At 45.0% G+C, this 144,179-nt stretch overlaps 1 long non-coding RNA gene across 1 annotated transcript; it reads right to left on the bottom strand.

The window, feature by feature from the left end:
- Positions 1–26,530: 26,530 nt before the first annotated feature.
- LOC122938637 lies at positions 26,531–139,761 on the bottom strand. The gene is made up of 4 exons (XR_006390043.1): positions 139,704–139,761; positions 136,209–136,302; positions 110,227–110,324; positions 26,531–26,666 (listed from the first exon to the last, which is right to left on the bottom strand). It is a non-coding gene; the product is annotated as an uncharacterized LOC122938637 (long non-coding RNA).
- Positions 139,762–144,179: the final 4,418 nt, after the last annotated feature.

Genomic DNA, 144,179 nt, shown 5'->3' with positions numbered 1-144,179 from the left:
TCCTGTGTCTACCAAAAAGTCAATTGAATTCCCCGTGTCCTCACATGTGGATGTGATGATTAGTTGTGGACCTGGGATTGCGTCAAGGGGGTAGTTAACGTTGAGGGAACTCACAGGATTGCCGTCACTTCATTGAGAGGTCCGGGCAGTAGCCTGACCTCTCCGGGGACATTTGACTGAAAAATGCCCTTTTTTCCCACAATTCCAGCATGTTACTTGGTCCCAGTTACGTGGAGACTGATCCCCACCTGGTATTCTTTCGTGAAACCTGCCCTTAGGTTTAAAAGATTGGTTAGCCGTTATTGGCTTTTTTTTATTTTGTAAGTCTAGCTCAGCTCCCTTTGCTATGGCCACTAGGTCAGGGAACTGGCAGGTCCGCCAATCGGGGCGAGCCTTCTTCACAGCATCCTGTATGGGTGCTTTTAATCCAGACATGAATGTATGTTTTAGTAGTCTCATGTCCTTACTGTCTCCTGTCTCATACCCATAGTCAAGCCAGAGCTGTTCTAAAGCTGTGGCATAGTCAGCTACAGTCTGCTTAGCGTCTTGTGTTTGCGTCATAAAAGTGTCAGTCTGATTGTCCTGTTGCTCTTTTACCCAGCCCATATTTCATACATAGTCCCTTTGTCAGTGTCTTTTGCCTTATGGGCAGTCAAAGTCATTCCCTGGGCAACATCATACCACATTGTGGCCTGGTCATATTTGTCATGGTCTTCCAACCACCCCTTAAAATTAGTAAGAAATTTCTGCCATACTGGTTCATCCAATGTTCCATTCACACCTGCTCCTAATTTCTTTAGCATTTGTCTACAGTCTTTGGTTGCTTCAGTGCCCTTTGCGCATTGCATAATATCAATTGCAGAGACCCATTTCTCTGCTCCCTTCTCAGAGGAACGCTTACTCTGTGTAGCCCCCATCCCATGGGTGGCTCCTTGTAATTCACTATCCAGGTACTCACACACCTGGTGAATTACAACAGTGCTGTGGACACACTTCCGAGGCAGCACTATCAGTAGTGCCATGGACACACTTCCGAGGCGGCACTACTATTGGTGCCGTGGACACACTTCCGAGGCGGCACCAATTTTCCTACCAGTGGTTCTGTGGGCACACATCCGAGGCAGCACTGATCCACTGGTCTGGCAATACTACAATATAGTCTTGCCCTCACACAGAGTAACTCACACGTCCTCTCTGGGGTTACTCGCTGGAAACCCCTTAAACCCCTCTACTTCTTTCTATGGCACAGGAAGCAAACAAATACTGCAATCCAAATGATTATAACTGCAACCACCCAATACAAACTGGAATCATAATACCCACGCATGTATACACTGTACAGCACAGGAATTGGCAGCAATGCAGTAATTCTTCCTCACACAATATCAGCAGGCATTCCATTACATGTGAAACCACACAGTATGACATAACATTGGACACACTTCCGAGGCAGCACTATCAGTAGTGCCGTGGACACACTTCCGAGGCGGCACTACTATTGGTGCCGTGGACACACTTCCGAGGCGGCACCAATTTTCCTACCAGTGGTTCTGTGGGCACACTTCCGAGGCAGCACTGATCCACTGGTCTGGCAATACTACAATATAGTCTTGCCCTCACACAGAGTAACTCACACGTCCTCTCTGGGGTTACTCGCTGGAAACCCCTTAAACCCCTCTACTTCTTTCTATGGCACAGGAAGCAAACAAATACTGCAATCCAAATGATTATAACTGCAACCACCCAATACAAACTGGAATCATAATACCCACGCATGTATACACTGTACAGCACAGGAATTGGCAGCAATGCAGTAATTCTTCCTCACGCAATATCAGCAGGCATTCCATTACATGTGAAACCACACAGTATGACATAACATTGGAACAACCCCTGACCTCAGGCGCCTTTTCAGGTACCAACAAGGAACTGCAGGGCCCCTATCCAAACTTACTGGACAGCTTTATACACTGCCACTTCTCACAGCCTCCTCCAGTATAGGTCTGTTAACCCTTTCTCCACCAGAACCAGAGGCCTCCAGAGTCAGGGACCGGACAAGCCAGTCAGCGAGCTCTAGACTTTCAGCTTGGCTCAGGAGGAGCAGGGCCAGACCCCTCCAAGATTCAGCTTATCTCAGCCACTCACACATTCGTGCATTCATACGCCTAAAGACAGTTTAGCACATATAGGGGAAATATTACATTCACCAGAACACGGTACAGGCACCACGTTCACACACCACACTGCAGAACAGCGAGCAGAGCTCAGGAGACAGGTAGTAACACAATGGGTTACTTACCGCGGTCTTCCTGGGTCCTGGTCTCCGTGTCGCGATCTGCAGCTAGGAGCGTTGTTATGGTGCCCGCATTCTCCACCAGAAAATGTTGCGGCAGGCCAAGGGTCAGCCACTTGATGATCGTAGCCTCGTGTTCAGGTGAATGACGTCGACGGAGGAAAATGACAGAAGTCTGAGTATAGTTCAAAACCTTGTCAGGACCCTAAAGTGAAAGTGTCCTGCACCCTTTATTTATACACAGTTCACAGGGTGTAACCCCTCAAAGTAAAACATGATTGGTTTACAGACATTTCAATAATGGCTTTTGAAGCCATCTATTGATTGGTTAGTTATTTTTCAAGTTTCACTTTAAAAAAAGGTGTTAACTAATGTATTTAGGATTTTTAGCAAAAGAGGCAAAATTACAAGGAGTAGTACAAATGTTATCTTATCTTAACACACACAGTTCACTTCTACAGTTTTCTTTTCAAATGTCAGCAAATTATATCACGTATACAGATAAAATGAAAAACATTTTATATCCACTTACAGTAAAAGTTGGATAATTTCCTTAACATCACAAAAACAGATCAAGTCATGTGGGATGATTGTGTATTGCCTCCTGTACATTGACATGCCAGTTATCACCATGTGCCGCAAACTAAGATAGACAGAATCCTTGCCATGGAGAGGCCTTACCCATGGAACATCACATTGGTCCTACTTCCGGGATTATGATGTGGGATGACATAATGTATGGTAGCCAGACCCCTCCAGTCTTCATTTCTGGTACACTAACAACTCTGCTTTACATCGCTTTATGCCACATTAATTAAGCTATTTTAGATACCTTTCAATGACTTGCCAAACAAGGGGGCATGACTTAAATGAGATGCCTTGTGCCTAAAATGTGCCAAAATTTTGGTGCATATTTGGAGTAAATTAAGCCAACAAATAGGTGGTATAATCCCTTGTCGACATCTGCTGTATATGTATGGCAGAAATGTGGTCTTTAAATATGGTGCTTGTGCAGGAGCACCTGAGCAGTCTTTTCCCAGAGTGCTGCACTTCAAGAGATCAAACGGTTCCCCCTTGCTAAGAGAGATGCTTGGTTCGGGTTTTCGGGCTTTCTTAACTCCTGGCATTTGTGAAGAAGTACTATAACTCAAACATAAATAGCACAGTTTTTGTAAAGCTACAGCCGTTGGCAGGGCTTGTTAGAAACATAAAACCTGATTTGTGGTTGCGACATTCTTCCGACTTAAAAATTGGCTTAGACACGCCTGTCTTACTTATTATGTTTTTCTACTTGTCTTGGACATAAACACATTACACATCACATTACTTATGGAATGGGAGTTCCATTCTACTTAGGTATCTGTCTGCCATTTACACTGCCACCTGCTGGTAAACCAGGCATATTACATGTAATAAACAGTTGCATAACAATCACAGCATTGCACAATGCTAAAATTGATTTAGACACACCTGTCTTACTTATTATGTTTTTCTACTTGTCTTTTTTTGTCATTAGTAAAATGATTAGTTTTCCAAATGTTAACTTGACATGTCAGGCATTTACTTATTTACTATTTGCGACTTTTGGAAGAGTTATAAAAAAAAAGATGCAAAGTAGCTCCAATACAGGGCTGCCGTTGCAATGCGCCGCCCCCCCAGCACCCTGTCGGGTCCCATATTTAGTGACAAATGCCGAGTGGTGTAGTGCAGCCTATATGTCTCTTTATGTGCCACAGTGCTCCTACCTGGATATAGCGGGACCCCAGGCTTTGGCTACGTAGCATTAAAAAGGGGATTAATTGAGGGATGAAGAAAAAAATAACTTGAGTCCAGACCTTGTTGTGAAGTTCAATGGCAGCTTTACTTGAATGAACTTTCATTCAAATGATTGGCAGGCTTTGTCTTGGTTCCAGCAGGCTTTGGAATAAACTGGCAGGTAAACTCAGTAACTCTGCTTTCTCTCTTTCTCTGCTGTACTGACAGGCTTGCTCAAATATTTTGCTTTCTTGCTCTGAGCTGCACTAAACTCTGCTTAGTCTGGTTTCTGTACTTTAGGTCTGTTCTGGTATCCTTGGATGGGGTGCCGTCGATTGTTATTCCCCTCTTGACACTCAGTAAACAACTTATTTTCAGCCAAATAATTATTCATCTAGCTGATTTCTCTAATGGTGGCCGAAGAACAATTCCTCTGGCCGCTATGGCTTCCAGACATCTTCTTTCATAGCCAGCAGAGCTTAGGGTCCTCTGTCTTGCATAGGCACACCTGAACATGCCCCACCTTGCTTCTTTCACCAACTCATACTAACTCTCTCACTGCTTGATGCCCCACCACTTCTGCCCAAAGGGGGGAGAATGGAATTGGAGTTCCATTCTACTTAGGTATCTGTCTGCCATTTACACTGCCACCTGCTGGTGAACCAGGCATATTACATGTAATAAACAGTTGCATAACAATCACAGCATTGCACAATGTAAAAGACCTGGACATAAATACAAAGATGACATTTATGTTGGATCATTAAAGATAGTAGCAGGGTGTAAGAGTGGTAACACCACTCTGGGGTGTTACATACCCCCTTACTTTAAACCAAGACACCCTTGGCTTATGCTTAGGGTATGCTCCAGGGTTCCCTTATAAAAGTTAGAGTGCTGATTTAAAATATTTTCTGTTACATACACATAAACTGAATTAGCATTTGCTACCTACAGGTTTCTGCCCATGTGAGTAGGGTGTTTACTGTTTCCCTCTCAGTATAAACCAAAGAACAAAAGAGTCTGCATCAAGCGCTCAAATACTCCATGACCTGGCCAAAGTCGTATATGGAGCGTGGGGGTTTCATGTACTGTTATCCCTCCATAATACTATGAGACATCTCACATATAAGGGTGGCTTCATCCTGTAATACCTTCCTAGCACCAAGGCCTAAAAATGATTTATGCTTCCTTTGTCACCTTGATGTCTGAACTGGTAGTTTCACATTTTCTCTTTGTCCTAGGGGATGTAACACTGGGAGAGTCATAGAGAAGGATTTGGGTGCACTTGTAGATCGTAGATTAAATAACAGCATACAATGTCAATCAGCTGGTTCTAAGGCTAGCAGGATATTGTCATGTATTAAATGAGGCATGGACTTGCGGGGCAGGGATGTAATATTACCACTTTACAAAGCTTTAGTGCAGCCTCAACTGAAATGTGCAGTTCAGTTCTGGGCACCAGTTCATAGAAAGGATGCTTTGGAACTGGAAAAAGTACAAAGGAGAACAACTAAACTGATGGTGGGTCTTAGTTATGAGGAAAGAGTAAAATAATTACATGTATTTAGTCTTCAGAAGAGACGTCTAATGGGGACATGATTAACCTATACAAATATATAAATGGGCCATACAAAAAAATTGGTGAAAGACCGGGAGCATGCGCTCCAATCGGACTCCCCCAGCAAGGATTGGTGGAACTGGATGTAGTGTGCATCAGCCCCTGTACTCAGGAATGGTAAAGGGCTGCCATACATTAGCTCTTATGGAAAGCCTGGCTGTAGCAGGGATCCATAGGAAAAAAAGTGTAATCCCCATAGACTCCAATACTAATGCATTGGAGGCTATGAGAAAAACAATCTAATGATTTCTTGCTATAGTTCCCTATGGGAATGATAAAGTGTAAAAAAATGAAAAAAAAAATGAAAAAATATAAAAATGTAAATCACCCCTTAAAATAATAATAATACATAAATAATTGAAAAAATTAACATAATGGGTATTGCCACATACAAAAACTCCCATACTATTAAAATTATGAAAATATTTATACCATACACCAAATGGCGAAGCAGGAAAAAAAGTCAAAACAGACGATTTGACATTTTTTGGTTGCTTTTCCTCCCACAAAAAATGTTACAAAAAGTGATCGAAAAGTCACACACACATCAGAATGGTAAGGAAAAGTACAGATTGTCCCCCAAAAAATCTTCATACAGCTCTGTACTCATAAAAGTAAAACAGTTATGGGGTTCAGAATATAGCAGTGCAAAGGAAAAATAGTTTTTTTTTCCAATGTTTTAAAAAAAAAATCAGTAATAAAATGCAAGAAAAAATATACATATGTGGTATCATTGTAATCATATTGACCTGGAGAATAAAAGTAACAGGTAAGTTTTACTGCATAGGAAACAGTGTAAAGAAATTACATGAAACTCTGGTGGGTTTCCGTCATCCCACCATATTGTATGCAACCAAAAATGGTGCCATAGGAAAGTGCATCTTGTCCTGCAAAAAACAAGCCCTCACACAGTCATGTAAATGAAAAAATAAAAATAAGAATAAAATTAAAGTTATGGCTTTGAGAGAGGGCTAGGAGTAAAAAACAAAAAGAAAAAAATGGAAAACCACTTCTTGAAAAAAAATCTCTTGTAGCAGGATCTGTGTTTTTACTCTGTTCCATCAGGCAGCCCAGCTGACCGGATCTCTGACCTGACGTGGCTTAAATAAGTGTTTTTGAGCTGCTAGTAATTTAGACATAAGGGTTATTAGATGACTGGCACAAAGTGAATGTACGATGCACAAAGCTAGAAAAGCAGTTAACCCTTTGTGACAGAACGGATTAATATTTTTAATAAAGACCAATTGAAAAAGTGATCTTTAGCCCAAAATGAGTAAAATGCAATCATAAAAAAATGCACTCGAAAGAGTACATAGCCTTTATTTTATTTTATTTTTTGGTCATTTGTGCAAAGATGGTTATTCTTGTATATTGTTCTAAATAAGCTTTTCAAACTGTCAGAGCTGAGGATTTTATAATTAGACTAAATATAGTTATAGTTAAATTGGGAAAATGGAGGCGGCAGTGATATATTAATCTACAGTAAACTTACACATTCTCAACCGAGAATGTAACACCCCAGAGTTGTGTTACTACACTCCTCTAACCCATTACTATCTCCTAGGGGACTTTATACTGTCATCAGATATGATTTTGCTCATGTCTTCCACAAATGTGCATATAAATCTAGGTTGAATGCAATTGTTAATGTAATTAGCCTAGTTACCAGTAGATGGTAGCAACCCATTGGCAAGTACAAGCTATAGTTTAGTGTATCTGAGCTGGAATGGATTATTGAAGCTTAGCTCCCCCTCTAAGGAGAGGTGGGCTGGACCCACATCCTGCAGTTTGTGTGGAGAAGGAAGTTAGGTGTAGTGTAGCCCACCCCCTGCCAGGGTTAGGGTGTGTGTGTGTGTGTGTGTGTGTGGAGTTCCCCTGCATAGGGAAGACAGCAAGGACCTAGTCTCGGCTGAGACTTGGCCATATACTCAGTCTGAGCACCCTTAGCTCTGCTGGATGAAGACACAGCAACTACAGACAAACTCCAGAGTTCCAGGAAGAAAGCATCCCCTGAGAATCCATCTGTGAGACAAGTTCAATGCCTAGGAGAAGCCAATTCCTCCTCAGCTAGTCTGTCCCCACACAGCAGAAGTTACAGATAAGTGCAGAAGCTATTCCTGCCACAGTTAGAGAACTATTAAGCAGACATTTTACCCTGCAAGATCTGGACATCATTTATTCTGCAAAGTTCCTCTATTACTCCTACTATCACTACACTCAAATTTATTGCAAGTGAGTCAGGAGTCCTGCCGTACCCAGATAGGAGACACCGTGACACAACTCCCACAAAACTATAGAGACATTATAGGCCATTACACCACTCTGGCATTCCTAATCTGGGACATGAGTTATAACACCTTGGAATGGCCCTGGGATAGTACCCTGCGCATCCTGCAATTGGCGTCACAACAAATACAGATTATTATCCACCCGTACCTGGCCACTGCAAGAACAGATCTTTTTACTTAACCAGCACAATCCCATAATGTTACTGTAATGTCACTGGCTTACCTGACTAAAGTGATTGATGCATTTAAATGAGGTCAAGGGTTTCCTTTATCTTTCCACCCTGCCCTAGATTTCATCCATTAGTAGAAATACCAAGACGAAGTAAAACACTTGCTCATTGTTCCCCAAGGACTTGTCTATTTCTGCACAGCAGTTTCCATAGGCATGTACTTTATTTAGCTATATATTGGTTTCACAACCTGTAGGCTAAAAAGCCTATACCCCAGTGCATATTACTGAACACAATAAGTAATTGCTTTTCCTAAGGTAACATTCATTTAAAAAGTAGAACACATTAACGATGTGTCGCAGAGAGGAAATTAGGACAGCACTTCTCAGTATACTATTATTTGCTACTTAATGTAGGCAATAGCTAAAAAAAAATTGTGCTAGCTTTAGGAGCTCAGTTATTTGAATGTTTCCATTTCTATAACAATGAGATGTGGTGACAGAACCCTTCAGGTCATTGAGAAAGGTCAAGGGGAAAGAAGATTAAGCAACCTTTTAAAGGTTATAATCAAACATGCCATAAAAAACACTGCAGGTTGTATGATCAAATGCAAGCTGTCCAGTCTCAGCGCTGCTTGGCTCTCGGGTCGCATGAGAGCCGCACTCCTGCTCTAACATCCCTCTCTAGCAGGAGCTACATTCCAGGCTGTTTAACCTCTTACATGTGGCAGGCATTTGTGACTGCCGCATGTAAGCAGTTACTAGAGGGAGTGAACTCCCTCTGCATCCCATCGGCATCCCACAAATGAGATTGCAGGATGCTGATGTCAAAGCAGGCAGGCCAGACATAGTGTAGGGCTCAAGCTGCATCCAGTGTTTCCTAGCAGGTTGCGTAGCCTGCTGGTGAATGTCAGTGTAGCACTGACGTTAAAAATACAATAAACATACAAAATAGTGTATTGTATTTTATAACCACAATACCACCTATTCTCACACCTATTATCACAATAATCAAATATTGCCTATTATAGCCCCTTAGTGGGACAAATAAATGGTTAAAAAAGTTCTAAAATTAAAAAAAATCCAAGTTAAAAAAACACTATTTTTCCATTGAAAAACAGCTTTTCAATGGAAAAAATTGCAAAAATAAAATCTCCTCCCCTTTTTTGGGTATCGACGTGCCTGTAATGACAAACACTACACAATAATCATGTAATTAATCCTGTACAGTGAACCCCGTAAAAAAACAACCAACAAAAATGGCAGAATTGCTCCATTTTGCTTGTCTTGTCTTATCCATGTCCTGTGTTTGCTTGGATTCCAGTTCTGTTGTCTGTTCTGGTGGTGGTTTCACCACTGTGGTTCTCTGCAGGTAGGGGCCAAGTGTACCAGAACCTTCCGGGAGGTGCGACCAGTGAGCCCTCGGCCCAGTTCATGCCCACCACCAGGGGCTCTGTGAAGAAAGGGGCTCACTGGCTTTCTGCAAATATTGTACTGTCATGTTCTTTTATTACATGTGTAATAAAGTACTTTGTTGGTCCCTGGTCTGCCTGGTTACTGTTTGCAAGATGCCCCGAAGGTAAAAGAAAGTATGTGGCTGAGCTTCTGGCTATGTGTCTGAAATGCTCTAAGCTAACATTATTACAGTGTTATATGAGCGCATAGCTCAGTGGTTAGGCTTGTGCACTGGAGTTTTTGGGTTCAAAACTAGAGTTGAGTGGACACCTGGATGTTCGGGTTCGACGGGTTCGGCCGAACTTCGGAAAAAAGTTTGAGTTAGGGACCCGGACTTGACCCTGAACCCGAACCCCATTGAAGTCAATGGGGACCCAAACTTTTGAGCACTAAAATGACTGTAAAAATGTAATGGAAAGGGCTAGAGGGCTGCAAATGTCGTCAAAATGTGGTTAAGAGCATGGTAAGTGCTCTGCAAACAAATGTGGATAGGGAAATGACTTAAACTAACATAAAATACGTAAAAATTAAAAACAAAAATCTTGATTTAGGAGGACCAGGTCCATATGGAGTAGGAGGTTGAGGAGGCGGTGGATATGGCGGTGTAGGTGGAAGTGGCGGTGGAGGAGGAGGTAGCCTACACTGCTTTTTGGTTTAAAATTTATTTTTATTTTTTTAAATGAGGGTACACCCCAAAACATTGGGAAATATAACCCTCTAGTCATGCTAAACAAATGTTCAGACAATACACTGGCTGCAGGGCAGGCCAGCACCTCCAAGGCATAAAGGGCAAGCTCAGGCCATGTGCCCAATTTGGAGATCCAGAAGTTGCAGGGGCTGACCCCTGTCAGTTAGTTCATGTAGGCATGTGTATACTTACTGCCCCACCATGTCGCACGTCCCTGTGATGTTCACAATCCAATTTGATATCTGCTCTATCAACTTTCGATGTTCTTTTATGCGCCTACCATGGTGATCACGGGTGGCGGGGAATCAGGGTTTCAGGCCGGAGAGGGAGCGTGAGAAAAAAAGACAAATTTAAGGGAGATAAATTTATATTAAAAAATTGGGATCGAGAAGAAATGTGGGAAAAGCTATTGAGGCGCAAATGTGGGACAAATTACAGAAGCCCAAATGTGGTCCAAAAGAGTCAAGCAGAAATATGGGAAAAGCTATTGAGGCGTAAATGTTGGCCAAAAGAGTAAAGCGGAAATGTGGGACAAATTATTGAGGTGCAAATGTGGTACAACTTGTTTAAGTTTAAGCATTGAATCAAAGGAGGTGGCACGCATCAATTAAATAAGCATTTCAGAAATGTTATTCCCTGTCACCTATGCAGAGCAGGGGTTTATTCACGTCTAAAATTGTATAATGTCAACCCAAGAATGTAACAGAAAAATTATAGAAATGTATTAACCTGTCTACTTGGTAGAGCAGGGGTCTATGACAGAAAACAATTGTTTATTGTCACCCGAAAATGTAAAATAAAAATTATTGAAATTTATTAAGCTGTCAACTAGTTAGAGGAGGGGTAGATTACACCCCAAAATTGGTGAATTTGACCCTAAAATGTAACTGAAAAATGTTTTTTTTTTACTGGTCTAATAGGTATAGCAGTGATACTTCACACCCAAAAATTGTTCAATTTCAACTGAAAATGTAACTGACAATTTTATTTATTTTATTTTTTTAACCGGTGTGAGGAAGTGACAGGCCTCTTGGCTTTTAGGGGAGATATATGACAGGATTTGCTGAGTCTTCCCCAGAATCACCAGGTCTGAAGAAAGACCAGGTGCAGTAATCACCTGGGGATAAAGGAATCCTCAGAGTGACAGGGGGTGGGGACTTGCACACAGAAGGCTGGAGTGGCTCTGTGTGGTCTGAGCCGGGAGGGCTGAGAGACCACTATCCCCCAAGAGACCCTGGTGTGGGAGCAGCCTGGAGGCTGCTGGAGGTTGGGCTGGGAAAGTCACATCTCATCACAGGTGTGAACTGTGGTACGCTTTAGGTGAGTCAGGGGAACCTATGTGTTTAGATAGGGCCCAGACGGGCAAGGTATTTTATTTTGGCTTTGTGTGTTTGTGCTTTATGCCGTGTGCCACAATAAAGCACAGTTTGGCCCCTAAATCCTGGTGTCTGTGAAGAAGTGTGTGTTTGCAACCCCTGGAAAAGAGATAATCCCCTACAATTGGTGTCGGATGCGGGCACATGTCCGTGCTGAAAAGTAAAAAAACAACGTGGTTGCTAGGGGCAACAACATCAGTGAAAGGAGCAGGTGCTACTCTTGCTGTTCTGGATACTTTTTGCTGGGTTGCAAAGGAGTTACTGTGCAGGATTTAAAGGGCCAGAAGCTGAGTACGAGAGACTGACTGGTGGAAATGGCTGCAAAATGGTATAGCCAGTGGGAGAAATCCTGCAAGTTAGTGATCGGGGGAATCCCGCTGGGGGTCATTCTAGACTCTCGCCAGCAATTGTCTCGGGTCCTGCCTGAAATTCTGGACTTTCTGGAGAGAGGGGCAGAAACGGATGCCACCGTGTCTCTGACCTTTGTGACAGAGTATGGCTCTGTGCAATGGGAGCTGTTAAAATGTGAGACACTGGAAGTGGAATTTGTACTGGGCAAGGACTTTCCATTGTTTGGGCAGTTGTGGAGCGGAGTTCCTGATAAAAAGTAAAGATATGCCGTTGCCAAGACCGTCGGGAAGAAAAGGAGGTGGAGAGCGGTGCGGTTCTCAGGAGTGCATATCTTCCCTGCAACTGTGTCCGGAGTCCTAGAGAGGAAGTTCAGTAAAGCTGTTGCTAGGAGCAACCACAACCTTGAGTCCGCGGGAGAGAATGTCACTGCTGTACCAGAATGGTTGATTACGAAGGGTAAGACTGTTCCTGTTATTAACTATGTGGCAGAGCCAGTGACAGTGAGCCGGCGGCAGTTGATACCTGCTGGGCCGGTAGGTGATAAGTCACACAGAGAAAAAACTGTGTCTGAACAGGCGGATAAGCCTGCTGTGATTGCTCCCTCGCAGAAACCTGCAGGGGAGAAGGTTTCTGTGTTACCTCAGTTGCCCATGACAAGGATCCGGGATCCCATGCTAGCCCGGGTAAGAGGTAGCACAATATTGAAACCTGAGACTGGTAAAATAATAAAGGTGCTGGATAGTCGTGCGGATAAGGACTATCCACAGATTTTCAATGAGCGTGAGACTCCAATGAGAACCGGGACTTTTGAACTGGATGTTACACATACGCTCATGCAGGAGGGAGTGTTGGGGTGTAATTTTCCCTTATGCTGGGAGTTGTGGAGTAATGGAGACACTTCTGCAGAGAGTGCAAAAACTCCTGCAGAACTTGTACCTGTACCTTTAAGTGAACGTGTAAGGGAAAGGACCGTTGAAAACAGTGATGTAGTTGAAGTGAAAAATGAAAATGTGAAGTATATGATGATGATGATGACATGCCTTTTTCCTTTCAGGATGTGATCAGGAGAGAAGCGCCCACAGGTGGTAAAAATGTAAATGATGATGAATCTTTATTTTCTTCATCTGCTATTTTTCATGAAGAACTTTATGACTTGATCAGGAGGTTTGAAGAATTACATATAAGTAATGTGAACCAGGCACTTGAAAGAGAGCCTGAGCAAGTGCAGGTGGTTCTCACTGAGGGGAAGTCTCCAGTAACAACTGGGTCTTATGGACCTGATGTTACAAATATGTTCTTATATGATGTGATGTTGGGTTGTAATAATGTTTCGTTGTTGTGGGGCAATGTAGACACTTCTGCAGATAGTGACGAAACTCCTGCAGAACCTGTACTTGCCTGTGTAAATGAAGGTCTAAGGGAGCTGCACATTGACTGCCATAAGGAAAGAATATTGCCTATTGAAAACAATGATGCAGAAGTGCAGATAAATGTTGTGAACAATGAGTGGAGCAATCCTACTCTGGTGAATGTGCAAGAAAGGGTAGCAGCCCTATAGGGAGTATCACAAGTACCAGAGGTGGACATGCAGTCTCCACAGTGTTTTATGGACCATAAAGTAATGTCCCAGGTAGGGATTAACTCGGCAGTGCCCCTAGAGGTCAGAGTTAATAATGACACCAGTGACATAGGCGATATATGCGCTGTGACCATTAGCAACTCTGAGAAGGATGCTACCAAGTCAAGGTATTGCAAAATTCAGGTGGTCACTAGTAGCGACCAGACGACAGTTATACCTGACGAGAGCTGAGTGGGGAGATGGCAGCCTAGTGTCTGAGACCCATACCCAGGCAGGGGTAGATGACCTGACACGTCAGTACAGCTGCAATCCTGAAGATTTTTCTCTCTCCACACTATCCCTAGATATGATAGAGAATGGACTAGATGTCTTCACAGAGTCACCGAAGAAGACTACAGTAGATACAAACAAAGTGCTTAAAGAGACCCTGCGTGGAACCCCCACAGGGTGGACAAAAAAGAATGGTGATACTCCTACATCGGCTGCAGCAGAGCCAAGTGAAGAGCATCTGGAACAGGAGACACTCTCCTTTGCTCGATCCCTTGAAGAAGCGCTTGAGGAGCGAGATAAATGTGAGAGGCTGAACAGACAACTCAGAGCAGGGATGGAAGATCTCATGAGCTCAAAGGATGATGTCAGGAAGAACGTCTATGAGTTGAAGAAGTCTAAGCCAGAGCCTGTTAAGAATGGGTCTGGAGATGGTGGCGCCGTGGTGCCGACCGAGGTGGAGAAGATGGAAGATCTTTCTGCTCACCCAACTGATGGTGCTGATGTGAATGCAGAGGCCAAGAGACTTGTGGCAATAAGTAGCCAGGACCTGGTCATGAAAGATGTTCCCTCTGCCGTCAGTGCCTTACAGAAAGCCAGCGGTCTGCTGGAGAAGAAATACCAGGAAACAGGCGATCAGCATACAGATGGTGTCTACTACTGTGATATGGCTCCACTAGCGCTTAAGCGATTGGGGAACAATATCCTGAGTGAATCTCTAGAGGGTTTGCCAGAAGGCAACGAGTCTGGTGAAGATCCTGATGTCCTCAGTGCCTCCAACCTTGATGAGAAGGAGGAGGCATTAAGAAGGCAAGGATATGAGGCCAAGTCTGTGAAGGATGAAAAGGATAATAAAGTAAATGGAGACTCCAAAGAAGCTAAGGCAGAGGTCTTAAAATGGGAGAAAACCTTGGATGTCCCAGAGACCAAGGTTAGGGCGAAAAGAGCGACTGCTGAAGTGGGAAAAGCCACTGAAGACGCAGAAGACTCTGAAGTTGGCTCCAAACCCGAAGAAACCCCTATTGAGAATAATGGTAAAGGGGTCCAGATGTGTGGAAAAGGAGCGAGACATAAGAAACCTGCTCTGCTGAAGGAGCCCCGCAAGGCAAAAGAGAAAGGGTTGGAACACGACCATGACTGGGACCAGTTCAGTCAAGAGTTGCCGCAGTCCAAGAAAGGACGTGAGGGGCCTGTGCAGAAGCCAGGAAATATAAAAAGACAGTACCTGCTCATGAGATGGGCAAGAAAATCCCAGAGGCCTTGTCAGCTCTGTAATAAACTCATGAGGGTGACAAACCAAGCGCTGTTGTCCTGGGTCTGGCAGACCAAAGGGAAGGTACGTGTCACTGAGGTTCCTGGCCTCGGTGAAATAAGAACCAGTAATTTTCTGTGTCAGTGGCAGCTAGTGCTCGCTGACACTGGGTTACTTAGTGTGTCTGTAAAGCCAATCTGGGCCGGTTCTTATTGGGAACAGCCAAAGAGCAGGGTGGGTGGCTGTTCCCCACGTCCAGGCCAGGTGGATGCCCTCTCACCAGCCTCCCCTGGTTATGCAGGTGTTCACCCTCACGGGCTTGAACAAAGGGGGGGGGGGGGGGGATATGTGAGGAAGTGACAGGCCTCATGGTTGTTAGGGGAGATATATGGCAGGATTTGCTGAGTCTTCCCCAGAATCACCAGGTCTGAAGAAAGACCAGGTGCAGTAATCACCTGGGGATAAAGGAATCCTCAGAGTGAGAGGGGGTGGGGACTTGCACACAAAAGGCTGGAGTGGCTCTGTGTGGTCTGAGCCGGGAGGGCTGAGAGACCACTATCCCCCCAAGAGACCCTGGTGTGGGAGCAGCCTGGAGGCTGCTCGAGGTTGGGCTTGGAAAAGCCGCATTTCATCACGGGTGTGAACTGTGTTACACTTTAGGTGAGTCAGGGAAACCTATGTGTTTAGATAGGGCCCAGACGGGCAAGGTATTTTATTTTGGCTTTGTGTGTTTGTGCTTTATGCCGTGTGCCACAATAAAGCACAATTTGGCCCCTAAATCCTGGTGTCTGTGAAGAAGTGTGTGTTTGCAACCCCTGGAAAAGAGCTAATCCCCTACACCGGCCTAATAAGTATAGCAGTGGTACATCACACCCAACAATTTGTGAATTTCATCATAAAATGTAACACAATTTTTTGTATTGTTTAACCTGTCTACTAGGTATAGCAGTGGTACTTCACACCCAAAAATTTTTGAATTTCAACTGAAAATGTAACTGACAAATTTTTTGTTAACCGGCCTACTAGGTATAGCACTGGTACATCACACCGAAAAATTGGTGAATTTCACCCGAAAAAGTAAATGACAAGTTGGTAAGGCTGATTAGTCAGCCTGCATTTGTGGGAGGGCGGAGGCTCTTCATATACGAGCCACAGTCTCACTCACAGGTGTTTGTTCTCAGGTGCACAGGCTGCATGTTACCTTGTCTGTCCAGGTTCAGCCACGGCTGATACTATATGTTTTTGTCTTGTTACCTGGATCGCTCAGGCTGAGTTAAATGTTGTATGTCACCTGGATCGTCCAGGTTCAGCCACTGCAGATACCGGCTATGTCATTTGTCTTGTTACCTGGATCACCCAGGCTGAGTTACATGTTATGTGTTACCTGGATCGCCCAGGCCGAGTTACATGTTATGTGTTACCTGGATCGCCCAGGCCGAGTTACATGTTGTATGCCTCCTGGATCGTCCAGGCCGCGTTAAATGTTGTATGTCACCTGGATCGTCCAGGTTCAGCCTCTGCAGATTACGGCTATGTCATTTGTCTTGTTACCTGGATCGCCCAGGCCGAGTTAAATGTTGTATGTCACCTGGATCGCCCAGGCCGAGTTAAATGTTGTATGTCACCTGGATCGCCCAGGCCGCGTTAAATGTTGTATGTCACCTGGATCGTCCAGGCCACGTTAAATGTTGTATGTCACCTGGATCGTCCAGGCCGCGTTAAATGTTGTATGTCACCTGGATCGTCCAGGCCGCGTTAAATGTTGTATGTCACCTGGATCGTCCAGGCCGCGTTAAATGTTGTATGTCACCTGGATCGTCCAGGCCGCGTTAAATGTTGTATGTCACCTGGATCGTCCAGGCCGCGTTAAATGTTGTATGTCACCTGGATCGTCCAGGCCGCGTTAAATGTTGTATGTCACCTGGATCGTCCAGGCCGCGTTAAATGTTGTATGTCACCTGGATCGTCCAGGCCGCGTTAAATGTTGTATGTCACCTGGATCGTCCAGGCCGCGTTAAATGTTGTATGTCACCTGGATCGTCCAGGCCGCGTTAAATGTTGTATGTCACCTGGATCGTCCAGGCCGTGTTAAATGTTGTATGTCACCTGTATCGCCCAGGCCACGTTAAATGTTGTCACCTGGATCGTCCAGGCCACGTTAAATGTTGTATGTCACCTGGATCGTCCAGGCCGCGTTAAATGTTGTATGTCACCTGGATCGTCCAGGCCGCGTTAAATGTTGTATGTCACCTGGATCGCCCAGGTTCAGCTACTGCAGATAGTAGGTCGGTCTTCACGTCTCAAGCGTTAAAACAATTCTCAGGGGCACACAGTAGAACAGCGCGCGGACCACGGCTAGCAGATAGCTGTTGTCTGGGGAACTATTCAAGGATTCTCTTCCTATCTACATAGTTCTTTTGGCCCTCATTCCTGCCTAGTCTAGGCAGTTAGGTTTCGGTCCCACGATCTCCTGAGGCTGGGGCATTGCCAGTACTCGCACTAGAACCAAAACTTTACAAGGTTCAGTTGGTTTTCATGATCCATTTCACAATGTATTCCCGGTCCTCCATTCCCGCTTTGGGGCAGTATCCGCAATATTGAGCATCATGTCTCTGGCCTTGTCATCCACAAGATGGGTTGTAGGTCTCCTTCTGGCCTTGCCTCATACACCCCGAATTTTTCGCTCTAGATCCCTGACACCTTGCAGTTGGCTTGGGGATTCGTTTGCACATGCCATTAGAGTTCCTTTTCTACCCTACTTGGCTTGGTTTTTGCCCACTTACAGGCCTACCCACGATCATGGCTTAGGGCACACAACAAGCCATTTAGTCAGGTCAGCTAAGACACGCCTAGCTGGGTTAGGTTGTTCCCGTTGTTTGTCTCCTTAGGGTTCTTCGGATATCTCTTGGCCATAGCCATGACCACAAGTTGGTAAGGCTGATTAGTCAGCCTGCATTTGTGGGAGGGCGGAGGCTCTTCATATACGAGCCACAGTCTCACTCACAGGTGTTTGTTCTCAGGTGCCCCACCCTCCCTCCCTTATCTTCTCATTTCCACAGGGTATACCCACTTACAGGCCTACCCACGATCATGGCTTAGGGCACACAACAAGCCATTTAGTCAGGTCAGCTAAGACACGCCTAGCTGGGTTAGGTTGTTCCCGTTGTTTGTCTCCTTAGGGTTCTTCGGATATCTCTTGGCCGTAGCCATGACCACAATTATAATTTTTTTTAACCGGCTTTACTAGGTATAATAGTGGTACATCACACCCAAAAATTGGTGAATTTCATCCGAAAAAGTAAATGACTATTTATTTTTAACCGGCCTACTAGGTATAGCAGTGGTACTGTACACCCAAAAATTGGTGAATTTCACCAGAAAATGTAACTGACAAAGTTGTGAAATGCTATAAAATAAAATACATACAAATAAAAATAAAAAAATTGATTTATGAGGTGGAGTTCCATATGAAGTAGGAGTTTGAGGAGGCGGTGTAGGTGGAAGCGGTGGTGGAGGAGGACAAGGTAGCCGACAGAGGTTTTTGGTTTAAATTTTTTTTTTTTTTTTTTTATTAGGGTACACTCTAAAAGAGTGTGAAATATCCAAAATACAAGAATGAGCAATTGGGCTGCAGTATAACAATGGCTGGTTACTGCCGGTATACATGTCTATTCTGCACAAGGTACGTACAAGTCCTGAGGGATCAATGCCTGGTTAATTTTAATGAACGTGAGCTTGTCCACATTGGCTGCGCTTGTCTGTGAAGACGCCCCCTACCATGCTAAATACACGTTCAGATAATATACTGGCTGCAGGGCAGGCCAGCACCTCCATGGCGTAATGGTCAAGCTCAGGCCATGTGCCCAATTTGAAGGGGGCAGACCCGTCAGTCAGTACATATAGGCGTGTGCACACATACTGCTCCACCATGTTGGTGAAATGCTGCCTCCTGCTAAGACGTTCCATATCATCTGGTGGTGCTTGTTGTTGTTGCATGCTGACAAAGCTTTGGTGGTGCCCCAGCTGCATTGGCGATCTCTTCCTCGTTCTCTGCCTTCGCTTTGTACTTCCACTGTGCCCCCACTGTCAGGGCACTAGCAGTGCGTCTACCAGCGTGTGCTTGAACTTGCGCATCTTACGATCACGCTCCAGTGACGGAATTAAGGACGGTATGTTGTCCTTGTAACGGGGATCCAGCAGCGTGGCCACCCAGTAATCAGCACAGGTTAGAATGTGGGCAACTCGGTGGTCGTTAAGGAGACAGCATGTAATCGTTCATGTGTGCCAGGCTGCCCAGAGGCAATGAAAAGCTGTCCTCTGTGGGAGGTGTATAGCCTGTGTCCTCTGTATCCCCCCAGCCACACACCAGTGATGGCCATGAGCTGGTCTGGGTGCCACCCTGCTGTGAACATTGTTCCTCCTTCTCCCCAATCTCCTCCTTCTCATCCTCCACCTCGTCATCCTCCAGAACTGTGCCCTGGCTGGACAATTGTGTACCTTTGGTTTGTGGGTGCAGGAACCCACCCTCGGAGCCACTTAGGAATGACTGGCCAGAAATACTACGAAATGATCCCTCTACCTCCTCCTCCTTCTCCTGTGCCACATCCTCTTCCATAATCCCCAGGATCGTTTTTTCAAAGAGGCATAGAAGTGGGATAGTAACGCTGAGAACGGCGTTATGGGCACTGGCCATGTTGGTGGAGTACTCGAAACAGCGCAACAAGGAACACAGGTCTCGCATGGAGGCTCAGTTATTGGTGGTGAAGTGGTGCTGTTCCGCCAAGCGACTCACCCGTGCGTGCTGCAGCTGAAACTCCACTATAGCCTGCTGCTGCTCGCACGGTCTGGCCAGCATGTGCAAGGTGGAGTTCCACCTTGTGGGCACGTCGCATATAAGGCGGTGAGCGGGAAGGCCGAAGTTACGCTGCAGCGCTGACTGGCAAGCAGCAGCACGGTGAGAACGCCAAAAGCGTTCACAGATGGCCCGCACTTTATGCAGCAGCTCTGACATATCGGGGTAATTTTTAAGGAATCTCTGCACCACATAATTCAGCACATGCGCCAGGCAAGGGATGTGCGTCAAACCGGCTAGTCCCAGAGCTGCTATGAGATTTCGCCCATTATCGCACACCACCAGGCCGGGCTTGAGGCTGACTGGCACCAACCACTCATCGGTCTGTTGTTCAAGGCCCGTCCACAGCTCCTGCGTGGTGTGGGGTTTGTCCCCCGAACAGATACGTTTTAAAACTGCCTGCTGTCGTTTACCCCTGGCTGTGCTGAAGTTGGTGGTGAAGGTGTTACACTGACCGGATGAGGAGCTGGTAGAGGATGAGGAAGCAGAGTAGCAGGAGGAAGCAACAGGAGGCAAACTGAAGCGCCCTGCAATCCTTGGTGGTGGAAGGACATGCGCCAAACTGCTATCCGCCTCAGGCCCAGCCGCCATTGCATTTACCCAGTGTGCTGTTATGGAAATATAACGTCCCTGACCGTGCTTACTGGTCCACGTATCCGTAGTCAGGTGCACATTGCCACAGATGGCAGTGCACCCCTGATTTTGTCCCCTACTTGGTTGTGCAGGGAAGGGATGGCTCTCCTGCAAAAGTAGTGGCGGCTGGGCACGACATACTGTGGGACAGCCACCGCCATAAAGCCTTTAAAACTATCCGTCTCCACCAGACAAAATGACAGCATTTCAAAGGCCAGTAATTTAGAAAAGCTGGCATTCAGGGCTAGGGATCGAGGGTGGGTAGGGGGGTACTTCCTCTTCCTCTCCAGCATTTGGGAGATAGAGAGCTGAACGCTTCCTTGGGACATTGTGGAGATGCTTGGTGACCCAGGTGTTGGTGTTGCTGGCAGATCCTCTGTTTGTGGGGTGGCAGGTGGCACTGTCACTCCAGAGGTGGATGAAGAGGCCGAGACTGCAGCAGAAGAGGAAGCAGGAGGAGCCAGAGACCTTTCTTGTTTTTTGAGGTGTCTACTACACTGCAGCTCGTGCTTTGCACTTAAATGCCTGGTCATGCAGGTTGTGCTCAGGTTGAGAACGTTTATGCCTCGCTTCAGGCTCTGATTGCACAGCGTGCAAGCCACTCGTGTCTTGTCATCAGCACATTGTCTGAAGAACTGCCACGCCAGGGAATTCCTTGGAGCTGGCTTTGGTGTGCTTAGTCCCTTGCTGCGGTTGGCAGTAGCAGGAGTACTGTCTAGAGGATGGCCGCTCCGCTTTTGCACCCTGCTCCCTCTTCTGCTGTGCTGGCGGATCTGTGCGACCACTGCCACTTCCTCCGGCCTACATGACCTTGATTCCATGTGGGGTCAAGGACCTGATCGTTCTCCACATCATCTTCCACCCAGTCTTCACCCCTGCCCTCCTTGTCGGTCTGCACACTTTCGAAAGCCCCAGCAGTTGGCACCTGTGTTTTGTCATCATCCGAGACGTGCTGCGATGGTCCTCCCACATACCCCTCTTTAAAGATAAGTGGTTGGGTATCGGTGCACTCAATTTCTTCCACTTCTGGGGCAGGGCTAGGTGGATGGCCCTGGGAAACCCTGCTAACAGAGTCATCAAAAAGCAGAAGAGACTGCTGCATTACTTGGGGCTCAGACTGCTTGGCTGATTTGCAAGGGGGTGAGGTGAAAGACTGATTTACATCGGCTGCAGGTGCCAACTGAGGTCTTTCAGCAGGAGACTGGGTGGGTGACAATGTGAATGAACTGGATCCACTGTCAGCAACCCAATCTACTATCGCCTATACTTGTTCAGGCCTCACCATTCGTAGAGCAGGATTAGGCCCGACCAAATACCTCTGCAGGTTCTTTCGCCTACTCGCACCTGAGGAAGGGTTTTCACTTGTGCATGTAGCTGGCACAGATCGACCACGTCCTCTCCCTGCAACAGGAGCTCCACCAGCAGCACAACAACCTAGGCCACGTCCCTTATTTGACGCTCTCCTCATATTTCATTTAGGATCTTGCCCTAAATGGGTGTTTAATTAATAGCAGAATAGAACGACAGTATGTAAAGGGTGCATCTCACACTGCCTGACCCACAGTAGCCCTCAATTAAAGATCTGTGCACCAAATGGCGGTATTTCAAATATCTGAATCAAACCCCTGTATTTAAAGGGTGTATCTCACACGGCCTTTCCCATAGTAGGCCTCAATTAAAGATGTGTTTGCCCAAAATGGCTGTATTTCAAATACCTGAATCAAACCCCTGTATGTAAAGGGTGTATCTCACACGGCCTGACCAACAGTAGGCCTCAAGTAAAGATTTGTGCACCAAATGGCGGTATTCCAAATTTCTGAATCAAACCCCTGTATTTAAAGGGTGTGTTTCACACGGCCTGACACACACTAGGCCTCAATTAAAGATTTGTTTTCCCAAAATGGCTGTATTTCAAATACCTGAATGAAACCCCTGTATATACAGGATGTATCTCGCACAGCCTGACCCACAGTAGGCCTCAATTATAGATTTATTTGCCCAAAATGGCTGTATTTCAAATGCCTGAATCAAACCCCTGTATATACAGGGTTTATCTCACACGGCCTGACCCACAGTAGCCCTCAATTAAAGATTTGTGCACCAAATGGCGGTATTTAAAATATCTGAATCAAACCCCTGTATTTAAAGGGTGTATCTCACATGGCCTGACCCACAGTAGGCCTCAATTAAAGATTTGTTTCCCCAAAATGGCTGTATTTCAAATACCTGGATCAAACCCCTGTATAAACAGTGTGTATCTCACATGGCCTGACCCACAGTAGGCCTGAATTAAAGATTTGTGCACCAAATGGCGGTATTTCAAATATCTGAATATAACCCAAATGTATAGAGTGTTTTTCACAATGACATATGCAGCAAAGGCTGCCAAATACACTTTTTTTGCCCAAACGGGTGTTTGTTTAATAACTCAATATGGCAGCAGTATATAACCCAGGAATTTCAAACTTCAAGATGCTGCAAGGCCTGAAATATTGTGTATTTTGCCCCAAAAAGGGTGTTTTATTAATGAAAGAATACAAGCCCTGTATATACAGGGTGTATCTCACACGGCCTAACCCACAGTAGGGTTCAATTAAAGATTTGTGCATCAAATGGCGGTATTTCAAATATCTGAATCTAACCCAAATGTATAAAGGATGTATCTCATAATATCTGCATCAAAGGCTGCCAACTACATTTTTTTTTGCCCAAACGGGTGTTTTTGATTAATAACTGAATTTGACAGCAGTATATAAGCCTGTTATTTCACATGTGCTGATGCTGCAAAGCCTGAAAATAGTAGTTTTTGGCAAAAAAGTGTGTTTTTTAAAACCCCAGAAAATGATTTTTTTTTGGGTAACAGAATATGAAAGCTATATATATTACTTGAATGTAACACTTGCAGATCAGGAAAATTGTGTTTTTGGGCAAAAAAAGCGTTTTTTTCAAACCCCGGAAAATGATGGCTGTATTTCTAGCTTAAATTGCACACTGACTAATCCAAAAAATTGGATTTTCAATGTCCACAAAAGCTCAGATGCAGTGCTGGTGCACTGAGCTTGCATAAAATGGCCGCTGCTGCCGCCCACCTAACTGACTTATTAAAGTTTTTTTTTTTTTTCGGTCACTGGGCTCAGGGCAGGATAAAAAAAATTGTGACCTGCACCTACAAAACACAATGTATGTAGATTCAGATTTTGAGCAAAGACTCTCTCCTATTCTGTCCCTGAAATCACCAGCAGCATCCTTTCCCTACACTAAGCACAGCAGAGTGACATGCAGCGCTACGTGACTCCAGCTTGGCTGTGATGGCTTCTAAGGTCTGACAGTTAACCGCTTGTTGATTGGCTGCTCTGCAGCCGTTCAAAAAGCGCCGAACACCGTACCCAAACTTTTACTGAAATGTTTGGATTCGGGTCCGGGGTCCAAAAATCCTAAAGTTCGGAACAAACCCAAACTTTACAGTTTGGGTTCACTCAACCCTAAATGTCACATGACAGCCTATGTTCGGAGATGCCGTACTGCCTCTGCAGATCAAGTAGGGTGTGTTTTGCGGCGTACGAGTGGCTGAAGTGCATGTAAAGTTTCCTGGCCATTTTTAGGATGTCTTGCAGATGGGTGGAAGATGTCAGGAACCGCTTGACAACCAGATTGAGCATGTGTGCCATGCAAGGCGCATGGCTCAGCCCTCCTTGACGCAGCGCCAACACCATGTTTTTTCCTTTGTCGGTCACCATGGTTCCGATTTTGAGTTGTCGAGGACAAAGCCAGAATTTGATTTCTTGATGAAAGACACAGAGCAGTTTGACTCTGTTCGCCCAGGCAAACGAGGTGTAGAACAGCCTAACACCGCCGTGCCCTGCACTTGTAGTATGCTGGAAGAGCACTGTGAATTGTCTCTGCAGTGGAGGCTGAGGACACGGGTGATGATGAGGAGGCAGATGCGGATATTGTCGCAGGACCAATGTTGTGAGAACCTGGAGGCGGAAGTGACGTTACCTGGCCAAGTTTATGGTGTGGCTGGGCAGGAACAACATTTACCCAGTGGTAAAGGACATATATTTTCCTTGACTGTAGTTGCAGCTACCAACCAATTTTCCCAAAAAAGGCTGTTTCACAAAAAATTCCCCAACGAATGGATAATTTACATAATTTGCTCCATACAGCAAAAGGCGGTCTACAATCACCCATCAATTTTCCCCCCAAAAAAGCTGTTTCACAAAAAAATCTTCAAACGAATGGCTAATCTACATAATTCGGTCCATACAGCAAAAGGAGGTCTACAATCACCCATCAATTTTCCCAAAAAAGGCTGTGTCACAAACACATTTCACCACTGAATGACTATAAATTCACTGCAGAACAGCTAATAACATGTATTTATTTTTCTCTTTAATACACCAACAATGGCAGTATAACAATGTTGATTCACTGCAGACCGGCTAATAAGTAGTGCTGAGTGCGAATATTCGAATTACGAATTTTAATCGCTAATGTCGGCACTTTGAGTATTCATGAATATTTTGAATATAGTGCTATATATTTGTTTTTCGAATATTCAGCATTTTTTCCATCTGAACACATGATTCCTCCCTGCTTCTTGCTTGTAGGCCAATGAGTCATTGGCCCACAAGCAACCTAAGCAGGGAGGAATCATAACTTCAGATGGAAAAAAAATGACAAATATTCTAAAAAACAAATATATAGCACTATATTCTATAGTGCTATATATTTGTTTTTGACCCACGCCTGTAGTGATCGCGTAATATTCGCATATTGTGCAATTACCTTGCCAAAAAAAAAAAAGAATGCAGAATGTATTCGAATTTGCGGATATTCTACAAAATATTTGCTAAATATCGAATATGACCCCTGCCGCTCATCACTACTAATAAGATATATTCTTTTTCCTATTAATACACCCCAAAAATATAAATATAACGGCTAATGGGCCGTATATATCTATCCTATTAATACACCCTGTAAATGGCTGTAGTACAATGGAACCTCACCACTGAATGGCCAATTTTTTTTTGCCACTAATGCACACCTAAAAGGGCTGTAATTTTATCACTTTACCACACTAATAAGCCCTTTTTCTTTTTCCCCAAAAAGCTCTTTAGAACACATAACTGCAAAGCTGAACGGCAAATATATTTTTATTTCACCACTATTACACTCCACAAAAGGCTTTAGAACATATAACTGCACCACTGACCAGCAAATATATAATTTTTCTTTTACCACTAATACACGCAACAAACGGCTTTAGGACATATAACTGCACCGCTGAATGGCAAATATATTTTTTCTTTTTCCACTAATACACAAGAAAAAGGGCTTTAGAACTATACCGCTGACCGGCAAATATAATTTATATTTTCCACTATTATATGCCACAAACGGCTTTAGAACATATCGCTGCACCACTGAATGGCAAATATATTTAACTTTTACCACTAATACACAACAAAAAGGGCAGCAATTTTAGCATTTCACCACACAACGGCTAATAAGTCCTTTTTTCCCACTAATATAAGCCAAAAAATGCTTTAGAACATATAACTGCACCGCACAAGTGCAAATAAGACATAGAAATATTTCCTTGTAATAAACTTGTTAATGGCTGTATCAAACAGCACTTGCACCCCAATAGCAAGAACGGTTTGCTGGAATTACAGAGCTGTATAATGGCAATTTGGATCCCCCAGTCAGTGCAGCAAGGCATAAATCCTATGAAATTATTCCTCCCTATTCTTTTCCCTACACCTTGAATAATCTTTCCGTGCACTTGTAAATAGTTTTTTTTAGCACAATGAAGTTTTTTCTAACACTATCCCTAGCGCCTGCTGATGTCTCTCCCTGCACTAAGTACACTGGTAAATGGCAGAATCTAAGATGGCTGACACTATTTATCGGGCTGTATCAGTAGAAAAATCTATGGCACACCAAAGTTTCTTTTGTAAGTGATATTTTTAATGTATAATTACATAATTCTGTATTTATTCTTTGTCCAGACTACGTAATGTAATGAAGGGCCATATGATTAGTCCCAAGGTTTCGGTCGACAAACGATCTTTATCAAGGGATCTACAAGGATATAAAAACAGTATACATCGGTATGTGGATAAACAAAATGATGAGCTATAAGATAATATAAATTAATATGCAATACAATCAGTCATTAAGTATAAGTACATAAACATATACATAAATAAATTGTTATACTGTATATATATTGTTCAGGGTCCAGCAATGTCAAGATAGGAGGACATGAGGGGAACGAAATAATATCACAGTAAGGTAGAGTGTGTGAATCTATGTGCATTTGTAGTAGACACTCATGCATCATGTATAATATACAGTCAGGTCCATAAATATTGGGACATCAACACAATTGTAACATTTTTGGCTCTATACACCAATGGATTTGAAATGAAACAAACAAGATGTGCTTTAACTGCAGACGGTCAGCTTTAATTTGAGGGTATTTTCATCCAAATCAGGTGAACGGTGTGGGAAGGAATTGCAACAGTTTGCATATGTGCCTCCCATTTGTTAAGAAACCAAAAGTAATGGGACAATTGCCTTCTCAGCTGTTCCATGGCCAGGTGTGTGTTATTCCCTCATTATCCCAATTACAATGAGCAAATAAAAGGTCCAGAGTTCATTTCAAGTGTAAAAATATAGGGATTAAACCAGGCACTCAAATATGGATTATAGGTCAAAATTTTAATGAAATATAATATATCGATATACTCATAAAATACAATATAAAATGACATAAAATTCACATAAGGATAACCGTTAATTAATAGCAGCAATATATGGCCAATAATTATAGCAGCTTATGTTTGAAAGACCGCAATCCGAACAAAGGTCTGTATAAAGTTCCAGGCGGTTTTGAGTTAAAAACCGCACCCTTGGTTGTAGCTTGAAACAGCCTGGGTAGTTTGAGTTCAAACAGCCGCAGTCGTTATATCAGTCTTTAAAGAAAACCGCAATTCCAATTGTATTAGAAGGTCTTGTGAAACATTCACCGATCCTACTCGGTTATGGTAAAGGTAACTGTGCACTAAGGTGGCGTCCCACCTCTTCAAGCAACTTTATTGCTTTACCTGGTCGATGTTACCTTGTCCTATGTCCGGGCCTAAAGGAGATGTGCTGTGGATGCCGAGTCAGCCGAGTATCTGCTCACAGAACTGTGTTTGTGGCTATTTCTTCCGGTGCTCGTTCCTCTTGATCACAGCTATTTAAACTTGGAGTCCAGGGGAGCTACTGTCCCAGCATGCCGGTATGAGGTGTTGGACCATACGTATTTCGGGGTTCTCTGAATAGCCCCTTCCTCAGTGGTAACCTCAAAGTGCTTCCCCACATCCTTTTATCTGGAGTCATGGAAAAAGACAAAGTCCGGACAAGGAACTGGTCGCACCGAAAACCTGGAAACTTCAGGTAATCCAATATGGTCTTTGTATCCGACTTTTCACAGACCATTCTTATAATGCGGTTTTTTAAGATGCGTTTTTTTGAAAATTGCGTTTTATGGTGCATTGCTGCTTAAATATGAATTAAAACATATCCCATGCTGTTTTTATTATGATATAATTAAAAAGATAAAAATATTTATAAAAAACAATAAAAGTAATATAAACATTTAAGGTGCAAAAAATGTATAGAACAACAGTATATTACTATATCTTTATGTTCCTACTTCGACAATGATATTCTGCCCAAAATGTCTCATAACGTTCACATTAGAATGGAGAGGGGGGGGGGGGCGGGGGTCATAGGGTTACAGGAAGCCAAACAGTTCCCAATCAGCATTTAGTCCATTTGGGACTAGGGAACCAAAATCAAATATAAATTTGGATTCCACCCTTGACATCTTCTTTATCAGATCCCCCCCCCCCATTCCGGTGTCACTGTTGTTAAGGCTGTATACGTAAGGCCTGTTGGGTCCTTATTGTGACACAATCTAAAATGCCTGGAAACAGTATGATTTTCGTATCCTTTGCGAATATTCGCTATATGTTCCGAGATTCTTGTCTTGAGGCATCTCTTGGTACGACCAACATACTGCTTTCTACAAGGACAAGTCAGCAAGTAAATTACATTCTTTGTGTTACAGGTCAGAAACATTTTCATTTCATATGAATATTTATTGCTAGTCGAGGATACCTTCATTGTTTTCCTCGGAAAATTGGTTATTTTGCAATTTGAACATGTTCTGCACCTGAAAAAACCCTCAAAGCACAGCCATTGATTATTCTTTTTGGAATTAACCCTAGATGTTTTTATTGTGGGTGCTACTTTTAAACCTAGATTATTCGCACAGGTATAAATTATCTTCGGTTTTGCCGGTATCAGTGGTCCTATAATTTTGTCTTTCTGCAGAAATGACCAGTGCCTGGCAATGATAGTTTCAATCTTCTTATATTCAGTGTTAAAAGGCAGAATCATCTGCAATTCCCCATTTGTCGTAATATCACTGCCAGATGCAGCTGGTTTCTCTGCAAAAAAATCCTGCCGGTCTAAATTCCTCACTTTATTCAATGCTGTTTCAACACATTCATTGGGATAATTCTTCTCAGCAAATTGCTGCCTCAAATTCTCGGCCTCATTTTCAAATGTTTTGTTTGTCGTGCAATTCCTTTTGAGGCGTCTGAATTGGCTTGTTGGTACATTCAATAGCCACCTTGGGAGGTGGCAACTTGAATGTAAAATAAAATTATTTCTTGCTGTGGGTTTATAATACGTACTACAATTGACCTTATCCCTATCAATATTAATTTTCAGGTCCAAAAATTCAATTTCTGTTTTACTTATATTCGCTGTGAACTGGAGGTTTTGGTCATTCAGATTAATATTAGATAAAAAAGAACTCAATGCCGAATCTGCACCCCTCACAACAGTGACACCGGAATGGAGGGGGGGGGATCTGATAAAGAAGATGTCAAGGGTGGAATCCAAATTTATATTTGATTTTGGTTCCCTAGTCCCAAATGGACTAAATGCTGATTGGGAACTGTTTGGCTTCCTGTAACCCTATGACCCCCCCCCCCCCCTCCATTCTAATGTGAACGTTATGAGACATTTTGGGCAGAATATCATTGTCGAAGTAGGAACAGAAAGATATAGTAATATACTGTTGTTCTATACATTTTTCGCACATTAAATGTTTATATTACTTTTATTGTTTTTTTATAAATATTTTTATCTTTTTAATTATATCATAATAAAAACAGCATGGGATATGTTTTAATTCATATTTAAGCAGCAATGCACCATAAAACACAATTTTCAAAAAACCGCATCTTAAAAAACCGCATTATAAGAATGGTCTGTGAAAAGTCGGATACAAAGACCATATTGGATTACCTGAAGTTTCCAGGTTTTCGGTGCGACCAGTTCCTTGTCCGGACTTTGTCTTTTTCCATGGCTCCAGATAAAAGGATGTGGGGAAGCACTTTGAGGTTACCACTGAGGAAGGGGCTATTCAGAGAACCCCGAAACGCGTATGGTCCAACACCTCGTACCGGCATGCTGGGACAGTAGCTCCCCTGGACTCCAAGTTTAAATAGCTGTGATCAAGAGGAACGAGCACCGGAAGAAATAGCCACAAACACAGTTCTGTGAGCAGATACTCGGCTGACTCGGCATCCACAGCACATCTCCTTTAGGCCCGGACATAGGACAAGGTAACATCGACCAGGTAAAGCAATAAAGTTGCTTGAAGAGGTGGAACGCCACCTTAGTGCACAGTCACCTTTACCATAACCGAGTAGGATCGGTGAATGTTTCACAAGACCTTCTAATACAATTGGAATTGCGGTTTTCTTTAAAGACTGATATAACGACTGCGGCTGTTTGAACTCAAACTACCCAGGCTGTTTCAAGCTACAACCAAGGGTGCAGTTTTTTAACTCAAAACCGCCTGGAACTTTATACAGACCTTTGTTCGGATTGCGGTCTTTCAAACATAAGCTGCTATAATTATTGGCCATATATTGCTGCTATTAATTAACGGTTATCCTTATGTGAATTTTATGTCATTTTATATTGTATTTTATGAGTATATCGATATATTATATTTCATTAAAATTTTGACCTATAATCCATATTTGAGTGCCTGGTTTAATCCCTATATTTTTATACGTTTTATGTGACTGGGTGGGTCACATAAACCAAGAGCACCTTAAATCCATTAATCAGCTGTAGTGATCCACAGACTTTTCGTTTTGGTTTCATTTCAAGTGTGCTATTTGCATTTGGAATCTGTTGCTGTCAACTATCAAGATGAGATCCAAAGAGCTATCACTATCAGTGAAGCAAGCCATCATTAGGCTGAAAAGACAAAACAAACCTATCAGAGCGATAGCAAAAATATTAGGCGTGTCCAAAACAATTGTTTGGAACATTCTTAAAAAGAAGGAACGCACTGGTGAGCTCAGCAACACCAAAAGACCCGGAAGACCGCGGAAAACAACTGTAGTGGATGAGCGAAGAATTCTTTCCCTGGTGAAGAAAACACCCTTCACAACAGTTGGCCAGATGAAGAACACTCTCCAGGAGGTAGGTGTATGTGTGTCAAAGTCAGCAATCAAGAGAAGACTTCACCAGAGTGAATACAGAGGGTTCACCACAAGATGCAAACCATTGGTGAGCCTCAAAAACAGGAAGGCCAGATTAGAGTTTGCCAAACGACATCTAAAAAAGTATTTCGGGCAATATTATCTGCTCATATTCAGCCAAATGCTTCAGAACTCATTGGATGGTGCTTCACAGTGCAGATGGACAATGACCCAAAGCATACTGCAAAAGCAACCAAAGAGTTTTTTAAGGGAAAGAAGTGGAATGTTATGCAATGGCCAAGTCAATCACCTGACCTGAATCTGATTGAGCATGCATTTTACTTGCTGAAGACAAAACTGAAGGGAAAATGCCCCAAGAACAGGCAGGAACTGAAGACAGTGGCAGAGCATCACCAGGGATGAAATGAGGCTGTAAATGACTGCAAAGGGTTAGGGTTTGATTTATGATTAAGTTTGGTAAGTTTGATTTATGATTATTCTTTCCCATTACTTTTGGTTCCTTAACAAGTGGGAGGCACATATGCAAACTGTTATAATTCCTACACCGTTCACCTGATTTGTATGTAAATACCCTCAAATTAAACCTGACAGTCTGCAGTTAAAGCACATCTTGTGTGTTTAATTTAAAATCCTTTTTGGTGGTGTATAGAGCCAAAAATGTTAGAATTGTGTCGATGTCCCAATATTTATGGACCTGGCTGTATAGTATATATTATATAGCATTTTTATTAGTATTAAATAAGGCTGGAGAAGTAATGAAATAAAAAGAAGAATAGTAGGGATGTTAGGAGTGTTGTAGAAAAGCCCCCCCCCCCCCCCCCCGAAGGTGGGAAGGCACGTACCTGTGGCCTCATGTAATGGATATTCTGTGCTGGATGCGGACACTGTTTCAGGCGTGCCGCCTGGTATACATGGTTAGAATTGACAGAATATATTGCCTCCCAGGAGGTGACACGCACAGGGACTGACATCATTGCTCATGAGCATGGGCAGAGCATACTAGAAGCTAGAACGTCAAGCGCTTTGGCTATCTAGTGTAGTGATATGCGATGTCTAAATAGCTCTGAATTGTGATTATATGAAATAGTCTATATTGGATGAAAAATAGAAAAAGTAATGCATAGCGTATATAATGTGGAGAGGGGTAAAAGCCAGTAAATATGGGAAGATATGAAGGAAGGAGTTGGGAAATATGAGTCAAGTGAAGTCTAGACGTGTGGCTATTAGCTAACATTATTTCATGATTTTATTTATCTTGGTTGCTTACAATACTCACAATATTATCAACAATTACCATAATTGTTTTGTTATGATATATGATACATTATATTATTTAATCATTTTAGGCTACTTTCACACTAGCGTTCGATCGGATCCGTTCTGAACGGATCCGATCATAATAATGCAGACGGAGGCTCCGTTCAGAACGGATCCGTCTGCATTATTTTTAGCATATAACAGCTAAGTGTGAAAATAGCCTCGTACGGATCCGTCCAGACTTTCAATGTAAAGTCAATGGGGGACGGATCCGCCTGAAGATTGAGCCATATTGTGGCATCTTCAAACGGATCCGTCCCCATTGACTTACATTGTAAGTCTGGACGGATCCGCACGGATCCGCACGCCTCCGCACGGCCAGGCGGACACCCGAACACTGCAAGCAGCGTTCAGCTGTCCGCCTGTCCGTGCGGAGGCGAGCGGAGCGGAGGCTGAACGCCGCCAGACTGATGCTCCATTCAGACTGCATCAGGGCTGGACGGCTGCGTTCGGGTCCGCTCGTGAGCTCCTTCAAACGGAGCTCACGAGCGGACCGACGAACGCTAGTGTGAAAGTAGCCTTATTTGTTTTATCACATAATCATCAGATCGACTTTTCTAATTCCATCCAACTCTAGACTTAACTTGACTCGTATTTCCCAACTTCTTCCTTCAAGCTGCACTTCGCCATTGTCCAAAATAAACCAAGCCTGGATTCGGGAGGATTTTTAACACCCTTGTGGCTGAGACCAATGATTATATCTGCCGTACTGATGGACCCTATCTTGTCACAGTTGTTGTCTACCTGTCTTTCTGCCTACCATCATGTTGCCTGCCCATCATGATTTGGCTGCTGCTGCTGACTTTATCATGCCACTGCTGCTTCATGCCTACTATCATGTTCCATAAGGCTACTGCTGCCTCCATGTAATTGCCAGCATCAAGTCACTGCTTCTCACTTCCTACCATCATGTTCTGTATGGCTGCTGCTGTTTCTGCCTTAATCATACTGCTGCCTGCCTACATTTACAATATGGCTGCTGCTACTGCCCCTGCCTCAGTTGAAATTCCTCGTTACTAATCCCCTACCACCACTACTGCTATTACTGCTATTACTACCACTACTATTACCACTACTACCACTCATAAACAGCCAATCTATGCCTTGTATGTTCCATGATATGCTGCTTCTGTTGCCCTACTATTTTGGCCACATGCTTCTAATACCCCGCCCTTTCCACAGCCACACTGTACTGCTGCTGCTCCCAATTAAAAGGGATAATTTTTGTAGGCTTGTTCACAACAAGCCTCTTTTTCTTCTGGCAATTAACACTTGTGCAGGCATTCTGACCCCGTCAAAGCATAATTTTTGGACGTTTGGTCCCCCAACAATGTACTTTTTTTCCCCATAACATGGTGTGTCTATAAATAACATCTGCCACTGATAATTTTTAAAAGCTTTGGAATATAAAAAATCATAACACATGCGAAGGTGCAGTGTGTTTTTAAACCGCCTCATTACCAGAGTGTTTATCCAACTTTCTTAACAGGCCAATTTTTTAGATATAGCAATAGGTCTATCTAATAGGGTTAAGCAAACCCGAACTGTAAAGTTCGGGGTTCGTACTGAACTTTAGGATTTTTGGACCCCGGACCTGAACCTGAACTTTCGAGTAAATGTTCGGGTTCGGTGGTCGGCGAGTTAATGGCACTTTTAGATAGGCTGCAGAGCAGACAATCAGCAAGCGTTTAAATCGTGTGCCCTGTTGCTGTGAGGGAGAGAATAGAAAATAATCTTTAATCAGAAATACTTGTTAACTCAGGGATCTAAATAGAATTTGTTTTGTGGGTGCAGTGCACAATCTTTTTACCCTGCCCTGAGCCAAGTGACATAGAAAAGCAAAATGTATCCATCTATTAGTTAGGTGAGAGTCGGTGGCAATTTTATGCAAGTTCAGTGCACCAGCACAGCATGTGTGCATTTGTGACAGTCAAATACAATCTTGAAATACTGCAATTATATTCTAGGTTTAAAAAAAATCACCAATTTTTTGCAATACCCTACATCTGGGCCCTATGCTGTATTTGTTAGTGTAAAATACAAGCTTGAACTACTGCAATAATATTCTGTTTAAAAAAAGAAAATATCCTACATCTGGAGACTTTGCAGCATTTGTTAGTGTGAAATACAAGCTGAGTATACTGCAATAATTTTCTGGGTTGAAAAAGCACAAATGTTTTGCAATAACCTACATATGGGGAATTTGCTGCATTTTTCAGTGTTAAATACAAGTTTTAAATACTGCAATAATATTCTGTTGTTAGAGAAAACACCCATTTTTGGCAATACCCTACATCTGGGGCTTATGCTGCATTTGTTAGTGTGAAATACAAGCTTGAAATACTGCAACATTAGTCTGGGTTTTAAAAAACACCAGTTTTTGGCAATACCCTACATCAGGGACCTTTTCAGCATTTGTCAGTGTGAAAATTGAGCTTGAAATGCTTCAAAATATTCTGTTATAACAAAAACACCCATTTTTGGAAATACCCTACATCTGGGGCCTATGAAGCATTTGTTAGTGTAAAATACAAGCTTGAAATACTGCAATAATATTCTTTTATAAAAAAAAAACACACCAGTTTTTAGCAATACCCTACATCAGGGGCATTTTCAGCATGTATCAGTTTGAAATACAAGCTTGAAATACTGCAATAATATTCTGTGATGAAAAAAGCACCCAATTTTTGCAATACCATACATCAGGGACCTTTTCATCATTTGTCAGTGTGAAAATAAGCTCGAAATAATGCAAAAATATTCTATTATAAAAATAAAAAAACTTTTTGGGCAATACCCTACATCTGTGGCATATTCAGCATTTGTTAGTGTGAAATACAAGCTTGAAATACTGCAATAATAGTCTGGATTAAAAAAAAAAAACACACCAGTTTTAGATACATCAGGGGCCTTTTCAGCATTTGCCTGAAATACAAGCTTGAAATACTGCAATAATATTATGTGTTTTAAAAAACACCCAATTTTTGTCAATACCCTACATCTGGGGCCTAAGCAGCATTTGTTAGTGTGAAATACAAGCTTGAAATACTGCAATAATATTCTGTTATTAAATAAACACCAATTTTTGGCAACACCCTACATCTGGGGCATATGCAGCATTTGTTAGTGTGAAGTACAAGCTTGAAATACTGCAATAATATACTAGGTTTTAAAAAACATCCATTTTGACAGTACCCTACATCTGGGGCCTTTTTAGCATTTGTCAGTGTGAAATACAAGCTTGAAATACTGCAATAATCTGTTATTTAAAAAAAACACAAATTTTTAGCAATACACTACATCAAGGGCATTTTCAGCATTTGTCATTTTGAAATACAAGCTTGAAATACTGCAATAATATTCTATGTTTTAAAAAACACCAATTTTTGGCAATACCCTACATCAGGGGCCTTTTCAGCATTTGTCAGTGTGAAATACAAGCTTGAAATACTGCAAAAATATTCTGTAATGAAAAAACCACAAATTTTTGGCAATACCATAAATCGGGGCCTTTTCAGCATTTGTCAGTGTGAAATATAAGCTTGAAATACTGCAAAAATATTCAGTTATTTAAAAAAAAACACCAATTTTTGGCAATACCCTACATCTGAGGCGTATGCAGCATTTGTTAGTGTGAAATACAAGATGGAAATACTGCAATAATAGTCTGGATTTAAAAAAAAAACAACAGTTTTTAGCAATACCCTACGTCAGGGGCCTTTTCAGCATTTGTCTGTTTGAAATACAAGCTTGAAATGCTGCAAAAATATTCTGTAATGAAAAAAAAAACACAAATTTTTGGCAATACCATAAATACCACCCATTTTTGGCAACACCCTACATCTAAGGCGTATGCAGCATTTGTTGATGTGAAATACAAGCTTGAAAAACTGCAATAATATTCTGTTATTAAAAAAACTAAAAAATTTGGCAATACCCTTTCCCTTATCGTCCTCGGCAGCACAGAATGGGTTAAATGTTGGCCTCATCAGTCTGTAGGACCGCCCACCTAGATTAAACAATTAACAACTAGTTGATTAACATGGCTATAAATAGGTACTAAATGCAACTGCTCCTTGTATTTTTTATTTGTCCTCATTCTGAGGAAGTTGCCCACCTTATCAAGTGGATGGCCACATATGCCGTGGGGTTTCCCAGGCTCCAGGCCAAGTGTTCAGCGGTGCCATGTGGTATGTCCTTGGCGCTGACACTCTCCTGCATCCTCGGTGTGCGGGCAGGCATGGAGGGCCAGATTCCAAAGGGTGACACCCAAGTGGAACGCAGACGCAGGAGCGTCTGACGTCATCTTCATGCGCCACAAGCCGGATCCTTCTCCTTGCCGCTCTGGCAATACAAGAAGCCACCGCCGCACTTCCGCATGTAGCGCAGACGCAGGAGTGTCTGACGTCATCAACCTGGGACCGGACAGCGTGCGCTGTTTGGTGCCAAATTCAGGTATTTGAATGTGGATGCAGGCTGGAGCAGGGTGCCTTGTAGTGCCTAGCAGCTGAGCTACTGCAGTCCTAAAGGTAAAACTAAATTGTGTCAGGGAGCCCCTGTGTTATTTGGGTCACCATTTTATATACTGATTATGCCTCTTGATGTTTTCAGATGTCCACTCGGTCTAGCTTAGGGGGGAAAAAATCTAAAAAGCACAAGTACAGATTCTGCCTATCCTGTGAACAGCCCCTGTCCGATGAACATCCAGATGACCAGTGTGAGAGCAGATGACCAGTGTGAGAGCTGTAATGCTGCTGCTTCTATCCATTCTCAGAAATCTTCTGCGGGATCAAAAAGGAAAAAGAGGAAACAATCCCTCTGTATTTCATGTATTCAGCCCTTGCCAGACGACTCACAATCTAATGTCTGTGTCTCCTGTACTCAGCCTGAAGAGGTATCTGACGCGGAAACAAAGAGGTTAATGGGACTTTTTAAGTCTTTTTTTGAAACAGACAAAAAGAAAAGAGAAAACGTCAAAAAGAAGGCGGGATCCGTCTCCCTCGTCCACCTCTGATGACTCACTACGTTCTGAAGGAGAACTTTCATCAGAGTCTGATTGGGAAGTTTCTAATATAGAAGAGAACTTCCTTTTTGACAAAAGAGATGCTAATCGCCTAATCAAGAATGTTAAATGAAACTAAAAAAGACCCGGTTGCCGAGCAAGAAAAAAGCCTGTGTACTCCCAAGCCACCCAGTCCTGGAATCCATATTCCAAAAAGAATGCAAATATCCTCTGAAGAAAATGGACCTGGGTTCCAGATTCCGTTCCGTCTATAGAATTTATCCCACCGAGTCTTCAAGCTGGGAATCCCCGGGCAGGGTTGATCCTGCTGTAACCAGGTTAGCTAAGAGGTCCTTTTTTCCCGTGGATGACTCCACGCTACTAAAAGATCCTATGGATAAAAAAGCAGATCATCTGCTAAAAAGACTTCATACTTACCTAGCCGCCTTAAATAAGGCAGCAATGGCCGGAGTTCTGGTAGCTCGAGCACTCAGAGTTTGGCTGAGTCATTTGGGAAGAGACATGGAAGAAGGAGTCTCCAGAGAAGACCTACTGCAGCAGCTACCATCCCTTAAGCTGGCAGCTGAATTTTTGTGTGACTTTCCAGTAGACTCGCTGAGACTCCTGGCTAAGGATATGGCGCTTTCCAATTCTATAAGAAGAACCTTGTGGCTGAAATTATGGGCAGGAGATGCCACATCAAAGAGTAATCTCTGCTCCTTACCCTTTGAACCAGGGAAGCTGTTCGGTTCTCAACTGGACAAACTGTTGGAAACAAATTCGGAAGAAAAAGCCTTGAATTTTCCTCAGTTCAAGACTAAGGATCGTGCTAAAAATTTTCGTCCCTTTAGAAGACAATCCTATCAAAGAGGGAGTTTTCGCGGACGATCCGGCAGAGGCAGAACAGATAGAAAACTCCATCCTGGTTCATCTGAAGGAACAAGAGGGAAATGAGACATCAATAAGAACCCCAAATCAGGTTTCTGATGCCAGAAGTCAGTCAGTAGGAGGACGTCTGTCTCACTTCTATGCAAATTGGGAATAGATCACCATGGACAAGTGGACTCTGGACGTAATAAGAAACGGATATTCTCTAGAGTTTCAACATTACCCAAGAGACAGATTTCTTTATCAAAAAGATCCTCGAATCAGTCACCTTGTGGAACAATTCCTGAAAAAAGGAGCCTTTGGAACTAGTACCAAGGGGTCAGGAAAAACAAGGAGTCTACTCACGATTGTTTCCGGTCCCAAAAGCAGACAGAGGGTGGTGCCTTATTATAGACCTCAGATACCTAAACCACTCTCTAAAGAAGATCTATTTCAAAATGGAGTTCTCAAGATCCATCACATCTGCACTCCAACAAAACCAGGTTATGGCCTCCCTGGATTTAGAAGATGCCTACCTACATGTGCCCATAAAAGCTACCTCAAGACGGTTCCTGAGAGTGGCAGTCGGCAAAGCAGGAAGAATTATGCACCTACAATTCAAAGCATTGCCTTTTGGCCTAACATCCGCACCCCGGATATTTACCAAGATTTCTGTGGTGGCAGCAGTGAATCTACGTCTACAAGCCGTTCAAGTATATCCGTATTTGGACGACTGTCTAATTGTGGCAGCTTCGCAGGCGCAGCTAGAAGCTCATCTCCACACAGTCATAGCTTTTCTCCAGTCCCTCGGTTTCCTGGTGAATTGGGGAAAATCCCAACTCTCTCCGACAACGTCAAAGAAGTTCCTGGGGTTGTTAATAGACACCCGTTGCATGAAAAATTTTCTTCCACCAGAGAAGATTCAGACTCAGACAGGAAATAAGGACTTTAATGTCTATACACAAGCCATCTGTCCGCAGAGTAATGAAAACAGTGGGCCATCTGACTTCTACTACAAATGCAGTGCCATGGGCGAAAAAACGCATGCGAGACCTCCAGTTAAGTATGATTCAAACAAAGCGTGCCAATCATCACAACCTGGAGGGAAGATTCAGCCTGAAACCGGCAGTAATCCTCAGTCTGAACTGGTGGTTACAAACCAAAAATCTGACCAAAGGTAGGTCATTTCAATATGTTCCCCCGATAATGATAACAACCAATGCGTTAGCCAAAGGCTGGGGGGCCTATGTGCAGAACAAGTGGATCCAAGGGAAGTGGTCGCACCAGACTCTGCAGCAGTCTTCAAACTTCAAAGAAATGACGACAGTACTGAAGTCGCTGTGCCATTTTCAACCTATCCTAGAGGGGAGATCCGTATTGATCCAGTCAGACAATCTCGCCACTGTGTTTTATCTAAACAAACAAGGAGGAACGCAGAGCCTATCCTTGATGAGATTATGCAAGCAAATATTCATCTGGGCCGAATCACATCTTCTGGAGTTGAGAGCGATTCATATAAGAGGCTGTTGCAATACACAAGCAGATCTTCTGAGTCGTACAACGATGAATCCAGCAGTGGGAACTGAATCCACTCTACTTCAATCAAGTAATAACCAGATGGGGTTCTCCAACCTGGGACTTGATGGCATCCAGACAAAACAGGAAGCTGCAGAAGTTCTGTTCCCTGAACAGGTGCGTACGGCCGACAGTGGTGGATGCATTTTCAATGTCTTGGAGTCATCAGTTTGTGTACATATTTCCACCAGCTCCTCTCATCTTGAAGGTACCTACAAAAGATTGTAGTAGAAAAGCTGAGAGCTATACTGATCGCACCATTTTGGCCCTGGAGGTCATGGTTTCCTCTTCTTCTTCAGCTATCCAGAGGGAATTTTTGGAAACTTCCGAAACCCCCCGATTTGCTCATCCAGCAGGGACTATATCATCAGAATCTGGACAGGCTTCATCTCACGGCCTGGATGTTGAGAGAACCCGATTACAAGGAAGGGGTTTTCCAGATGCAGTTATTGATACGCTACTGAATTCCCGCAAACACTACCAATTTAAGATATGCCAAAGTTTTAAAAAAAATTTGAGCATGGTTGTCTGAAAATAATTATGATGAAGTTGATATATCTATAATTCTTCAGTTCCTTCAGGAAGGATTTGACAAGGGCTTGAAACCAAATACCTTGAAATCCCAGATGACTGCCATCAATATCATGACAGAGAACAAATTCATCTCTCATCCCCTGATATCCAGGTTCTTCAAAGCCTTAAAGGGATACTGACAGGGCCAATAAGCATATTGAGGTATATATATGGCAGTACAGGTCTTATAATGGGTATTACACTCATATAAGTATCCCCCCTGTCCACATTATACATACAGTAAACTTAAGTTTTATAACCTGCTCCAACAGTCTTCAATCTGCCCAAGGGGCGGCGTTTCACCTCTCTTGCGCCCAGCCAGCCTCCCCCAACTGCCGCTTTGAAGCGCCGCGCTTAACAGTGCCCGGCGCATGCGCCGGATCTTGTGAAGTCCGGTACAGTAAGCGCCGCCCAGCTAATCAATATTCACTTCGCTGGGCAGCGCTTACTGTCCCCAACTTCACAAGATCCGGCGCATGCGCAGGGCACTGTTCAGCGCAGCGCTTCAGAGTGGGGACCGCAGAAGCCGCCCAGCAAACTGAATATTCATGAGCTGGGCGGCGCTTCAAAGTGGCAGTTGGGGGAGGCTGGCTGGGCGCAAGAGAGGTGAAACGCCGCCCCTTGGGCAGATTGAAAACCGTTGGAGCAGGTTATAAAACTTAAGTTTACTGTATGTATAATGTGGACAGGGGGGATACTTATATGATTGTAATACCCATTATAAGACCTGTACTGCCATATATATACCTCAATATGCTTATTGGCCCTGTCAGTGTCCCTTTAAGGAGAATAAGACCTGTGGTACACGAACCATTTCCAGTATGGGATTTATCCTTAGTGCTGAGAGGGCTTACCAAGCCGCCCTTTGAACCACTGTAACAAGTGGACATCATGTTCCTTTCCTGCAAAGTCTTATTCCTGGTAGCAATAACCTCAGCAAAAAGGTTAGGCGAGCTGCAGGCCCTCTCATCCAGATATCCATATGCTTCCCGATGGAATACTGATTAGGACCATGCCATCCTTTCTGCCAAAGGTCCCGTCCACTACAAACATCAATAAGGAGACTTTTCTTCCGGTGCTCTTTCCGAATCCGCCGAATGAAGAGGAAGACCAGTTTCATACGCTTGATGTGAAGAGAGCGGTAGAAACCTATTTGCAAAGATCAGAGGAATTCTGAGTAGTCGAGAATCTTTTCCTATATTCTGGACCAAGAAAGGGTCAAACACCATCCAAGGATTCACTCGCCCGATGGATAATAACTACAATCATGGAAACCTACTTGCTAGAAGGAAAAACTCCACCCCTGTCCATCAAGGCGCATTCTACGAGATCTGCAGCGGCCTCCTAGGCAGAATATGCTCAAGTATCCATACAAGAAATCTGCAATGCAGCGTCGTGGTCCACTCCATTGACCTTTGCAAAACATTATCGTCTGGACATCGACTCCAGGGGCTCAGCCTTTGGCACAGGCGTTCTGAATTCGGTACTGGTCTAAATCACACTGTCACGGCTGAGGATGGGGAAAACCCTCAGCAGTGCGATGCCAGAAGATGGATGGTCAATGCAAGGCCAGGACAGGAATCAGGGAGCAGGTCACCTCCTATCAATCCCTAATTCTGACCCTGTCTCCTAGCCGTATGAGCCGACCTTGATGGTAGGAGGGCTCATACTCCGGAACCTAATATTCCTACTCGCCCTCAGTGTGGCCCTGGACTAGGAGCAGGGTAAGACTACCTGTTCCTCCTGGATACGGACGAACAGGAATCTCACTGGCCAAGCTATAAAGAAAGGGGAAACAGACACATGGCAATGGCAGGTAAGTGCAACTCGAACCACACCTACCTGCCACAGACACATACATGGGTTGCAGGCTCTAAGTGATGCTATCCACAACAACACAAGAGACACAGCACACACCACACAGGAACCCAGGAAATCATACGCTGCAATAAATAAAGAGACCAAAGCAACATCTTCACAACACCATACATGAACTTATGACCACAAGGGTGGCCCCCACTGGCAGATGGTGTAACACAGGAGGATGACTCCAGCTAGCCATGGCTGAAGTACCCCTGAGACTACTGATCACAGCAGAGGCTATATAGCCCATGTAGCAACACCCACAGACAGACACACTCAGTGCACACAGACTAGGAAGGGAGTTAACCCTTCCAACACAAGGCAAGGGAAGACGGCCACTTAAAGGTGAAGTACACACATAAACTCACACTTCACCTGTTGCCGCAGGCAACGGCATGCGAGGCAACCATGTCCTGGGGATCAGCCAGAAGGCTTAGACACTGCCTCCGCATGCACACAACACCAAACGTAGTCACGGGCAACCAGATGAAGGAAAATGTAACTAAGCACACCATAGGCCGTGACACTCTCACCCCTAAAAGCCCCCTCACCAACACAAAAGGGAAAACCAGTGTGGGACCCCAAACAAGGAAGGGAGAAGGGAAAAGATAGCAGAATCAGTGTCAGCATGCGTGTCTCCCCAGGACTGCTGCCGGCCCCTGGAACAACACACAGGAACCAGGAGCCGACTGCCAGGCTCCTGAGCAACACACAGGAACCGGAGACCAGCAAAGAAACAGCCCTGAGAGACCGCACTGAACACTGCGTCCACTCTCAGCACAAGTCGCTGCCAGCATGCATCCTCTCCCAGCACACACTAAAGCCAGTCCAACGAGGACTGCAGCCAGCCTCACCGACATAACTGAGCTAACCACTGAGACATGGACGAGGGGAAACCCAACCACTAGTGTCAGTTCACAGACACTGCAACAACAGCCACAGAGAACTGCACAGTATGAGCATTCCCCTTTCACCCTCCCTCCGGAGGATAAGCATGTGTGCCCTCTTCCAAAGGCGGGATACTCCCACCCCTCAAAGCCCCTCCCAACAACAAAAGGGGAAAGTTGGTGAGGCACAAAAACAATGGGAGGGGGGAGGGGAATGACAAACAAGGCGACACCAGCACGGACAACGGTGAGAAAGGAAAGGCGGGGAAAAGCCAATCACCGGGCCGTAAATGGTGAAACCCCCATAATGCTCTCCCTCCGGAGAATGCGCATGCACCCCATCAGCAGGATGCTGATACATGCTGCACCCTCTTTCGAAGGTGTGCGCCACGCGAGGAGCCATTGTGGTCATACTGTCACGGCTGAGGATGGGGAAAACCCTCAGCAGTGCGATGCCAGAAGATGGATGGTCAATGCAAGGCCAGGGCAGGAATCAGGGAGCAGGTCACCTCCTATCAATCCCAAATTCTGACCCTGTCTCCTAGCAGTATAACTACCCCACAAGTGACCCCATTTTGGAAAGAAGACACCCCAAGGTATTTCGTGATGGGCATAGTGAGTTCATGGAAGTTTTTATTTTTTGTCACAAGTTAGTGGAATATGAGACTTTGTAAAAAAAAAAAAATCATCATTTTCCGCTAACCTGTGACAAAAAATAGAAAATTCTAGGAACTCGCCATGCCCCTCACGGAATACCTTGGGGTGTCTTCTTTCCAAAATGGGGTCACTTGTGGGGTAGTTATACTGCCCTGGCATTTTAGGGGCCCAGATGCGTGAGAAGTAGTTTGAAATCAAAATCTGTAAAAAATGCCCTGTGAAATCTGAAAGGTGCTCTTTGGAATGTGGGCCCATTTGCCCACCTAGGCTGCAAAAAAGTGTCACACATGTGGTATCGCCATACTCAAGAGAAGTTGGGGAATGTGTTTTGGGGTGTAATTTTACATATCCCCATGCTAGGTGAGAGAAATATCTCGGCAAAAGACAACTTGTCCCATCTTTTTATACAAAGTTGGCATTTGACCAAGATATTTATCTCAACCAGCATGGGTATATGTAAAATGACACCCCAAAACACATTCCCCAACTTCTCCTAAGTACGGCGATACCACATGTGTGACACTTTTTTGCAGCCTAGATGCGCAAAGGTGCCCAAATTCCTTTTAGGATGGCATTTTTAGACATTTGGATCCCAGACTTCTTCTCACGCTTTAGGGCCCCGAAAAAGCCAGGGCAGTCTCACTTTCCGCTAACTTGGGACAAAAATTTCAATCTTTCATGGACTCAATATGCCCCTCAGCAAATACCTTGGGGTGTCTTCTTTCCAAAATGGTGTCATTTGTGGGGTGTTTGTACTGCCCTGGCATTTGAGGGTCTCCGCAATCATTACATGTATGGCCAGCATTAGGAGTTTCTGCTATTCTCCTTATATTGAGCATACAGGTAATGAGATTTTTTTTTTTCCGTTCAGCCTCTGGGCTGAAAGAAAAAATGAACGGCACAGATTTCTTCATTCACATCGATCAATGTGGATGAAAAAATCTCTGCCCAAAAAAAAAGGAGGGGAAAGGCATCGGCCAGGACATAGCAGCTCCGCCCAACATCCATACCCACTTAGCTCGTATACCCTGGCAAACCCGATTTCTCCATTCACATCAATCGATGTGGATGAATAAATCATTGCCGGGATTTTTTATTTATTTTTTTATATACAAAGTGTTTGCCAAAGCATATGAATACCGCCTCCTCAGCTCATATGCCTCGGCAAATGTATCTTTTACTGCAGAGGAGAAATTTCGTCTTGCAGCGCCACAGACACCGACTTTTGTGTAATCTGACAGCAGCGCAATGCTTCTGTCAGAATGCACATCAGTGCTGCAGCTAGTCGATCGGTTGGTCCACCTGAAAGGTAAAAAAAACTAAACAAAAAAGAAAAAAACTAGGCCGCAACGCAATAAATTTTATTAACTTTATAATAACATTTGAACAGAACATATAAACTTTATTTAACTTTTTGAACTGAACGTTAACTTTTTCGCTTACCGGTGATTTAATTTTTATTTTTGTTTTTTAACTTTATAGGACAAACCTCTCCTTCCCCATGGGACAATGTGCAAAGCGCAAATCGCCCAAGGATGTGGCGAAGTACATTATGCACTTTGTCCCAGGTGAAAAGAGAGGTTTGCAGCAGCTGTGTGTGAATGAGCCCTAATAGCCCTGTGTGCCTGTCCTGTGAGATGCAATCCCTATGCTAAGTGTACCTTTGTGTGGTACTTCTGGAAACACTCCCCAAAGCATAGGGCAGGGTGGTCAGGGCAGTCAGGACAGAAATAGCGTGTGTCACGCCTTATTCCACTCCTGCTACAGATACGACATCTTTTTCGGGGTGACGGTTGGGTTGAGGTACCAGCAACGACACTGGGGAAATGTCACTCGTGTAGACGGCCCACTACACTGGTGGATGGGGCCACGGAACCTCCTGGATACAGTAGGTTCTCGATGATCTCTTCCTGAAATTTGAGGAAGGATCCTGTTCTCCCAGCCTTACTGTAGAGAACAAAACTATTATATGCAGCCAATTGAATTAAATATACAGACACCTTCTTATACCAGCGTCTGGTGCATCGGGAAACTAAATACGGAGCCAACATCTGGTCATTGAAGTCCACCCCTCCCATGAGCAAATTATAGTCGTGGACACAGAGGGGCTTTTCAATGACGTGCTTGTTCAATTTGTATTGTCGTGTCTGCGTGAATGGAGAAGAGCATGTAAACGTCACGCTTGTCTCTCCAGTTCACCACAAGCAGTTCTTCATTACACAAGGCAGCCCTCTCCCCCCCCCCCTTGCAAGACGGGTGGTAACGAGCCGTTGGGGGAAGCCCGTGCGACTAGTTCGCGCGGTGCCACAGCAGCCAATCTGTTCTAGGAACAAATGCCTGAAGAGGACCACACTTGTGTAGAAATTGTCCACATAAAGATGGTACCCCTTGCCAAATAAGGGTGACACCAAGTCCCAGACTGTCTTCCCACTGCTCCCCAGGTAGTCAGGGCAACCGACCGGCTCCAGGGTCTGATCGTTACCCTCATAGATCCGAAATTTGTGGGTATAGCCTGTAGCCCTTTCACAGAGCTTATACAATTTGACCCCATACCGGGCGCGCTTGCTTGGGATGTATTGTTTAAAGCCAAGGGACTCGTCTACGCATATGTTTTGCTCAGGGGTATACAAATCTGCAAATTTCTGGTTGAAGTGGTCTATGAGGGGGGGCGAATTTTGTGGAGCGGGTCAAAAGCTGGATGGCCTCTGGGACGAGAGGTGCTATTGTCACTAAAGTGCCAGAAATGCAGGATGGCCTCAAATCGTGCCCTGGACATGGCAGCAGAGAACATGGGCATGTGATGAATTGGGTTCGTGGACCAATATGACCGCAATTCATGCTTTTTGGTTAGACCCATGTTGAGGAGAAGGCCCAGAAAAACTTTTAATTCGGAAACTTTGGACGGGTTTCCCCCGGAAAGGCTGGGCATAAAAGCTTCCCGGGTTGGCGGATATAAATTGTGTGGCATACCGGTTTGTTTCTGCCATGAGTATGTCCAAGAGCTCCGCAGTCAAGAACAGCTCAAAAAATCAGATGGCCGAACCGATCTGAGCTGTCTCAACCTGAACTCCAGACTGGGCGGTGAAAGAGGGAACTAATGGTGCGGCTGAAGTTGGGGACTGCCAATCAGGGTTTTCCAGCACCTCAGGGACTCTAGGGGGTCTATGGGCCTGTCTGTGCGGTGGCTGCGACGGGGTAACTATTGCACGTGCCACCGTACCAGCTTCAACTGCCCTTCTGGTGCTCGCCATTTCACCATGTTGTACGGCAGTGCTGGTACTAGGTCCAGGGTGGGCTGCGCTGCTGGTGTATGCCTCACCACGTAATCCAACAGCGCCAGCCCCACTCTGGTGCCCTAGAAGCAGATCCTGCGCAACCTGTGGTCTAGCAACACGGGGCCGGGTACGCCTGGTGGTATCAGGGACCTCAACCTCCTCGTCCGAACTTTGTGTCAGACTGCCACTGGGTTCATATTCTGTCCCGCTGGATTTGTCAGATGAGGGTTCCCATTCCTCATCCGACTGGGTCAGAAGCATGTAGACCTCTTCAGAAGAATACCCCTTGTTTGACATTTGGACTACTAAATTTAGGGGGTATTCCCTGAGACTACCCAAGAAAAAAAGCAAGCCTGTCTTACAAATGGGAGGCTAGCGAAGTACCGGAGGCCGCTGCGATTGCTAAAAAATATCAAAACTGATTTTTTTTTATCGCCGCAGCACTTGTAAAGTTATTGTGCAGTGATCAAAAAAAAACATTTTTGTCACTGCGGCGGGGCGGGCGTGGGTGAACGCACGTCTGGGCGAACGATCAGGCAAACACTGCGTTTTGGGTGGAGGGTGAGCTAAGGTGACACTAATACTATTATAGATCTGACTGTGATCAGTTCTGATCACTTACAGATACTATAAAAGTACAAATGCTGATTAGCGTTACGCTAATCAGCGAATCAGTGACTGCGGTGCGGTGGACTGGGTGCTAAACGATCGCTAACTACCTAACCAAGGGGCCTAAACTATCCTAAAACTATCAGTCAATACCAGTGAAAAAAAAAGTGACAGTTTACACTGGTCACTTTTTTCCCTTTCACTAGGTGATTGACAGGGGCGATCAAGGGGTGATCAAGGGGTTAATTGGGGTGATGGGGGGTGATCTGGGGGCTAAGTGTTGTGTCTTGTTTACTTAATCACTGTGAACTGTGCTCCTCTGCCTGGACCAACCAACGAAAAGGACCAGCAGAGGAGCACAGCAGCCATTTAACACATTATATTTATAAATATAATGTGTTAACTGGCTTCTGATTCGTTTTTTTTTTAAATCATCAGCTTGCCAGCCACGATCATTGGCTGGCAAGCTGATGACATGACCCCCCTCTGATTTTTGCCGGCCCGCGATGCGCATGCGCGGGTCGGCTGAGCGCGTCATCTCGCATCTTGCGAGATGACGCATATATGCAAGACTGTGCCTCAGACTGCCGCCTCCGGACCGTGATCCTGCGTTAGGCGGTCCGAAAGCGGTTAATCTAGGTGGAAGGTCCTACAGACTGATGAGGCCAACATTTAACCCATACTGTGCTGCATTCGGACTCAAGGAAAGTAAAATTCCAGGTACTAAGTTTCTTCTACATCAGGGGCCTTTTCAGCATTTGTCAGTGTGAAATAAAAGCTTGAAATACTGCAAAAATATTCTGTAATGAAAAAAAACACCCATTTTTGGCAATACCCTACATCTGTGGCTTATGCTGCATTTGTTAGTAAGAAATACAAGCTTGAAATACTGCAATAATATTCTGTTATAAAAAAATAAAACAAAATACATTTTGGGCAAAATACTAAATTTGCAGCCTTTGCTGCATCTGTCAGTGGGAAATACAAGCGTTAGATACTTCTGTTATATTCTGTTATTTAAAAAACACCCATTTTGGGCAAAATACTACATTTGCGGCCTTTGATGCATCTGTCAGTGTGAAATACAAGCATTAGATACTTCTGTTATATTCTGTTATTTAAAAAACACCCGTTTTGGGCAAAATACTACATTTGCGGCCTTTGCTGCATATGTCAGTGTGAAATACAAGCTTGAAATACTTCAATAATATTCTGTTATAAAAAAAAGAAACATTTTTTGGCAACACCCTACATTAGGGGCCTTTTCAGCATTTGTCAGTTTAAAATATAAGCTTGAAATACTGCAAAAATATTCTGTTCTTAAAAAAACACTCATTTTTGGCAATACCCTACATCTGGGGCACATGCAGCATTTGTTAGTGTGAAATACAAGCTTGAAATACTGCAATAATATTCTGGGTTTGAAAACCAACTATTTTTGGCAATACCCTAAATCTGGGGCTTATGCTGCATTTGTCAGTGTAAAATACAAGCTTGAAATACTGCAATAATATTCTGTTATAAAAAAAAAAACACCCATTTTGGGCAAAATACAAAATTTGCGGACTTTGCTGCATCTGTCAGTGGGAAATACAAGTGCTAGATACTGCTGTTATATTCTATTATTTTAAAAACACCCATTTTGGGCAAAATAATACATTTGCGGCCTTTGTTGCATCTGTCAGTGTGAAATACAAGCTTGAAATACTACAATAATATTCTGTTATAAAAAAAAAGAAACATTTTTTGACAACACCCTACATCAGGGGCCTTTTCAGCATTTGTCAGTTGGAAATATAAAGGTTGAAATACTGCACAAATATTCTATTATAAAAAAAAAAAAACTTTTTGGCAACACCCTACATCTGGGGCGTATGCAGCATTTGTTAGTGTGAAATACAAGCTTGAAATACTGCAATAATAGTCTGTGTTTTAAAAAATACCCATTTTTGGAAATACCCTACATCAGGGGCGTTTTCAGAATTTGTCAGTTTGAAATACAAATTTGAAATACTGCAATAATATTCAGTGTTTTCAAAAATACCCATTTTTGGCAATACCCTACATCAGGGACCTTTTCAGAATTTGTCAGTGTGAAATACAAGCTTGAAATACTGCAAAAATATTCTGTTATTAAAAAACGCCCATTTTTGGCAATACAATACATATGGGGCCTATGCAGTATTTGCTAGAGTGAAATACAAGCTTGAAATACTGCAATAATATGCTATTATTTAAAAAAAACACCCATTTTGGGCAAAATACTAAATTTGCGGTCTTTGCTGCATCTGTCAGTGGGAAATACAAGCGTTGGATACTGCTGTTATATTCTGTTATTTAAAATCACCCATTTTGGGCAAAATACTATATTTATGGCCTTTGCTGCATCTGTCAGTGCGAATTACAAGCTTCAAATTACGCAATAATATTCTGTTATTTAAAAAAATAAAACTTTTTTGACAACACCCTACATCAGGGGCCTTTTCAGCATTTGCCAGTTGGAAATATAAAGGTTGAAATAATGCACAAATATTCTGTTATATAATAAAAACACATTTTTTGCAACACCCTACATCTGGGGCGTATGCAGCATTTGTTAGTGTGAAATACAAGCTTGAAATGCTGCAATAATAGTCTGTGTTTTAAAAAACACCAATTTTTGGCAATACCCTACATCAGGGGCCTTTTCAGCATTTGTCAGTTTGAAATACAAGCTTGAAATACTGCAAAAATATTCTATTATTAAAAAACAATTTTTTTTAGCAATACCCTACATCAGGGGCATTTTCAGCATTTGTCAGAGTGAAATATAAGCTTGAAATACTGCAAAAATATTCTGTTATTAAAAAACGCCCATTTTTGGCAATACCCTACATCTGGGTCCTATGGGGGGGGGGGGGGGGGGGCTTGTGAAATTCAAGCTTGAAAGACTGCAATAATATACTGGGTTTTAAAAAACACCCATTTTTGGCAATACCCTGCATCAGGGGCCTTTTCAGCATTTGTCAGTGTGATATACAAGCTTAAAATACTGCAATAATATTCTGTTATTAAAAAAACGCCCATTTTTGGCAATACCCTACATCTGGGGAATATGCAACATTTATTAGTGTGAAATACAAGCTTGAAATACTGCAATAATATTGTATTATTAAAAGACACAATTGTATGGCAATACCCTACATCAGTAGGCTTTTCAGCATTTGTCAGTTTGAGATACAAGCTTGAAATAATGGAATAATATTCTGTGTTTTAAAAAACAACCATTTTTGGCAATACCCTACAACTAGGGCCTATGCAGTATTTGTCAGTGTGAAATACAAGATTGAAATGCTGCAAAAATATTCTGTGTTTTAAAAAATACCCATTTTTGGCAATACCATAAATCAGGGGCCTTTTCAGCATTTGTCAGTGTGAAATATAAGCTTGAAATACTGCAAAAATATTCTGTTATTAAAAAAACACCAATCTTTGGCAATACCCTATATCAGGGGCCTTTTCAGCATTTGTCAGTTTGAAATACAAGCTTGAAATACTGCAATAATATTCTGTGTTTAAAAAAAAAAAAACTATTTTTGGTAATACCCTACATCTGGGGCCTATGCAGCATTTGCTAGTGTGAAATACAAGCTTGAAATACTGTAATAATATTCTATTATCAAAAAACACAAATTTTTAGCAATACCCTACATCAGGGGCATTGTCAGCATTTGTCAGTGTGAAATATAAGCTTGAAATACTGCAAAAATATTCTGTTATTAAAAAACGGCCATTTTTGGCAATACCCTACATCTGGGTCCTATGGGGGGGGGGGGGGCATGTGAAATACAAGCTTGAAAGACTGCAATAATATACTGGGTTTTTTAAAAAAACACCTATTTTTGGCAATACCCTGCATCAGAGGCCTTTTCAGCATTTGTCAGTGTGAGATACAAGCTTGAAATACTGCAATAATATTCTGTTATAAAAAAATGCCCATTTTTGGCAATACCCTACGTCTGGGGCATATGCAGCATTTACTAGTGTGAAATACAAGCTTGAAATACTGCAATAATATTGTATTATTAAAAGACACCATTTTTTGGCAATACCCTACATCAGTGGGCTTTTCAGCATTTGCCAGTTTGAAATACAAGCTTGAAATACTGCAATAATATTCAGTGTTTTAAAAACACCCATTTTTAGCAATACCCTACATCAGGGGTCTTTTCAGCATTTGTCAGCTTGAGATACAAGCTTGAAATACTGCAATAGTATTCTGTGTTTTAAAAAAAACACCAATTTTTGGCAATACCCTACAACTAGGGCCTATGCAGTATTTGTTAGTGTGAAATACAAGCTTGAAATACTGCAATAATATTCTGTGTTTTAAAAAACACCCATTTTTGGCAATACCATAAATCAGGGGCCTTTTCAGCATTTGTCAGTGTGAAATATAAGCTTGAAATACTGCAAAAATATTCTGTTATTAAAAAAAACTATCTTTGGTAATACCCTATATCAGGGGCCTTTTCAGCATTTGTCAGTTTGAAATACAAGCTTGAAATACTGCAATAATATTCTGTGTTTAAAAAAAACACCCATTTTTGGTAATACCCTACATCTGGGGCCTATGCAGCTTTTGTTAGTGTGAAATACAAGCTTGAAATACTGCAATATTATACTGGGTTTTAAAAAACACCACATTTTGGCAATACCCTATATCAGGGGCCTTTTCAGTATTTGTCAGTGTGAAATATAAGCTTGAAATACTGCAAAAATATTCTGTTAATTAAAAAAAAAACACCCATTTTTGGCAATACCCTACATCTGGGGCCTATGCAGCATTTGTTAGTGTGAGATACAAGCTTGAAATACTGCAATAATTTGTGTTTTAAGAAACACACATTTTTGGCAATACCCTACATCAGGGGCCTTTTCAGCATTTGTCAGTGTGAAATACAAGCTTGAAATAATGAAAAAATATTCTGTTATTTAAAAAACACACCCATTTTTGGCAATACCATAAATCAGGGGCCTTTTCAGCATTTGTCAGTTTGAAATAGAAGCTTGAAATACTGCAAAAATATTCTGTTATTAAAAATTACTAAATTTGTGGCCTTTGCTGCACCTGTCAGTTTAAAATACATGCATTTGATACTGCTGTTATATTCTGTTATTAAAAAAAAACACCCATTTTTGGCAAGATCCAAAATTTGCAGAGAATGAGGAGAGCGTCAAAGAAGGGACATGGCCCTGTTCGTGGTGCTGCTGGTGGAGCTCTTGTTGAGGGGGGAGGACGTGGTCGATCTGTGCCAGCTACATGCCCAAGTGAAACATCTTTCTCAGGTGCGAGTAGGTGACAGAACCTGCTCTACGAATGGTGAGGCCAGAACAAGTATAGGCGATAGTAGATTGGGTTGCTGACAGTGCCTCCATTTCCCTCACATTGTCTCCCACCCAGTCTCCTGCAGAAAGATTAGAGTTGGCACCTGCAGCCGATGTCCATCAGTCTTTCACCTCACCCCCTTGCAAATCAGCCAAGCATTCTGAGACCCAAGTCATACAGCAGTCTCTTCTGCTTTTTGATGACTCTCCTAGCAGGGTTTCCCAGGGCCATCCACATAGTCCTGCCCCAGAAGTGGAAGAGATTGAGTGCACCGATGCCCAACCGCTTATGTTTCAGAATGAGTACATGGGTGGACCACCGCAGCATGTCTCAGATGATGACGAAACACAGGTGCCAACTGCTGTGGCTTTCTGCTGTGTGCAGACTGACAAGGAGGGCAGGGGTGAAGACTGGGTGGAAGATGATGTGTAGGATGATGAGGCCCTTGACCCCACATGGAATCAAGGTCATGCAAGTGAACTGTTTAGTTCGGAGGAAGAGGCGGTGGTCGCACAGAGCCACCAGCACAGCAGAAGAGGGAGCAGGGTGCAAAAGCGGAGCGGCCGTCCTCTAGACAGCACGGCTGCTACTGCCCAATGCAGCAAGGGAACGAGCACGCCAAAGCCAGCTCCAAGGAGTTCCCTGGCGTGGCAGTTCTTCAGACAATATGTTGACGACAGAACACTAGTGGTTTGCACGCTGTGCAATCAGAGCCTGAAGCGAAGCATAAACGTTCTCAACCTGAGCACAACCTGCATGACCAGGCATCTAAGTGCAAAGCACGAGCTGCAGTAGAGTAATCACCTCATAAACCAAGAAAGGTCTCTGGCTCCTCCTGCTTCCTCTTCTGCTGAAGTCTTGGTTTCTTCATCCACCTCTGGAGTGACAGTGGCACCTGCCTTCCCGCAAACAGAAGATCTGCCAGCAACACCACCACCTGGGTCACCAAGCATCTCCACAATGTCCCATGGAAACGTTCAGCTCTCTATCTCCCAATCACTGGAGAGGAAGTACTCCATACCCTCCCGCGATCCCTGGCCCTGGATGCCAGCATTTAAAAATTGCTGGACTTTGAAATGCTGTCATTCAGTCTGGTGGAGACGGAGAGTTTTAAAAGCCTTATGGCAGTGGCTGTCCCACAGTACATCGTGCCAAGCCGCCACTACTTTTCCAGGTGAGCCATTCCTTCCCTGCACAACTAAGTAGGGGACAAAATCAGGTGTGCACTGCATAACTCCATCTGTGGCAGGTCCAACTAACTATAAATACATGGGCCAGTAAGCACGGTCAGGGATGTTATATCTCCCTAACAGCACACTGGGTAAATGCAGTGGCGGCTGGGCCTGAGCCGGATAGCAGTTTGGTGCATGTCCTTCCACCACCGAGGATTGCAGGTCGCTTCTCTTTGCCTCCTGTTGCTTCCTCCTCCTACTCCGCTTCCTCATCCTCTACCGCCTCCCCAGCCAGTCAGCGTAACACCTTCACCACCTACTTCAGCACAGCCAGGGGTAAACAACAGCAGGCAGTTTTAAAACGTATCTGTTTGGGGGACAAACCCCACACCGCGCAGGAACTATGGACGGGCATGGAACAACAGACCGATGAGTGGTTGGTGCCAGTGATCCTCAAGCCCGGCCTGGTGGTGTGCAATAATGGGCGAAATCTCATAGCAGCTCTGGGACTAGCCGGTTTGATGCACATCCCTTGCCTGGCGCATGTGCTGAATTTGGAGGTGCGGAGGTTCCTTAAAAATTACCCTATGTCAGGGCTGCTGCAGAAAGTGTGGGCCATCTGTGAACGCTTTCTGCATTCTCACCCTGCTGCTGCTCGCCTGTCAGTGCTGCAGCGTAACTTCGGCCTTCCCGCTCACCGCCTCATATGCGACATGCCCACAAGGTGGAACTCCACCTTCTACATGCTGGCCAGACTGTGCGAGCAGCAGCAGGCAATAGTGGAGTTTCAGCTGCAGCACGTACAGAGTCACTCGGCGGAACAGCACCACTTCACCACCAATGACTGGGCCTCCATGCAAGACTTGTGTTCCTTGTTGCGCTGTTTCGAGTACTCCACCAACATGGCCAGTGCCGATAATGCTGTTCTTAGTGTTACTATCCCACTTCTATGCCTCCTTGAAAAAACACTCCTGGCGATGATGGAAGAGGATGTGGCACAGGAGGAGTAGGATGAAGAGGGATCATTTTGTAGGGTTTACGGCCAGTCATTCCTAAGTGGCTCCGAGGGTGGGTTCCTGCACCCACAAACGCCAGGTACACAATTGTCCAGCCAGGGCACAGTTCTGAAGGATGACGAGGTGGAGGATGAGGAGGAGGAGGAGGAGGAGGAGGAACCATGTTCACAGCAGGGTGACACCCAGACCAGCTCATGGCCATCACTGGTGCGTGGATGGGGGGATACAGAGGACACAGACAATACACCTCCCACAGAGGACAGCTTTTCGTTGCCTCTGGGCAGCCTGGCACACATGAGAGATTACATTCTTCAGTGTCTCCGCAACGACCGCCGAGTTGCCCACATTACTGGGTGGCCACGCTGCTGGATCCCCGTTACAAGGACAACGTACCATCCTTAATTCCCTCACCGGAGCGTGATCATAAGATGCGAGAGTACAAGCGCACGCTGGTAGACGCGCTGCTAGTGGCATTCCCACCTGAACCCGGACATACCCTTATTTTCACCCCGGCAGCCCCCCTGAGCCTAGCATCGGAGCATCTCATGCTCCGATGCGCTCCAGTGTCCTGCGCTAGATCGCTCAGGGCACAGGCTCTTGTGTTTTCAATAACACACTGCCGGGCGGTAACTTCCGCCCAGCGGTGTGTTCGGTGACGTCACCGGCTCTGAGGGGCGGGCTTTAGCTCTGCCCTAGCCGTTTTACTGGGGTTCCTGTCAGCCCCATAGAGAGCCCCGGTACGTTACCGGAACTCAGAAAAATGCCTTTTCCCTGTGCAATTTAGCGCAGGGCAAAGGAGAGCATCGGAGCATGAACTGCTCCGATGCTCATGTCAGGGGGGCTGCCTGGTTGAAAATGGAGGGCTCTCCAGGTTCAGCTCTGAACCTGGACAACCCCTTTAAGCTAAACGTCGTTTCGGCGCATTTCCGGATCCGATGTTTAGCTTTTTCTGAATGGTTACCATGGCTGCCGGGACGCTAAAGTCCTGGCAGCCATGATAAAGTGTAGCGGCAGCCAGGACGCTATTAAAGTCCTGGTTGCCATGGTAGTAGTGGGGAGCGAGGGAGCAGCATACTTATCGTCCGTGCGGCTCCCGGGGGGCTCCAGAGTGACGTCAGGGCGCCCCACGCGCATGGATGACGTGATCGCATGGCACGTCATCCATGCGCATGGGGCGCTCTGACGTCACTCTGGAGCGCCCCGGGAGCCGCGTGGACTGTAAGTATACTGCTCCCTCGCTCCCCACTACTACCATGGCAACCAGGACTTTAATAGCGTCCTGGCTGCCATAGTAACACTGAAAGCATTTTGAAGACGGATCTGTCTTCAAATGCTTTCAGTACACTTGCGTTTTTCCGGATCCGGCGTGTAATTCCGGCAAGTGGAGTACACGCCGGATCCGGACAACGCAAGTATGAAAGAGGCCTAAGATTAAATCTTGTCTTTTATTTAAACCTGATGGAATCCGGGTATTCAACTGGAACATCCAGAAACTCTCTCTATTGAGAAACTTTCTGCGATGGACCACGCCCCGTAAAGGAGCTGTAACCATTTCAATGCCAGCTACCCTTAGTGCTGAAGAATCGTCTCTGTGTTCTAAGGCAAAATGCAGACTGACAGCGGAGACGTTCCTTGTTTTAAAGTACGGTATGTTCGATATATGCTTTCTAATTCTAGTTTTCAGTGCATTTGTTGTGCAGCCCACATATTGGAGTGAGCAGATCTGACATGTAACTAAAAAAATGGCGTGTTTGGTATTGCAATTCAAGTATGTCTTGATTGCAAATTGGCTCCCATTCAGAGTAGATATAAAGATACTGCTTCTCTCCATGTGTCCACAACAAATGCATCTAGTATGTCCGCATTTAAAACTGCCTTTGTTAGAAAGCCAGGTTGACTGCAACCCGCTATGTTCTACATAGAGGCTGGGGCTGAGTAGATTTCCCAATGTTGGTGCACACCGTGCAACACATTTAATGCCGTCCTTTATGAACTTAGACCAATCATTGTCAAAACTCAGAACAAGAAGATGTTTTTTAATTATATGACAAATGTCCTTATACTCCTCACTGTAAACAGTCGAGAACATGATGGCATCACCACCGGACAGATCGCCTCCTTTCTGTTTTAAATGTGGTTTTCTATCAGGGAAAATCAAAGCCTTTCCAGTGATAGTGCCAGATTTCTCTGACCCGTCAGCAATTCTGGGGAATAAAGCCTTTGCTCCAGCCTACCTCTGACTATTGGATTCCTTTTTAAAGGTACAGACATCAGTGCAGCTACACCTAGTTCGGATCATTTCTCCCCTAGGGATGTTGCGTACAACATTTGAAGGATAGCACAAAGTTGCCAGCAGGATTGTATTGCCCGCTGTATCCTTCCTATAGGAGGAAATATAGATGCCAGATATGTCAGTGTCACCCCTAAGGGATAGATTTAAGAAATGAATACATTCAGTTTCAAACTGGCAATCAAAGGAAATGGCATCCAAGCACTGATTTAGGTAGGTAATGAAGGTTGGTATGGCCGTCACATCGCCTGACCACACAATGAGCAGGTCATCGATGTAACGGCCATACCACCTGATTGATTCAGAGAAGGAGTTAACATCAGAAAAGAGAAACCGTTTCTCCCACCACGCCATAAAAATAATGGTGACAGATGGGGAGAATTTTGCTCCCATAGAGACTCCAGATTCTTGCAGGTAAAATATATTGTTAAACATAAAATAATTGTGTTTTAGAAGAAATTCAGTCACCATTACCACATATTCCTGTAACACAGGAGTATAGTCACTATATGTGCAGAAAAACTATTGAAGGCCTACAAGTGCCATACCGTGTGGAATATTGGTATACAGGGACACCACGTCCGACGTGATCCAGGTATACGTAGGTATCCTTCCATACGAACCTATCAAAGGCCTGTAGTACAGACCTGGTGTCCCTAATATACCCTGGGATGTGTTGGATAAGGGGCTGGAGAAGGGAGTCAACCCACTCAGACAACCTCTCTGAGAAGGATCCTATGCCAGCCACAATAGGTCTCATAGGTGGAGGAAACTTGTTTTTGTGAATTTTTGGCAATGCATGAAATATAGATATAATAGGGAACTGGACATAAATATAGTCCACCTCCCTCTGACTGATAACTCCCATCTCCAGACCCCTATCCAACAGCTGTGACAACCTTTCTTGAAACAGCTGTAGGGGTTTGCTCTTAAACACAGTGTATACAGAAGCATCAGTAAGTAAAGATTCCACTTGTTTTTTTTTATAAAAGAGGCTATCAAGCACCACAACGGCCCCCCCTTTATAAGCCTGCTTAATGGTCAGATCTTGTCTCAGTTTCAATTGTTTTAAAGCATTGAATTCACTGAAGACATATTACATCTTTTAGTGGGGATTGAATGAGCCCCTTGGGGTTTCTTTGCAATGTTTTCATGCAATAAACTGAGATCTCTTTCCACCAGATCTTGATAGAGGTCGGGAGCAGGGGAATGTGATTGCAGGGGATAAAAATCCCTATTTTTGGTTTTAAATAGTTTGGAACAATGGATCAAGGCAATGTTTCTTAACTCTGCTCGCATTTCCTGTAAGTAACAAATATGTGTTAATTCTTCAAAGCTCATAAAAATCATTGTCAATGTTGGGAGGAATTGGATCATACCTAACCACATCACTGCCCTGTACAGAGTCATCGCTGGCAACCTCCTCCCCTTGAAAATGATTTTTCAGTGATAAATTACCTGTAGAGTTGAGCGGACACCTGGATGTTCGGGTTCGAGAAGTTCGGCCGCACTTCCCGGAAATGTCCCGAACATTGAAGTCAATGGGGACCCGAACTTTTCGGCACTAAAAAGGCTGTAAAACAGCCCAGGAAAGAGCTAGAAGGCTGCAAAAGGCAGCAACATGTAGGTAAATCCTCTGCAAACAAATGTGGATAGGGAAATGAATAAAAATAAAAATAAAATAAATAAAAATTAACCAATATCAATTGGAGAGAGGTCCCATAGCAGAGAATCAGGCTTCACGTCAGCCACCACTGCAACAGTCCATTGTCATATATTTAGGCCCAGCACCCAGGCAGAGGAGAGAGGTCCCATAACAGAGAATCTGGCTTCATGTCAGCAGAAAATCAGTCTGCATGTCATAGCAGAGAATCCGGCTTCACAACAGCCACCACTGCAACAGTCCATTGTCATATATTTAGGCCCAGCACCCAGGCAGAGGAGAGAGGTCCCGTAACAGAGAATCTGGCTTCATGTCAGCAGAGAATCAGTCTGCATGTCATAGCAGAGAATCAGGCTTCATGTCAGCCACCACTGCAACAGTCCATTGTCATATATTTAGGCCCAGCACCCAGGCAGAGGAGAGAGGTCCCGTAACAGAGAATCTGGCTTCATGTCAGCAGAGAATCAGTCTACATGTCATAGCAGAGAATCAGGCTTCACATCAGCCACCACTGTAACAGTCCATTGTCATATATTTAGGCCCAGCACCCAGGCAGAGGAGAGAGGTCCCGTAACAGAGAATCTGGCTTCATGTCAGCAGAGAATCAGTCTGCATGTCATAGCAGAGAATCAGGCTTCACGTCAGCCACCACTGCCACAGTCCATTGTCATATAATTAGGCCCAGCACCCAGGCAGAGGAGAGAGGTCCCGTAACAGAGAATCTGGCTTCATGTCAGCAGAGAATCAGTCTGCATGTCATAGCAGAGAATCAGGCTTCACGTCAGCCACCACTGCAACAGTCCATTGGCATATATTTAGGCCCAGCACCCAGGCAGAGGAGAGAGGTCCCGTAACAGAGAATCTGGCTTCATGTCAGCAGAGAATCAGCCTGCATGTCATAGCAGAGAATCAGGCTTCACGTCAGCCACCACTGCAACATTCCATTGTCATATATTTAGGCCCAGCACCCAGGCAGAGGAGAGAGGTCCCGTGACAGAGAATCTGGCTTCATGTCAGCAGAGAAGCAGCCTGCATGTCATAGCAGAGAATCAGGCTTCACGTCAGCCACCACTGCAACAGTCCATTGTCATATATTTAGGCCCAGCACCCAGGCAGAGGAGAGAGGTCCCGTAACAGAGAACCTGGCTTCATGTCAGCAGAGAATCAGTCTGGATGTCATAGCAGAGAATCAGGCTTCACGTCAGCCACCACTGCAACAGTCCATTGTCATATATTTAGGCCCAGCACCCAGGCAGAGGAGAGAGGTCCCGTAACAGAGAATCTGGCTTCATGTCAGCAGAGAATCAGTCTACATGTCATAGCAGAGAATCAGGCTTCACGTCAGCCACCACTGTAACAGTCCATTGTCATATATTTAGGCCCAGCACCCAGGTAGAGGAGAGAGGTCCCATAACAGAGAATCTGGCTTCATGTCAGCAGAGAATCAGTCTGCATGTCATAGCAGAGAATCAGGCTTCACGTCAGCCACCACTGCAACAGTCCATTGTCATATATATAGGCCCAGCACCCAGGCAGAGGAGAGAGGTCCCGTAACAGAGAATCTGGCTTCATGTCAGCAGAGATTCAGTCTGCATGTCATAGCAGAGAATCAGGCTTCACGTCAGCCACCACTGCAACAGTCCATTGTCATATATTTAGGCCCAGCACCCAGGCAGAGGAGAGAGGTCCCGTAACAGAGAATCTGGCTTCATGTCAGCAGAGAATCAGTCTGCATGTCATAGAAGAGAATCAGGCTTCACGTCAGCCACCACTGCAACAGTCCATTGTCATATATTTAGGCCCAGGCACCCAGGCAGCGGAGAGAGGTCCCGTAACAGAGAATCTGGCTTCATGTCAGCAGAGAATCAGCCTGGATGTCATAGCAGAGAATCAGGCTTCACGTCAGCCACCACTGTAACAGTCCATTGTCATATATTTAGGCCCAGGCACCCAGGCAGCGGAGAGAGGTCCCTTAACAGAGAATCTGGCTTCATGTCAGCAGAGAATCAGTCTGCATGTCATATCAGAGAATCAGGCTTCACGTCACCCAACATTGGAACAGTCCATTGCATTTATTTAGACCCAGGCAGAGGAGAGAGGTCCCGTAACAGAGAATCTGGCTTCATGTCAGCAGAGAATCAGTCTGCATGTCATAGCAGAGAATCAGGCTTCACGTCAGCCACCACTGCAACAGTCCATTGTCATATATTTAGGCCCAGCACCCAGGCAGAGGAGAGAGGTCCCGTAACAGAGAATCTGGCTTCATGTCAGCAGAGAATCAGTCTGCGTGTCATAGCAGAGAATCAGGCTTCACGTCAGCCACCACTGCAACAGTCCATTGTCATATATTTAGGCCCAGCACCTAGGCAGAGGAGAGAGGTCCCGTAACAGAGAATCTGGCTTCATGTCAGCAGAGAATCAGTCTGCATGTCATAGCAGAGAATCAGGCTTCACGTCAGCCACCACTGCAACAGTCCATTGTCATATATTTAGGCCCAGCACCCAGGCAGAGGAGAGAGGTCCCGTAACAGAGAATCTGGCTTCATGTCAGCAGAGAATCAGTCTGCATGTCATAGCAGAGAATCAGGCTTCACGTCAGCCACCACTGCAACAGTCCATTGTCATATATTTAGGCCCAGCAACCAGGCAGAGGAGAGAGATCCCGTAACAGAGAACCTGGCTTCATGTCAGCAGAGAATCAGTCTGGATGTCATAGCAGAGAATCAGGCTTCACGTCAGCCACCACTGCAACAGTCCATTGTCATATATTTAGGCCCAGCACCCAGGCAGAGGAGAGAGGTCCCGTAACAGAGAATCTGGCTTCATGTCAGCAGAGAATCAGTCTGCATGTCATAGCAGAGAATCAGGCTTCACGTCAGCCACCACTGCAACAGTCCATTGTCATATATTTAGGCCCAGCAACCAGGCAGAGGAGAGAGATCCCGTAACAGAGAACCTGGCTTCATGTCAGCAGAGAATCAGTCTGGATGTCATAGCAGAGAATCAGGCTTCACGTCAGCCACCACTGCAACAGTCCATTGTCATATATTTAGGCCCAGCACCCAGGCAGAGGAGAGAGGTCCCGTAACAGAGAATCTGGCTTCATGTCAGCAGAGAATCAGTCTGCATGTCATAGCAGAGAATCAGGCTTCACATCAGCCACCACTGTAACAGTCCATTGTCATATATTTAGGCCCAGCACCCAGGCTGTCATGGTCTTACCTTCTTGCTGTTCTCCTTCGTTTGACATGTGCTGGCGGCCATCTTGGTTTCTGGGTTTCTTGTAGCCTCCCACCCTGCGGCTTCTCCTTCCCACTGGGAGGAGCTGGATGCCTAGCTCATATATATAGGAGGACTGTGGCTTCAGTTCCTTGCTTGGTCCTCCTGTGTTCACATGCTTCTAAGACTGCTGCTGCTTCTGGTTCCTGATCCTGGCTTCGTCTGACTACCCCGCTGGTTCCTGATCCAGGCTTCGTCTGACTACCCTGCTGGTTCCTGATCCAGGCTTCGTCTGACTACCCTTCTGGTTCCTGACCTCTGGCTTCGCAAGACCCTGCTTCGGTTTAGCCATCCGTTTGGACTTTTGCCTTACAGCTTGATTTTCAATAAAGCCTTCTTATTTCCACTTATCTCTTGTTGTACGTCTGGTTCATGGTTCCTTGACATTAGGACCAAGCCATGAATTCTGACGGTACAGGGCCATCCTCGCTACCTACGCTGGTTGCCAGACTTGATCAGCAGGATCACCTGTTGGGTCGGTTCGCTGTGGCGTTGCAAACCCTGCTTGAACGCACGGCTCATTTAGCTTCCGTTGCCGATGGGTCGGTTGTCGCTCCTGGGCCCGCTCCTACTGCCGCTCCGGTTGTTGCGCCAGAGTCTACCCCGACACCTGTTGCTGCGCCTGCGGTGTTTCGGGGTATGACCGGTTCTGCCCCCCTTCCACAGCGCTTTGGGGGAGAGCCAACTCAGTGCCGAGGTTTCCTTAACCAGGTGGGCATTTATTTCGAGTTGCTGCCACATGCCTTTCCTACTGAGAGATCAAAGGTGGGCTTCTTGATCTCGCTGCTCTCGGACAAGGCCTTGGCCTGGGCCAGCCCTTTATGGGAGAACAACAATCCGGTGGTTGCCGAGTTTTCCGGTTTTGTTGCTTCTCTTCGGAAGGTATTCGATGTGCCGGCTCGTGCTGCCTCTGCTGCGAAGCTCCTTATGTCCATCAGACAGGGTTCACGATCCGTAGCTGAATACGCCATTGAGTTTCGTACCCTGGCAGCAGAGGTGGGCTGGAATAATGAGGCTCTGGTCGCTGCTTTCTCTCATGGTCTCTCGGATGCCTTGAAGGATGAGGTTGCAGCTAAGGACCTACCAGTGGAGCTCGAGTCTCTTATTTCTTTCCTGATTTTGATTGACACCAGACTCAGGGAGAGACCTTCCTTTAAGGAGAGCCTGCGGAGGCCTTCTAACAGATTGGCGCCTACGTTTGCTGTCCCACCCGTGCCTCCCTCTCCTCCCACGCCTCCTGGGGATGACTTGTCTGGGGGTGAACCCATGCAGCTGGGGTTTGCTCGCCTGTCCGAGGGGGAGAGGGTACTCCGGAGACGCGAGGGCCGATGCATATACTGTGGTCTCGGTGGGCATTTTCGGTTGGCATGCCCGAACCGTCCGGGAAACGCTCGCACCTGAGATCCTGTCGGGGGCAGATCTTGGGTGGAGTCTCCTCGTCCCCGGTTTCCCGTGTTGACAAACCACTGATTACTGTTGTCCTCTCCTGGGTCGGGGGCTCGGTGACGACCCAGGCGTTGGTGGACTCTGGTGCTGGTGGTTTGTTCATTGATAGTGTGTTCGCTGCCGCCAATTCCATTCCTCTGCAGCCTCGAGGTTCCCCACTGGCTCTTGAGGCGATAGACGGCAGACCCCTTCTGCCGCCACACGTGACTCAGGAGACCCTTCCAGTGGGGATGGCCATTGGTGCCGTTCACAGAGAGTCGGTCTGTCTCCAGGTTATTTCGTCTCCACACTACTCGGTGGTCTTGGGGTACCCCTGGCTCCAGAAGCATAATCCGACTTTCGATTGGAGATCGGCCGAGATCCTCTCGTGGTCACCGCAGTGTGGGGCTAGTTGCATCCATGGGCCTGTCAAGTTGCTGTGTACTTCCTCGGACTCTCTGTTGCCTCCTGAATACGAGGAGTACCGGGATGTATTCGATAAGGTGCGTGCGGTTGCCCTACCTCCGCACCGCCCATACGATTGTGCCATAGAGTTACAATCTGGTGCCGTTCCTCCTCGTGGCAAAGTCTATCCACTGTCGGTAGAGGAGAATGAGGCCATGGAGGAGTACGTGAGGGAGGCGCTTTCACGCGGACACATTCGCAAATCCTCGTCCCCGGCAGGGGCTGGATTTTTCTTTGTGAAAAAGAAGGGCGGTGAGTTGAGGCCTTGCATCGATTACAGGGGTCTCAATCGCATCACGATCAAGAACGCTTGCCCGATACCCTTGATTTCCGAGCTGTTCGATCGCCTCAAAGGGGCCACGGTCTTTACCAAACTCGACCTGAGGGCGGCATATAACCTGGTAAGGATCAAGGCAGGCGATGAGTGGAAGACCGCGTTTAACACCAGGACCGGTCATTATGAATCCTTGGTTATGCCCTTTGGGTTGTGCAATGCGCCCGCAGTCTTCCAGGAATTCATCAACAATGTTTTCCGTGACCTGTTGCAGCAGTGTGTGGTGGTCTATTTGGATGACATCTTGGTATATTCTGAATCCATGGAGGCCCACATTCTGGATGTCAGACGAGTGTTGCAACGGTTACGAGAGAACAAGCTGTTCGGTAAGCTTGAGAAATGCGAGTTTCACCGATCCCAGGTAACCTTCTTAGGTTACATCATTTCCGCTGAGGGGTTCTCCATGGATCCTGAGAAGGTTTCGGCTGTCTTACAGTGGCCCCAGCCCAGTGGTCTTCGTGCCCTGCAGCGCTTTTTGGGCTTCGCCAATTATTATCGGAAGTTCATCAGGGACTTTTCCATGCTAGCCAAGCCTCTCACGGATCTGACCAGGAAGGGCAGTAATCCCCAGGTCTGGCCGCTCGAGGCCATCCGAGCTTTTGAGGCTCTAAAGTCCGCCTTTGTGTCGGCTCCGATTCTGTCGCATCCCAACCCTGGGTTGCCTTTTGTCCTCGAGGTGGACGCGTCTGAGACGGGAGTAGGCGCCCTTCTGTCTCAGCGTAGAACACCAGAGGGTCCTCTGCTTCCTTGTGGGTTTTACTCCCGGAAACTGTCTTCCGCGGAGTGCAACTATCAGATTGGTGACAGGGAGTTATTGGCCATCGTGCAGGCCCTTAACGAATGGAGGCACTTGCTCGAGGGCTCGGTGGTTCCGGTTCTCATCCTGACGGACCACAAGAATCTGACCTACCTCTCTGAGGCCAAGAGATTGACACCACGTCAGGCCAGATGGGCTCTGTTCTTGTCACGTTTTAATTACGTGGTCTCCTACCTACCCGGTTCCAAGAACATCAGAGCGGATGCCTTATCACGGCAGTACTCCGAGCTGTCCGGGGAGGAGTCGATTCCGACTTCGGTCATACCTCCGAATCAGATCCTGGCAGCTATTCGCACCAGCCTGACCTCTCCCCTGGGTGAGCAGATTTTGGCGGCTCAATCTGGTGCTCCCTCTGGGAGACCCAACGGCAGATGTTTTGTGCCCGAGGAGTTGCGCACTCGGTTGTTGCGAACCTACCATAACTCCAAGGCCGCGGGGCATCCTGGAAAGAATCAGCTGTCCTGGGCTGTTTCACGTCTGTTCTGGTGGCCTTCTCTACGTTCCGACATCGCCGCATATGTAGCGGCATGCTCCGTTTGTGCCCAGAGTAAGTCCCCTCGGCACCTTCCGTTGGGCCTTTTGCAACCCATAGCCACCGGGGAGCGTCCATGGTCACACCTGGGGATGGATTTCATTGTGGACCTCCCTGCATCCCGAGGCCATACGGTCATTCTCATGATTGTGGATCGGTTTTCCAAAATGTGCCACTGTGTTCCTCTCAAGAAGTTACCCTCTGCACAAGAGTTGGCCTCGATTTTTGCCAGGGAGGTCTTCCGGTTGCACGGTTTGCCCAAGGAGATTGTGTCGGATCGGGGGAGTCAGTTTGTGTCCAGGTTCTGGCGCGCCTTTTGCTCCCAGTTGGGGATTCATCTCTCTTTCTCCTCGGCCTACCACCCTCAGTCCAATGGGGCCGCAGAACGATCCAATCAGGCCTTGGAGCAATTCCTTCGTTGCTATGTCTCCGATCACCAAGACAATTGGGTTGACCTCCTGCCTTGGGCTGAGTTTGCCAGGAACACGGCGGTGAACTCTTCCTCTGGGACGTCTCCCTTCATGGCCAATTATGGGTTCCAACCTGCCGTGTTACCGGAGGTATTCTCTCTTAAGGATATTCCGGCTGTGGAGGATCACCTTTCCGTCCTACGTGCTTCTTGGGTACAGATCCAGAGGTCCCTTGAGGTCTCTGCGCAGCGCCAGAGACTCCAGGCTGATCGCAGACGAGCGCCCGCTCCTTCCTACCAGGTCGGAGACCGCGTATGGTTGTCCACCCGCAACCTCAACCTTCGAGTGCCCACTCCCAAGCTGGCGCCTCGCTTTGTTGGTCCCTTCCGAGTGCTTCGCAGGGTAAACCCGGTAGCCTATGCCCTTGCGCTTCCTCCTGGCATGCGGATCTCCAACGTGTTTCATGTCTCCCTGTTGAAGCCACTGGTGTGTAATCGTTTCACTTCCTCGGTTCCTCGGCCTCGTCCGGTCCAAGTGGGCAATCGTGAGGAGTATGAGGTGAGCAATATCCTGGACTCACGCCTGGTCCGCGGTCGGGTGCAGTTTTTGGTCCATTGGCGTGGTTATGGTCCAGAGGAGCGTTCCTGGGTTCCCTCCGCAGATGTCCATGCTCCTGCCTTGCTCCGAGCCTTCCACGCACGCTTCCCTCAGAAACCGTTCTTTACTCCGTGGAGGAGGGGCCCTTGAGGGGGAGGTACTGTCATGGTCTTACCTTCTTGCTGTTCTCCTTTGTTTGACATGTGCTGGCGGCCATCTTGGTTTCTGGGTTTCTTGTAGCCTCCCACCCTGCGGCTTCTCCTTCCCACTGGGAGGAGCTGGATGCCTAGCTCATATATATAGGAGGTCTGTGGCTTCAGTTCCTTGCTTGGTCCTCCTGTGTTCACATGCTTCTAAGACTGCTGCTGCTTCTGGTTCCTGATCCTGGCTTCGTCTGACTACCCCGCTGGTTCCTGATCCAGGCTTCGTCTGACTACCCTGCTGGTTCCTGATCCAGGCTTCGTCTGACTACCCTTCTGGTTCCTGACCTCTGGCTTCGCAAGACCCTGCTTCGGTTTAGCCATCCGTTTGGAATTTTGCCTTACAGCTTGATTTTCAATAAAGCCTTCTTATTTCCACTTATCTCTTGTTGTACGTCTGGTTCATGGTTCCTTGACACAGGCAGAGGAGAGAAGTCTTGTAACAGAGAATCTGGCTTCATGTCAGCAGAGAATCAGTCTGCATGTCATAGCAGAGAATCAGACTTCACGTCAGCCACCACTACAACAGTCCATTGTCATATATTTAGGCCCAGCACCAAGGCAGAGGAGAGAGGTCCCGTAACAGAGAATTTGTCTTCATGTCAGCAGAGAATTAGTCTGCATGTCATAGCAGAGAATTAGGCTTCACGTCACCCAACATTGGAACAGTCTATTGGCATATATTTAGGCCCCTGCATCCAGACAGAGGAGAGGTTCATTCAACTTTGGGTAGCCTCGCAATATAATGGTAAAATGAAAATAAAAATAGGATTGAATGAGGAAGTGCCCTGGTGTACAATAATATATGGTTAAGGGGAGGTAGTTAATGTCTAATCTGCACAAGGGATGGACAAGTCCTGTGGGATCCATGCCTGGTTCATTTTTATGAAAGTCAGCTTGTCCACATTGGCTGTAGACAGGCAGCTGCGTTTGTCTGTAATGACGCCCCCTGCCGTGCTAAATACACGTTTAGACAAAACGCTGGCCGCCGGGCAGGCCAGCACCTCCAAGGCATAAAAGGCTAGCTCTGGCCACGTGGACAATTTAGAGACCCAGAACTTGAATGGGGCCGAACCATCAGTCAGTACGTGGAGGAGTGTGCACACGTACTGTTCCACCATGTTAGTGAAATGTTGCCTCCTGCTAACACGTTGCGTATCAAGTGGTGGTGCAGTTAGCTGTGGCGTATTGACAAAACTTTTCCACATCTCTGCCATGCTAACCCTGCCCTCAGAGGAGCTGGCCGTAACACAGCTGCCTTGGCGACCTCTTGCTCCTCCTCTGCCTTGGCCTTGGGCTTCCACTTGTTCCCCTGTGACATTTGGGAATGCTCTCTGTAGCGCGTCTACCAACGTGCGCTTATACTCACGCATCTTCCTATTACGCTCCAGTGCAGGAAATAAGGTGGGCACATTGTCTTTGTACCGTGGATCCAGCAGGGTGGCAACCCAGTAGTCCACACAGGTTAAAATGTGGGCAACTCTGCTGTCGTTGCGCAGGCACTGCAGCATGTAGTCGCTCATGTGTGCCAGGCTACCCAGTTGTAAGGACAACCTGTCCTCTGTGGGAGGCGTATCGTCATCGTCCTGCCTTTCCCCCCAGCCACGCACCAGTGATGGGCTCGAGCTACGTTGGGTGCCACCCCGCTGTGACCATGCTTCATCCTCATCCTCCTCCACCTCCTCCTCATCCTCATCCTCCTCGTCCTCCAGTAGTGGGCCCTGGCTGGCCACATTTGTACCTGGCCTCTGCTGTTGCAAAAAACCTCCCTCTGAGTCACTTTGAAGAGACTGGCCTGAAAGTGCTAAAAATGACCCTTCTTCCTCCTCCTTCTCCTCCTGGGCCACCTCCTCTTCCATCATCGCCCTAAGTGTTTTCTCAAGGAGACATAGAAGTGGTATTGTAACGCTGATAAGGGCGTCATCGCCACTGGCCATGTTGGTGGAGTACTCGAAACAGCAAACAGCAACAGGGCACACAGGTTTTGCATGGAGGCCCAGTCATTGGTGGTGAAGTGGTGCTGTTCCGCAGTGCAACTGACCCGTGCGTGCTGCAGCTGGACTCCACTATGGCCTGCTGCTGCTCGCACAGTCTGTCCAGCATGTGCAAGGTGGAGTTCCACCTGGTGGGCACGTCGCATATGAGGCGGTGAGCGGGAAGGCCGAAGTTACGCTGTAGCGCAGACAGGCGAGCAGCGGCAGGATGTGAACGCCGGAAGCGCGAACAGATGGCCCGCACTTTATGCAGCAGCTCTGACATGTCGGGGTAGTTGTGAATGAACTTCTGCACCACCAAATTCAGCACATGCGCCTAGCAAGGGATGTGCGTCAAACCGGCTAGTCCCAGAGCTGCAACGAGATTTCGCCCATTATCGCACACCACCAGGCCGGGCTTGAGGCTCACCGGCAGCAACCACTCGTCGGTCTGTTGTTCTATACCCCGCCACAACTCCTGTGCGGTGTGGGGCCTGTCCCCCAAACATATGAGTTTCAGAATGGCCTGCTGACGTTTACCCCGGGCTGTGCTGAAGTTGGTGGTGAAGGTGTGTGGCTGACTGGATGAGCAGGTGGAAGAAGAGGAGGAGGAAGCTGAGTAAGAGGAGGTGGCAACAGGAGGCAAAGAATGTTGCCCTGCGATCCTTGGCGGCGGAAGGACGTGCGCCAAACAGCTCTCCGCGTGGGGCCCAGCTGCCACTACATTTACCCAGTTTGCAGTTAGGGAGATATAGCGTCCCTGGCCGTGCTTACTGGTCCACGTATCTGTGGTTAGGTGGACCTTGCCACAGATGGCGTTGCGCAGTGCACACTTGATTTTATCGGATACTTGGTTGTGCAGGGAAGGCACGGCTCTCTTGGAGAAGTAGTGCCGGCTAGGAACAACATACTGTGGGACAGCAAGCGACATGAGCTGTTTGAAGCTGTCTGTGTCCACCAGCCTAAATGACAGCATTTCATAGGCCAGTAGTTTAGAAATGCTGGCATTCAGGGCCAGGGATCGAGGGTGGCTAGGTGGGAATTTACGCTTTCTCTCAAATGTTTGTGAGATGGAGAGCTGAACGCTGCCGTGTGACATGGTTGAGATGCTTGGTGACGGAGGTGGTGGTGGTGTTGGTGGTACATCCCCTGTTTGCTGGGCGGCAGGTGCCAACGTTCCTCCAGAGGCGGAGGAAGAGGCCGAGGCGGCAGCAGCAGAAGAGGCCGAGGCGGCAGCAGCAGAAGAGGTAGCAGGGGGAGCCTGAGTGACTTCCTTGTTTTTAAGGTGTTTACTCCACTGCAGTTCATGCTTTGCATGCAGGTGCCTGGTCATGCAGGTTGTGCTCAGGTTCAGAACGTTAATGCCTCGCTTCAGGCTCTGATGGCACAGCGTGCAAACCACTCGGGTCTTGTCGTCAGCACATTGTTTGAAGAAGTGCCATGCCAGGGAACTCCTTGAAGCTGCCTTTGGGGTGCTCGGTCCCAGATGGCGGCGGTCAGTAGCAGGCGGAGTCTCTTGGCGGCGGGTGTTCTGCTTTTGCCCACTGCTCCCTCTTTTGCTACGCTGTTGGCTCGGTCTCACCACTGCCTCTTCCTCCGAACTGTAAAAGTCAGTGGCACGACCTTTATTCCATGTGGGGTCTAGGACCTCATCGTCCCCTGCATCGTCTTCCACCCAGTCTTGATCCCTGACCTCCTGTTCAATCTGCACACTGCAGAAAGACGCAGCAGTTGGCACCTGTGTTTCGTCATCATCAGAGACATGCTGAGGTGGTATTCCCATGTCCTCATCTTCAGGAAACATAAGTGGTTGTGCGTCAGTGCATTCTATGTCTTCCACCGCTGGGGAAGGGCTAGGTGGATGCCCTTGGGAAACCCTGCCAGTGGAGTCTTCAAACAGCATAAGAGACTCCTGCATAACTTGCGGCTCAGACAGTTTCCCTGGTATGCATGGGGGTGATGTGACAGACTGATGGGCTTGGTTTTCAGGCGCCATCTGTGCGCTTTCTGTAGAAGACTGGGTGGGAGATAATGTGAACGTGCTGGATCCACTGTCGGCCACCCAATTGACTAATGCTTGTACCTGCTCAGGCCTTACCATCCTTAGAACGGCATTGGGCCCCACCAAATATCGCTGTAAATTATGGCGGCTACTGGGACCTGAGGTAGTTGGTACACTAGGACGTGTGGCTGTGGCAGAACGGCCACGTCCTCTCCCAGCACCAGAGGGTCCACTAACACCACCACAACCATGTCCGCGTCCCTTACTAGATGTTTTCCTCAATGTTACCGTTCACAAAATAAGAAAAATATTATTTGGCCCAATGTATTGAATTCAAATTCAGGCCTTTTTTTACAGACACCTAACACTATCTGGCTATCTATTTAGGTACCGTATTACACTAATACAGGCACAGCAGTAACGACAGATTTAGCTGGATATAAATTTGAGGCCTATTATTTAGGCGCTGGGTGACAGGTATATGTTTACTGACAGAATTAGACTTGGAAATGCACAGCAGCGTGTGTGTGAAGTTTTTCAGAATGACCCTATGTGCACCTTGAATCTAATATACCCTTTTAGGGATAGATTTAAAATAGCTCTGATACAGCAGAAACCACTAAATTAGGAAATTGCTAAATTGGGAATTGTATTTCAACCCAGAACAAAAAATTTGCTTTGACGGACACTAAATAACTTGACCACCCACAGCAGTACAGCAGTAACAACAGATTTCGCTGGATATGAATTTGAGGCCTAGTATTTAGGCGCTGGGAGACAGGTATAGGTTTACTGACAGAATTAGACTTGGAAATGCACAGTAGCGTGTGTGTGAAGTTATTCAGAATGACTCTATGTGCACCTTGAATCTAATATACCCTTTTAGGGATAGATTTAAAATAGCTCTGATACAGCAGAAACCACTAAATTAGGAAATTGCTAAATTGGGAATTGTATTTCAACCCAGAACAAAAACTGTGCTTGACGGACACTAAATAACTTGACCAGCCACAGCAGTACAGCAGTAACGACAGATTTAGCTGGATATAAATTTGAGGCCTAGTATTTAGGCGCTGGGTGACAGGTATAGGTTTACTGACAGAATAAGACTTGGAAATGCACAGTAGCGTGTGTGTGAAGTTATTCAGAATGACCCTATGTGCACCTTGAATCTTATATACCCTTTTAGGGATAGATTTAAAATAGCTCTGATACAGCAGAAACCACTAAATTAGGAAATTGCTAAATTGGGAATTGTATTTCAACCCAGAACAAAAACTGTGCTTTGACGGACACTAAATAACTTGACCAGCCACAGCAGTAACGACAGATTTAGCTGGATATAAATTTGAGGCCTAGTATTTAGGCGCTGGGTGACAGGTATAGGTTTACTGACAGAATTAGACTTGGAAATGCACAGTAGCGTGTGTGTGAAGTTATTCAGAATGACCCTATGTGCACCTTGAATCTTATATACCCTTTTAGGGATAGATTTAAAATAGCTCTGATACAGCAGAAACCACTAAATTAGGAAATTGCTAAATTGGGAATTGTATTTCAACCCAGAACAAAAACTGTGCTTTGACGGACACTCAATAACTTGACCAGCCACAGCAGTACAGCAGTAACAACAGATTTAGCTGGATGTAAATTTGAGGCCTAGTATTTAGGCGCTGGGTGACAGGTATAGGTTTACTGACAGAATTAGACTTGGAAATGCACAGTAGCGTGTGTGTGAAGTTATTCAGAATGACCCTATGTGCACCTTTAATCTTATATACCATTTTAGGGATAGATTTAAAATAGCTCTGATACAGCAGAAACCACTAAATTAGGAAATTGCTAAATTGGGAATTGTATTTCAACCCAGAACAAAAACTGTGCTTTGACGGATACTAAATAACTTGACCAGCCACAGCAGTACAGCAGTAACGACAGATTTAGCTGGATATAAATTTGAGGCCTATTATTTAGGCGCTGGGTGACAGGTATAGGTTTACTGACAGAATTAGACTGGGATATGGCCAAAAAATAACCACACTATTGATGGTTAAATGCACTTGGTGTGACAGCTTGACCAACCACACTATTGAGGGTTAAATGCACTTGGTGACAGGCTCAGCTTGCCCCTGATGTAATATATGTCCAAAAAATAACCAGACTATTGAAGGTTAAATGCAGTTGGTGTGACAGCTTGACCCTGATGTAGGATTTAGCCAAAAAACAACCACACCATTGAGGGTTAAATGCACTTGGTGACAGGCTCAGCTTGCCCCTGATGTAGTATATGGCCAAAAAATAACCACACTATTGCTGGTTAAATGCACTTGGTGTGACAGCTTGACCCTGATGTAGGATTTAGCCAAAAAACAACCACACCATTGAGGGTTAAATGCACTTGGTGACAGGCTCAGCTTGCCCCTGATGTAGTATATGGCCAAAAAATAACCACACTATTGCTGGTTAAATGCACTTGATGTGACTGCTTGACCCTGATGTAGGATTTAGCCAAAAAACAACCACACCATTGAGGGTTAAATGCACTTGGTGGCAGCTTGTGCTGGCACACCACAAGACACAAAATGGCCGCCGTTCACCCCAGAAAAAAGTGACTGAAAAACGCTCTGGGCAGCCTAAAAACAGTGAGCAATTCAATAGCAGCAGTTCAATCATCCACAGCTGCAGATCGATCTCTGAATGAAGTCTTTTGGAGGAGTTAATCACTGCCTAATCTCGCCCTAACGTCGCAGCTGCAACCTCTCCCTATGCTGATCAGAGCAGAGTGACGGGCGGCGCTATGTGACTCCAGCTTAAATAGAGGCTGGGTCACATGGTGCTCTGGCCAATCACAGCCATGCCAATAGTAGGCATGGCTGTGACGGCCTCTTGGGGCAAGTAGTATGACGCTTGTTGATTGGCTGCTTTGCAGCCTTTCAAAAAGCGCCAAGAAAGCGACGAACACGGAACCCGAACCCAGACTTTTACGGAAATGTCCGGGTTCGGGTCCGTGTCACATACACCCCAAAATTAATTTCCCTAATTACCTGCCAATTTATTCACATCTAAAATTGCTTTATATAAATCAAAGTGAAATGTCGGCGAGAAGGACAGTCCTTTCTTAAGGACTTTCAGTTGGTCCAGTTAAAGAACAGATCCCGACAGGTTGGTCACCTGGAGATCCTCTATGTCCTCCTGTGGCATGATGGATAACGTAAATTTTTTCCGATGTTTCCTGCCCGCTCTTCGTTTTTTGAAGACTTCTTATGTTGTGAAGTTGAGGCAGTAGAGCTGTTTGTTGGCGTAACATATGAGCCAGAAGAATTCTGATTATTTTCCGATGTCGAATCTGAGGAGTCCATCTCTGTTGAGCTAAATGAGACCTTGGTTGCATGTTTCTTTTTATGCTGATTCTTCTTCAGAAAAGTTGCAAATGGTATTGGTTTGATAGTCCATCAGGTCCTTATTAAACTTGGACTGTTTTAAATTAAATGAGATTTTCTTCCAGTTTGTTCAGGTTATCCTGCAATTTCTTATCCAGATCAATAAAGGCAGCATTATCAGCATGCTTGAGTAGCAGATCCTAAATATTCTTTATGTCCACCTGCAATTCAATCAGTGCTTGCTTTTCAGTTTTGCACGATAAGTTGCATAAGCTTCATTGAGCATTCAGACAGTATGTCATACCATTGTGTTATAAAAGCTTCAGAGTATGAGAAAGTGTTTTTTTTTTCTTTAGCCTCAGACCTCTTAGGATCATATTCTTGCTAATATATTTTTGTAGGGAAGTATGTTTAAATCAAGGTATATTACTTCGTTCGGCGTATTGAAAATGGCTTCCATTCTTTTCATACGTCCTGGAGTGTGTCCATTGACCTTAATGGTATTTAAGCCATAACCCGGAACAATTATAGAGGATATAGGGAAACCGCTGTATCTGAATGAAAACACAGGGAGTGCACGCAGTCCACAATAGTAGAGAAGGTAAATAGAAAAATTAAGCAGCTCTCACCTGCTGCACCTGTAGTGAGTACGGCAACCGGCCTGGACACAGCCGTAACAGCAAAACTGTATAAGAGAAGAAAAATCTGGCTCTTGAACATACTGGAGACACTTTATTTGTGGTAAAAAAGCCTCCCAATCCACATGGGCAAGGGTATAGTCAACGTGTTTCGGACCTTTCTATTTCAGTCCTTAATCATGACAACCGGCCTGAAAATGAATGGTACTTGTGTAATTTATCTACTAACTTGGCTCAACACGAGACTTCAAAAGACTGTAGCACATTTTGGATTTTGACAGCCTATTTTCTATTGCTGGTTCTATGGCACTGTACTGACAGAAAAATGTTGTATAGTGCCAAAATGTTACAGGCCCCTTCAAAATTTGGATATTTTTTGTTTTGTTTCTTGCTTTATATATTTTTTTTACTGGTAGAGGACCCGTGCCGTACGGTGTGAGGTCCACCGGGCTCTGGGTGAAAATTGCGGGGGGCTGGTGCTCAATGGCTGCTCTTACCGACAGGCAGCCATGCCGGGTAAGGGCAGCATCGGCTATTTCGACCACCTTGCAGCTCCATGCGCTGTGATTGGCCGATCAGTGATGACTGACATATCACAGCACCGGAAGCACATGTAAGCTGGGGGGTGGGTCGGGGGGGAGTCAGGGGGAGGTAGCCGGTGCTGAACTGGACAAGGGACACCAGTGTTTGGAGTCCCCTGCCAGTGCTGTGATTGGCTGGAACAACGCTCCAGCCAATGGCAGCGCTATAGCTGCACAGGAAAGGGCAGAACCTCCCTGCATGCAGCCATTTATAACAAGCCTCTTCATGTGTGAAAACACTAAATACACACCCCACACTAAGTAAAGGTTTACACGTTTCACCCATCACACCCCAATAAAATAAAAATGGCCCATCCATCCCAACAAGTTTACTCAGCTGAAGAGGCATACGCGTATCTTGCCTCTGATACGGAGTTGGACAGTGAGGGATGCCACTTTCTTCTACCCCCTCATCATCATCATCATCATCCGCTGATGAGGGACCCTCTAGAAGGTGCCCCAGGGTAGCAGCGGAAGCAGGCCCCCAGAGTGACCCTATATCGACCCCACCCCCTGACGATTATCTGCCCCAAATTTCGAATTTTGTGGGCAACTCCGGAATACAGATAGACAGTGCAGGCTTCACAGAACAAGATTTTTTCAAATATATTTAATATATTTAATGGTGGCCCAAACCAATTTGTATGCCCAACAATTTATAGTTCAGAACCCTATCTCGCCATATGCTATATGCTATACCCCTAGGTTGGACCCCAGTAAGTGCAGCAGAGATGATGAAGTTTTGGGACTAGTGTTGCATATGGACGTAGTAAAGAAGCCAAACATCAGACAATATTGGAGATGTATGGCCGCTTCCTGGATGCCCCATCCCCACTGTGGCTCTTTTCGTTAAGCTCCCTCCGGAACTGGTCCCTGCAGCTATTCCACCACATCTTGGTGTTTTTAACTGCGAAAACAATCAAAAAATGTTTAACAATATTTGCTTGCCAAAAAAGTTAGAAAACAAAATTCAAAAGTGTTCAAAAAACAAACAAACAATAATGCCAAAAGGGGATACTGGACAGGACATAGTACAGTCGGTCAGTTGTGGGTGTTATATAATGTTTGTCAATTACTTGAAGGAGGAAATTATTTGTAGATTGACTTTAAAAAAGTCTACTTTATGATATTGGAAGTAGACAGATGTTTAATGATCAATTCCAACAGGACACATGTGTCCAAATTTCCTTTAAAACACAGGCAGGTTATACATTACGACTGTGGCCAGTAGGTAAGGTCAGAACAGACATTAAAACATGGTGTGGTGTGGTAAAAAGTTCATGGCGTACAGAGAAATGACTGGGCCAAATCACAAATTTGAAAAGGAGGCCCTCGTACCACAGTAATCTGTTTGCAACACCTTCCTTTCAAGCCGCCACCAGTCCTGTGGCTAGTAAAGAGCACTCTCTTATACCAGGCCACAGTTTCTACAGTTGTACACACTGTCTATACTGTTACTGTATATATAAATGTGCAAAACATGTTGAGGGGGCCCTGTCAAAGTATTTTACTCCTCCTCCTCCTCCAAGATGGGCCACTTCAGGGTCATGGTCCAAAAGCAGCTGCTTCGCCTGCTTCCCCTATAACTAGGCCCCTACATGTACATACCACTAGAGCAGGGATGCTCAACGTGCGTCCCTCCAGCTGTTGCAAACTGACAACTCCCAGCAGGCCTACAGCTACAGCAGGGCATGTTGGGAGTTGTTTTTAACAACAGCTGGAGGGCCGCAGGTTGAGCATCCCTGCACTACACAATTAAGCCTGGCCACAAAAGGAACATGATTCTGAAGTCACTGAAGTACTTTTCTATATCATAAGGGACAACACAAGGACCGAACCACTAAACAACATTGCTTGCACGCACCTAATTCTGCACGACCTCGGTGATCCGCTTTATCCCATTCGTGCGGCTTTAAGCGACGGGCCACTTTCTCCCATGAAACTTCCTTCCTTACACGGTATTTTAAACTTCCTGTCTTTTTTTTTTTATTGCCAAAAGGACTTGGAGACAGGTTACCAGGACACAGATCCGCAAAAAAACGGATGCGGATGACATACGGAAGGCTTCCAATGTGCATCCGCGTTTTTTGCAGACCCATTGACTTCAATGGGTCCGTGAACCGTTGTCCGTCAAGAAAATAGGACAGGTCATATTTTTTTGATGGACAGGAAACAAGGATCATGGACGTGGATGACAAATGGTACATTTTCCGAGTTTTCAACGGACCCATTGAAAGTCAATGGGTCCGCAGAAAATCATGGAAAATGGAACAACGGACACGGATGCACACAACGGTCGTGTGCATGAGGCCTAATTCTGTGAAATGCCTGATGGGTCAAAGTGCTAACTACACACTTTGAAATATTCCTTGAGAGGTTTAGTTTCCGGAATAGGGTCACTTTTTGGGGGTTTGGGGGTCATCTCAGGGTGTCTTATTATGCAAAATAGCTCACAATTACCATTCCAGATAAATCCGCTCTCCATAAGCCATATGGTGCTCCTTCCACTCTGAATCATGCTGTGTGCCCATACATCAGTTTTTGAGCACACTAAGGGTGTTTCTGTAAAGTCCTGATGTAGGGTAACAGATTTTGAGTTTTGTTTGGCTGATAACCCTTGATGTGTTGCAAAAAAAAAAAGATAAAAAATTAAAATCTGCTAAAAAAAGTGAAATTTTGAATTTTCATTCCCATTTTCATTTAATTCTTGTGGGGCACCTAAAGGGTTCACCGAGTTTGTAAAATCAGTTTTGAATACCTCGAGGGGTGTAGTTTCTAAAATGGGGTGATGTATGTGTGGTTTTAATATATAAGCACCAGAAAGTGACTTCATGACTGAACTGGTCCTGAAAAAATTGGGGTTTTGGAAATGTTCTTAAAAATTTTAAGATTTTAAGAATAAACTTCTAAGCCTTCTCATGTAACATCCCAGAGCTATGTTACTACACTCTTTTACCCCGCTACTACATTTTAAGTGTATTTATCTTGTCATCTTGTATAATCTAACATCACATCCTCAATAATGTGCATATGCTAAGCCTGATATATATATATATATATATATATATATATATATATATATATATATATATATATATATTTGCTGTAATTTTCATGTACACCAGCAGGTGGCAGCAATATTTGCAGGTCTTTAGTGTCAGTTTAGTGTTTCTAAACTGGAATAGTTTATTCCAGTTTAGCTCCCCCTCTATGAGCAGAAGTGGGCTGGCCCATGTCCTGCCTCATGGGGAGGAAAGGAAGTTCGAGTAGTGTGCCAGCTACCCCTGCTTAGGGAAGGCTGTGCTGGTAGGCGCTCCCAGTTTAGGGATCCCAACCCAGGATTGTGCCTCGGCTGAGGCCAAAGATCTCCATTCCCAGTCTGGGCCCTTCAGCCTCAGCTGGTTGACAAACAAGCAGCCACCTCCAGACCTCCAGGAAGAGCCATTTCCTGTGAGCTAACTGTGCGTAACTATCCAGAGGACAGGAGAAGCCAAATTCTTCCTCAGCTAATCAGTCCCATTCCAAGCAGAAGATAGACAGAGCAGAAGACAGATTCCTGCCATATTCTCCAGGCACATGATAGGAGCAGAAGAGATATTGATCCGTGCCATACATTGCCAAATACCTGCTGGGACCCAAAAGACTAATGCTGTAACTCATATGGATTAATGCTGCCTTCAGTAAAGACAAGTTGAATTATATTTCAAGTCTGGATCTCATTTACTACTACCAAGTTCCTTAATTACTCCTACTAGCACACCCATTTATTGCAAGTGAGCCAGAATCCAGGAGTCCAGCCGTACCAAGGTAGGAGACACCGTTGACACCATTACTGCTATCACACAGAGACATTACACCACTCTGACATTCCTTACCTGGTACGTGAGTTGCAACACCTTAAAGGGCCCTGAGACTGTTATCTGCACACGCTGCAATTGGCATGCGTCAGTGCATATTATTGCGACCCAGTCAGTGCATATTATTGCGCCAGTGTGCATTAATCCCATCCGGCTTACTGCACTAACATCCCCCAAAAAATATAATGTGATTTTCAAAACGATCCAAACATGAGGTAGACATATGGGGAATGTAAAGTAATAACTATTTTTTGGAGTTATTACTATCTATTATAAAAGTAGAGAAATTGAAATTTGGAAATTTGATAATTATTCCCAATTTTTTGTAAATTTTGGATTTTTTTCTATAAATAAAAATGAAATTTTTGGACTCAATTTTACCACTGTCATGGAGTACAATATGTCATAAGAAAACAATCTCAGAATGGCCTGGATAAGTAAAAGTGTTTTAAAGTTATTACCACAGAAAGTCACACATGTCCGATTTGCTAAAAATGGCCTGGTTCTTAAGGTGAAAAATGGCAGGGTCCTGAAGGGGTTAAAATTAAAAGAAATATGCGTGTGTTTGTATATTGTACACCGAACAAAAAAGCACTATACTAAATATGGCTAAAATGAATACCTAGATTTTTTAAATAAAAGCGTGTATGTTTATAATTTAAATATATAAATTCCAATATTGCTAAAACAAATATATTTTTTATGAACAAAAATGGGGCGAGATGTTTGTATAGGTGTGTATGTAGTCTTCTATACTACTGCTGAGGGTGGGTTCACATCTGTGTTCTAGATTCCGTTATGGCTTTCCATTATAACATGGTTAGAAAATAACGGAATTAACGGAAAATAATGGAATCCATAAGCTGGAAGTCTGAATGCCTTTAAGAGGCATTCAGTTTTGATCCTCCATAATACAAGTCTATGGGAAGCAGAACGGATCCGTCCTGGTTTTCATTATGTAGGAGTCCAGTCCTGCATAACGGAAACAGGACTGATCAGTTATGCTGCCCATAGACTTGTATTATGACGGACTACAAAACAGAAGCCTTTAAAAGGCATTCCGCTGTGCTTTCCTTCATAATAGAAATCTATGGGAATCATAACGGATCTGTCCCATTTCCGTTATGCAGAAAGGAGAAAAAAGTCCTGTCGACAGGACTTTATTTTCCGTCTTGCATAACGGGACCAGACAGATCGGTTATGATTCCCATAGACTTCTATTAAGACTAATCAAAATGGAATGTATCTTAACCGCTTTAAGTCCGCCCATAGGATATAAACGTCCTATGGGTGGACCTCTATTTCTGAAAGCATGTTTTAAAACGTCCTTACAGAAATAGCAGCTGCACGCTAATCGTGCAGCTGCTGATCGGGTTGCCCGCTGTCAGTGACAGCAGGGCAACCCAGAGATAAGGCAGGGACAGTTCCCAGGTGTCCCTGCCTTCCGGATCGCTGCAGACACAGCGCTCACCGAGCGCTGTGTCTGCAGAGCAGGAAGCGCTGTGTGCTTCCTGTTCCGGCCCGGCGGTCATGTGACCGCCGGGACCGGAGCGTGCAGGAGCTGTGTGAGGTCTTACAGAGACCTCGATCAGCCCTGCTCTGAGGCTGTACAGCGCAGAATCACGCTGTACAGCCTCTCTGGGGGGTGCATTTCCACTGTAACTGGGGCTACTATGTCAGCCCCAGTTACAGGAGAAATCAACAGTGAAAAAAAAAAAAGAAAAAGTGAAGCAAATGTCCCCCAGAGGTCTTGTATGACCTTATGGGGGACGAAAAGTGTAAAAAAAAATAAAAAAAAATAAAGGGTTGAAAAAAATAAAATAAAAAAAAGTTTCACATGTAAAAAAAAAAGGTCCCCAAGTAAGGAATAAAAAAAAAATTAAAAATAGAAAAAATAAAATAAAATAGACATATTTGGTATTGCCACGTCCGTAAAAACCAGCTCTATAAAAATATCACATGAGCTAACCCCTCGGGTGAACACCGTAAAAAAAAAAAAAAAAAAACTGTGTCAAAACAAGCAATTTTTGTCACCTTGCATCACAAAAGGTGCAACACGAAGTGATCAAAAATGCGTATGTCCCACAAAATGGTACCAATAAAACCGTCACCTCATCCCGCAAAAAATGAGCCCCTACATAAGAAAATCTCTCAAAAAAATAAAAAAAACTATAGCTATCAGAACATGGACACATTAAAACATAATTTTTTTGTTTCAAAAATGCTATTATTGTGTAAAACTTTAATAAATGAGAAAAAGTATACATATTAGGTATCGCCACGTCCGTAACAATCTGCTCTATAAAATTGTCACTTGACTGAACCCCTCAGGTGAACGCTGTAAAAATAAATAAATAGAAACTGTGCTAAAACAACCAATTTTTTGGTCACCTTGCCCCATAAAGTGTTATAATGAATGATCAAAAAATCATATGTACCCAAAAATAGTACTAATAAAACTGGCACCTTATCCCCTAATTTCCAAAATGAGGTCACTTCTTGGGAGTTTCTACTGTAAGGGTGCATCAGGGGGCTTCAAATGGGACATGGCATCTAAAAACCATGTGGAGTTCCTTTTCTTCTGCGCCCTGCCGTGTGCCCATACAGCAGTTTACGACCACATGTGGGGTGTTTCTGTAAACCGCAGAATCTGGGTAATAAATATTGAGTTTTGTTTGGCTGTTAACCATCGATGTGTTAAAGAAAAAATTGGATTAAAATGGAAAATCTGCCCAAAAAGTGAAATTTAAAAATTTGATCTCCATTTTCCTTTAATTCTTGTGGAACGCATAAAGGGTTAACAAAGTTTGTAAAATCAGTTTTGAGTAACTTGAGGGGTGTAGTTTCTACAATGGGGTGATTTATGGGGTTATCCACTATGTAGGCCCCACAAAGTGACTTCAGACCTGAACTGGTCCTTATAAAGTGGGTTTTGGCAATTTTCTTAAAAATTTGAAGAATTTCTTCTAAACTTCTAAGCCTTCTAACGTCCTAAAAAAATAAAATGACATTTCCAAAATGATGCCAACATAAAGTAGACATATGGGGAATGTTAAATAATAAATATTTTATGAGGTATCACTTTCTGTTTTAAAAGCAGAGAAATTGAAATTTAGAAAATTGCGAATTTTTCACATTTTTGGGTAAATTTGGGATGTTTTCATAAATAAAGGTGAAATATTTTGACTCAAATTTATGACGATCATGAAGTACAATGTGTCACGAGAAAACAATCTCTGAATGACTTGGATAAATAAAGGCGTTCCAAAGTTATTAACACATGAAGTGAGATATGTCAGTTTTGCAAAATTAGGCCTGGTCAGGAAGGGGGCAAATGGCCCAGATGGGAAGTGGTTAAAAGCTTCCGTTTTGACTTCTGTCTTATGGATTCTGTTATAACCATGTTATAACGGAAAGCCTTAATGGAATCCAGAATAACCATGTTATAACGGAAAGCCTTAATGGAATCCAGAACGCAGATGTGAACCCACCCTAATACTAGTAATTATTGCTAAACTTTTAAAAATTTTTCTTTTTTGTATTTCTCTTTTTATTTTTTATTTTTTTTATCACAGCAGGAAGGAGTTAATTCACAGCCTAAAGGCTCGCAGTTAATTTTACAGCCTGCAAGGGGCACTCTCACATTAAGAAGAGCGCTCTCCACCAGCTTTTAAATTGTACCCCATGATGGATCATTGTAGCAGGGTGCTACATTGTCAGAGCACTCGGCATCCCTCACCATGACCACAGTTGCCTAATGACAGCGTGGTCAAAGTGATCTGCAGCGCCACAGGCTGCCGGCAGATTGCTATGTAACCCGATGCTTTTTGCGTCGGATTACAGATAGGTGGCTATCTTCATGACATATAAAGTCGTGCGGCGGTAGGTAAGAGGTTAATACTGTTTGTTAACTCTGTCAATCATGTGTTTACCCATAGCTATGTATGTCACGCTCAATCAGACATGATTTGCTATTACTGTCATTGCGTTCAACAGCTTAGAGATGGTGAAGCAAAAAATCATAAAAAAAGATCTAAAAGAAAACATGGAGTCCTTGGAGACTAGAAGGTATTATATACCAGTTTCCAGTGCAATAGAAGCGGAACCGATTCGGGTCAAACTTTTTTTTTTAAATTCGAACCTGAACCGAACTGAGCCTCGACAGGTTCGCTCATATCAAGTGCATACCAATTGACAATTTGTAAAGCAAATATCAACATTGGTCTTATCCGTATAAATGCAGCTTATATAATTCCCAAAAAGTACAGTATGTTTGCCATGTATACTGACAAAGAAATGGGGTCAGCAGCACTCCAGGTCCCAATTTGGGGACAAACGCCAATAAAGAAATTGGTGAGATGGTGCACACGGATGGGGATCCTGGCTAGGGGTCCCGTCAAGTAACAAATTATAGAGAAATCCACAGTTACTTTATTAGTAACAGCAGCATACAGATAGCAACGTTTAAACCATCTCTGGTCTTTCTCAAGCTATGAAATCACAGTGCAATGTGTATTTAAATAGTGGGTCAGAGGGTGTGTCCCTTGTGGGGGGTGTGGACGTTACATCACATGATGTAAATCAGGCATCCTCAAACTGCGGCCCTCCAGCTGTTGTAAAACTACAACTCCCACAATGCCCTGCTGTAGGCTGATACCTGTAGGCTGTTCTGGCATGCTGGGAGTTGTAGTTTTGCAACAGCTGGAGGGCCGCAGTTTGAGGATGCCTGATCTAAATTCTGCATCTGGAAAATTTCGTCATCTACATTTTACAATGCCCATGTGGACTTCTTTATGTGGGTGAGAACACACAGGAGATTAAAAAGAGACTCAGCCAACACAAGTAAAAAATCCGCAAACTTACCCTAGAATTACCTGTCCCGGAACATTTCATCAAATTTGGGTACAATATCTCACAATTGAGATTTCAGGTGGGATTCCACAACTCCGAAGGGGAGGGGACCGAGAAACACTCCTTAAAAAATTGGAACTTAGATGGATCCATAAACTGGATACGTTGGAACCGAAAGGACTTAATAGGGATTTTAATCTTAGTATCTTCCTGCATTAACTTATTTCTCAAGTTACGCTCTGTTCAACCCCTATGTGTGACTTAGCTACATAAGATTTTAACATAAGTAAAGGGCCCAGCAATAGATTATTGTTGTGTCTATTTATATCACAATTGTCACTTTTTTTGCATTATAGGGGGTTCTCCATGTGAAACCACGTATTTTTATCTTCCTCACCTGACAACTTCTCAAACTGTGCCTACACAGACTCCATCAAAGCCAAGACCTCTATTACGCCTACCATAAATTTCCAGCAGCTTCACATGAACCACAGGGGTAAGTTTGATATACAAATGGCCTTTAATAAGAAGGATGAATGTTGAAGGTGCAACATTTTTTGTCCTTGACCGCCAGTGAGCGATCAGGGAGATACTGTCATGTTACCTTACCCCTGTCACAGAGTAAACTCACTAAAGAAATTTTGTGGTTGACACTGTTCTCAGATGGGGAATGTATGAATGGTGGCTTTTTACCCTTCTTTTAGGGACTGATGGCTAACTTGCTGTTGGCCATGTCCCTGTAGGGGCCACAGCCTAGCATGAGGTCTCATGTTACAGCTGGAATCGCCTAACCAACGATGCCAGCCAGGTGAAATCCTCATATACTTTGGCCAGCTCTATATCACCACCCGGTCCTCTCTCTAGCTGTTGGGACATATGGCTTATACAGTTGCTGTTGAGGGGACGCTCTCCTCGCTCTCCTGGGGATTGCCCCTTCTCCCCAGCAACAATAGACGTCGCCGGTGCCTGTGCCCTGGATTGGTGCTGCGAGCAGGAGACGTTTCCCTTAACCAGGATCTACCCTCTGCAAAACCGGACGTCACAGGCGCACAATTTTTCTATTAGCTACCTTATGATCCCTCCCCCTGTGGGTGTGGGGACTCAGAGCATGCGCATATGGATACAGAGTACGCCGGATTTTGGCACAAATTCTCTCTTGAATGCAGTGCTGTTTTTCACATGGACCCTCCTTCACCAGTAAGTATCATTCAATATTAAGTATAGGTAATGTATAGATGGTGTAATTAGCTTCACTAAGTCACTCTAGATGCAGAATTTAGATCATGTGATGTAACGTCCACCCCCCCCCACAAGGGACACACCCACTGACCCACTATTTAAAGGCACATTGCACTGTGATTTCATAGCTTGAGAAAGACCAGAGATGGTTGAAGCGTTGCTATCCGTAGGCTGCTGTTACTAATAAAGTAACCGTTTTTTTCACCTGAATTGAAGAGTGCTGTGGATTTCTCTATAATTTTCTATGTATACTGTACATATTAGAGTCGAAAGAACGGCTTCTCTATAGTGTACCTTTATATATCATTAAATGGTCATTTTCATTTCAAATGTTTTTCATAACTGTGATGCTGACACTAATTACAAATGGTAAAATACTGTAATGTAGCAAGGTAATTGTAGAGAAGATAGTGGTAGTGTTGCTTTTTATAGCACATGCAGCCCTTTGACACTAGTTAATTACTAAGGAGGATCTTTACATAAATTAGCTTTTTTTTGCTATTATTAAACCAGGGCTTGAGTTAAGCAATCGTTTTAGCTGGATGCCATCCTTGCACTTCTATACTTTGACAGAGAGGCTGAAAGAATAGAGTTATAGTTATGGAATTGATTTGAGTATCTGATCTCTTTAAAAACATATCAGGAAGAACACACAAAATAAAACCATATGGTTATTTATCAAGGATTTTTCTCTACTATGTCCAAATATAAAATGAAAAAAATATAATGTTTTGATACCCATATATTTTCTAATTGATACTTGGCACGTTGTTAAAATGCAACTCTCCATAATGCACACAACTGTTGTTTTAAAGATAATAGTTCAAAGTGCATGTCTACATGCACATATCTTCAGCAGAACCAGAAATCTGATTTAAAGTAGACATTTTTTAAATAATTTATAAAATACAGGGAATAGACACCTCAAAATCTTACTGTATACACTGTATTTCCTGACTGTGAACAACCTTACAATGTCCACATTCCTGTAAATTTCTGACAAAAATGAGTCCTAGAGCCCCAAGAAGACATTTGCACAAAACAAAATGTAAAAATAAAATCGAGATGTGCAAAGTTCATGTATAGTTCAAGGATTTGTATTAACAATGTTTATGCTCTCAAAGAGGCCATGAAATATTTAACCAAAACAAATAAATATATTGCGCACATGCCAAACAGCTACTATGCTACCAATACAAAGCCACTATGGTATAGATGTCCATACACTTCACAGCTACCATATCTTATAACTCTCCTTGATGATCTGACTTCCAATAAAAACTTCAGAGGGGTGACGCCTTGGTATTGTAGCTCAGACCCATTCTCTTAAATGGGCTGAGCTGTGTCTAGGACATGATGAACGTGACTAAACATAGACTAGGCCTGTGATAGGCCAACTGCACGGGAGTCTGCTTTGGTAGTGAAATAATATTGTAAGTCAGTATGACACTCACATGACAGGCGTGGCTCTTAGAATCACTGCACACCTCACTTATTTGGTCAGTCACGGGGTCAACACTGACCAAATAAGTATGAACTCAGCCTTACAAGTTAATGTTAGCACCAAGAAGAAGCACACGCCTTTTACACTGTCGTCAGCTGATTCCACATAGATTTCTACAGAACAATTTAACTCTTATGCAAGTAGAGCCCCCCAACAGAGTGGAGAGGGTGTCAGCAGTAAGTTTGTGCTGACGTCACTGATTATTTTGCCCTTCCTCTGATCCGTCATAACAATAACCCCCAAAAAACGGATCCTGTCTGTTTAGCATCCACTTTTACTAGGTCAGCATTTGGTCAGTACTCCACCAGTATTGCTAATGCCCAAAAAAACAGGAGTGGATCCAAAATATAGGTGACACGTTAATGGAATACTTGTATGTCTTCTGTGTTTTGTACCCACTCCTGCTTTTGGCTACCAAATCACAAGCCAATTCTGATGGGACCATACAGGCCATACAGCTGCTACACAGACAGGATCTGTTGTGCGTCTAATTTTTTTATTCCTTCTGACAGATCAGAAGAAGGGTCAAATAAATGATGATATCAGCCAGGCCGAAAGGCTAAATAGTGGTCCAGTCATGAAGGGTGGGAACAGCATTAAAAATGCACAGAGTGGCCCTATGACATAGTCATGAGGTGAAAGCAGTATGAGGAGACCACGAAGTGGCCCAATGACAGAGTCTGGAGGTGGCAGCAGCATCAGGACAAGGCCATAGAGTGGCACAATGACAGTGTGGAGGTGGCCGCAGCATCAGGGAGTCACAAAGTGGCACAATGACAGAGTGTGGAGCCGGCAGCAGCATCAGGAGGAGGCCATAGAGTGGCACAATGACAGAGTGTGGAGTTGGTGGCAGCAGCAGCATCAAGAGGAGGCCACAGGGTGGCACAATGATAGTGTGGAGATGGCACCAGCAGCAGCAGCATGAGGAGACCACAGAGTGGCACAATCGCAGAGTGTGGAGGTGGCAGCAGCATCAGGAGGCCACAGAGTGGGCAAGGTGACATAGTGTGGAGGTGGCAGCAGCATCAGGAGACCACAGAGTGGCAAGGTGACAGACTGGGGAGGTGAATGGCAATACCAGTACCAGCTGAAGATGGTGTCACGGATGTTCCCGTGACAGGTACCAGGAGATCGGAGAGACTGGCCACTCCTGGGTTATTTTCGCAAATGTTCGCGAATGGGTGAACCGGGCGAACTGCCATAGACTTCAATAGGCAGGCGAATTTTAAAACCCACAGCGACTATTTCTGGCCACAATAGTGATGGAAAAGTTGTTTCAAGAGGACTAACACCTGGACTGTGGCATGCCGGAGGGGGATCCTTGGCAAAACTCCCATGAAAAATTACATAGTTGACGCAGAGTCTGGTTTTAATCCATAAAGGGCATAAATCACCTAACATTCCTAAATTGTTTGGAATAACGTGCTTTAAAACATCAGGTATGATATTGTATCGATCAGGTAGTGTAAGGGTTACGCCCGCTTCACAGTGACAGACCAAACTATGACAGACCAAACTCCCTGTTTAACGCACCGCAAAAGTTCATTTGCACAACCGTAAACTCCCAATTTGCACAAGGTTGGATACCAAGCTAGCCATGTCCCGTTCCTTGTCCTCACTGATGTCATTGAAGGTCTCTTCCTCCACCCAGCCATGTACAACACCAAGGTCCCCGAAAGGTGACAACAAGCCCCCTGGGACGCCTGCTGTGTTTGTTCTTCCACCTCCTCAAAGCCACCTTCCTCCTCTGACTCCTCTTCTTCAGACTCCTCTCTCTGCGTTGCCTCTCTCTGCGTTTTTATAAGGTGTGTTAAGTAGTACCATTCCTGTCAGTTTAATCCCTGTTACGTGCCATATCAGGGGACATGTATGGAATAGATTTTAGGAACCGGTAGATGGAAAAAGATGCTTGGTTGGTCCTGCTACTTCCAATTTGGGGCACTGCGCGTGCAATATACTGTGTCACCAGATAGGAGTGGTGTGTTAAGTAGTACTATTCCTATCAGTTTAATCCCTGTTATGTCCCCTATCAGGGGACGTGTATGGAATAGATTTTAGACAACCACAAAGAGTTGTCAATAGTTGACACACGCATGACATAAATTTTATTCCTCTATGCTTCAATCTTGGTGTAGTGATGACTGTGCTCGTGCACACGTTTGGGAGATTGCAGGCAATGGGGTTTTTTCAAAGCCTATGGTCGTGCTGAGGTAGTTCAGTGATAGTTAAATGACCCAGAAAACAATGATTCTGCATTGTGGGCCCATTGTTAGCCTAGTAGGCTTTAATGATCACCTTAGATCAGGCATGTCCAAACTGCGGCCCTCCAGCTGTTCCAAAACTACAACTCCCAGCATGCCTGAATAGCTTACAGCTATTAGAGCATGCTGGGAGTTGTAGTTTTGCAACAGCTGGAGGGCCGCAGTTTGGACATGCCTGCCTTAGATGATCACAAAGAAAATTAATGTTTTTTCTATGCAGTCGATCGCTTTTGGTCTGTTCACAATGAAGCAACAACCTTATCATCTGGGGTGTGCCAACATTGACATTGCCAACACACTCATAGAGGTGGTCGCTTCATTGTGATACGCAAGCCCCTTCACCACAACAAGGTAACGATCACGAAGGGGAATTGACACATGTATGTGCCTTATTTTTGTTTGTTTTTTGCAGCCACAGTGGAGCACCAGAGGGCAGAAAAATTAGGCATGTACACATGCCTGAAAAACTAGGTATTGTTGCAGCCGCTGTAGCAGCGGCCAGAAAAATGTACGTTTCCCAGGCAGAAAGTGCCCTAAAACATTGCGGCTTGAACCCTAGTTGGTGGCGGATAAGTCACGCAAGTCATCCGGCATTCAGAGATAAAATACAGCAGTGTGTGGACCATTTTTAGCCCAAGGCAGCTCAACTCATCAGGCCTTTTTAGTCGAATGTATCGCCCACTGTCAGTCCCTTCGGGATCCATCCCTCATTCATCTTAATAAAGGTGAGGTAATCTAGACTTTTTTGACCTAAGTGACTTCTCTTCTCAGTGACAATACCTCCTGCTGCACTGAAGGTCCTTTCTGACAGGACACTTGAAGTAGGGCAGGCCAGAAGTTCTATCGCAAAGTGGGATAGCTCAGGCCACAGGTCAAGCCTGCACACCCAGTAGTCAAGGGGTTCATCGCTCCTCAGAGTGTCGATATCTGCAGTTAAGGAGAGGTAGTCTGCTACCTGTCGATCGAGTCGTTCTCTGAAGGTGGACCCCGAAGGGCTGTGGCGATGCGTAGGACTTAAAAAGCTCTGCAAGTCCTCCATCAACAACACGTCTGCAAAGCGTCCTGTCCTTGCCGGCGTGGTCGTAGTAGGAGGAGGATTACTTTCACCTCTTCCCCTGTTAGATTCCCGTTGTGCTGTAACATTACCCTTATACGCTGTGTAAAGCATACTTTTAATTTATTTTGGAACTGCTGCATCCTTTCCGACTTCCGGTAATTCGGTAACATTTCAGGCACTTTCTGCTTATACCAGGGGTCCAGTAGCGTGGCCACCCAGTACAGGTCGTTCTCCTTCATCCTTTTTATACGAGGCTCCCTCAACAGGCACGACAGCATGAAAGACCCCATTCGCACAAGGTTGGATGCCCAGCTCCTCATGTCCCGTTCCTCGTCCTCACTAATCTCACTGAAGGTCTGTTCTTCCCCCCAGCCACGTACAACACCATGGGTACCAGATAGGTGACAACAAGCACCCTGGGATGCCTGCTGTAGTTGATCTTCCTCCTCCTCAAAGCCACATTCCTCCTCTGACTCCTCTTCCTCAGACTCCTCTTCCAGCGTTGCCGCAGTTCCAGCAAGCGATGCTGATAAGGCTGTTTCTGGTGGTGATGATGGTGACCACAACTCTTCCTCTTCACGCTCATCTACGGCCTGATCCAGCACTTTTCGCAGGGCACACTCCAGGAAGAAAACAAATGGGATAATGTCGCTGATAGTGCCTTCGGTGCGACTGACTAGGTTTGTCACCTCCTCAAAAGGACACATGAGCCTACAGGCATTGCGCATGAGCGTCCAGTAATATGGCAAAAAAAATTCCCAGCTCCGCAGTGGCTGTCCTAGCACCCCGGTCATACAAATACTCGTTGATGGCTTTTTCTTGTTGGAGCAGGTGGTCGAACATTAGGAGTGTTGAATTCCAACGTGTCGGGCTGTCGCAAATCAAGGGCCTCACTGGCATGCTGTTTCACTGCTGAATATCTGAAAAGTGCGCCATGGCCGCGTAGGAACGCCTGAAATGGCCGGACATCTTCCTGGCCTGCTTGAGGACGTCCTGTAAGCCTGGGTACTTACACGTTGTACGATCAGATTCAACACATGTGCCATGCACGGCACATGTGTCAACTTGCCCAAATTCAATGCCGCCAATAAATTGCTTCCGTTGTCACACACCACTTTGCCGATTTCCAGTTGGTGCGGAGTAAGCCACTGATCCATCTGTGCGTTCAGGGAGGACAGGAGTGATGGTCCGGTGTGACTCTCTGCTTTCAGGCAAGTCAACCCCAAGACGGCGTGGCACTATCGTATCCGGAATAGCCCCTGGGGAGCTGGGGGGGTGCAGTTGATGTGAAGCAAGACGCAACAGCAGAAGAGGAGTAGGAGGAATAGAGGAGGTGGCATCAGGCCTGCCTGCAAGTCATGGCGGTGTCACCAACTCCTCTGCAGAGCCACGCATTCCATGCTTGGCAGCCATCAGCAGGTTTACTCAATGCGCAGTGTAGGGGATATACCTGCCCTGACCGTGCTTTGCAGACCAGGTATCAGTGTTCAGATGGACCCTTGCCCCAACACTGTGTGCCAGACATGCCATGACTTCTTTTTGCACAATAGAGTACAGGTTGGGGATTGCCTTTTGTAAAAATAAATTTCGGCCGGTTCACTTCCACTGCGGTGTCCCAATAGCTAAATTTTTTTTGAAGACCTCAGACTCCACCAGCTTGTATGGTAAAAGCTGGCGGGCTAAGAGTTTCGACAAGCCAGCTGTCAGACGCCGGGGTGACTCTGTGAAATTGGCTTCTTACGCTCAAACTTGTCCTTGACAGACACCTGACTGTGGTCAGATGAGCAGGAACTGCTCAAGGTGAGAGGCGGAGTGGCGGGTGATTGAGAGGGGGCAAGGAGGACAGCAGTGGTTGACGTGGCTGAAGATGCTGGACCAGGAGGAGGATGGTGGCTTTGAGTTTGTGTGCTGCTTGTACTCATGTGTTGATCCCATAGGCATCTGAGATGTGAGATCATGTGCCATCGCGAAGCAATTGTACCTAGGTGGGTGTTGGACTTCCCACGACTCAGTTTCTTTTGGCACAGGTTGCAAATGGCATCGCTGTTATCAGAGGCAGACACAAAAAAAATGCCGCACTGCTGAGCTTTGCAATGATGGCATTCTGGTGGTGGCAACAGCATGCGTTGATTGGTGTGCTGTCTGGCTGACCCCGGGTGCCGATACATGCTGTCTGACTGTGCCACTAGCTCCTTGCGATGACCTCCCCCTGCTTCCAACTCATCTCGCCCTCCTCTCTGTCTCCCCATCTGAACTTTCACCCCGTTCTTCTTCTCTTCGAGCGGACACCCACGTGACATCCATTGACACATCGTCATCATCAACCGCTTGACTTGTATCTGACAACTCAGCAAAGGAAGCAGCAGCGGGTACAACATCATCATCATCACACCGTACGTCCATGTGTGTAATGCTGCCTGACTGAGACATATCCCTGTTATCTACATCCTCTGGCAATAATGGTTGCGCATCACTCATTTCTTCCAACTGATGTGTAAATAACTCCTCTGACAGATCAAGTGAAGCAGCTGTGGTGCTAGTGTTGGTGGTAGTGGTGGTGGTGGCGGCAGGCGGGCGAGTGGTAACTTGAGAGGTGCCCGAAGATGAGCTGGAGGAGGATGGTGCGTCAAGGTTCTTAGCGGAAGCTGTAGAAGATTGGGTGTCCTGTGTTAGCCAGTCAACTATGTTCTCAGAACTTTTCGAATTCAGGGTATGTGGCCTCTGAACAGTGGGCATTATTCTAGGGCCAAAGGGAATCACAGCACCGCGACGACGACGGCCCCTGCGGGGTGGCCTGCCTCTGCCTGTCATTTTTTTTTCGATTAGAGGTACTATGCATGCAAGCTACTGTGACACCAGATATGAGTGGCACTGTGCACTGGCAGAAGTTGGCAGAGTAGACGCTGTAGGCCTGACACACACGCTTGCAGACAAATAACTGCTATTCAATCTATTACAGTCAAAATAGTTTTTTTTTTAATGTAATCTACTGTGATGACACAGATATGAGTTGCGCTGGTGACACTAGGCACTTGCAGGGCCTGAAACACACACGCGTGCAGATAACTGACTGCTATTATTTCACAGTAAAAATATATTTTTTTATGTAATCTACTGTGATGACACCAGATATGAGTTGCGCTGGTGACACTATGCGCTTGCAGGGCCTGGAACACACACGCGTGCAGGCAACTGACTGCTATTATTTCAGAGTCCAAATATTTTTTTTAATGTAATCTACTGTGATGACACCAGATATATGTTGCGCTGGTGACACTATGCGCTTGCAGGGCCTTAAACACAAACGTGTGCACGCAACTGACTGCTATTATTTCACAGTAAAACTTTTTTTGTTTTGTTTATGTAATCTACTGTAATGACACCAGATATGAGTTGCGCTGGTGACATTATGCGCTTGCAGGGCCTGAAACACACACACGTGCAGGCAACTGACTGCTATTATTTTACAGTCAAAATATATATATATATTTTTTTTTTATGTAATCTACTGTGATGACACCAGATATGAGTTGCGCTGGTGACACTATGCAATTGCAGGGCCTGGAACACACACGTGTGCAGGCAACTGATTGCTATTATTTCACAGTAAAAATAGTTTTTGTTTTTTTAATGTAGTCTACTGTGATGACACCAGATATGAGTTGCGCTGGTGACACTATGCTGCTTGCAGGGCCTGGAACACACACGCGTGCAGGCAACTGACTGCTATTATTTCACAGTCAAAATACATATATTTTTTTTAATGTAATCTACTGTGATGACACCAGATATGAGTTGCACTGGTGACACTATAGGCTTGCAGGGCATGAAACACACACGCGTGCAGGCAACTGACTGCTATTATTTCAAAGTCAAAATTGTTTTTGTTTATTTTATGTAATCTACTGTGATGACACCAGATATGAGTTGCGCTGGTGACACTATGCACTTGCAGGGCCTGAAACACACACGCGTCTTGGCAACTGACTGCTATTATTTCACAGTCAAAATATATATATATATTTTTAATGTAATCTACTGTGATGACACCAGATATGAGTTGCGCTGGTGACACTATGCGCTTGCAGGGCCTGAAACACACACGCGTCTTGGCAACTGACTGCTATTATTTCACAGTCAAAATATATATATTTTTTTTTTATTTAATCTACTGTGATGACACTAGGTATGAGTTGCGCTGGTGACACTATGCGCTTGCAGGGCCTGAAACACACACGCGTCTTGGCAACTGACTGCTATTATTTCACAGTAAAAATTGTTTTAGTTTTTTTAAGGTAATCTACTGTGATGACACCAGATCTGAGTTGCCCTGGTGACACTATGCGCTTGCAAGGCCTGAAACACACACGCGTGCAGGCAATAGAGATGTCCCGAACTATTCGCCGACGAACAGTTCCCGGCGAATATTGCATGTTTGCGTTCGCTGCGACGGGCGAACATATGCAATGTTTGGTCTGCCTCCTATACGTCATCATTGAGCAAACTTTGACCCCGCACCCCACAGTCAGCAGACAAATTCCAGCCAATCAGCATACCCTACCTTTCAGACCCTCCCACCGCCTATCAAAAAGCAAGGACAGCATCCATCTTAGATTAAATGCATTGTAATCGCATTGCGATTACAACTTAGAGCTGGGTTCCTAATGGTTATATTGATAGAATATAACGAAGATTGAGAATATAGTGCTATATTCGTTGTCAATTCTAGCAATACAACCATTAGGAACTCAGATCTAAGTTGTAATTGCAATGCGAATAATGCAGGTTATATTAATTGTATTGCGAATTCAACTTATAGCTAAGTTCCTAATGGTTGTATTGCTAGAATTGACGAATATAACGAATATAGCACTATATTCTCAATATTCGTTATATACTAGCAATACCACCATTAGGAACCCAGCAGCTCTAAGTTGAATTCGCAATGCGATTAATGTAACCTGCATTAATCGCATTGCGATTACAACTTTCTCAAATCCGACAGTATATTCTAGCATGGAGCCGTTCCCATGGTGATGGGGACGCTCCATGAGCACGGAAGTCGGCAGAAGCTCTAAGTTGAAATCGCAATGCGATTAATTCAAGTTCTATAAATCGCATAGCGATTTCAGCTTATAACTTCTGCAGACTTCCGTGCTCATGGAGCGTTCCCATCACCATGGGAACGACTCCATGCTAGAATGTACTGTCGGATTTGAGAAAGTTGAAATCGCAATGCGATTAATTCAAGTTCTATAAATCGCATTGCGATTTCAACTTACCACACTCTGCGTAAACTACGTAATTTTCCATGGGAGTTTTGCCATGGATCCCCCTCCGGCATGCCACAGTCCAGGTGTTACTCCCCTTGAAACAACTTTTTCATCACTATTGGGGCCGCAAAGAGTCCCTGTGGGTTTTCAAATTCACCTTCCTATTGAAGTCTATTGCGGTTCGCCCGGTTCGCACGTTCGCGAACATTTGCGGAAATTCACGTTCGCCGTTCGCGAACGGAAAATTTTATGTTTGCGACATCTCTAGCAGGCAACTGACTGCTATTATTTCACAGTCAAAATTGTTTTTGTTTTTTTTAATGTAATCTACTGTGATGATACCAGATATGAGTTGCGCTGGTGACACTATGCGCTTGCAGAGCCTGAAACACACACGCGTGCAGGCAACTGACTGCTATTATATTACAGTCAAAAAAGTTTTTTTTTTTTTTTTTAAATGCAAGCTACTGTGACACCAGATATGAGTGGTGGCACTGGGCAAGTGGGCACAGTATACGCTCTGAGCCTGACACACACGCTGGCAGGCAACTGCAATTAGATTACACAGGGAAAAAAAGCTGATATTATACAGGAAAAAAAACTTGATATTATAGCCCTAAAAAGGGCTTTTTGGGGTGCTGTCCTTACAGCAGAGATCAGATAAGTCTTTCAGGACTGTAGTGGACACTGAATACACTAGCCTAGCTATCGATTTCCCTATTAAATCAGCAGCTACACTGTCCATCCTTTCACTAAGAATGCAGTTTCCGAATGAATCGAAGGGCTCTTTCACACCTGCGTTCTTTTCTTCCGGCATAGAGTTCCGTCGTCGGGGCTCTATGCCGGAAGAATCCTGATCAGTTTTATCCTAATGCATTCTGAATGGAGAGAAATCCGTTCAGGATTAGGGATGAGCGAACTCGAACTGTATAGTTCGGGTTCGTACCGAATTTTGGGGTGTCCGTGACACGGACCCGAACCCGGACATTTTCGTAAAAGTCCGGGTTCGGGTTCGGTGTTCGTCGCTTTCTTTGCGCTTTTGTGACGCTTTCTTGGCGCTTTTTGAAAGGCTGCAAAGCAGCCAATCAACAAGCGTCATACTACTTGCCCCAAGAGGCCATCACAGCCATGCCTACTATTGGCATGGCTGTGATTGGCCAGAGCACCATGTGACCCAGCCTCTATTTAAGCTGGAGTCACATAGCGCCGCCCGTCACTCTGCTCTGATTAGCGTAGGGAGAGGTTGCGGCTGCGACAGTAGGGCGAGATTAGGCAGATTAACTCCTCCAAAGGACTTGATTAACTGATCGATCTGCAGCTGTGGATCATTGAGCTGCTGATCCTCAATTGCTCACTGTTTTTAGGCTGCCCAGACCGTTTGTCAGTCACATTTTTCTGGGGTGATCGGCGGCCATTTTGTGTCTTGTGGTGCGCCAGCACAAGCTGCGACCAAGTGCATTTAACCCTCAATGGTGTGGTTGTTTTTTGGCTAAAGCCTACATCAGGGTGAAGCTGTCACACCAAGTGCATTTAACCAGCAATAGTCTGTTTATTTTTTGGCCATATACTACATCAGGGGCAAGCTGCGCCTGTCACCAAGTGCATTTAACCCTCAATGGTGCGTTTGTTTTTTGGCTAAAGCCTACATCAGGGTGAAGCTGTCACACCAAGTGCATTTAACCAGCAATAGTCTGTTTATTTTTTGGCCATATACTACATCAGGGGCAAGCTGCGCCCGTCACCAAGTGCATTTAACCCTCAGTAGTGTGGTTGGTCAAGCTATCACACCAAGTGCATTTAACCAGCAATAGTCTGTTCATTTTTTGGCCATATACTAAATCAGGGGCAAGCTGCGCCCGTCACCAAGTGCATTTAACCAGCAATAGTCTGTTCATTTTTTGGCCATATACTACATCAGGGGCAAGCTGCGCCCGTCACCAAGTGCATTTAACCCTCAGTAGTGTGGTTGGTCAAGCTGTGACACCAAGTGCATTTAACCAGCAATAGTCTGTTCATTTTTTGGCCATATACTACATCAGGGGCAAGCTGCGCCCATCACCAAGTGCATTTAACCAGCAATAGTGTGGTTATTTTTTGGCCATATCCCAGTCTAATTCTGTCACTAAATCCATACCGGTCACCCAGCGCCTAAATACTAGGCCTCAAATTTATATCCCGCTAAATCTCTCGTTACCGCTGTCCTGTTGTGGCTGGGAAAGTTATTTAGTGTCCGTCAAAGCACATTTTTTGTTCTGGGTTGAAATACAATTCCCAATTTAGCAATTTAAAAATTTAGTGGTTTCTGCTGTATCAGAGCTATTTGAAATCTATCCCTAAAAGGGTATATAATATTCAAGGTGCACATAGGGTCATTCAGAATAACTTCACACACCCGCTACTGTGCATTTCCAAGTCTAATTCTGTCACTAAACCCATACCTGTCACCCAGCGCCTAAATACTAGGCCTCAAATTCATATCCAGCTAAATCTGTCGTTAGTGCTGTAGCTGGGCGAGTTATTTAGTGTCCGTTCAAGCACATTTCTTGTTCTGGGTTGAAATACAATTCCCAATTTAGCAATTTCATAATTTAGTGGTTTCTGCTATATCAGAGCTATTTGAAATCTATCCCTAAAAGGGTATATAATATTCAAGGTGCACATTGGGTCATTCAGAATAACTTCACACACACCCGCTACTGTGTATTTCCAAGTCTAATTCTGTCACTAAACCCATACCTGTCACCCAGCGCCTAAATACTAGGCCTCAAATTTATATCCTGCTAAATCTCTCGTTAACGCTGTCCTGTTGTGGCTGGGAAAGTTATTTAGTGTCCGTCAAAGCACATTTTTTGTTCTGGGTTGAAATACAATTCCCAATTTAGCAATTTCATAATTTAGTGGTTTCTGCTATATCAGAGCTATTTGAAATCTATCCCTAAAAGGGTATATAATATTCAAGGTGCACATTGGGTCATTCAGAATAACTTCACACACACCCGCTACTGTGTATTTCTAAGTCTAATTCTGTCACTAAACCCATACCTGTCACCCAGCGCCTAAATACTAGGCCTCAAATTTATATCCTGCTAAATCTCTCGTTAACGCTGTCCTGTTGTGGCTGGGAAAGTTATTTAGTGTCCGTCAAAGCACATTTTTTGTTCTGGGTTGAAATACAATTCCCAATTTAGCAATTTCATAATTTAGTGGTTTCTGCTATATCAGAGCTATTTGAAATCTATCCCTAAAAGGGTATATAATATTCAAGGTGCACATTGGGTCATTCAGAATAACTTCACACACACCCGCTACTGTGTATTTCTAAGTCTAATTCTGTCACTAAACCCATACCTGTCACCCAGCGCCTAAATACTAGGCCTCAAATTTATATCCTGCTAAATCTCTCGTTAACGCTGTCCTGTTGTGGCTGGGAAAGTTATTTAGTGTCCGTCAAAGCACATTTTTTGTTCTGGGTTGAAATACAATTCCCAATTTAGCAATTTCATAATTTAGTGGTTTCTGCTATATCAGAGCTATTTGAAATCTATCCCTAAAAGGGTATATAATATTCAAGGTGTACATTGGGTCATTCAGAATAACTTCACACACACCCGCTACTGTGTATTTCTAAGTCTAATTCTGTCACTAAACCCATACCTGTCACCCAGCGCCTAAATACTAGGCCTCAAATTTATATCCTGCTAAATCTCTCGTTAACGCTGTCCTGTTGTGGCTGGGAAAGTTATTTAGTGTCCGTCAAAGCACATTTTTTGTTCTGGGTTGAAATACAATTCCCAATTTAGCAATTTCATAATTTAGTGGTTTCTGCTATATCAGAGCTATTTGAAATCTATCCCTAAAAGGGTATATAATATTCAAGGTGCACATTGGGTCATTCAGAATAACTTCACACACACCCGCTACTGTGTATTTCTAAGTCTAATTCTGTCACTAAACCCATACCTGTCACCCAGCGCCTAAATACTAGGCCTCAAATTTATATCCTGCTAAATCTCTCGTTAACGCTGTCCTGTTGTGGCTGGGAAAGTTATTTAGTGTCCGTCAAAGCACATTTTTTGTTCTGGGTTGAAATACAATTCCCAATTTAGCAATTTCATAATTTAGTGGTTTCTGCTATATCAGAGCTATTTGAAATCTATCCCTAAAAGGGTATATAATATTCAAGGTGCACATTGGGTCATTCAGAATAACTTCACACACACCCGCTACTGTGTATTTCCAAGTCTAATTCTGTCACTAAACCCATACCTGTCACCCAGCGCCTAAATACTAGGCCTCAAATTTATATCCTGCTAAATCTCTCGTTAACGCTGTCCTGTTGTGGCTGGGAAAGTTATTTAGTGTCCGTCAAAGCACATTTTTTGTTCTGGGTTGAAATACAATTCCCAATTTAGCAATTTCATAATTTAGTGGTTTCTGCTATATCAGAGCTATTTGAAATCTATCCCTAAAAGGGTATATAGAATTCAAGGTGCACATTGGGTCATTCAGAATAACTTCACACACACCCGCTACTGTGTATTTCTAAGTCTAATTCTGTCACTAAACCCATACCGGTCACCCAGCGCCTAAATACTAGGCCTCAAATTTATATCCTGCTAAATCTCTCGTTAACGCTGTCCTGTTGTGGCTGGGAAAGTTATTTAGTGTCCGTCAAAGCACATTTTTTGTTCTGGGTTGAAATACAATTCCCAATTTAGCAATTTCATAATTTAGTGGTTTCTGCTATATCAGAGCTATTTGAAATCTATCCCTAAAAGGGTATATAATATTCAAGGTGCACATTGGGTCATTCAGAATAACTTCACACACACACGCTTCTGTGCATTTCCAAGTCTAATTCTGTCACTAAATCCATACCGGTCACCCAGCGCCTAAATACTAGGCCTCAAATTTATATCCCGCTGAATTTGAATACAATACATTGGGCCAAATAATATATTTGTTGTTGTGGTGAACCATAACAATGAGAAAAACATCTAGTAAGGGACGCGGACGTGGACATGGTCGTGGTGGTGTTAGTGGACCCTCTGGTGCTGGGAGAGGACGTGGCCGTTCTGCCACATCCACACGTCCTAGTGTACCAACTACCTCAGGTCCCAGTAGCCGCCAGAATTTACAGCGATATATGGTGGGGCCCAATGCCGTTCTAAGGGTGGTAAGGCCTGAGCAGGTACAGGCATTAGTCAATTGGGTGGCCGACAGTGGATCCAGCACGTTCACATTATCTCCCACCCAGTCTTCTGCAGAAAGCGCACAGATGGCGCCTGAAAACCAACCCCATCAGTCTGTCACATCACCCCCATGCATACCAGGGAAACTGTCTCAGCCTCAAGTTATGCAGCAGTCTCTTATGCTGTTTGAAGACTCCGCTGGCAGGGTTTCCCAAGGGCATCCACCTAGCCCTTCCCCAGCGGTGAAAGACATAGAATGCACTGACGCACAACCACTTATGTTTCCTGATGATGAGGACATGGGAATACCACCTCAGCATGTCTCTGATGATGACGAAACACAGGTGCCAACTGCTGCGTCTTTCTGCAGTGTGCAGACTGAACAGGAGGTCAGGGATCAAGACTGGGTGGAAGACGATGCAGGGGACGATGAGGTCCTAGACCCCACATGGAATGAAGGTCGTGCCACTGACTTTCACAGTTCGGAGGAAGAGGCAGTGGTGAGACCGAGCCAACAGCGTAGCAAAAGAGGGAGCAGTGGGCAAAAGCAGAACACCCGCCGCCAAGAGACTCCGCCTGCTACTGACCGCCGCCATCTGGGACCGAGCACCCCAAAGGCAGCTTCAAGGAGTTCCCTGGCATGGCACTTCTTCAAACAATGTGCTGACGACAAGACCCGAGTGGTTTGCACGCTGTGCCATCAGAGCCTGAAGCGAGGCATTAACGTTCTGAACCTGAGCACAACCTGCATGACCAGGCACCTGCATGCAAAGCATGAACTGCAGTGGAGTAAACACCTTAAAACCAAGGAAGTCACTCAGGCTCCCCCTGCTACCTCTTCTGCTGCTGCCGCCTCGGCCTATTCTGCTGCTGCCGCCTCGGCCTCTTCCTCCGCCTCTGGAGGAACGTTGGCACCTGCCGCCCAGCAAACAGGGGATGTACCACCAACACCACCACCACCACCTCCGTCACCAAGCGTCTCAACCATGTCACACGCCAGCGTTCAGCTCTCCATCTCACAAACATTTGATAGAAAGCGTAAATTCCCACCTAGCCACCCTCGATCCCTGGCCCTGAATGCCAGCATTTCTAAACTACTGGCCTATGAAATGCTGTCATTTAGGCTGGTGGACACAGACAGCTTCAAACAGCTCATGTCGCTTGCTGTCCCACAGTATGTTGTTCCCAGCCGGCACTACTTCTCCAAGAGAGCCGTGCCTTCCCTGCACAACCAAGTATCCGATAAAATCAAGTGTGCACTGCGCAACGCCATCTGTAGCAAGGTCCACCTAACCACAGATACGTGGACCAGTAAGCACGGCCAGGGACGCTATATCTCCCTAACTGCACACTGGGTAAATGTAGTGGCAGCTGGGCCCCAGGCGGAGAGCTGTTTGGCGCACGTCCTTCCGCCGCCAAGGATCGCAGGGCAACATTCTTTGCCTCCTGTTGCCACCTCCTCCTTCTCGGCTTCCTCCTCCTCTTCTTCCACCTGCTCATCCAGTCAGCCACACACCTTCACCACCAACTTCAGCACAGCCCGGGGTAAACGTCAGCAGGCCATTCTGAAACTCATATGTTTGGGGGACAGGCCCCACACCGCACAGGAGTTGTGGCGGGGTATTGAACAACAGACCGACGAGTAGTTGCTGCCGGTGAGCCTCAAGCCCGGCCTGGTGGTGTGTGATAATGGGCGAAATCTCGTTGCAGCTCTGGGACTAGCCAATTTGACGCACATCCCTTGCTTGGCGCATGTGCTGAATTTGGTGGTGCAGAAGTTCATTCACAACTACCCCGACATGTCAGAGCTGCTGCATAAAGTGCGGGCCGTCTGTTCGCGCTTCCGGCGTTCACATCCTGCTGCTGCTCGCCTGTCTGCGCTACAGCGTAACTTCGGCCTTCCCGCTCACCGCCTCATATGCGACGTGCCCACCAGGTGGAACTCCACCTTGCACATGCTGGACAGACTGTGCGAGCAGCAGCAGGCCATAGTGGAGTTTCAGCTGCAGCACGCACGGGTCAGTCGCACTACAGAACAGCACCACTTCACCACCAATGACTGGGCCTCCATGCGAGACCTGTGTGCCCTGTTGCGCTGTTTCGAGTACTCCACCAACATGGCCAGTGGCGATGACACCGTTATCAGCGTTACAATACCACTTCTATGTCTCCTTGAGAAAACACTTAGGGCGATGATGGAAGAGGAGGTGGCCCAGGAGGAGGAGGAGGAGGAGGAAGAGGGGTCATTTTTAGCACTTTCAGGCCAGTCTCTTCGAAGTGACTCAGAGGGAGGTTTTTGGCAACAGCAGAGGCCAGGTACAAATGTGGCCAGCCAGGGCCCACTACTGGAGGACGAGGAGGACGAGGATGAGGAGGAGGTGGAGGAGGATGAGGATGAAGCATGGTCACAGCGGGGTGGCACCCAACGCAGCTCGGGTCCATCACTGGTGCGTGGCTGGGGGGAAAGGCAGGACGATGACGATACGCCTCCCACAGAGGACAGCTTGTCCTTACCCCTGGGCAGCCTGGCACACATGAGCGACTACATGCTGCAGTGCCTGCGCAACGACAGCAGAGTTGCCCACATTTTAACCTGTGCGGACTACTGGGTTGCCACCCTGCTGGATCCACGCTACAAAGACAATGTGCCCACCTTACTTCCTGCACTGGAGCGTGATAGGAAGATGCGCGAGTACAAGCGCACGTTGGTAGACGCGCTACTGAGAGCATTCCCAAATGTCACAGGGGAACAAGTGGAAGCCCAAGGCCAAGGCAGAGGAGGAGCAAGAGGTCGCCAAGGCAGCTGTGTCACGGCCAGCTCCTCTGAGGGCAGGGTTAGCATGGCAGAGATGTGGAAAACTTTTGTCAACACGCCACAGCTAACTGCACCACCACCTGATACGCAACGTGTTAGCAGGAGGCAACATTTCACTAACATGGTGGAACAGTACGTGTGCACACCCCTCCACGTACTGACTGATGGTTCGGCCCCATTCAACTTCTGGGTCTCTAAATTGTCCACGTGGCCAGAGCTAGCCTTTTATGCCTTGGAGGTGCTGGCCTGCCCGGCAGCCAGCGTTTTGTCTGAACGTGTATTCAGCACGGCAGGGGGCGTCATTACAGACAAACGCAGCCGCCTGTCTACAGCCAATGTGGACAAGCTGACGTTCATAAAAATGAACCAGGCATGGATCCCACAGGACCTGTCCGTCCCTTGTCCAGATTAGACATTAACTACCTCCCCATAACCATATATTATTGGACTCCAGGGCACTTCCTCATTCAATCCTATTTTTATTTTCATTTTACCATTATATTGCGAGGCTACCCAAAGTTGAATGAACCTCTCCTCTGCCTGTGTGCTAGGCCTAAATATATGCCAATGGACTGTTGCAGTGGTGGCTGACATGAAGCCTGATTCTCTGCTATGACATGCAGACTAATTCTCTGCTGACATGAAGCCAGATTGTCTGTTACGGGACCTCTCTCCTCTGCCTGGGTGCTGGGCCTAAATTTATGACAATGGACTGTTGCAGTGGTGGCTGACGTGAAGCCTGATTCTCTGCTATGACATGCAGACTGATTCTCTGCTGACATGAAGCCAGATTGTCTGTTACGGGACCTCTCTGCTCTGCCTGTGTGCGAGGCCTAAATATATGCCAATGGACTGTTGCAGTGGTGGGTGACGTGAAGCCTCATTCTCTGCTATGACATGCAGACTGATTCTCTGCTGTCATGAAGCCAGATTGTCTGTTACGGGACCTCTCTGCTCTGCCTGTGTGCTAGGCCTAAATATATGCCAATGGACTGTTGCAGTGGTGGGTGACGTGAAGCCTCATTCTCTGCTATGACATGCAGACTGATTCTCTGCTGACATGAAGCCAGATTGTCTGTTACGGGACCTCTCTCCTCTGCCTGTGTGTGTGCTGGGCCTAAATATATGCCAATGGACTGTTGCAGTGGTGGCTGACGTGAAGCCTCATTCTCTGCTATGACATGCAGACTGATTCTCTGCTGACATGAAGCCAGATCGTCTGTTACGGGACCTCTCTGCTCTGCCTGTGTGCTAGGCCTAAATATATGCCAATGGACTGTTGCAGTGGTGGGTGACGTGAAGCCTCATTCTCTGCTATGACATGCAGACTGATTCTCTGCTGTCATGAAGCCAGATTGTCTGTTACGGGACCTCTCTGCTCTGCCTGTGTGCTAGGCCTAAATATATGCCAATGGACTGTTGCAGTGGTGGGTGACGTGAAGCCTCATTCTCTGCTATGACATGCAGACTGATTCTCTGCTGACATGAAGCCAGATTGTCTGTTACGGGACCTCTCTCCTCTGCCTGTGTGCTAGGCCTAAATATATGCCAATGGACTGTTGCAGTGGTGGCTGACGTGAAGCCTGATTCTCTGCTATGACATGCAGACTGATTCTCTGCTGACATGAAGCCAGATCCTCTGTTACGGGACCTCTCTCCTCTGCCTGTGTGTGTGCTGGGCCTAAATATATGCCAATGGACTGTTGCAGTGGTGGGTGACGTGAAGCCTCATTCTCTGCTATGACATGCAGACTGATTCTCTGCTGACATGAAGCCAGATTCTCTGTTACGGGACCTCTCTCCTCTGCCTGTGTGTGTGCTGGGCCTAAATATATGCCAATGGACTGTTGCAGTGGTGGCTGACGTGAAGCCTCATTCTCTGCTATGACATGCAGACTAATTCTCTGCTGACATGAAGACAGATTCTCTGTTACGGGACCTCCCTCCTCTGCCTGGGTGCTGGGCCTAAATATATGCCAATGGACTGTTGCAGTGGTGGCTGACGTGAAGCCTCATTCTCTGCTATGACATGCAGACTAATTCTCTGCTGACATGAAGACAGATTCTCTGTTACGGGACCTCCCTCCTCTGCCTGGGTGCTGGGCCTAAATATATGCCAATGGACTGTTGCAGTGGTGGCTGACGTGAAGCCTGATTCTCTGCTATGACATGCAGACTGATTCTCTGCTGACATGAATACAGATTCTCTGTTTCGGGACCTCTCTCCTCTGCCTGTGTGTGTGCTGGGCCTAAATATATGCCAATGGACTGTTGCAGTGGTGGCTGACGTGAAGCCTCATTCTCTGCTATGACATGCAGACTGATTCTCTGCTGACATGAAGCCAGATTCTCTGTTACGGGACCTCTCTCCTCTGCCTGTGTGTGTGCTGGGCCTAAATATATGCCAATGGACTGTTGCAGTGGTGGCTGACGTGAAGCCTCATTCTCTGCTATGACATGCAGACTGATTCTCTGCTGACATGAAGCCAGATTCTCTGTTACGGGACCTCTCTCCTCTGCCTGTGTGTGTGCTGGGCCTAAATATATGCCAATGGACTGTTGCAGTGGTGGCTGACGTGAAGCCTCATTCTCTGCTATGACATGCAGACTAATTCTCTGCTGACATGAAGACAGATTCTCTGTTACGGGACCTCCCTCCTCTGCCTGGGTGCTGGGCCTAAATATATGCCAATGGACTGTTGCAGTGGTGGCTGACGTGAAGCCTCATTCTCTGCTATGACATGCAGACTAATTCTCTGCTGACATGAAGACAGATTCTCTGTTACGGGACCTCTCTCCTCTGCCTGGGTGCCGGGGCCTAAATATCTGAGAATGGACTGTTCCAGTGGTGGGTGACGGGACGCCAGATTCTCTGCTATGGAACCTCTCTCCAATTGATTTTGGTTAATTTTTATTTATTTAATTTTTATTTTAATTAATTTCCCTATCCACATTTGTTTGCAGGGGATTTACCTACATGTTGCTGCCTTTTGCAGCCCTCTAGCTCTTTCCTGGGCTGTTTTACAGCCTTTTTAGTGCCGAAAAGTTCGGGTCCCCATTGACTTCAATGGGGTTCGGGTTCGGGACGAAGTTCGGATCGGGTTCGGATCCCGAACCCGAACATTTCCGGGATGTTCGGCCGAACTTCTCGAACCCGAACATCCAGGTGTTCGCTCAACTCTATTCAGGATGCATCAGGATGTCTTCAGTTCCGAACCGGAACGTTTTTTGGCCGGAGAAAATACTGCAGTATGCTGCGCTTTTTGCTCCGGCCAAAAATCCTGAAGACTTGCCACAAGGCTGGATCCGGAATGAATGCCCATTGAAAGGCATTGATCCGGATCCGGCCTTAAGCTAAACGTCGTTTTTGCGCATTGCCGGATCCGACGTTTAGCTTTTTCTCAATGGTTACCATGGCTGCCGGGACGCTAAAGTCCTGGCAGCCATGGTAAAGTGTAGTGGGGAGCGGGGGAGCAGCATACTTACCGTCCGTGAGGCTCCCGGGGGCGCTCCAGAGTGACGTCAGGGCGCCCCAAGCGCATGGATCACGTGATTGCATGGCACGTCATCCATGCGCATGGGGCGCTCTGACGTCATTCTGGAGCGCCCCGGGAGCCGCACGGACGGTAAGTATACCGCTCCCCCGCTACCCACTACTACTATGGCAACCAAGACTTTATTAGCGTCCTGGCTGCCATAGTAACACTGAAAGCATTTTGAAGACGGATCCGTCTTCAAATGCTTTCAGTTCACTTGCGTTTTTCCGGATCCGGCGTGTAAGTGGAGTACACGCCGGATCCGGACAACGCAAGTGTGAAAGAGGCCTAAAATGGATGCTGTCCAGGAGGTGGGAGGGTCTGGGAGGGTCAGCTGCTGATTGGCTGGAATGTGTCTGCTGACTTTGAGGTACAGGGTCAAAGTTTATTTAATGATGATGAATAGGGAGCGGACTGAACATCGAATATGTTCGCCCGCCGCGGCGAACGCGAACAAGCTATGTTCGCCGGGTCTACTAATTGTGTCTGTGTTTTGGTGAATGCCACATCCCTTGCTTCAGGTGTTGCTTGTTGGAAAACTACCTTTCCCATAATTAGCAGTGTAGTGTCCCACTAGTTAGGGGTGGGCACTACACAAGGGTAAATTGGTGTGCGCGTTTTTTTGGGTGGCTTTGCATTTTCCAATGCAAACACAGGAGTTCAGAACAAGGCAGATCAAGTGGCCTCAGTGAGGTCCAAGACACCCTCTACCACAATGACCCCTCTGGAAACTACATCATCAGTGCCCCAACATGCAAGCATGAGTGGTACAAGTGTGGTTATACCACAAACTCAAGGCCTAATTGCATCTGGGCAACCAAATTTGTTTGGTACACCACCCATAGCCCCCCTTTTTTTAGGGCAGAGCAATGTCCAATCCAAGGACAGGGACAAGTGGGGGTACAACATAAAATAGTCCCGAGTGGAAATATAGAATCGACCCAAATTATAAATCTTTCGTCACAGTCTCTCACAGAAACACAAGTCACCTTATTATTAAAGGGACTAACATTCACGCCGGTACCTAATTTTGATAAATTTAGTTGGATAAAGGACATTAATCTTTTTGCACGCAAATTGGCACTGCACAAGCAGTTTTCCAGTACAAACACAGAGACTGGAAAACTTATCCAAAAAGAGCAAGAAGCGTTGGATATACTGGAGAGCCTATATTTGGAAAGTGAGGGCTATAGTGTAGAAATTACACCCCCATTAACAGGTCTCAAGCCAAGATCCAAGTGGACCCCCCCCCCCCTTCTCACAGTTCCAAAAGATTGACACTTTTGTACAGCTGGTGTCTCAAGACATCAATAAAGTGAGAATAAACAGGGAAGTTATCCCTGGGAATTTAACTAAGGAAGAACTTGTGTCTCTGGACGAACTAGGAGCCAATAAAGATATAATAGTAAAACCAAGTGACAAGGGGGGTAACATAGTTATCCTGAACAGGGATGACTATGAGGGTATGGTGAACAGACTGTTGGGGGATAAAGAAGTGTATCAGATCCTACAAGAAAATCCCACTAAGAGATATCTGGAAGATCTTAAAGATATCTTGGGAACCGCAAGAAGAAATAATCTCATATCCAAAGACGAATTGGATTTTTTATACAATAAGAGCCCCACAATTCCAACCTTCTATGCACTGCCAAAAGTGCATAAGAGGAAGCACCCGATACCTGGGCGCCCGATAGTTTCGGGTAATGACTCTCTTAGCCAACCTGCCAGTGAATATGTGGATGAGCTATTGAGGCCTTTTGTGTCTTCTCTCCCCTCATACATCAAAGATACGACAGATGTACTAACAAGAATTAGGGGAATTTCTTTATCTTCATCCACATTCCTGGCAAGCTTGGATGTGGAAGCTCTCTATAGTAATATAGATCATGAGCTAGGCATCCAGGCTATCAAATACTTTTTGGACACAAAGAGCACTAATTTTCACGAGCACAGTTTATTTATTTTATCACTGTTAAGATTCATCTTAACTCATAACTATTTCCTCTGCAACGGTACCTTCTACCAACAGATGAAGGGTACCGCGATGGGGACCCCGTGTGCACCGACTTTTGCGAATTTGTTTTTAGGGTGGTGGGAAGACACTCTTGTCTTCACGGACAGCATGTCACTATTCACCAATCACATTTTATTTTGGGGTCGATTTATCGACGATGTTTTGTTGTTTTGGGAGGGGACGGAAGAGGAGTTTGTCACTTTTGTTGACAGGTTAAACAAGAACCAAATAGGTATGCATTTTACCTTTGAAATTCATCCCAACCAGATATGCTTTCTTGACCTTTTGATCCAGAAAAATGTGGATGGGCAAATCCTAACACAGATATATCGAAAACCTACTTCAACTAATAGCCTTCTCCACTGGACCAGCTGGCATCCAGTGGCCTTGAAAAAAGGAATACCAGTGGGGCAGTACTTGAGAGCCAGACGGAACTGCACCACGGAAGAGGCTTTCAAGAAAGAGGCTGATGAGCTCTTCAAACGTTTTAGGAGCAGGGGTTACCCAAGCAAATGCCTAAAAAAGGCATTCAATCGTGCAAAGGGCATGGATAGGGATGAATTAATATCGGGAAACTACAAGGCCAATCAGGATAAAGAGGGAAGAGATAAAAGGATTAGATGCATAGGGACCTATGATTGTGGCAATCAAAAGGTGATGAAGATCTTAAAGAAACATTGGAAGGTACTTACCAGCGATGACCAACTAAGAGCTGTTCTGCCACCTTATCCCAGTGTCACATATAGGAGAGGCCCAAACATCAGGGACAAGCTTGTCCATAGTTTCCTTCCTGAAAGACAAATAACAAATGCGAGTTGGTTAAAATCCAGCATTATTGGTTCATTTCCCTGTGGAGGATGCACCTTTTGTAAATACCTGCCCAAAGTGAAAAAATTCAAAAATCCTATAGATGGACGTGACTATGTGATCAGAGAGTTCTTCAACTGCCGGAGCAGTGGTATTATTTATATCGCCTCATGTAATTGTCCCAAATTATATGTGGGTAAGACCACACAGGAATTGAGGCGTAGAATATCTGGTCACATCAGTGCCATAAACACGGGAAAAGACACGTCATTATATAGGCATATAACTTATGCCCATGGTGGAAACCTGGAGGTCCTCAAATTTTGGGGACTTGAGAAGAAAACTTTGGGACCGAGGAGAGGCAATCTAGATACAAAACTCCTACAGGAAGAGGCTAGATGGATACACAGATTGCAGACCCTGAGTCCAGGTGGCCTAAATGAGGGTTTCTCTTATACGGCCTTCATTTAAATCCAACACAGCGCAAAAGTGACAAGTAAAAGAAATATAAAAGTGAAAGAAATTATATACTAATAATACCAAATCAGAAGAAATGTTCCATATAGACCTTAGTTCAATTACAGAAATTACCGCCATATAATCATAGGATAGTCAAATCAAATCCCCCTCTCCCCCTCCTCCAGTATATATCCAGTTTTTATCTCCACCTATATATATATACATCATGGAGAAGAAACCGACTATAAGTGTTACCTTTAGGAAAAATATTAAGTGCAGTGGATGGACTATATTAGGACATTTTAGTCAAACAATAAGCCACCTGATTGAGTCGCAACTTCCCTGCGGCACATACCGTTTTATGGTATAAAGTATGGTGGATATGTCATCTATCGGCAATCTTGATACAAGGATATAACTCTTACCATGAATAGTGTAAAGTATGGTGGATGTACTAAATACTGTTGATCATATAATCAATTTTATAGCCTCATGTTAGTCATCCTGGATTACAAACGCTATTTTAAGTTCATGTAAGTAGTATATGATCATACATAGTGAGGATGGACTATAACAGCTGGGAGACTTTTAATGGAGGCTATGAATGGGTTAAAATAGATCGTGGAGGCAGGGGGAGTATTTACAAACAAAAAGGGGGGTGGAGGCAAGTGACGAATACATCCATCTCAGTGAGATCGTAGGCGTTTCTCCATTCATACCTGATGCCGTAGTTACCAGGAAGTGGAGATGACGAGGAGTTAGAGGGAGACGCATAGGATATTGCGTCAGTGGATTGACTTGACCGGAAAGCGGAAGAGCCGACGGAGGAGGCGTCTGGGATTGGTCGTCGGGGATGGCTTTGATAGATGGGCGGGATCTGTTTAAGTTTATAAGAAGGTCTTATGAAGCGCGCGCGCTCATATACCCCGCATCCCCTGACGAAGCCACAGCTGGTGGCGAAACATGTCGGGAGGGGTGGTATAGGGCGACGTTTTAATACAGTGAACAGTGTCAGGGAAACTGCCACTAATATGCTGCAGTTAGCAGCTGAATAGATAAGGAGAGAGTGTGAGGCTATAGGGATGTAGATTGCAGCGGCCATCCAATGAGTCAGTAATAGAGGACGCAGTGCAGTGTCAGCAGAGTTTAGTGAGGAGGGCAGATAGTGGTAAGGAAAACTGTTGATTTACTGAGAGCTCCGCGGTGCATACAAACAGCTACAAATACGAGATTAGCAACATTGTTGGCTGGTTGGTAACCTTGTATATAGGGACCACTGAGTAAAGAAAGTGAGGCAGGAGTTATATTCACATCAGCGTTCCGCAGTACCCACTGCCAAGGAATCTGCCTATAAACTGCCAGCGTCAATATCATCCCACATCAAATGGTGGGATGAGGTGTACCCTATTAAGGGTTCCTATTAAACTATTGTGCATGCAATCACATCCTGAGAACTGCCAAGTAAACCACTCCGATAAAATCCCATATAACACTGTGACACTGAAAATTTTAAACATTCATTTCTCTCTTTTTTTGTAGTGTGTATTGTCAAATAATAATAAAGTATAATTAAAAAAAAAAAAAAAAAAAAAAAAAATTTGTTAGGGACCCCTATAGGGATTCAAGGTCTATTGTAGACCATTGTTGCATACGCGTTACTCCTACTCACAAGGAACAGAAATGTTATATTTAATTGTGTATTTAATGTATGTGTTAATGTGTTGTTATATGCAATGTTCCCCTGTATGATGCAATAGCAGGCCTAGTTGGGTGTAGTTAGACATCCCAGACACTAGAGGGAGATAGGGAGCCCCTAGTATAAATGTCCAGGCCCAGACAGGGAGAGGGAGTGTGCAGTGCAGTGTGTGCAGAGTCCGGAGTCTGAGAAGACAGAGGCTAGAAAGCCTGCTCCTGACATGCAGCTTGATAGTCCTGGCTGCTAGTGATGTCCAGGAGGCTAGTGAGAAGATCCAGCCTGCCTGATACCAAGAGAGCCTTAGTTAGCTCTGAAGACACCCCAGTTGCAGGATCCAACCTCCTGGGAGAAACCCACAGTCAATCACCAGCCAAGTGAGGAAACTCCAGGGTAAGCTAAGTAACCCTGATGGGCAGATGCAAATAGAAAGGAAAGCAAGAATCTAATACCTGAGGAAGATAGTAACCAAGGATTTAAGCCACCCTTTAGGCATCTGGGCCTTGGGATATATAGCCAGAGCAGGAGTTCTAGAAAGGACAGTGTACATTGATTCTGAGGAAAGGTACAACCTGCTGCTGAGTGCTTGTGAAGTTACCCTCTGCGTATCTTGCATAAATATTGCCTGCCATTCTGTGAATAAGCCTACTTGTGGAACTGTGATTGAAAGACTGTATTACCACCTGCTGTACAAAGTTGGATTGTTCAGTAAAATTACGTTTGGTTCACTGTTCTACTTGTGTACCTCCATCATTCCAACTACCAACCGGTGTGCCACCGTCCAAAGGCACTGGCGTCACAAATCCAACAGGGACCTTGCCACAGGCACTCAAAATACCTGTAACATCCAGGACACCTCACCCACCATCAGGCCTGGTCCCTACGTACAGAGTGTGCCCCAGAGGAACCGTGTCTACCTCTCCTTCACTGCCACGCGCCTGCCCAGGGTTCTCCAATACAGTGAGTAACCCTCGATTGCCCATAACCGTGACCTCACTTCGCTATACCCTACAGGTCTGGCGTGTTGCAGCAGCTTCTCACTTTTGGAGGTGTGGTTTATAGATTTTTTTCCTGCCTTTTAGGCTACTTTCACACTAGCGTTCGGGTGTCCGCTTGTGAGCTCCATTTGAAGGGGCTCACAAGCAGCCCCGAACCCATCCGTCCAGCCCTAATGCATTCTGAGTGGACGCGGATCTGCTCAGAATGCATCAGTCTGGCAGCGTTTGGCCTCCGGTCCGCTCAGCAGGCGGACACCTGAACGCTGCTTGCAGTTCGGGTGTCTGCCTAGCCGTGCGGAGGCAAGCGGATCCGTCCAGACTTACAATGTAAGTCAATGGGGACGGATCCGTTTGAAGATGACACAATATGGCTCAATCTTCAAACAGATCCGTCCCCCATTGACTTTCAATGTAAAGTCTGGACGGATCCGTTCAGGCTACTTTCACACTTTTTTTTTACAATATAATGCAGACGGATCCGTTCTGAATGGATCCACCGTCTGCATTATATGAGCGGATCCGTCTCAGACGGTTCCGCTCTGAACGCAAGTGTGAAAGTAGCCTTAACTAGCTGGTCGGTTGTACTCTGTGGTACTTCTGGAGTTGCTAGTTTTCTACTTTCAGATAAGTCTTGTCTGTTCTTATTGTTTTGTGTTTGTTATATTCCCTGTTATTCGTATCTGGGCCTGAGACAGAGACTTCCATTCGTCCCTCTGGGGAGGAATGGTTTGTCTCTGGTTCTAACCTTATTTCAGGGCCTTATAGGGATATAAGGGTGTGGGTTCACAACATATGAATATTCCTACCTTCAAGGTCTATTCATGTTTATAGGTAGTTAGGGCCCGGATTAGGGTTGTTTAGGAGGCGACCTGTTTCTGACCTAGTTTTCAGGCCCCCACACTGATCATGACAGATGGTGGGTGAAAGAAGGAGCACTTGGCATCAGATATGTGGCATCAGGCGGGTGGAAGCATCAGAATAGTAGCTGAGGCTGATAGCCAGAAGAAACTGGTCTCTTTTGTCAAAGTGTTGGTGTGGCACTATGGATGATCTAGTCTGATGCATCACGCATCGGTGGGTAGAAATCCTGGATAATCCACGCCTGATTCATCTTGACAAAGGTCAGTCTCTCCACATTTTTGGTGGACAGGCAAACTTTTTTGAGGGTAATTATGGCCCCCGCTGCACTAAACACTCACTCTGATGCCACACTACTGGCTGGGTAGGACAACTTTTCCAGGGCAAACTCTGACAGTTGCAGCCACAAGTCCAGTTTGGCTGCCCAGTAGGATCTTCAATGTGGGGTGGCAGGGTGCTGTCCAAGTATGCCACCACCTGCTGGTTCGTGTTCTGCTCCAGGTTTAGCTGCTGCTATTGCTGCTGTTGAGTAGTTTCTTCACTAGGCGGGTGAAGAAAGCTGCTCATTAGCAACTCTAGACTCAAGTTGCTGCTGATGGAGCTGGTACTGCTCCTACCCCCCACCCTGCCACAGCAGCCATGGCAGAGGAAGGTGATTGCAGAAGGCCCCCCGTTCAGACCTGCGAGAGGATGGACATTGGTGCAGATAGGCAGCGGCCAACTTACTACATAGGATATACCTATAGTAGCTCAGTTTGTCCTCCCTCTCAGTGGGTGTAAAAAAAGGCTCCCATTTTGTACCTGTTAGCGTGGGTCAAACAAGATGGAGAGCCAGAAGTCATCCCTCTGCCAAATGTTGACAATTCGGCTGTCACTACGCAAGCAAGTGAGCATACATGATGTCATTTGTGCAAGTGACTCGTAGGGACTCCCTGCCTCCATCTCCACTGCATACTGCCACGGTCTGTTTGGGTCCTCTGCCTCCTCTGGCTGCTCCTGCTCCTCCTCTCCTGTCACCTGTGTAGAAAAACCACCTATTTCGCTACACATTGCTTGTGCTCCAATGTGCTACTCCTCCTTGAGATCAGCCCCACAGGGCTCATGTGGCTGTGAAATCTAGGTGCCACGTCTCCAGTCCCCTGATCAGCCAGATTTACCAGCATCTGTTCCAGGACATGAAGCAATGGAATGACGTTGTTTGTCCCGTAGTCTTGATGACTGATAAATAACGTGGCCTCTTCAAAGGGCCTTAGAAAATGGCAGGTGTCACGCATGAGCTGCCATTGGCTGACATCGAAGTTACACAGGGGAGTATTCCTGTCCGCTTGGATCATCAAGAAATCGTTTATGGCCTTTCTCTGTTCGTATAGTCGGTCCAACTGTGACACCAGATATGGCACTGGTGGTACTGTGCACTGGCAGAAGTTGGCTGAGTAGACGCTGTAGGCCTGACACACATGCTTGCAGACAACTAACTGCTATTATATTACAGTCAAAAAAAAATATTTTATTTTTTTAAATGCAAGCTACTGTGACACCAGATATGAGTGGCACTGGCAGATGTTGGCAGAGTAGACGCTGTAGGTCTGACACACACGCTTGCAGACAACTAACTGTTAACACCCTACATAATCTTTTAGTCCTAGACTAGTGTAACAGTATGCAGGGGTTGTTTACTGTGCTAGAGAGAAGTGTGAAAGACACCCGTGTTGAACATGCAATAGTGAGTGCCTTTTCTTACACTTGGAAAAGGAACAGAGAAATGGCTAATGCCCAGGCTGAGCTAAACCTGCCTCCTCACTGCCTCATCACTGAAACACTGAAACACCAACAAGATGGGGGTCTCAACAGAAGATGATTCAGTGGGTGCTTGAACAATAGAAGGCCATAGCACAGGTCCCTGTAAGCAGACCGGAAAAGCAGGCACATGGTACCAATTTGGCAGGACATTGATGTGTTAGAATCTATGAACAAGACCCTCAATCCTCTGTTGGAGTTCGCAGATGCTCTGTCTGGAGAAGAGTATGTGAGTATGTTGTATGTCAAACCTGTGCTCGACCTTCTAAACACCACAGTTTTTCCTCTAGATGATGATGACATTGACACAGACCTGACGAAGGACAGAAAGAGAGCCATCCTCAAGTATTTAAATAAGAAGTACTCAGACCCTGCAACTGATGACCTCTTGGATATGGTCTCCTTGGTCGACCCTCGCTTCAGATCATCATATATAGCAGATGACCGAAGAGACTTCATCTTCACAAAAGCAGCAGCAGAAATTCAGAAACTGCTAGAGACGCAAGCTGTGTCTGCCACAGAGTCACCACCATCACACACAAGCACAGAAGCTGATGGAGAAGCACAGAGAGAACCCAATAGGAGTAAACAATGTCTGGGCAGCTTTTTCAAAAAGTCATCCGCTCAGCCTGGCCCAGCTGCCCTCACTGACAGAGAAGTGATTGAAATTGAGCTTAAGAGTTTCCTGCAGGCACTGGATGTAGAAGGAGAAGCTGACTCACTGGTGTGGTGGAGGCTGCACCAGGCTAATTTTCCCAGGGTGGCAAGCCTAGCTAAGAAATACCTTTGCATTCCTGCCACAAGTGCCCCCTCAGAAAGGGCATTCAGTACCAGTGGCAATATAGTAACATTCCACCGATCTGCACTGAAGCCCGAGACTGTGGACAAACTTGTGTTTCTGGCGATAAACCTTGTCTGATGTGCAAGAAGTTTAATCACTGCACGCAAGGAGCATAAACACTGATGTTCAGTCATGTTTATATTTGCACTACATATTGATTTGCAAGTTTGCAATTTGTTGTATATTTAAATGGAACCTGTCATCAGCTTTATGCAGACCTCACTGAGGGCAGTATAAAATAGTGACAGAAATGCTGATTTCAGCAGTGTGTCACTCATGTGCTAAAAGTAAGTGGTTGCCGAGAACCAGCATCACAATCATTGCAGCCCAGGCCTTGAAATGGGTCAAATCTACTTGAGAAGAGTCATGGTTATTCATAATCTCCTGCTCTCCCGCCCATGTGCTCATGGTTGGCAGTTCTCTCCTAGAAAAAAACGGAGAAAACTAGATAGAAGACTGTCAGTCATCAGCAGGTGGGCAGGGAGAGCAAGCAGGAATCCATGAATAACCATGACTCTTCTCAGGTGGCCGGGACTCTTTTCCAGGCCCAGTCTGCAATGATTGCGAAGCTGGTTCTCAGCAACAAATTACCGATGAAACAGACCGATGAAATCAACTCACCTGTCTCTACTTTATGCTGCCGGTAGTATGGGCAGCATAAAGTTGATGACAGGTTCCCTTTAACGGAATAGAAACCAGAAATATGTGCAGCTTTTTGTTTTTGTGCAATATAAATAAGTAATCAGGACAGGAGGAAGTAATGTAATTTTTATTTTATTTTTACATTTTTCACTTTATTTTCAACAAATTTGTGTTTTACTAACACTTAGTCTTTATCTTTACATTGTTTGGAAAAAGATCTGTTACTGTTACACAATATACATATTAAACATTTCTTGAATAGTTTTGTAATTTGTATTTTTTGTATACATACAGAAGAAAATTATATATTGCAATATATATCGCATATCGCACATGCTTCAAATTATATCGCCATATAGATTTTAGGCCATATCGCCCACCCCTACTGTGGGCTCAGCTCAACTGTACAGCGAGGAAGAGCTTCTAGAGGACAATCAGCAGTTACTGCCCAGCCAAGATCTGGAGGAGACATCCGCCACTTCCTCCACTAGGCGGGCAAGCAGTGATGAGGAGATTGGCGCGGGAGCTTGTGAGATGAGCGGTCAGAGACTGTTGAGGAGGACATCAGTGACATGCAGACACTACTCGATGATGATGAAGCCGATCGCACTTGGGAGCCAGGTGAAGAAGGGGCTTCGTCATCATCAGGAGAAGAGGGTGACAGCTTGCCTGTCAGGCAGTAGCTGAGCCAGCAAGGCGCTAACATGGCTGGGAGTCAGCAGGGTGGCAGTAGTGGGAGGTCAGGAGCCAAACGGGCAGGAGTAGACCACCTGCTTTGCAGCAGCCTACCTGCCTGAAAAGGAGCGGTGCACAGGTTCACAGAAGCAGTGGCGGTAGCAGTCAGCCAGTGAGTAGTGTTGGGGGGAAAATCAGGTACTCGGCGTGTGGCAGTTTTTTGTGAAGCCGCCGGAGGAGGTCAACATGGCCATTTGTAGAATATGTGGACAGAAGGTGAAGCGTGGCCAGGGTGCCAATGTTGGCACCACTGACCTTCATCAACAGCGTCACCATAAAGTGGCCTGGGAGAACCGTGGCTCCGATGTGGTGGTCCAGCTTTCCGCAGCTACTGCTGCATTACCCAGTGGCACGCACCCGGTTTCAGCCAGTCAAGGCTTCACCACCTCAGCCGAAGGGAGCTGTCTGTCGTTTCCATCATCTGCTGGTTTAGATACTCCTACTCCTCGTCAGTCATTCTGTCAGCAATCAATCACCGAAGTTATGGCCAAGAGACAACAGTATGCGTGCACGCATCCAACGGCGCAGAAGCTGAACGTGCTCCTGTCCAAGTTGCTGGTGCTTCCGTCCCTCCCTTTCCAAGTAGTGGACTCCGCACCTTTCAGAGAACTGATGGCTTGTGACAAGCCGAGGTGGATAGTCCCAAACCATCATTTCTTTGCAAAAAAGGCAGTACCAGTACCCTGCACAAACATATAGAACAGAAGGTGGGCCAGTCTTTGACCCTGTTGGTGTCTGCCAAAGTGTACGGCAGCGCCAACATGTGGAGCTGTAACTACGGTCAGGGACAATACATGTCATTTACGGCCCCCTGGGTGAATGTGGTTCCTGCACAGCCACACCAGCAACTTTGCCAAGTGACGCCGCTTACGCCTGCATGTTCTCACGCCGTTGGTCAAGAGACAATGGGCAACCTGCATGGCAAGAGGCGATGGGCAACCTGCATGGCACACGTGTTCAATGCGGTTGTCAAGCGGTTTTTGAAGTCTTCCACCCATCTGCAAGACATCCTAAAAATGGCCAGGAAACTTTGTATGCACTTCAGCCACTTGTACACCGCAAAGCACACCCTCCTTGAGCTGCAGCGGCAGAACTGCATCCCCCAACATAGGCTGATATGCTATGTTTTAACCCATTGGAATTCCACTCTCCATGTGTTGGACCGAACGAATGAACAGAGAAAGGCCCTCAAGGATTTCTTGATGATGCAAGCGGATAGGAGTACTCCACTGTGTAACTTCGATTTCAGCCAGTGGCAGCTAATGCATGACACCTGCCGTTTGCTCAGGCCCTTTGAGGACTCCACTGTATTTGTCAGTCGTCAGGACTACAGGATGAATAACGTAATTCCACTGCTTCATGTCCTGAAACAGATGCTGGTAACAATGGCTGTTCAGGGGACAGGAGATGTGTTGCCTATATCTCACGGCCACAGGAGCTCTGTTGAGGCTGAACTGGAAAAGGAGGAGGAGGGGGAGGAGGACATTAGAGCACAGGCAATGTGTAGAGAAATGGGTGGTTTTTCTACTCATCTGACAGGACAGGAGGAGCAGGGTCAGCCAGAGGAGCTACAAGGCGATGGGCAACACGAGACAGAGGACCCGGACACACCCTGGCAGTATGCAGTGGATATAGAGGCAGGGAGTCCCTCCGAGTCACTTGCACAAATGGCCCGATGCATGCTCACTTGCTTATGTAGTGACAGCCGAATTGTCACCATTCGGCAGAGGATGACTTCTGGCTGTCCACCTTGTTGGACCATCGCTACCGGTCCAGAATGGGGGCCTTTTTTACACGCACCGAGAGGAGGACAAACTGAACTACTAAAGAGACATCCTATGTAGCCAGTTGGCCGCTGCCTATCTGTGCCATTGCCCATCCTCTGGCAGGTCGAACCAGGAAGGCCCTCTGCGCTCAGGTTCCCCTGCCATGGCTGCTGGGGAGGGGTGGGGTGGGGTGGCAGGAGCAGTACTAGCTCCATCAGAAGCAGCCTAAGTCTACAGTCGCTGATGAGTAGCTTTCTTCACCTGCATAGTGAAGAATCTACTCACCAGCAGCAGCAGGTAGACCTGGAGCAGGACCTGAACCAGCAGGTGGTGGCATACTTTGAAAGCACCCTGCCACCCCACATTGAAGATCTGATGGACTACTTGGTAGCCAAACTGGATTTGTGGCTGCAACTAGCAGAGCTTCCACTGAAAAAGCTGTCCTGCCTGGCCAGAGTGGGTATTTAGTGTGGCAGGGGCCGTAGTTTTACCAAGGAGAACTTGCCTGTCCATCCAAAAGAGTGGAGAGACTGACTTTTGTCAAGATGAATCAGGTGCGGATCAGCCAGGATTTCCAACCACCAATTTCTGATGCATCAGACTAGATCATCCTTGGTGCCACACCAACTCTTTGAAAAAAGAGACCGGTTTCTTCTGACTACCTACCTCAGCTACTACTCTGATGCTGCAACCTGCCTGATGCCAAACATCTGATGCGAAGTGCTCCTTCTTTTACCCACCTTCGTCAGCGGGTACTGGTATTGCAACCCACTGCTCCACTCTGATACCGGTTCACTTTGTGGTCTCCTGATGCAGCTGCTGCTGCTATCTCCACACTATGTCACCTTGCCACTCTGTGGTCTCCTGATGCTGCTACTGCTGCTATCTCCACACTATGTCACCTTGCCACTCTGTGGCATCCACCTGCTGCTGCCATCTCCGCACTATGTCACCTTGCCACTCTGTGGAATCCACCTGCTGCTGTTGCCATCTCTGCACTATGTCACCTTGCTACTCTGTGCTTTCCTCCTGCTGCCATCTCCACATTATGTCATCTTGCCACTCTGTGGTCTCCTGATGCTGCTACTGCTACAGCCATGTCCACACTATGTCACCTTGCCACTCTGTGGTATCCTCCTGCTGCTGCTTCTGCTGCCATCTCCACACTATGTTACCTTGCCACTCTGTGGTCTCCTGATGCTGCTGCCATATCTACATTATGTCACCTTGCCACTCTATGGTCTCCTGATGCTGCTGCCATCTGCACAATGTCAACTTGCCACTCTGTGGAATCCTCCTACTGCTGCTGCTACCACCACACTATGTCACCTTGCCACTCTGTGGTCTATTGATGCTGCTGCTGCCATCTCCCCACTATGCCACCCTGCCACTCTGTGGTATCCTCCTACTACTACTGCCATCACCACACTATGTCACCTTGCTACTGTGTGGTATACTCCTGCTGCTGCCGCCATATTAACATTATGTCATCTTGCCACTCTGTTGTCTCCTAATGCTGCTGCCATCTCCACACTATGTCACCTTGCCACTCTGTGGTATCCTCCTGCTGATGCTGCCATCTCCATACTATGTCACCTTGCCACTCTGTGGTATCCTCCTGCTACTACTGCAATCTCCACACTATGTCGCCTTGCCACTCTGTGGTTTCCTCCTGCTGCTGCCATCTGCACACTATGTCAGCTTGCCACCCTGTGGCATCCTCCTGCTGCTGCTGCCATCTTCACAAAATGTCACCTTGCTACTCTGTGGTATCCTCCTGCTGCTGCCATCTCCACACTATATCACCTTGCCACTCTGTGGTCTCCTGATGCTGCTGCTGCCATTTCAACACTATGTCACCTTGCTACGGTGTGGTATCCTCCTGTTGCTGCTGCAATATTCACATTATGTCACATTGCCACTCTGTGGTCTACTGATGCTGCTGCTGCCATCTCCACACTATGTCACCTTGCCCCTCTGTGGCATTCACCTGCTGCTGCCATCTCTGCACTATGTCACCTTGCCACTCTGTGGCATCTACCTGCTGCTGCCATCTCTGCACTATGTCACCTTGCCACTCTGTGGCATCCACCTGCTGCTGCTGCCATCTCTGCACTATGTCACCTTGCTACTCTGTGCTTTCCTCCTGCTGCCATCTCCACATTATGTCATCTTGCCACTCTGTGGTCTCCTGATGCTGCTGCTGCTACAGCCATATCCACACTATGTCACCTTGCCACTCTGTGGTATCCTCCTGCTGCTGCTGCTGCTTCTGCTGCCATCTCCACACTATGTTATCTTGCCACTCTGTGGTCTCCTGATGCTGCTGCCATATCCACATTATGTCACCTTGCCACTCTATGGTCTCCTGATGCTGCTGCCATCTCCGCAATGTCAACTTGCCACTCTGTGAAATCCTCCTGCTGCTGCTACCTCCACACTATGTCACCTTGCCACTCTGTGGCCTATTGATGCTACTGCTGCTGCCATCTCCACACTATGTCACCTTGCCACTCTGTGGTATCCTCCTGCTGATGCTGCCATCTCCATACTATGTCACCTTGCCACTCTGTGGTATCTTCCTACTACTACTGCAATCTCCACACTATGTCGCCTTGCCACTCTGTGGTTTCCTCCTGCTGCTGCCATCTGCACACTATGTCAGCTTGCCACTCTGTGGTCTCCTAATGCTGCTGCTACTGCTGCCATCTCCATGCCATGTCACCTTGCCACTCTGTGGTCTCCGGCTGCTGCTGTCATCTCCACACTATGTCAGCTTGCCACTCTATGGCATCCTCCTGCTGCTGCCATATCCGCACTATGTCACCTGGCCACTCTGTGGTATCCTCCTGCTTCTGCTGCCATCTCCCCACTATGTCACCTTGCCACTCTGTAGTATCCTACTGCTGCTGCTGCTGCAATGTCAACACTATGTCACCTTGCCACTCTGTGGTTTCCTCCTGCTGCTGCCATCTGCACATTATGTCACCTTGACAATCTGTGGTTTCCTTCTGCTGCTGCTGCTGCCATCTCCACATTATGTCACCTTGCCACTCTGTGGCCTCCTGATGCTGCTGCTGTTGTCATCTCTACACTATGTCACCTTGCCACTCTGTGGTCTCCAGATACTGCTGCTGCTGCTACCATCTCCACACCATGTCACCTTGCCACTCTGTGGTCTCCTGATGCTGCTGCTGCCATCTCCACACTATGTCACTTTGCCACTCAGTAGTATTCTCCTCCTGCTGCTGCCATCTGCACACTATGTCACCTTGCCGCTCTGTGGTTTCCTCCTGCTGCTGCTGCCATCACCACACTATGTCACCTTGCCACTCTGTGGTCTCCTGATACTTTTGCTGCTACTGCCATCTCCACACCATGTCACCTTGCCACTCTGTGGTCTCCTGATGCTGCTGCCATCTCCACACTATGTCACCTTGCCTTTCAGTGGTATCCTCCTGATGCTGCTGCTGTTGCTGCCACCTCCACACTCTGTCATTGGGCCGCTCTGTGGTCTCCTCATGCTGTTGCCACCTCATCAATATGTCATAGGTCCACTGTGTGAATTTTTCATGCTGTTTCCACCCTCCCCACTTCATGACTGGGCCACTATTTTGCCTTTCAGTCTTGTTGACATCATAATTTATTTGAACTTTCTTCTGATCTGTCAGAAGGAAGGAAAAATGAGACGCACAACAGATCCTGTCTGTGCAAAAGCTATGATGATGCTGCTACTGCCATATCCACACTATATCACCTTGCCACTCTGTGGTATCCTGCTTGTGCTGCTGTCATCTCCACACTATGTCACCAGGGCTGGTGCAAGCGAATCTACATTTTGGTGCCCCTCATGATTCATGTCCATTTATTCCACCCCCATCATTTTACATTTCTGCCCCTCATGATTCATGTCCATTTCTTGCCCCCCCCATCATTTCACATTTCTGCCCCTCATGATTCATGTCCATTTAATGCCCCCCATGTGCCGTGCCACTATCATAGTGCCATCCTCTCCCTCTGCCCCCTAATGTGCCAGTATCATGGTGCCAATAGCCCCCCTCCCCCGTGGAAGTAAATTAACAGTCCGGTATAAAAAAAAAAATGCTGCGTGCCGCTCTGTGACTGTGACAGTGAGGGGGCGGCCGGCAGGGCTGCTCAGCACACAGGCTCAGCGGGGTAAGTGCAAGTTAATAGTTTTCCACCCCCCCTTCTCTTCGCCCTAAAGCAGCCGCTTGGGCTGCCTTATGATAGAGCCGGCCCTGTATGTCACCTTGCCACTCTCTGTTCTCTTGATGCTGCTGCAATTTCCATCTTCCCACTATGTCACCTTTCGACTCTGTGGCATCCTGCTTCTGCTGCCATCTCCACACTATGTCACCTTGCCACTCAGTGGTATCCTCTTGATGCTGCTGCTGCTGTTGCCACCACCTCCACACTCTGTCATTGGGCCACTCTGTGGTCTCCTCATGCTGCTTACACCTCATCAATATGTCATAGGTCCACTCTGTTGACCTCTCATGCTCACCTTCCCCACTCCATGACTGGGCCACTATTTTGCCTTTCGACCTGGCTGACATAATTATTTATCTGACCTTTCTTCTGATCTGTCAGGAGGAAGGAAAAATGAGACGCACAATGGATCTTGTCTGTGCAACAGCTATAAGGCCTGTATGGTCCTATCAGAATTGGCTTATGATTTGGTAGCCAAAAGCAGGAGTGGGTATAAAACACAGAAGACATGCAAATATTCCATTCACGTGTCATCTCAGTTTTAGATCTGCTTTTTTGGGGGGCATTAGCAATACTGATGGATTATTGACCAAATGCTGACTGAGTGAAGGCATATGCTCCACAGACAGGATCCGTTTTTTGTGGGTTATTTTTCTGACGGATCAGAGGAAAGGCAAATTAATCAGTGACGTCAACACAAACTTACTGCTGACATCCTCTCCACTCTCAAGGGGGCTCTACTTGTATAAGCGTTTAATAGAACAGGTTCTGTAGACATCTATGTGGAATCAGCTGACAACGGTGTAAAAGGACTGCACCTCTTCTTGACACTAATAAAAAGAGAAAAGGGTCCAGCTCGATTAAAATGTTACCTTTATTTTTCAGTACAGATAAAAGCCAGTCACACTCCAGTCTACATGTTTCGGATCAGGGACAATAGCGATCCTTCCTCATGACACTAACATCGACCTGTAAGGCTGAGTTGATACTTTAGTTATTTGGTTAGTTTTGGTCCCGTGACTGCCCAAATAATTAAAATATGCAGTGATTCTAAGAGTGATCCCTGTCATCTGCATGTCATACTTACTCACAGTATTATTTCGCTACCACAGCAGACTTCCTATGTGTGTTATGGCAAGGCACAGTGTTCTACATCAGTATAAAGGCTCTCTGCAGCCTGAAAATAGCTGTTTTTTTAACATAATTCGCCGCAAATTAATTCATATCAAAGCGAAAAATTTGAAAAATTCGCTCATCTCTACTGATGATGGTGGAGAATTTCCTTCCGATGTGACTCCATTTGCTGAGGCTGACCAGGTGCCAAACTGCATGACAACCCTGTGCTTTGCATAGGTAATATGCTGGAGGACCACTCAGAACTGTGCCTATAGTGGCGGTTGGGGACACCATGGAGAATCAGGAGAACATTGACGCAGAAATCCCATGATTACAACATGGAAGTGGCATTGCCATAACCTAGTCAAGTTTTTGGTGTGCCTGGACTGGAACCACATTTACCCAGTGCGCTGTAAAGAACATATATTGTCTTTAGCCATAGTTACAGCTCCAAACGTCATCGCTGGCATAAACTGTACCAGACAACAACAGGCTCAAAGACTGGACCACCTTATGCACAACATACTGTATGTGTGCAGCTTTTTGGGGGGAGAAGTAATGGCTTGGGACACTCCACCCATAGGTGGGCACAGACCATCAGTTCTCTGAAATATTCAGGGTCCTTAATATGGAAAGGGAGGAACTATAGTACCAGCATCTTGGCCAGGTGCATGTTCAGCTTCTGAGCCGTTGGGAGCGCATGCATACTGTTGTCTCTTTGCAATCGCCTTGGTGATTGGTTGCTAACAAAACACGTGATGAAGAGTAGAAGGAGCAGGAGCATCAGGAGCAATAGACGAAGGGAAGGAACAGCAGCGTCCTTCTGCTGAGGAGCCCTGACTGCTGGAGAAGGCATGGGGGCCACTGGGAGGTACAGCGCTCACTGTATCAGGCTGTACCACTCTATTAGCTCCATGCTTTTCCCAGGCCATTTTATTATGACACTCACTCTGTTGAAGCAGGGCTGTGGTACCAACATTAGCACCCTGACTGTGTTTCACCTTCTGTCCACATATCCTGCATACCACCATGCTAACGTTCTCCGGCGACTTGATAAAAAATTCCCTCACTGCTGATTATGGCATTTTACCCCCAACACTCCATGCTGACTGCCTGCAGCAGCCTTTATGAACCCGTGCACTGCTAGTTGTTTCTACAGATGGTCTACCGTGGGCAATTTTGGCTCCAGTTCTCCCACTGCTTTCATTCTGCTGGCTCATCGGCATGCTGCATCCCTGCTACTATTCCATGGGCCTGCTGCCGCTTTCACCCCCTGATGATGATATCGGCTACATCATCATCCACTAATGTGTTTTTATCACTTATGTCACACTCACCAGTCTCATGGCCATGTCTCCGACCACTCCCAATACGTGCTCGTACCCAACTGTCATGATCACTAGTTGCACGTCTAAGGGAGGATGCAGCACACCTCTCCTCTAAGTCTGTGCTAGCCTTTAGCTGCTCACTGTCATCACTAAGCTCCTCCTCGCTGAAAAGCAGAGCAGAGCCAGCAGCATGCATTACTTCTCAAACAGAAGAAGCAGCAAAATAAAGGGGCAATTGCAGGGCGGATGAGGGCATAAAGGTTGTTCCTGGGCCATGGAAACTAAGTATGGTGTCAGAGGAACCTTCCGATTTATGGCTGTGTGATTCCTGATGATGTTGAAGAGTGAGTCATCCATTCCAGTACAGCTGGATTGTTGGTCAAAACACTACCGCTGGATGACAGTGGCAGCTCTGGCCTATTGTTGAGGCTGGTGCTACCACCGCTTCTTCTTCTGCTACTTGTGACCGCTACAGCAACATTTTTGCCACTGCCCATCCCTGAGGGTCCAGGCAACTGTCTGTTGACCAAAGTGTACAGTAACTGAATCAGTAATGTAACAGATGAAGTATGAATGACACAGCAGACTGAACACCATTGTGCTACGCAGCCAATAAACGTGAGGGAAAGTATTGGCACTCACTGTAATGCCGTAGCCATGTTGGTTACTGGCATTACAGTGATTAGCTGGTCGGAACGTGTCATTGGGTGCTGTATAGCACCCAATGACACGTGGTTCGGCTCAGTCTTAGTCAGGGAAAGCTGCAGCAGAAGGGACAGATAGTATAAGGACAGGAATTGTTTTGTTTTTTTCATGCAGGGTTTACTGTTGAAAGGTGTTAGAGACCCAAAAGTCTTTTTAAGGACTATTATTTTATCTGGCTGCAACCTGCGTTAAATTGCATGCAATTGTTTGGCCGCTGCTGACAGTGACACAACTTCTGCTACATCTGTTGTGTTACATTTGCGCATCCTAAATATCTGCTACATTCATCGCAATTGTTTGGCCACTGCTGACAGCGACATTACCTGCGCTTCATCTCCTGTATAACGTTTGCGCATCCTAAATATCTGTGACCTTTAGTGTATTTTTTTCTTAGCCGCTGGTTACAGCGACATTACCTGCGCTACATCTCCTGTATAACGTTTGTGCATCCTAAATATCTGTGACATTCAGTATAATCTATTTGGGCATACACTTACAAAACCTACGCTACTGTATGTGTGACATTCTTGCAAGCATATATACCATTTAATATATTCAAGGCGAGCAGTTAGGGACAGGGAAGTGGTCGTGCTGCTGATGGCGCATGCAGAGGCCATGGCCCTGGGCGTGGTAAAACTGTGCCTGCTGCCAGAGTACAAGAAACACACTCATCCACTATACCTAGCTTCATGTACCAGTTTGCAGGGTGGCGCAGAACTCTCCATTTGATAAGTGCTAGGAAATTTGTCTCTGGAATAGGTACCTTATTCTCTAGGCCTTTGTGGCCCATAGCAAAGTGTCATGCCTTCTTTTTTTTCCTCCCTGTTGAATTAGTCAGCTAACCGCATCGAGGCCCGAAGGGTAAGACTGCGTGTACACAAGACTATACATCATCATCATCATCACTCTCAGGGTCGATTCACACGTCCACAGTGGCAATGTGCGTTCCGCATTTTGCAGACCGCACATTGCCAGCACTAATAGAATATACCTGTTCTTGTCCGCAAATGCGGACAAGAATAGGACATGTTCTATTTTTTTGGGAACGGAATTGCGAACATTGTGCTGCCCCATAGAAATGAAAGAGTCCGCAATTTCTTTTCGCAAAATGCGGAACGAAATTGCAGACGTGTGAATGGACCCTCAAAGTCACACCAGTGTGACCAGATGGTCAGTTGGATTGCAGCAGATAATGCTTCCAGTCGGTTAAGCACCACCCTGTCTTCCACAAAGTCCAGTCAATTTTTTTTTTCCCCCCTTTCAAATACAATTAAAATCACATTTCAATCAAGAGGGCATATGGGGTCTTCTGGACCACCATCAAGGACAATCAGTCTAGTACAGTACCATACGAAGCCCTTAGCGATAAGCCTCATACATCTCAAGAAAGAATAACATGACAAGTACATTGAACAATAAAATATACTTTATCTGAATACCTTCCCCTGTACTAAGATCTTCAAATTGCCCTGCATATACACCCTACTGGGGTATATAGGCTTTCCCAATCACTTGAGACCTCGCTTGTCCTCGAGTTGATGGCCCTCTCAACCAATTTAGCGGCAGCTACTCTTTTCCTAATTCCCCTCCCATTCTCTTAATCCCCCCCCCCCAAAAGGAAATAAAAAGAAAGAGAGGATTCCCTCTCCCCTCCCTCTCCCTAATACCCTCTGAAATGGCTTCCCCCTGCTCGCACACCAAAATACTTACTTCTCCTCCCTCACCCATCCTTCCCACAGTTTGTCAAATTATATTTTTTTTTTAGTTTTTGACGCTATATTCACTCTTTCACATGCTATTGAACTTTTTATTAATCTCTCTCACATTCTAATCATTGGAGGTTGTTTTTCAGCCCAGTTTTTTTTTACTATACACCGTCTAGCTTGGAATAATAAAGTGGTAGCCAACTCTCTATGACTAATTTGCTCTATATCTTACATGTCTCCTAGCACACATATTTCAAAACTTCGTGGATGAATCTTATCAATTTGTGAGATAACTTTCAAGAAATCCTGGATGTGTATACAACTCCACAAAAGGTGTACATCATCTACCCCTAGCTCTTCACATTTATGGCATTTCCACACCTTATTTTTATAAAATGTCATCAGCTTTTTTGGGGTGTAATATAATCAATGAATAATAAAAAAAAAAACAGTGTCAGTCTATGCGCCAGATTCCTAGAGACTCTCTTTATTCCTATCAAGATTCTCTTCCATCTTTCAGTGTTCATCGAATCTACCACCTCTTCCCATTTCTCCCTCTCTACCATATTTCCCTCTCCGTCCACTTTCTGCTGTATTAGAATGTTATATACCATGGAGATTTTACGCTTTTCCGTTGTCATCTTAATCATTTTTTTTAGCGGCTGAGGTAGATCTCCTATATCCCTTACATCTCGCATACATGATCTTATTGCGTGCTTTAACTGCAAATAATTTAAAAAAAAATCCTTATCTAGGACTCCACAATTTTCCTTCAGCTCTTGAAATCTGTCCCAGTCTATAAATCCCATATTCCTGCCAGTTTTTACTTTCAATAGGCTCCATGTAGCAAAGTGTCGTTATGAAGATCGGTATCCTGCCAATATGATTTAATCCTCAACCATGATTTATACATCAACTTTATTGTGGGCATCTTCCAAAAATACTCATGTTATTTTAAACCAGCCTCCAATACCTGATATACATTACACCCTATAAGCCCTTTATCAATATTCCCTATAATTCCTCTATAACTCAGAGATCTGTTCCAACTCCCTATATTCTTAACCTGGCCTGTCAAAAAATATAGTCTTATATCGGGGACCGACAAGCCCCTTCTTCCCTCAGGCCGTTGCAATATTTGCAACCTAATAATCCTGGGTTTCCTCCCTCTCCATATTAATTCACTAAATAGACTCTCAATTATCTTATAGAACTTCTTTGGTATCTCTATTGGTGAGTTCCACAGTATATAGTTTATCATTGGAAGCAGACACATTTTGATTAGAGAGATTCTTCCTGTCATTGAAAGGGTCAGTCTTTTCCAAACTTGCACCTTTTCCTTTATTCTGTTTATTATAGGTGCACCATTTAATTTTATATATTCCTGTAAGTTACCAGATATGTTAATTCCCAAGTATTTAATTCTCCCTTCATTCTTTATAACCTGTAGGGGTCCTACATCTTGGTCTCCTAAGGGGTCCAGTGGTATACAAGCTGATTTGTCCCAATTTATCTTCAATCCTGCTACTTTCCCATATCTTTCAAAGTTCTCAAAAATATACCTCATTGAGTCATGGGATCCTACGAACAACATCACATCATCAGCGTACCTTGAAATTTTTTGTTCCTCACTATCATATTTGAAACCTATTATCCTGTCATCTTGTCTTATAATTGAGGCTAAAGGTTCTATTGCTAGAGCGAAAAGAAGGGGCAACAAAGGGCAACCCTGTCCTACACCTCTTTCTATTCTAAAAGGATCGGACAGTTTATCATTTACAATTATTCTAGCGGTAATATCATATATTGAAGTTCTATCCAAGAAAGAAAACTTCTCCCAAATCCCATTTTCTTCAGTATGGCTATCAAGAACGGCCATTCAATCATATCAAAGACTTTCAGAGTGTCTATAGTCGCTATTAATCTCTCTCCACCATTTTTTGGATTAAACTGCATATTTAACCCCTTAAGGACTTATGACGTACCGGTACGGCGTGTTTCCTGAGTCCTTAAGGACCCATGACGCACCGGTACGTCATAACTTTAAAACTAGATTGCGGTGCGGTGGGGGTTAATAGGAACAGGATGTCCGCTGAAATCATTCAGCGGGCATCCTGTCACAACTCCAGGGGGGTCATGTGACCCCCTGTATCGGCGATCACCGCAAACCGCAGGTCAATTAAGACCTGCGGTTTGCGGCTTTACCTGCGGTTTGCGGCTTTACCTGAGGTTTGCGGCAGCGATAGGCGGTGCCATCGGCTCCCCATGTGGCTGTAGGGGGGACCCAATGGCATGGAAGGCAGCGCGATGCCTTCCTGAGGCATCGCACTGCCTTCCTGTGACGTGCCTGTGAGATCCAGCCCCCTGGATTTCACAGGCCGGAAGCTGTATGAGTAATACACACAGTGTTACTCATACAGCCAATGCATTCCAATACAGAAGTATTGGAATGCATTGTAAAGGGGATTAGACCCCCAAAAGTGGGACAAAAAAAGTTGAAAAAATAAAGTTTCCCCCCCAAAAAGTTAAAAGTTTCAAGTAAAAATAAACAAAAATGTAATTTTCCCCAAATAAAGTTTAAAAAAAATTGGTAAAAAATAGGGGGGAAAAAGTGTATATATTAGGTATCGCCGTGTCCTTATCAACCGGCTCTATAAACATATCACATGAACTAACCCCTCAGATGAACACCATAAAAAATAAAAACTGTGCTAAATAAACCATTTTTTGTCACCTTACATCACAAAACAGCAAGCGATCAAAAAGGTGTTTGCCCACCAAAATAGTACCAATCTAACCGTCACCTCATCCCGCAAAAAATGAGCCCCTACCTGAGACAATCGCCCACAAAATAAAATAAAAAAACTATGGCTCAGAAAATGGAGACACTAAAACATAATTTTTGTTTAAAAAAAGCTGTTATTGTGTAAAACTTACATAAATAAAAAAAAAGTATACATATTAGGTATCTCCATGTCCGTATCGACCAGCTCTATAAAAATATCACATGACATAACCCCTGAGATGAACACCGTAAAATATAAAAAATAAAAACTGTGCTAAATAAACAATTTTTTGTCACCCTACAAAAAGTGTAATAGCAAGCGATCAAAAAGTCACACGCACCCCAAAATAGTGCCAATAAAACCATCATCTCATCCCGCAAAAAACATACCATACCCAAGGTAATCACCCAAAAACTGAAAAAATTATGGCTCTCAGACTATGGAAACACTAAAACATGATTTTTTTTTTGCTTCAAAAATGAAATCATTGTGTAAAACTTACATAAATAAATAAAAAGTATACATATTAGGTATTGCAGCGTCCGAGACAACTTAGTCTATAAAAATATCACATGATCTAACCTGTATGTATGAATGTTGTAAATAAAAAAAATAAGAACGGTGCCAAAACAGCTATTTCTTGTTACCTTGCCTCACAAAAAGTGTAATATAGAGCAACCAAAAATCATATGTACCCTAAACTAGTACCAACAATACTGCCACCCTATCCCGTAGTTTCTAAAAAGGGGTTACTTTTTGGGAGTTTCTACTCTAGGGGTGCATCAGGAGGGCTTCAAATGGGACACGGTGTCAAAAAAAACGTATGGCATTCCTTTCCTACTGCGCCCTGCCGTGTGCCCATACAGTGGTGTACGACCACATATGGGGTGTTTCTGTAAACTACAGAATCAGGGCCATAAATATTGAGTTTAGTTTGGCTGTTAACCCTTGCTTTGTAACTGGAAATAAATTATTAAAATGGAAAATCTGCAAAAAAAGTGAAATTTTGAAATTGTATCTCTATTTTACATTTATTCTTGTGGAACACCTAAAGGGTTAATGATGTTTGCAAAATCAGTTTTGAATACCTTGAGGGGTGTAGTTTCTTGGCTGGGGTAACTTTTATGGTGTTTCTACTCTAGGGGTGCATCGGGGGGCTTCAAATGTGACATGGTATCGAAAAAAACAGTCCCGCAAAACCTGCCTTTCAAAAACCGTATGGCATTCCTTTCCTTCTGCGCCCTGCTGTGTGCCCATACAGCGGTTTATAACCACATATGGGGTGTTTTTGTAAACTACAGAATCAGGGCCATAAATATTTAGTTTGGTTTGGCTGTTAACCCTTGCTTTGTAACTGGAAAAAAATTATAAAAATTTAAAATCTGCCCAAAAAGTGAAATTTTGAAATTGTATCTCTATTTTTCATTAATTCTTGTGGAACACTTAAAGGGTTAACAAAGTTTGTAAAATCAGTTTTGAATACATTTAGGGGTTTAGTTTATAGAATGGGGTCATTTTTGGGTGGTTTCTATTATGTAAGCCTCGCAAAGTGATTTCATACCTGAACTGGTCCCTAAAAATTGGGTTTTTGAAAATTTTCTGAAAAAATTTCAAGATTTACTTCTAAACTTCTAAGCCTTGTAACATCCCCAAAAAATAAAATATCATTCCCGAAATGATCCAAACATAAAGTAGACATATGGGGAATGTAAAGTAATAACTTTTTTTGGAGTTATTACTATGCATTATAGAAGTAGAGAAATTGAAACTTGCAATTTTTTACAATTTTTTAAATAAATTTGGTAATTATTTATAAATAAAAATATTTTTTTTACTTCATTTTACCAGTGTCATGAAGTACAATATGTGACGAAAAAACAGTCTCAGAATGGCCTAGTTAAGTCAAAGCGTTTTAAAGCTATCAGGACACTGGTCAGATTTGCAAAAAATGGCCAAGTCCTTAAGGTGTAATAGGGCTGAGTGCTTAAGGGGTTAAAAAACATCTGATAATATTATCTGATGTAGTTTGACCTGCCATAAATCCTGTTTGATCAGTGTGAATGAGAGACATTACCACATTTTTTAATCGTTGTCAGAATTTTATTATCTGTATTAATTAAAGAGATGGGTTGGTATGAGTCCATTAATCTAGGATTTTTATCATGTTTTAATAATAGGGTTATTAAAACTTCCCGTAACGTATCGGGTAAGTTCTTATTTTCCTTTGCAACGTTCCACATCTCTAATAACTTAGGAGATAATCATTTCCTGTAGTTACTATAGACTTCATAGGGGATGTCATTCGACCCTGGAGCTTTATTTTTACTGATTACATCAAGAACCCTATCTATTTCTTCTAGGTTAATTGTCATTTCCAAATCGTTTCTCTGTTCCACTGTTAAGCTATTCAAATTTATATAATTTAATCTAGTTTTGTATATTTGTTTGAAATATTCCTTCAATAGCCGTTTTTATCACCCTGTTCTTCAATTTCCTGTCCATACTCATTTATTAGGCTGCAAATGTAATTCTTTTCTTTTTCTATGGATACAATAGATGCTAGTCTCCGTCCCGGTAAATGACCCTGAATATAGTGTTCTCTTACATAATTTTGTTTTTGCTTCTCCGCTAGCAAATATAGTTCCTCTTTATTCTCTGTTTGTTTCTCACTCCAGTTCTTGTAATTAATCTCTGTTGGATTCTGTACATATTCTTTTTCTTTTATTTTTAGGGCTCTAAACCTGCGTTCTTTTCTTCCGGCATAGAGTTCCGTCGTCGGGGCTCTATGCCGGAAGAATACTAATCAGTTTTATCCTAATGCATTCTGAATGGAGTGAAATCCGTTCAGGATGCATCAGGATGTCTTCAGTTCCGGAACGGAACGTTTTTTGGCCGGAGAAAATACCGCAGCATGCTGCGCTTTTTGCTCCGGCCCAAAATCCTGAAGACTTGCCGCAAGGCCGGATCCGGAATTAATGCCCATTGAAAGGCATTGATCCGGATCCGGCCTTAAGCTAAATGTCGTTTCGGCGCATTGCCGGATCCGACGTTTAGCTTTTTCTGAATGGTTACCGTGGCTGCCGGGATGCTAAAGTCCTGGCAGCCATGGTAAAGTGTAGCGGGGGAGCGGGGGAGCAGCATACTTACCGTCCGTGAGGCTCCCGGGGTGCTCCAGAGTGACGTCAGGGCGCCCCAAGCGCATGGATCACGTGATCGCATGGGGCGCTCTGACGTCATTCTGGAGCGCCCTGGGAGCCGCACGGACTGTAAGTATACCGCTCCCCGCTTCTACTATGGCAACCAGGACTTTAATAGCGTCCTGGGTGCCATAGTAACACTGAAAGCATTTTGAAGACGGATCCGTCTTCAAATGCTTTCAGTACACTTGCGTTTTTCCGGATCCGGCGTGTAATTCCGGCAAGTGGAGTACACGCCGGATCCGGACAACGCAAGTGTGAAAGAGGCCTAACTTCATATTCTAGCCTATCAAAATACTCTTACATATAGACGTGTACTTTATAAAAAAAAAAACTCTCATAAAAGCTTTACCTGTTTCCCACACCATCTAATTGCCCGCAGTGCCCTCTTTTTTTCTGAAATTTTATTTAATCTCACTTAAAATCTTATTGTGATGCCCTTTAAGATTAATCTAACCTAACTTAATTTTTATTGGAATCCTATCCCCTATCCTCTCCTCCCTAATATTAACCATGAGTGAGTTGTGATCCGATATACCTCGTTGTGCATATTTGACTTTAATAATATCATATAAAGCAATCCTATTTATTATTGCCATATCTATACGTGATAGCACTTTATGTGTTTTAGAAAAACAAGAAAATGTCTTTGCTCTGGGATTCTGCAATCTTCAAATGTCAATCCAATCCAATTCTAGTGTAATATTTTTTAGTCTAGAATTCATACTTGGTACCTTATTTCTTTCCAACCTACATCTATCTATTCCCTCCCCTATTACCGTATTGAAATCACCCACTATCACTAGTTCCCTATTACCCCTATTCATAGAAAAATTGAGGATTTTTATCAGCACATCTATTGAAAAGGGGTGGGGGAGTATATATATATATATGTTTGCTATTATCCACGGTTTATTCTCCATTATAAAATTCATTATAACATATTACCCCTTATCTATTTTTACTTCCAGCACATTTATTTTTATATCCTAATGAATCAGCCTACTTACCCCTCTTGAATATGAGGAATACATGAAGTGATATGCCCTCTGTATCCATGGCGTCATTATACCCGGTATTTTTTTCTTTAGTTAAATGCGTTTCCTGAAGACATATTATTGAAGGTAAAACCTTATTAATCACATTAAAAACTGCTATTCTTTTTACTCCAACTCCATTCCTCTTATATTCCATGACACTAGGCGCATAATTATGTTTTCAGATAATTGTTACCTGAGGGATTTTTATTCTTCCCCATAATAAGGACAGGGGCCAGAAAAGTAAGAGAGGGAGCCACTAGAGAGAGAGAAGAAGAAGAGAGAGAGAGAGAGAGAGAGAAAAAAAATGTACATCCACCTCCCCGTATTCCCCACCAATTGATCCAGTGGCTATACATTTGCAAGAAAACGTATTTAAACCCTTTGGATTTCTGCAAAAATTGGTCATAAAATGTGATCTGATCTTCATCTAAGTCACAACAACAGACAATCACAGTCTGCTTAAACTAATAACACACAAGGAATTAAATGTTACCATGTTTTTATTGAACACACCATGTAAACATTCACAGTGCAGGTGGAAAAAGTATGTGAACCCCTAGACTAATCACATCTCAAGATGAGATTGGAGGTGTTGGTTACAGCTGCCCTGCCCTATAAAAAACACATACCAGTTCTGGGTTTGCTTTTCACAAGAAGCATTGCCTGATGTGAATAATACCTCGCACAAAAGAGCTCTCAGAAGACCTACGATTAAGAATTGTTGACTTGCATAAAAATATCTACAGGTTATAAAAGTATCTCCAAAAGCCTTGCTGTTCATCAGTCCACGGTAAGACAAATTGTCAATAAATGGAGAAAGTTCAGCACTGCTTCTACTCTACCTAGGAGTGGCCATCGTGTAAAGATAACTTTAAGAGCACAGCACAGACTGCTCAATGAGGTGAAGAAGAATCCTAGAGTGTCAGCTAAAGATGTATAAAAGTCTCTGGCATATGCTATCATCCCTGTTAGTGAATCTACGATACGTAAAACACTAAACAAGAATGGATTTCATGGGAGGATACCACAGAGGACGTTTACAGTTTGCACAAGAGCACCTGGATGTTCAACAGCAGTACTGGCAAAATATTCTGTGGACAGATGAAACCAAAGTTGAGTTGTTTGGAAGAGACACACAACACTATGTGTGGAGAAAAAGAGGCACAGCACACCAACATCAAAACCTCATCCCAACTGTGAAGTATGGTGGTGGGGGCCTCATGGTTTGGGGCTGCTTTGCTGCATCAGGGCCTAGACGGATTTCTATCATCAAAGGAAAAATGAATTCCCAAGTTTATCAAGACATTTTGCAGGAGAACTTAAGGCAATCTGTCCACCAGCTGAAGCTCAACAGAAGATGGGTGTTGCAACAGGACAACGACCCAAAGCATAGAAGTAAATCAACAACAGAATGGCTTAAACATAAGAAAATACGCCTTCTGGAGTGGCCCAGTCAGAGTCCTGACCTCAACCCGATTGAGATGCTGTGGCATGACCTCAAGAAAGCGATTGACACCAGACATCCCAAGAATATTGCTGAACTGAAACAGTTCTGTAATGAGGAATGGTCAAGAATTACTCCTGACCGTTGTGCACGTCTGATCTGCAACTACAGGAAACGTTCGGTTGAAGTTATTGCTGCCAAAGGAGGTTCAACCAGTTATTAAATCCAAAGGTTCACATACTTTTTCCACCTGCACTGTGAATGTTTACATGGTGTGTTCAATAAAAACATGGTGACATTAATTTTTTTGTGTGTTATTAGTTTAAGCAGACTGTGATTGTCTATTGCTGTGACTTAGATGAAGATCAGATCACATTTTATGACCAATTTGTGCAGAAATCCATATCATTCCAAAGGGTTCACATACTTTTTCTGGCAACTGTATGTGCCACTGAGTATCTTACTTAGCATGATAACTCCCCCCCAGGTCACCTCCCCATCTCCTCCTCTTACCTCTGTCCATCCCTCCCCTCCCTCAATTCTCCTCCTCTCTCCCCCATATTTCAAGAAACATTTTTCCTTATCCACTGCTTTGCTTCTTCCGGTGTACCAAAAAAACATGCCTTATCCCTCCACTCTACACAGAGTTTTGCTGGGAATAACATTGAATATTGCACACCTTTCTCACGGAGTTCCTTCTTTACCTCTATAAATCTACTTCTATCTTGTAAATTTTCTCTAGCATAGTCAGGAAATAATGATACTGGTGACCCATTATAATCCAATTTGCCCTTTTTTTCTGGCTCTATGAAATATTTAATCTGTCTTTTGAAGGCATTATTAGCTCAATCAAAATTGGTCTAGACCTTGTGCCCGGTGGGGGAATTTTATTAAACAATCTATGCGCCCTTTCCACAAACTCTGAGTGTTTTGACAAATATTTTCCCAACATCCCTAGCAACCAATCCTGTATGAAAGAGATCATGTCTTGACTTTTGCATCCCTCTGGGAAACCCAAACATCTTATGTTAGACCTCTTAGATCTCTCTTCTTACTATCGCTAAACCAATCTAAGAGTCATGTGTTTCATTTCATTAAAAAAAATAACAACATCAATAAATGATTTCCATGATTATAGCATATGTCCCTTTCAGATTTCCTCTTTACCCTCCACAGTTATAATCCCGGGGGAGAGGAAGAACTACGCCTTGAGGCAGTTCATGCCTTCCATGCAGTTAATATGTATGAACATTTCAATTGCTGCCCTAATTATTTCCCAGCATATTATATATCCACCATATGTTCATTCATGCTCTATGTATTGTAAATTTCTCATAAACAACCGTTGACAAGCATATCACGCTTATCACATAGCGTTTTCTCACTAATTAAATAGAAAATTGCGGCACATGGCTTTTCATTTGCAGTTCAAGGCATTTTATTCATGTCACATCACACAGAATTCATGATCCAGTAATTTCTCAGAAGCGCAATTGATTATAGGTATTAGATTACGTGACCGGACTTTTCGGCCTGTCAAGGCCTTCTTCAGTGGTCTATTATCTATGGCAAAATAGCATAAATGCTATGAGGCACTGGATATATTCACATAAAAAATTTGATAAATAAAAGGGAAACAAGTGCATATTTAAATAGGATACATATAAACAAGTACGGAACAGGCAGGAGTACATGTAGCATCCCGCGCTCAAAACGAATACATTACAGAATTTATATAAAAAGGAGGAAATGTGGTAAGTCTGGTGGGAGGAGAAATCATCCATAGACATTACTTGTATATAAAGTATAGGATGTAGAATAAAAGATGTATAAATGGTTCATCCCAGTGAAAGAATGAGGTCCAGTGGGAAAGTGTGGTTAAGTATATAATATGGATTAAGTGGGTGGTTAAAAAGGGATCCAGGGGTCTAATGTTGGTGGCCGTTTGTAATGTAAATAGTAGGTATGAATAGCAGGGGGTCCTGGCGTCTCATGTTAGCAGCCGTTTGTTATGTAATTACCTTAATGCTGCTACAATGTGGCTCCGGCACTGGATCACAGAATCTGTGTCCGAACGCGCGCCTTATTTAAAATGTATGGGCTCCCTGGAGTGGCGATCACATGGTCCGGATGTCATGTGACGCAGGCGCCGCAAGCGTGAGTTCCATCTGTGCGTCTCTGGATTCAGCAAATCGGCAACTTCAAGCTTCTTCAAGCAGTAATGGATGATGCTATGTACCTAAAAGTAGGGTGACTCTATATAGGAGTAAAGTGTCTTCAAATTATATACTTATACTGGTGGAAACAGGGGCAATAAGAGTAGTATGGTTATATAATTAAAGTATTGGGTGTATACAGTATATACAATTGTCAATTTTCATATAGTGTACCATATTAGAGTGTATGACTCGTTAGGTACATATAGGATGATCAAACCCGGTACTAGGAATACCCTGGAAGGATTGGGAGGAAAGGAAAAAAGGGGGGGGGGGCAAAAGGGAGGGAAAAGGTGGGGGGGGAGACAGGGGGGGGAAGGGTAGATGGGGGGAAGGGTAGATGGGGGGAAGGGTAGGAGGGGGAAGGGTAGGAGGGGGAGAAGGGTAGGAGGGGGGAGGGTAGGAGGGGGAGAAGGGTAGGAGGGGGGAGGGTAGGAGGGGGGAAGGGTAGGAGGGAGAAAAGTTGGGAAGTGAAGGTATTTCTAACCCTCACTAGAAGTGATAAGTGTATCAACGGACCTGGAAGAGAGATGAAGAACGAGTTAGTATCCAAATATCATAAATACAATTTATGCATTTATAAAGAAATCACATTCACGATTAAGGCCATTCGGTGACAAAGTCACAAGTTTATAGATCCAGTGAGCTTCCCTTTGCTTTTGAAGTAAAGTCCGATTACCGCCACGTCTGGGTGGATCAGTCTGCTCCAATATTTGAAATTGCAATTACGAAATCTGGTGTTACCCATTCCAACAAAGTGGTGTGGAATGGGTAACATCACTTGTCCGAGTCTAATTGTGGATTTATGCTTACTTATGCGGTCACAGATATGTTGTGTGGTCTCACCTACATAGGCGAGACCACATGGACATTTCAGCAGGTACACCACAAAACTGGAATCGCACGTAAGAATCCTTTGATAGGGTATAGTCGTCCGGTTTGCGGGTGAGTGACATATTCACCCCTAATCACACTTGAGCATTGTGCACAATGAAGGCAGGGAAATCTTCCCTGTCTTTGGCTTTTAAGGAACATTTGTTTTGGCAATCTGGTGAAACTCCCTATATATGCTTTGACGAGTTTATCCCTAATGTTCTGAAGCCTCTTGTAGCATGTAAGTGGTGGCTGATGGAACTCTTCTATGTTAAGGTATGCTTTTGTGAGTATTGGCCAATTTTTTCTCAGTGCCTGATGGATCTTGGGTGTAAGGGGATGATAAGTGGTGACACATGCCACTCGTTTGGAATCAGTTGTCCGTGGTGGACTTGCTGTCCTCAGAAGGGGGGAAAGGTAGGAGGGAGAAAAGTAGGAGGGAGAAAAGTTGGGAAGTGAAGGTATTTCTCACCCTCACTAGAAGTGATAAGTGTATCAACGGACCTGGAAGAGAGATGAAGAACGAGTTAGTATCCAAATATCATAAATACAATTTATGCATTTATAAAGAAATCACATTCACGATTAAGGCCATTCGGTGACAAAGTCACAAGTTTATAGATCCAGTGAGCTTCCCTTTGCTTTTGAAGTAAAGTCCGATTACCGCCACGTCTGGGTGGATCAGTCTGCTCCAATATTTGAAATTGCAATTACGAAATCTGGTGTTACCCATTCCAACAAAGTGGTGTGGAATGGGTAACATCACTTGCCTGAGTCTAATTGTGGATTTATGCTTACTTATGCGGTCACGGATATGTTGTGTGGTCTCACCTACATAGACGAGACCACATGGACATTTCAGCAGGTACACCACAAAACTGGAATCGCACGTAAGAATCCTCTGATAGGGTATAGTCGTCCGGTTTGCGGGTGAGTGACATATTCACCCTTAATCACACTTGAGCATTGTGCACAATGAAGGCAGGGAAATCTTCCCTGTCTTTGGCTTTTAAGGAACATTTGTTTTGGCAATCTGGTGAAACTCCCTATATATGCTTTGACGAGTTTATCCCTAATGTTCTGAGGCCTCTTGTAGCATGTAAGTGGTGGCTGATGGAACTCTTCTATGTTAAGGTATGCTTTTGTGAGTATTGGCCAATTTTGCTCAGTGCCTGATGGATCTTGGGTGTAAGGGGATGATAAGTGGCGACGCATGCCACTCGTTTGGAATCAGTTGTCCGTGGTGGACTTGCTGTCCTCAGAAGGGGGGAAAGGTAGGAGGGAGAAAAGTAGGAGGGAGAAAAGTTGGGAAGTGAAGGTATTTCTCACCCTCACTAGAAGTGATAAGTGTATCAACGGACCTGGAAGAGAGATGAAGAACGAGTTAGTATCCAAATATCATAAATACAATTTATGCATTTATAAAGAAATCACATTCACGATTAAGGCCATTCGGTGACAAAGTCACAAGTTTATAGATCCAGTGAGCTTCCCTTTGCTTTTGAAGTAAAGTCCGATTACCGCCACGTCTGGGTGGATCAGTCTGCTCCAATATTTGAAATTGCAATTACGAAATCTGGTGTTACCCATTCCAACAAAGTGGTGTGGAATGGGTAACATCACTTGCCTGAGTCTAATTGTGGATTTATGCTTACTTATGCGGTCACGGATATGTTGTGTGGTCTCACCTACATAGACGAGACCACATGGACATTTCAGCAGGTACACCACAAAACTGGAATCGCACGTAAGAATCCTCTGATAGGGTATAGTCGTCCGGTTTGCGGGTGAGTGACATATTCACCCTTAATCACACTTGAGCATTGTGCACAATGAAGGCAGGGAAATCTTCCCTGTCTTTGGCTTTTAAGGAACATTTGTTTTGGCAATCTGGTGAAACTCCCTATATATGCTTTGACGAGTTTATCCCTAATGTTCTGAGGCCTCTTGTAGCATGTAAGTGGTGGCTGATGGAACTCTTCTATGTTAAGGTATGCTTTTGTGAGTATTGGCCAATTTTGCTCAGTGCCTGATGGATCTTGGGTGTAAGGGGATGATAAGTGGCGACGCATGCCACTCGTTTGGAATCAGTTGTCCGTGGTGGACTTGCTGTCCTCAGGTTATTTTTTTTTATTGAGTCAAGGAGAAATTGTGGGTACCCTCTGGTTCGAAATTTTTGTGTCATCTCATCTAGTCTCTCTACTTTTGTGTCGTTATCAGATACAATGTGGTCCACCCACATGTACTGTGATTTGGAAAGGGAATTTTTGGTGGCTCTGGGGTGACAGCTATTCTATTGGAGAAGACTGTTGCGGTCAGTAGGGTTGTTATAGAAGAAGAGAAATGTGACTCCATCTTGTCTTCTCTAAATGTGTAAAGAATTGTTAGAACATCTCACCCACGCACTGTTTCACCTTCCCCCGCTGTGAGTTAGGTTTTCTTATCTGTCCCAGGACAGATTCTGAGAATCCCTAGAACTAGTACAAACGTTCTTGCCTTATTCAGGGTCATTTGGCACAACTGCGTACATTCTTATATGTGACTGATTAAAACCTATTATTTGTACTTACTGCACGTACACATACCATATAAGAATGTTCCGGTAGTATCTGTATGAGTACCAATGTTTATCTTTATGATTGGTTTAACGCTGTTGTTATGCAAACTTTTCTACTGCCTATATAAGGCCAAGCAATAGCATAATAAAGTTAGAGTATTTATCAGTGATACCTGTGTGTGTCTGTTATTGCTAGCTGAGAAATATCTCTCCTGACGTCAGTTCTCAAACCAAGGTTGTTGTAGAGGTCCAGAAAGGTCCAAATCCTTTCAGTTTGGGTGCTACGTCCGGGATAGAGAAGGCCATCCTCATGTCCGGTAAGAGAGACATCCCTTTTGTCCACTGCCCGGTCCGAGGGCACTGGCCACATCTCTACCCGTGAGTTTTTATTATGTATCCGGATTACATTGTTAAGCCTTAAAAATAGACTCAGGGAGTTTATAATAAGTACTTGGAGTACTTTCATTAACGAGGCCAGCATTTGGAGTGCCATGCAAGGCATAGAATCTCAGGGAGATCTATCCGTAAGTTGTTTTGTGTCAGGGACACACCATAGGATCTCAGGGAGATCTATTTACTTTATCCAACTGTCGACAGAGATGTTTTAGTACCAGGGGTACATGTAAAAGAGACCTGACTTACCTTGGTTTGACGCCTATATTTAGAATATAAGATACATAGAGTGTTAAGATTCATGCTTTCTTCTCTATCCCGGTTGACAAGCAGACCAGACTCCCTTTTTGCTTTTTCCATTGAGCATTGTCAACTCACCTGGTGCAGTATGCCCCAGGGATATGCTGATTTACCTGTAGTGTACAGCATTGTCCTCCAAGCTGGTTTAAAACCATGGC

The sequence above is a fragment of the Bufo gargarizans genome, chromosome 5, assembly GCF_014858855.1.
Source record: "Bufo gargarizans isolate SCDJY-AF-19 chromosome 5, ASM1485885v1, whole genome shotgun sequence".
NCBI classification, from domain to species: Eukaryota; Metazoa; Chordata; class Amphibia; order Anura; family Bufonidae; genus Bufo; species Bufo gargarizans.
Note: the sequence above shows the minus strand (reverse complement) of the source record. Positions and strands in the feature narration are given on the sequence as shown.